The 144,179-nt window shown below is 37.3% G+C and overlaps 1 protein-coding gene across 2 annotated transcripts; it reads right to left on the bottom strand.

The window, feature by feature from the left end:
* Positions 1-32,815: 32,815 nt before the first annotated feature.
* Positions 32,816-96,115, bottom strand: LOC131050168 (uncharacterized). Of its 2 annotated transcripts, none has more exons than XM_057984355.2 (5): positions 95,810-96,115; positions 68,934-69,215; positions 68,587-68,752; positions 68,321-68,435; positions 32,816-33,235 (listed from the first exon to the last, which is right to left on the bottom strand). In XM_057984355.2, exons 2-4 carry the CDS (start codon positions 69,170-69,172, stop codon positions 68,331-68,333), a joined length of 510 nt encoding a protein of 169 aa, XP_057840338.1. In that variant the 5' UTR covers positions 69,173-69,215; positions 95,810-96,115; the 3' UTR covers positions 32,816-33,235; positions 68,321-68,330. The 2 variants fall into 2 exon arrangements, with proteins under 2 accessions (XP_057840338.1, XP_057840347.1); XM_057984364.2 differs by having other exon boundaries at positions 68,316-68,435.
* Positions 96,116-144,179: the final 48,064 nt, after the last annotated feature.

The raw sequence follows: 144,179 nt of genomic DNA on the forward strand, positions 1-144,179 counted from the left end.
TACCTCAAATGTGTGAGGCTTGACTTTGTGATTGTAGTTGTGACTCATTTGTTGTTGGTAAGCCTTGAGATGATTAAAAGCAGTTTGTCTTCGTTCATCCAGTAGTTCCAATTCTTGTAAGCGAGAGACCCTATAGTCTTCATCACTGATGATGTTTTGCAAAGAGACCCGTAAAGAGGGTAGCTCGACCTCAATGGGCAAGATGGCTTCAGCGCCATAGACAAGTGAATAGGGTGTAGCTCTTGTAGGTGTGCAGACACTTGTGCGGTAAGCCCAAAGTGCAGGAGTAAGTTGGATATGTCAATTACGACCAGCGTCGTCAACTGTCTTCTTTAGAATTTTAAGGATTGTCTTATTAAACGCCTCAGCTTGACCATTACCTTGGGGGTAATACGGCGTGGAGAAACGATGAGAAATATGGAAGCGGTCACAGAGTTCACGAACATCCTGATTTTTGAAGGGACACCCGTTATCAGTGATAATGGAAACAGGAATACCGTATCGGCAAATGATATAGTTAAGGATGAATGTAGCAATCTATTTTCCAGTGACTTGTGTGAGAGGTACAGTCTGTGGCAGTGATAATGAATTTATGACCATTGGAAGAAGGAGGGTGAATCTTGCCTATGAGATTGAGTCCCCACTAACAAAAGGGCCAGGGAGATGCAATTGGTTGAAGTTCTTGTGCTGGCGCATGTATGAGGTCTCCGTGAATTTGACATTGCTTACATTTCTTGACAAACTGATATGAGTCTTTTTCCATATTGGGCCAGTAATATCCAGTCTTGATGAGTTTCTTGGCCAAGGTAGGACCACTAGCATGTGGACCACATATCCCTTCGTGCACTTCATGTAACGCAATCTGAGCTTCGTCGCTTTCTAAACATCAAAGAAGAGTGCCATCTAGACCTCGTCGGTATAGGATATCAGCTAAAATGACATATCAAGAGGATTAGCGAATGAAAGTGCGACGTTGGTTATTTGATAGATCAGGAGGTAGGGTATTGTCACGAAGGTATGTGAAAATGGAACCATATAACTGGGAGTTAGGACCGACAACATATATCATCTTAGTAGGAATGATCTCATATGAAGGAACCAAAAGATTATCCACCAAGAACTCATAGCGGGTCTCATTTGGAGGTAGATCAATCAGTGAGGCAATTGTAGCCATGGCATCTGCGGCTCGATTCTTCTCTCTTGGTATCTGCTCAAAGTCTATCTTTGTGAAATGTTGTTTCAGGTCATCCACCATTTGTTTATAAGGCATTAATTTTTCATCTTTTGTTTGGTAATCATCAGTTGCTTGACGGATTACAAGTTGAGAGTCCCCAAAAACATGAAGTTCTTGGATCTTCCACTGAACTGCGATCCGTAATCCAGTTGTTAATGCTTCATATTCCGCTATATTGTTAGTGCAAGGAAATGATAATTGGTATGATTTTGGTATAGAATCCCCTTGAGGAGTTATAAAGAGGATGCCAGCTCCTGCCCCATGCTGTGTGTATGAGCCGTCAAAGTACAGTTGCCATGGCTTTGCATGTGACATTGCTAAAATAGATTCATCTGGAAATTCTGAACTTAGAGGAACATCATCAATCATGGGAGCATCTGCTAATTGATCTGCGATGGCTTGTCCTTTTATTGCTTTTCTGTCCACATACTCAATGTCGAATTCACTCAGGATCATTACCCATTTGGCCAGTCGCCCAGTAAGTGTCGCTTTATTGAGAAGGTATTTCAACGGATCGATTCTTGCAACTAGCTTAGTTTTATGAGTGAGCATGTAATGTCGTAATTTTTGCGAAGCAAAGACCACGGTGAAACATGCACGCTCAATTGGTGTGTAGTTTAGCTCATATCCCACCAATGTGCGACTGATATAGTATACTATTTTTTCTTTGCCCTCAGCAATTTGTTGTGCTAAAAGTGCCCCCAGTGTTGTTGGAGTAGCTGATATGTATAGTAACAGAGGCTGATCTGGAACTGGTGGCATCAAAACTGGTGGATTCAGAAGATAATCTTTGAGAGTTTGGAAAGCTTGTTGACAGTTATCATCCCATTTGAATTTGATGTTTTTATGTAACAAGTGCTGAAAAGGATTACACTTATCTGCAAGTTGTGCTATGAATCTTCGTATGGACTGGAGTCTGCCCTGTAAAGATCAAAGTTGACTGATATTTCTTGGTGGTTGCATCTCCAAGATGGCCTTAACTTTTGCTGGATCAACTTCAATTCCTCTTTTGGATACAATGAATCCTAGGAGCTTCCCGGAGGTTACTCCAAAGACACATTTCTTGGGCTTTAATCTTACTTTGTATTTTTCCAACCGATCAAAGACGACTGAAAGTATGTACAAATGTGTATTTTTGTCTATTGATTTTCCCAAGAGGTCGTTGACATAATCTTCCACAATTACATGCATGAGATCATGAAAGATAGTAGTCATGGCTCTTTGATATGTAGCACCTGCATTCTTTAGCCCGAAGGGCATGACATTCCAGCAGAAAGTTCCCCACGGACAAGTGAATGATGTTTTGTGTTGATCCTCAGGCGCGATCCTTATTTGATTATAACCAGAGAATCCATCCATCAATGATAACATTTCATGACCTATTGTGAGATCAACAATCAAGTCAATATTTGGTAATGGGAAGTCATCCTTCGGACAAACTTTGTTGATGTCTCTGAAATTTGTACATATTCTGATGCTGCGATCTGGTTTACTAACAGGCACAAAGTTAGAGATCCATTCAGGATAATCAATTGGGCGTATGAATCTGACATCCAATAATTTCTCAAGTTCTGCTTTGACTAGTAATGCCACCTGTGGATGCATCTTTCTTAATTTCTGTTTCACTGGTTTTGCCCCCGGTTTAACTGTCAAATGATGCATTACCAAATCCGGGTCTTATTCAGGCATATCAGCGTATGACCATGCAAAGTTGATTTGTCGTTCTTTGAAGAAACTTATGAATTTTGACCTTTCTGACTCTGTCAACGATTGAGCTAGGAATATGTTGTGTGGAACCTCTTCTGTACCAATGTTTGTTTTGATAGTCTCCTCTACCAACATGGATGACTTTTCCTCATATGATGATGGGAGAATGTCGAGCCTTCCATCTTCGGGTGCCTCAGAGAGATTTTCGCCCTCAGATACGTCCTTTCTTTTTACTTTTTTGGGGTCAGACAGCGCCACGGTGTGGTTTTCACCATGAGACCCTTGATTTGTTCTTATTTTCACATTTTTGCGACTGGAAGGTCCGACACCCTCACCAAAATATGCCACGCTATTGAGTTCTATAGTGTATCCCGCTTTATGGTCCCCGGGGGGAAGATCATCTCATATGCCAAGATAGTCAACAAAAGCTTCATCATTTTGGAATGTGTTGAATTGTGTAGGTCCTTCATGATCCCAGTCAATGAGTTGGTGGTGAACAAGGGGAAGGTCGTTAATGTCTTCGAGGTTAGCGGGGCTAAGAGTGAAGATGCAGTTATATTCGGGTATGTCAAGGTAATTATCAAGGTCATCGATGGCACTCTCCTCATCAGTCTCGATCGCAAGCGAATCCAAATTATCATTACTAGTAGCGCATTCTGGGACAGGTGTTCTCATCCTATGTGATTTCAACCTAGGACCTTGAGACAAGGACTTTGTGGAATCCTCATGGGTTGTTTCTTGACCAACTTTGAACTTTTTATAAAATTCCTCTTCTTCTGTGGGTTCGTCTGGTTCTCTGAATATCTCGGTGAGCTCGTAGTCACTGGAGGACTTGTCTGAACCCCATTCCCATTCATTGGAGTCTATGGAATAGCGATCCTCTTGTTGAATTTTGGCAGCTTTGATTTGTAACGCTTCTTCTGTCCTTTGAGTGTGGACCTTGGAAGTCAAGAAACCAAGTCCCTTCGAGCATTCCTTTTTGAATGTCAATTCAGGTTGTAAAGGTTCAATGATGCCTTCCTTTCGTAACCCAAGAGGGCTTTTTCCATCATACCTGAATTTTTGTAGAATCTTGAAGCCTTTGCCATATTTCTCACATGGTAGACTGATGTGATCTTGTGTGTCATCTCCAATGTCTTTGTAAAGCATTTTGTATAGATGTTCCTCTTCCAGTTCGCCCCATCTTTGAAAGGTAGTAGGGTCCCATTTAAGTACCATGATGGATACTTGCTTGTTAGGATGTGGTCTTCCATATTCTTTTGCGGAACTCATGACTTGTCGTAAGTACATGGTCTGATTTAAAGTGTATTCCCCCATGCCTTTGTCTTGAAACTTGCCTTTAAGCTCACCTTGTTTTGATTTTGAAGGTTTTAATGACTCGGGATCAATGTATGTCGAAGAAGGAACAGCTTCACGATTACTAGGAATGATGGTCTCAGTTTTTGATCTCAGGTTATTGCAGTATATGAACGGATTAGGATCACCATTAACTGTTACTTCTATTCCATTGTGAGGAAACTTAATGCATTGGTGATATGTAGATGGGACTACCCTCATTTCATGAATCCAAGGATGTCCTAGCAATATGTTATAAGTGAGATCTAGATCTAGGACTTGACAAACCACATCCTTTGTAACTGGCCCAACTCTGAGAGGTAAGGTGATTGTGCCTTTGGACGAACGCTCTTCATCATCATATGCCTTGATGGTGATTTCTTTGTAGAATTCGCAGCTTTGTCGGAATATCCCAATTGTTTAATTGTGCTCAATGTACAAATGTTTAGACCTGCTCCTGCATCTATCAGGACTCGTTTTATTCGATGTTTGTGTATGAAGGCCTCAAAGTGTAAAGGTGCATTATGTGGCTGACTTACGGAGGCGTCATCGGCTTCTGTGAATGTAAGAGAGTGTGGAATGGAAAGGTATCCCACCATGGCTTGAAATTGGTCCATGTTCAGATCAGTAGGAACGACAGTGTCTCTCAAGATTTTGTCAAGAATAGCTTTATGTGCGGGGGATATGCGTAAGAGCTCAAGAATGGAGATGAGCACAGGTGTCTTCCCTAATTGTTCTACAAGGTCATACTCAGGCTTAGTTGATGAAGAAGCAGTGTTCTTGGCTGGAGCACCTTGAAAAGTGAATTTACCTCGACGGGTTGTAACATGACATTCAGAGGTAGGTTCGGAAGAAGATCCAACACCTTTTAGGACAATCTTGGGTCTCTGGGTAGAATTATCAGGGGTTTTGTCCTTGATGATAATGGTAGAGACATAATTGTCCATCGAGATGTGGTTGATAGTTGAATCATAGTTGTAGGATGCTTTGGTATAGTTGGTTTGGTCCTCTATGGCTTTAGCTTTTCCCTTGTCATGTTTTGGGAATGGTTCCTTAAACATCTCATGTTCTTGATTAGACGAATGTCCCTCAGTCTCAATGTCACCTCTATCAATGAGATCTTGTATGATGTTCTTCAGTCGATGACAATTTCCTATTTTATGACCCTTTCTCTTATGAAATTCACAATACTCGTCATCATTCCACCAATTTGGTTTAACCTTTGGCTCATATGGAGGAAAATCTGGAACTCTGATTACCTTGTTTGCCACTAGCTTTTTGAAAACTGATTCAAGTGGTTCTCCAAATGGAGTGTACTTCCTTCATGATCTGGAAGTTGTTTGAGTATTCACTTGATTGTTTGTAGAACTTGATCCCGAAAAAATGAATTTGGGTCGCACTATGTTAGCATCCACAACACCATCATTGATTGTGTTCTTGTTTTTGTTCCAAAATCTCGACTTGTCTTTTCCCTTAAAGTCATCTTTGTTTTCCTTGAATATCTTAATGACTCCTTGTTCAATTAGGACCTTTTCTGTTGCTAAGCCTTTTTCAATGACGTCCTTGAAGGTGGACAAACAAGCTTTTCTTAGATCATAGCCAATGTCTTTGTTAACATTCTGGGTGAACATTTCTACCATTTGTTTTTGTGGAATTTCACAAGAGCATCTGCTGGCTAGATTTCTCCATCTTTGTAAGAATGATGCAAAAAATTCTCCATCCCTTTGCTTGGTGTTGCACAAAGTAGTGACGGATATGTCTGTCTCTATGTTGTAGGAGAAATGTTGGATAAATTCCTCTACTAGATCACCCCATGACTTAATACCAGGTGGGAGTTGGGAGAACCATTCCATAGCTTGATCACCTAGGCTTTGTGGGAATAATCTCATCAAATATGTCTCTTCTGCTACTACCTCGATGCAAGCTGTGAAAAACTATCTTATGTGTACCTTAGGATCCCCTTTTCCTCTATACTTATCAAACTTAGGCGTCACAAAGTGTGTAGGAAATGGACGCATTGGAATGCTTTTGTCAAATGGATAGGGACATATGTCTCTCATTGTGTATGTTGGCTTTGGTGTATTTATGTCCTCCATTTTCTTTTGTAAGTCCCTGATTTGTTGCTCCAAATTGCTCTTAGGTGGAGATCGACTTCTTGGACCATACCCCATGCTTGAGGCACCAATTGGAGGAGAAGCATGTTGCATATATGGATGATACTGATCATACACATGTTCATATGGAGGAGGTCTATAGTGATGTTGCATATATGGACCACTTGGTATAGATTCATGTTGAGGAACAAAATATCTATTTTGTCCATGTATACCATACTCTATAGGCATGTCATGTTCTAATGTGTTGCCCCCAAATTTGACACGGGGTTTCCTTGTGTCCAAATTTTGAGCATGCCTTTGAATATCCAATTGCTTTGGTGGTTGATCCTTAGCATTGGTATGTGATTGAGCATATCTTTCTGCATAAGACTTCCATAATGGTCTGCGAAGGTGAGTATCATATGCTTGACCATGTGTATGTGGGACCTCTGGTTTTTGAAACAAAGATGATGTTGATTCAGGTACCATATGTGGTCCTCTATTTCCTCCACTATTACGCCTCGTTTGATCCATGTTGGAGTGAGTTTGTTGCAAACGTCGATTTTCCATTATTTGAGACATGTCAAAATCATGAGGTATCTTGGCTCCACTTTGTGCCATCATTTGTAAGAAGTATTGTCTATCCCTCCTCATTATTTCCTCAACCAATCGATTGAAATGGGGATCCATAATGAATTCTTCCACATCTGTTGAATGTATGGAAAAGTTGTCCATATCATCATTGTGTGTATCATTGTTGTTTGTAGTGTCCACGTTCTCAAAATTTGGAATGTTTCTATAAGCATCCATGTCAGGTAATGTGTTATGATCAGTATTGAAAAAGACTTCATTGTCATACTCATAGACACTCATGTTTGTGGACTCTTGAGCCTCTTTAGTTTCTCTCCTAGATTTTTGAAGACGGGTTTCAACCATGAACTAGGTATTGACCGAGATGTGTTAGACTAGATGAAAATGAAAAAAATTATGGAAGACCAAGGGTTGGATGGAATGTAAATGAATCTGAAGTGTACTTGCAATGTCCAAAGTGTAAGACCAAGTATGTATGTAGTAGAGTAGGTGTGACTTCCAAAGAGAGGATAGTTTCTCTTGATGAGGTAAGTTGACCTTGACTCTAAGTAAGACCAAATGAGACCCAAAGGTGATAGACCTTGATGAGGGACCACTTAGCAAAGTGTTGTTGTATGTAGTGTGTTGACAAAGTATGATGAGGACAAGCAAATGACCTTTTGACTCAAGTTTAGACAAATGTGAATGTAATGCAAGATGTAAAGCAATGATGGATTTTGTGAGACCCAAAGACAAGTTGAATGCTAGATGAAAACCTAGAGAAATAACCTAGGAAGCTCAAGAATTCCGAAACTGATCGCTCTTGTTTGCTGGACTGTAAAAATTTTCCAATTTGTGAAGTTGTTGGTTGTGACCAAATCTGAATGTTTGACTATTTTTCGTGACAAGAGGACACAATGTTGATGAGGACTCAATGTTTGCAAGTTTTTAGACTCAAAATGACTCCAAGAAAAGTGTGTTGTTTGATGTAAAAATGTTTTGCATACACTTGAAGACACAATGTTTTGTTGTTTGGTCTTGAATGTTTTGAATGTTTAAAATAAGTCAAGCACAATTCTTATGGCTGGCCAAGACAATAGTTGTTGATCCCACATGAGGTTTTACCCCCGAAGCTATGCTATTCAGAGCGGATACTTAGATGTTTGACCTCACTGGCTCCACCCTCGGCACTCACTTCTCGGGTCAGCCAAGCATCAATCCCCACGAAAACTCCGCGTGGTGAACTTTGTATCTCTACTAAGAACCGTATGTGTGTGGGCCGCTACCAGAGGTTTGACCTCCTACCTCAACAACTAGAAGGATTTTGGCTTCTAAAACAAAAAGGTGCTAGTAAGGGCATCCGCTCGTGTGGCCATACATGCGGCACTTTTAGCTCTGTAAATACAGAAGGCTCCCAGCCGGTAGGGGTTACACCCTACAACTGATCAAATAAATTTGATCAAACGAGTTTATGGGGAGACATAGTGTCGGTATGAACTGTAAAGCAGAAAAATCGAACCCTAGTTGTTCTCCCCTCCCCAACTCCAAGGAGAGAGAAGGGAGGTCACTAGGGTTGATGGTTTTCACTTAGGAGAGACTTTACATTCAAAAGAGGGGTTGAAACCCACAAGATCCAATCCCGCACAATGCAGGATTGGATTCTAAATGAGTTTCAAGGGTTAAGACATCAAGGATACCCTCTTTTGTAAAGAAATGTAGATAAAATGATTGAACTAGGAATGCATGTAGAAGCAAGAAAGATTCGCTTGTAAACAGAGATAGGGATATGGGATGAAGCTACGAACCTGGAATTAGCAGTAAAATGTCGAGACGGTGTTGTTCTGCAAATTTGAGCGAAAGTTGACGGGACGATGGCGCCCGGAGTGCACACAGTCCTCTGAAAAATCCGCGAAACGAAGGGGGATCTGTTCGTCTCTGCACAAGGATTCCAGATCTTCAATTACAGCCGTGTCCCTGCAACCTACACACAAAAAAGAGAGGACAATTGGGGGGTTAGGGATTAGGGGTTTGCCTTTAGGTCAAACCCCAGTTTTGGAATTAACCAAGAAATGAGAATGCTGTAAATGTAAATGTTTGTAATGTAAACAAGTACTGATACCTTGTTGTAAGAATGTTTGTATTCTTACATGCGAAGGTGTAATGTATGTTGTATGTTGTATGTTGTAGGTGATCTCCTCTTCAATGGTTGAATCCTTGTCTTGAATGCAACACTTAGCCTTGAATGGAGACTTAGAATGCTCAATTGCTTGAAAGAATGCTTGAATGCTTGAATGTTTGAATGTTTGAATATCGCTTCCGCCTTTTTCACACATATGTCCTCCTCCTTTTTGAGAGGGGAAATGTAGTTTATATACTTGTCAATTAGGGCTGATAGACTGATTTTTCCGACCTTAGGCCGACATAGAAACAATATTTTCCAACTTGCAAACTTCAAGACCCGATGCCCAACAAGAGACCGGGCCCAAAATAGGGCCAGGGACCAGAGCGCTAGGCGCCATGGTCCTGAAGGACCAGGGCGTTGGGCACCATGGTCCCACCTCTCGGGATAGCAGGGTGCAAGGAGGGATCAAGCCAGGGTGCTGAAAAATACAGTTTTTGGTGTCACAAGCAGGTTTCGGGGTCTCCATTCAGGTTTAACGTTGCATCACCATCGTGAAGACCCAAATGTAGTCGAAATTGCAAGTGTCACAATTTTAGAACGCTACATTTAGCCCCCACTTTAGCGGGAGTATAAGCGTACGCTCATACTTCCGGTAAAGTACAAGGAAACAACATTGAAAAACTTTCACCACGTCAAGGAGGCAAGATACACCAAGCCCCCAGTGGACTAAGGATCTTACGACTTCGATTGACAAAGTAAAAGGGAAGATCACGAGGGAGAACCATGACTGTCAGTAGTAAGGTTCCCTCACTATGAGTCATGCAAGAAAGATATCAAAAATTTTCAAGGCAAAGCTAAATTTGTCAAGAAATTTTCAAGTATCTTGAAAAGATATGAATGGGATGTATGCCCTCCTATGTTAAAGTGATCGCACACACCTCACCGGGGATGATTGATTTAAGGTAGTGATACATATAAGAAATGAGAAGGGAAAGGAGAACGTTATCACAAGGATTTAGCCCCCAAGTGTGAAATAAGCCCAAGGATAATAGACACAAAACACAAGGCACAAGGTGACTTCGCTTTCCTCGGGGTCAGTATGCTGTATGATAATTCATGTATATCATATGTATGTATGCATAATTGTTCTTCATTCCCCAATCAAGGAAGGTCACCTAGAAGAAGGGAACACATGTGTCTTTTGAGTCAACATGAGAGAGACCAAAAGAGATCTCAATGCTTTGCATCGCCCTCAAGTAGACAACACTAAGGACAACAAATAGAAGAATGAGAATAACACATAGAAGAAGTAACAAAAGAGATCAAGAGAGGAGGAGAGAGTCTGCTATGCTAATGAAACTAGTCCAGTACGTCATCTACCCCCCGATCTTGCTGATCAATATTTCGGGAAGGTAGGAAACACGCTAGAGGAGGAACATCCAACACAGCAGATGGAGCTATCACAAGATCCAAACAAGGGCTATGTTCATGTTCCAAGACACGTTGTTCTTGTCTAGGAGCTAGGATAAGTGCTTTAGAAAATGTGTTAGATAAATGGTTATCAACATCAACATATTCATATTCACTATCAGAATGAACAGGAGTAACATTTGCATCATGAATAACATTTTCATCTATATCATCATCAAGATTTATAAAAATAGGATCTTTAACTCGCACAGGATCAAGACCATCATGCATCTTATGTTTAGGAGATTTTGGCTCAATTTTCGGCTGAGGAGAAAATGGAATAATACTAGCTGAAGGTGTTTTTGGGGATTGCAAAGTTTGAGAAGCAGCTGCTTGAGCTCTAAGATGACGCTTTCGTCAGCGTTCACATGCAGAACGATTTCGTCTAGTCTTAGTAGGAAGTTGAGAAGATTGAGGAGGAGAAATGTTCTCATCATTATCACTTGGGTGTTTAGGTTGTGGTCTCTTAGGTTGAATAATAGGAGAAGAGGAAGGTCTCTTCTCTCTATAAGAAGAAGGAGGAGGAACTGCTCCATATAAGGGAGGAATATTTGGTTTAGGAAGGAGACCAAGTCCATCATGACGAGGAGGTATAGGTCTACTTTTAGGAAGTTTATTAGATATAGGCATAGTCACATTCATAGGGATGGGTTGGGAATCTTCTTGAGGAAAGACATTAGTTTTATCTTTCAAAGGAAGAACTTCCTTCTCAAGAACGATAGGAATGTCAAGTTTGGGTGTTCTAGGTTCACTTAGAGATAGGATCATATCTTTTTTCCACTTTTGATAAGATTTGAAAAGATGATCACTCCGTGGTGGAAGAGATTGGAATTGTTTAGGCCAAAAATAATCAATAGGAACGCTAGAAGTTCTTTCAGCTAGTTTAAAGAGACTATGATTGACAGTAACAACTTCACCACTATGGGGAAATTTCAAACACTTGTGAATAGGAGAAGCAATAGCTTTCATGGAAGATAGCCAAGGATAGCCTAGCTTCACACGAAATTGTTTGGATGATGGAATAATAGCAAAGTTCACATTAAGGGATTTGTTATGGACCTCAATAGGTAATGTAATAGAACCAATTGCAAGAGAAGAAAATGCATCAAATAGTTTCACAACCACACTTTTTTCGTCATAGATCACTTGATTCAATTGCAAAGTAAAAAGAAATTCTTCAGTAATGACATCAACCATACAAGAAGGATCAATAAGCACTCCACAACAAGGTGTATTCTTGACTTTTGCAACTATATATAAAGGACCATCAGGTGCCCTGATAGTTTCACTTGAATCAAATGTGATGGAAGGTTCTTTAGGGATTTTCTGCTGAGCCACAAAGTTAATCACATTCGGAGTCATAGACACAAGATCATCAGGTGAGACGGAGGAATCATTAGTATCAATCACATTAGAGGTATGAGAAGGTAATGGATCAATAAAAATCTTAAGATTTTGGTTAGGAGGAGCTACAAATGTGTTGCCTTTATCATTCACACCAGAAACAGAGATAGTATTATTATCAATCAGATCTTGAATTTTACCCTTTAAAGCAAAACATTTTTCAGTATCATGCCCAAGATGACGATGAAATTGACAAAAAGATTTGTTATCAAAATAGGGTGAGTTAATCTTTGCAGGATCTATTTGCTTTATAGGAGGAAGAGTAAGCACATTTTGTTCCAATAACTTATTCATAATACTATGCAATGATTCATTCAAAGGAGTAAACTTTCTTTCTTTCTTGAAAAACTTAGAAATAGGAGGCACACCTGATGTTGCATTCACATTGTTGTTGATGATGTTTTCATTGAATTTAATTGACTCTCTGTTCGGTTTAAACTTCCCAAATGGTTGTTGACTACTATCACCTTTATCACTTGGACCCATAGGATTTGCTTGTTCCATTTGACTCACAGTCAGTTGATAATTGTGAAGAGTTGCGCACAACTGTTGGAAAGAAGTAAACTCAGAAAACAGGAGTTTTTCTCTAATATCTTTTTGTAAATTAGAAATAAAGATTCTTTGAATATCATTGACAGGTACTGGAAAAGAAATCTGAGCATACAAATGCTTATATCTACAAGTGAAATCAGTCACTTTTTCTTTAACACCTTGTTTACAATGCATTAAATCAATCAAAGTAACTTTAGGACTTATATTGTTTTGAAATTGTTGAATAAAAGCATTTGCAAGTTGTTCGAAAGAAGAAATAGAATAAGAAGGCAACGAGCAATACCATTGTAGGGCTTTATCTCTTAATGTTCTAGTAAACAGTTTTGCAAGCAACCTTTGGTCATAAGCAAAATCGGTACATATTGTTTGAAATGTCTTAACATGTGTTAGAGGATCACCCTTACCATTATAAAGCTCCAAATGCGGAATTTCAACATGTTTAGGGGGGATAGCTCGAACAATGTCAAGAGAAAGTGGGCTCACAACATCAAATGTGGGCACACTAAACTTAGATTGATTCATAGAGGCAATTTGTTGTTGTAAAGAAGAGACAGTTTGTGCAAGATTGTTAATGGTCGCTTCAGTCGAAGAGTTCATATTAGACGTGTTAGATTGTGATGGAGGTATTATGTTGTTGAAAGAAGGTATTGATTGAGAGTAAGGTGGTGGGACACTATGATAGTTAGTCATAGGAGATGATTGGAAAGGAGGAACACTACAAGGAGGAATGGAATGGTTAAATGAATTGCCCCCTTGTGTCATGTTCATTTGTGGTGATATAATAGGAACACTCATTGAAGGAATGAATGAAGAAGTTGGATTGAATGAAGGCAGAGGGTTGATTGAAGAAGAAGGATTGCCCCCATGACTATTGATCATAGGAGGAATGTCTTGTATTGAAGTAGTCATTATGTTTGATGTAAAAGTAGGTATACTAGCAATAGGAGTTGTCAAAGGAATAGAATGATTAACTTGAGTAGGAGGTTGTGTATAACCTAAAGTTTCGGCACAACTCTTCATAGGCATCACATTTGAATCCACAATGTGTGCAATACCACGCAAAATATCAATTCCATTCTTATCACCTTGAACCATACGTTTTAGACCCTCAATTAATGAAAGAGCTTCACTATCAGGGTATTCTTGAGACATCCATTGTCGAAAATCATCAAATTGGTTATCCAATTTCAAAAGTTGTTCTACAGAAACTTCATGGAGAGCTTCTTCATCATTAAGAGGATTAGAGGAATTACCCATGTCCTCGTTAAAAGGGCCATTCAAATTAGGTTCCATCTCCTCAGTAATTAAACCTTGGAAAGACTTAATTCTAAGGCTTCGTCTAATGGGAATAGTGTAAGTAGGGCTTATTGTTGTAAAACTCATGCACTAAAGAGAGAGAGAAGATTTTGAATTTTAGAGGGAGCAAATTTCAATAAAATCAGCCAATCTCTTAGAGTTAAGTTGTTAAATGCAATCAGGACAATCTCCCAAAATTTCAAAAAAAATGTCAAGGACCGTGGCGAACGGAGTGCACACGGTCCTTGCAACTTTTTTCGAAATTTTCAGGGATGAAAGTTATGATGATTTTAAAGCTAATCTGAAAAAATTGAGTGATTTTACGATCTGTAGATAGGCCAAATTAAAGTTGCAATCTCAAAATTGAACCCTACCAAGATTGTTGAAAAATGCAAAATTTGAATTTTGAAAAAGAGAGGGAATCTGAAATTTTGGATTTTATGATTTTAGAGGGAATACTGAAAGCAATGCAGGCTTTGAAATTTAAAAGTTGACTCGATTTCATGCAAAATTCAAATTTGAAAGTGGAAATCAAAGTTGTTGTAATTAAACACTTAATTTCAAAAGTCACAAATTGTAAAAATTTGAATAAAGCACTGAAATTTTGAATGAATGCCAACACACTTTTCAGATTTAGGACTGTAAGGAACACAATTTTGATACAAATTTCAATTTCAACAATTTTTGAATGATTATAAGCCTTAATCCAAGCAATCACTAGACCAACTTTGACTTTAATTTTGAAAGTATTAGAATTGATAAAATCAGCCAAAATTCTGGATTTTAGCAGAAAAATACAGTAAGATCTAGCTCCCGAACTTTCGAAAAAAATGTCGGGGACGATGGCACTCGGGGTGCACACGGTCCTCGCAACTTTTTTCCAAATTTTCAGGGATGAGAGATATTGTGATTTTGTTGCGGAATCCAAAGTTACAGCCAATTCGGAGGTGTTTTGATTAGTGAGATTATCAGTCAAAGGCTGAATCAAGAGGGTTTTAAAAATTAGGGTTTTGACACTTAACCACTTAATTTTCAAAATTAAAGCACAAATATGAATTGACAATTTGCAATAGAAGGGTAGATCTGAAACAAGCATTAACAATTAAACATTTCACAAGCTCAATTACTAAAAAGAAAATTTTAGGGTTTTTATGCAATTAACCTCTAAAATTTGCAAAAGATCAAACATGGAGATGTAATCAAGGAAGCAAATTTTTCAGATCTAACCATGAATAATCAAAATGAGGATGTTCACGTCGGGTTCACCAAAATGTAAAGCGGAAAAATCGAACCCTAGTTGTTCTCCCCTCCCCAACTCCAAGGAGAGAGAAGGGAGGTCACTAGGGTTGATGGTTTTCGCTTAGGAGAGACTTTACATTCAAAAGAGGGATTGAAACCCACAAGATCCAATCCCACACAAAGCAGGATTCGATTCTAAATGAGTTTCAAGGGTTAAGACATCAAGGATACCCTCTTTTGTAAAAAAATGTAGATAGAATGATTGAACAAGGAATGCATGTAGAAGCAAGAAAGATTCGCTTGTAAATAGAGATAGGGATATGGGATGAAGCTGCGGACTTGGAATTAGCAGTAAAATGTCGAGACGGTGTTGTTCTGCAAATTTGAGCAAAAGTTGACGGGACGATGGCGTCCGGAGTGCACACGGTCCTCTGAAAAATCCGCGAAACGAAGGGGGATCTGTTCGTCTCTGCACAAGGATTCCAGATCTTGAATTACAGCCGCATACCTGCAACCTACACACAGAAAAGAGAGGACGATTGGGGGGTTAGGGATTAGGGGTTTGCCTTTAGGTCAAACCCCGATTTTGGAATTAACCAAGAAATGAGAATGTTGTAAATGTAAATGTTTGTAATGTAAACAAGTACTGATACCTTGTTGTAAGAATGTTTGTATTCTTACATGCGAAGGTGTAATGTATGTTGTATGTTGTATGTTGTAGGTGATCTCCTCTTCAATGGTTGAATCCTTGTCTTGAATGCAACACTTAGCCTTGAATGGAGACTTAGAATGCTCAATTGTTTGAAGGAATGCTTGAATGCTTGAATGTTTGAATGTTTGAATATCGCTTCCGCTTTTTTCACACATATGTCCTCCTCCTTTTTGAGAGGGGAAATGTAGTTTATATACTTGTCAATTAGGGCTGATAGACTGATTTTTCCAACCTTAGGCCGACATAGAAACAATATTTTCCAACTTGCAAACTTCAAGACCCGATGCCCAACAAGAGACCGGGCCCAAAATAGGGCCAGGGACCAGGGCGCTGGGCGCCATGGTCCCACCTCCTAGGACAGCAGGGTGCAAGGAGGGATCAAGCCAGGGTGCTGAAAAATGTAGTTTTTGGTGTCACAAGCAGGTTTCGGGGTCTCCATTCAGGTTTAACGTTGCATCGCCATCGTGAAGACCCAAATGCAGTCGAAATTGCAAGTGTCGCAATTTTAGGACGCTACATGAACTAATCAGCACACGTTAACCATAGTTTTCACCATGAATACAGTTGTTTATAGTGGTTCGGAAGAGGTGGGTTTTCCTCGCTACCACTTGGGTCGTTCTCTTCTCACTAGTAGTCCTAATGACCACACGGGAAGACAGGCCCTCTAAAGATTAAACAAAAAGAGCCTATTGCTCAAGACACAAAAGACAATGATTCAATTTTAGTGCACCAATTGAAGTGTTTGCTAGTCTATGAAAACAAGGCACAATAAAAATCCAAAAACCCTTGCCAAGGACCTGCAACAAAAAGTTGTTAGTAGTTTGGATTGTTTCAAATAATCACCCCTTCCTGCAAGCACACAAGTTAGGTAAATTTTAGATCCAAAAGACTTTGTGAAAATAGGGGCCTTCAACCAAACGATTTTGCTTTCAAGACAAGCTGCACCAATTTCATTAGCTAGATCTGAAAAAGTTAGCTCAAAATAAACCAGATTTGAAACCTTAAATGCAAAACCCAAAACTGAATCAATAACTCAAAATTTGAAATCGGTGAACACAGACGCGATTACCCTCAACACAGACGCGACTTCCTGTCGCAGACGCGGTTCTGTGAGACATAGACGCGGCTCTAGAACGCAGACGCAACCTTTGGACACAGACGCGGCTAAAAACACCACAAAAACGACTTAATAACACAAACGCAATTCCTGGAACCTGCAAAATAAAATACTACCAATAACATAGACGCGATTCCAGATGTCGCAGACGGGCCAGAAAATCGAAAACGCGATCCGAAAGTTCGCAAACGCGGGAATATCAAAATGTTGTCAAAAATGTTAGATCTGCAACTTCAAAACACAAAATCTGCAACAAGGATGTTAAATGCAAAAGGGACAAGAGTCCCACCGGGCGTGCCAAAATGTTTATGGTGAAAATGGATAACAATAATAACGATATTGAAAGGCTAAATGAATTCAACCACAAAACCCTAGCCTAACAACAACAAAGATCCACCATAACATATGAAGATTACCTAAGACAATGCAAATCAAACGAAATCACAAAGATTATACCATCACATGTCCAATAGGGTTTGGATCTCCATTCTTCCTATCTCCATTGATCTTGTTTGATGTATTTGCTCTCAGATTTTATGTGCACAAGAGCTCAACAAAGAATGGAATGTGGTTGCAAGTAGGATCGCATATGCCAAGTAGTCAATTGATCAAGTAGTTAGGATGATTGATTAGGGTTTGATAATGAAGGAAGTATCTCCTTATATAGAAGACACTATATGAAATGGAGGGATAAGATTGAGAGGTGTAAAAAGAGGTCGGCTATGATTAGAGGGTAGGTAAAAGAAATAATAAAATAATGAAAGGGGTAGATAGTGTATGAATTAAGAGATGAATGACATGTGTCATGGGTAGAAAAGGTTAATGAATTAATTAAATAAATAAAGATTTATTTAATTAATAGAAGAAGTGGGGTCAATTAAATAAATAAGATATTTATTTAATTTAGGAAAAGGATAATTTAAATAAATAAATGTATTTATTTAAATGAGAAATAAGGCTAGAAGAGGATAAATGAATTAATTAAATAAATAAAGATTTATTTAATTAATAGAAGAATTAAGCTTAGATAATTAAATAAATAAAATATTTATTTAATTAGACATGACAATTTTGGGTGTCTACAACATTAAATGCAATAAATGATGGAAAACCAAGATACACATGTTGCCTCTTCTAAGCACCCACTTGGAGAAGCCCAAAGATCACTCATTTGTCCTCTTCTCATGTTATTAATTATCTCATTCTGAGCATCCATGGGTGGGGAAAATAGTATCAAATAGTTGTGTTTACAACCCAACTATACCATTTCTAGTGGAACCCATCATCCCTTTTGAATGTATTAAAAACAATCGTGATAATAGATATTACAATTTATTTTTCCAATATACCCTAAGTGCCTTAGGACACTTTCCAAAGATGTTGGAACCATGCAATATGACATAGGATCTACATGGTAGATGAAACCTTAATCCTAACAATTGGAAGAAAATTTGGGAGAACATTCCTCAAAATTTATACAAGTTCTCTTAATTAATATTTTAGTTGTATCTAGATCTATGAGCTAATATTCATTAACACTACCATACAATATGACATAGGATCTACATGGTAGATGAAACCTTAATCCTAACAATTGGAAGATAATTTGGGAGAACATTCCTCGGAATTTGTACAAGTTCTCTTAATTAATATTTTAGTTGTATCTAAATCTATGAGCTAATATTCATTAACAATATCAAGATACCCAACAAATATGCAAGACTAACTTTGTCGCCACCATGAGTAGACCTATAAGACTTCACATTTATTAGATGGAAACAAAACACATTACAATTGAAAATACAAACAAGTTTCAAACACCAAAGATAAATCCTCGCATTACATACACATGCATCTTAAAATCTCATGCATATAGCGATTTAAATGTTTGTCAAGGATTGGATCTCTAAATATATAGTACTACTAAAGAAATGGGTTATAAAACTAACTACATATCTCATATAAACAAATCCTCTAAATATCAAATTCAAATTTGAGCCCCCTTAAGATATGAAAAAAATGGCCAAGGTCGATTATGCACATATATTAGGTAAAAATAACACCAATACACAAGTGGGAAAATAATTTAATTATTTGATTGATGAAAGATAAACAAACTACAATAGATCAATACCTTGATCTTATTAGCAACTAAGTCAAATTACTCAAAATAGTCATCTAGTATCTTCTTTTTTAAATCATTTTCTTGTGTCATGCAATTATCTGTCTTCTTCTAATTGGTTAGCTATTTGGGGGTGTATCTAAGCTAGCAATCCCACCTATTATCTAATGTTTTTCATCATGTGACTTTCTTGCACCCTTTTTCATCAATAATCACTAGTTTGATTCATGTTTCTTGCAAAATTCTCCAATCTCTCCTATTTCCATAAATTCTCATTGGTTCTATAGACTATTTTACTATAATACATTATCCTCAATTTTTATTTGATACTTTATTTCATGCAATTATGATTCTATTGTTGGCACCGTTAATGGAGACCTACTTTTATTGTGTATCTCATTTGACATTTGGCCTCTCAAATTTCTCACTGATAAAATTTCCTATGAATTATCACCTAACACCAAAAAAATCCAATATAACAAAGCATCCCCTTTGACATGGTTTGAATCATCAATGTCATCAAAAACTTGCTAAATTAGACAATCTATCAACTATCAAAGTCTTATAAAATTCATATGCTAATAAATTAATTTGAGAAATCATGATTTAAATATTAGTCTAAATCATTACTCAAATTAGTATTTTAATTTTCATAGTAATCTTCAATTATAAATCTAATATTTACTCTAGATCCATGCATCCTTGATGGGATACATCCTATTTAAAATCAAGACAAAGATCTATCCATAAATATTAATTCTAAGTAATCATTTAGAAGTCAAATAAGCTTACTAGGTCTTTATCAACACCAACATCATTCTATTTATGTTTTTAAGGTACTATTGTGCTAGAATAATAGCGAATATAAAAACATTTTAGTTTGGATTCTTTAAGATCATTTAAGGACATGTTATTCAAGTTCATTACAAAATCAATTCGAAATCAAGTCTATAATTTAAACTTGTCTAGTACAACCATTCTTAATTAATGATTATTTACAATTTTACACGACAATTTACCATAACAAGATCTATAATGAAGGCTCAAATGATAGGGGTGAGGATGTAAAACTTTGGTTTAGCCATTTCACTACAAGCTGGTTATTATTAGACATGTGGCCTATATTATGAACCACTATTGGTAAATAGAAATACATATACATAAGATATGTGTATATATATACATACACATATAACCATACATATATATGTATACACACACGCATGTGAGTATGTATATATGTATACACACACACACGTGAGTATGTGTATATGTGTATATGTGTACACACACACACACACACATGTGTGTGTGTGTATGTATATACATATACATATACATGTATATATGTAAATGTATATGTATATGCATATGTGTGCATATATATATGTGTGTGTGTGTACAAACACGCATATATATACCCACATGTATATATATGTCTGTGTGTGTGTATACATATACATATACATGTATATACATATGTATATGTATATGTATATGTATATGTATATGTATGTATATGTACATATACGTATACATACATATACATATATGCATATGCATGCATATATATGTGTGTGTGTGTGTACAAACACGCATATATATACCCACATGTATATATATTATATATATGTATATACATATAAACATACATATTTATGTGTATGTGTAAAGCGAATACTGATAAACATTATGTTCAAAAGGAAAACAATGAGGATTGTGTATGTTGGCATATGCACACTCCAATGAGACATTGTAGGTGATTGAAGGTTTTGTCATTGATGGCAACCTTACAATCATATGACACCGGCAAGGCATTCCATCGGCACTAGCAAGATCAGACTCTACACCGGCACCGGCAGTGAAAGGAAGCATACCAGCACAGAGGCCGACAAGATTTTTGTCGTAATATATTTTGTTTATTATTTGTAAAATCATTGTAAGCCGACTTGGCAAGTTGTAAGATGACTCTTATATAAGAGAGATCATTGTAGAACATTTTGTGTAAGTAAGAGGAATGTAATTAGGCAAAATAAGGCAGACCTATTATGTGAATTATAGGTTAAGAGTTTATGTAAGAAGCAGAGCAGAAACCGGTACTGGATCTGGCATTATAGATGCTACTTTGAAGCAGTACAAGACACTGGATTTATATAATCCATTTTGTAAGTCAATGAGACTTCCTATTTTGTATTTGAGCAGTGAGCTCTAGGCAATTGGTCTTCCTGCATGTGCAGGCCCCTCTTGTAGCAGTAATATTCTCTTATTGGCTAGTAAGTGAATATTGTGGGTCACAAATCCCACCGAGGTTTTTCCCACACCGGGTTTCCTCGTTAAATCCTTGTTTTATGGTGTGTTTTTCATGTGGTTGTTATTATCTCTGTTTATTGCATTACTTTTTGTTTACCGGTACACAGTATTAATATGTTCTACATATTTTAATTTAAGAAATTGCTCATACAGGTTAGATATTGATTCATCCCCCCCCCCCCCCCTCTCAGTATCTGTGGGAATCCTAACAATTGGTATCAGAGCTTGGTCCTCTATTTTCAGAAGCCTAACATCTTGAGGAAGATCTTGACACCGGTAGAGATGGAAAACTTGATGAAGCAACTTGAAGGAGCTCTCTCAGACTATGATGCAGAAAAATTGAAAAATATCAAACTTGAAGATGATCTAAAGGCTGCTCAGGATATTATTCAAGCACTTCAAGAAAATCTTACTATTTCAAGAAACAAGAGAAGAGAACTTTGTGAACAGATGCAAAATGAGAATGATGAAAAGGAAACTATTAATGATATGATAAACGAGCTGAAACAAGAGAACATGACAACAAAGAATGAGATGCAGGATATGACAATGAGATTTTGTAAAGAAATTGAAGATAGAAAGAAGAATGAAGAAGATTTGACTAGAAGACTAAGTGATGTTGCAAATGAAAACACAAGACTCGGTTATGAAAATGATTTGTTGAAAACAGATCTGATGCACACTCAAAATGACTCCAATGAACTAATGAGACAGAAAGAAGTCTTAGAAAGAGAACTAGATACTGCAAATCAACATAAAGAGAAATTCAAGAAAAGCTCAGAAGAACTTGGTAACTTGCTGAAGAATCAAAAACCTAAAGGTGAGACTTGTGGAATTGGCTTTGAAGTTGGTGAAAGCTCCAGTACTGCAAACACACAGGATCATAGCAAACAGGTAAGACAACCTACTGCTTATAAATTCAGTGGCAAATGTTTTAACTGTAACAAGTATGGTCATAGAGCAAATCAATGTAGATCTAGAAATTATCAGAATATCAACACCCCCACCGGTCAATGTTCAAAATGCAACAAAGTTTGTCATAACTCTGAGAATTGCGGAATGAATGTGAGATGTTATGTTTGTGGAAGATTTGGACACTTATCTAATCAATGCAGAACACAAACCAGCATAGGTTATGGAAAGACTATTCAGAAAAATAATGTGACTTGTTATGCTTGTAACAAGATTGGACATATTGCAAAATTCTGCAGAAGTAAGGCACCACCGGTAGACAACAAAGGTTCTAGTTTGAAAGGTAAAGAAAAAGTTGAAGAGATTAAGCAGGAATTCTCAAAACAATGGATCAGGAAATCAGAACTGAATGTGGATAGGAATACTCCTCCACCGGTAGAACCAAGCAACACTCCACCAGCAGAACAGAGTAGCACTCCACCAGCAGGAGTCTCTTCATCAAATTGAAGAAATTTCCTTGAGGGTTTGGCAATCAATGAGACATATGCTATTATTCCCTCGGTTGATGGTAAGAAGTTGAATTTACTTCTATACCGGCAGATATGTTAAGTGATTACTTAACCGGCAAGCATTAAATGTGGTAGTTGGCAAATTGACATTATAAATTAATGTTTTTGGCTCCATTTTACTTCACCGAGCATTTAAACATTTGAAGAGCGGAAAATCTCCAGAGCTAAGGCATTTCGAGCAAAGAGGCAGAGCACTTCAGCAATCAATCCTTCGTGGGGCAGAAAAAGGTATTTATAATCATGGCATCCTCCTCTGCACCTAAATTCATAGCAAACCCTACTGTAGTCGAGGTAATCAAATGCCCTAGGCCCATATTTCAGCTAGTTCCCGAGATAGCTAAAAAGGATGACAATGTAGGTGCTTTTTCCCAAATTCCCAAAGGAGTTGTTTATGCAGAAGACCCTAGAATTTATATCCATTTCCATATAGAAGAATTAGGAGATGAAGAAATCAAGAACATGTACAAATCCGTTATCTGTGATGATTCTGGTAAAGTAAAACCTGAACACCAAATCATTGAAACCCTAGGATTCACAGAAATTCTCAGCATTCCAGATTTCCCCAAGGAAGTTATTAGGATAGTGTTAAGTAGAGTACATGGTGCATTCTTTTGGCTTGAATCCGTCCATAAAATTACCAAGGAAGCTGTGAAAGTTGTAACAGAGTTACCCTCCACCGGTAGTAGACCAGACAAAACAAAGAAGGTCTCAAATGACCTGGTAATGAACCTAACTGGTGCAACATCTGACATAAGGTCTCTAAGGGTTAATGATGTGACCGACATAAATGTGATATTTGTTAGCATGATTTTAGGATACAAAGCAACACATGCAAACAGACTTAACTCAGTTTCCAGTTTATGCATAAAAAGTGCACATGATATGGTAAAAGAGAATATGAAAATTGATGTATGTGAATGGTTAAAGGATAAATTGGTTGACAATTTAGGAAAAATCAAGAAGGATAAGAAAAGGACTTTTAGATTTGGTAATTTACTTGTATGCTTAATGCTACATATAACCAAACAGGTGCCCGGTATAGGCAACAAGAACCTTGGATTTGACATACCGATAGGTAAACAGTTATTAGACTTATTCAACAACATGGGTGAAAACAAGGAAAGAATATCAATGAGTATTTTCAAGCACTAAAGGCCAGAATGAACAAAAGAATCAGACTGTCACAAGAAATTGTTAACAAATACAAAGATGATATATGTTTTGTGAATAAAAAGGATGAGATCTGGATGGAAGCAGTTATCCCAAGAACAATTTGGGTTACTGAAATGGGCTATGAGACTGATGACCACATCATTGAAACATATGCAAAAGCTCTTCTGGAAGCACCAAATGAACCTAAGGAAGAAGTATTTGGTAGTGCTGAGACCATTGAAAGCCAAATTCAATCTAAAAAGAGAGTAAGGAAAGTAGAAGCAACAGTAAGGCGAGGTTCAAGGCAAGCTAAGGCTATAAAAGAAGATGTACTGAAACAAACCGGTATCATTGAAGATGAGTTACAGGCACAACAACCAGAAACTCACCTATCACCGATAGCAACTTCTTCAGAGAGTGACAAGCCAACCGAATTTAAAAGAGTTGCAAGGAAAAGACAACCTTCACCGGTATCCACACCCTTGCCTAGAAGAACTAGATAAAAACAATAGGCTGTGAGGTCTCCGGTAAAGAAGACAACCCCAAAGAAAAAGCTAACTCCTAAGAAGAAAAGGACTCAATAGAATATTTCTCTGATTGACAGACTGTTAGATGAAATCGCTGAAGAAGGAAAACTCAAGAACATAGAAAAATTATATGATACACTATCAGCATATGGGAAAGAGCAAGTTGAAAACAATGTCATTTTACACCTAGATATCTATAAGAAGTTTTTGATGCAAGTTGTAGATGAACTACCAGATGAATTATTCAAGAGACTGGAAGCAATAAGACAATCTGTTGTAGAACTTGACAAGAAAATCAAAATTGAAAAATTACTTGTTGTCTACCCAGTCAACTCTCCAAAAGAAATAGATGATCTGATTGCAAAGGCCAATCGGTCAGTATTTTCTATTGCACACCGGCATATTGCACTAATAGAAGGAAGAGTAAATGAGGTAACAGAAGAAACAGAAAATGGATGGGATATATTCCTTGTGGAAAAGGAAAAGCAGGAAGAGTACAGGAACCCCAAGCCTATCAAAGTCTATCAAAAGGACAAAGATAAGGGTAAAGGAAAGGTTGGTGGACCTCCTAGTATCAAAATAAAAGATAACTTATCCCCACCGCCTCTGATTACTCCACCGGTAACAACAACAGAAGACCAACCGGCAGATGACAGTATGGATGTATCACAAGAGGATACTAATCCTAATCCTGAGGTACTATACACAGTGGATGTTGATACTCAAAAGGTCAACATTGTGATAGACAAGGACACAACCGGTAAAACTGACATGGCTAGTGAGCCACCGGCAACCGACAACATTGATAACACTGAAGGAAAAGTGGAAGATGATAGCACAGGGAAACAGAGACTCCGACAGAGACTGAAACAGATCAACAGACAAAGAAACAAGCAGAGCAACAGGCTCCAAAATAGGAACAGGTTTATGTGGAAACAATGCCACCGGCAACAGAGAAACAAAAACCCTAGCTTAAGGAAATGGAAACACAAACTGACCTACCAGAGGTCACTACAAGCATGGTTACTTCCTCCACCGGCAAAATTCAGAATGTTGGTTCCTCCTCGGCAGGCAACAAATCAACCAATGTAACTGAAGTTCTTTTAGATTCTTTGAAGAAAATAACTGATTGTAGTTCACAAGCTTATAAAGCTATAGACGACACAATCCCAATTTTGAAGATGATAGCTCCAAAATGCAACATAGATAATAAGGATTCTTTGAGTCAACTTGACACTTTGTCGAAGTATATTACTAACAACACAGTGACAGTTGAGTAAATAAAGGAAGAGGCATTCAAAGACAGGTTGGAAATTGAAAAACAAAAACTCTTTGAGGATCAAATAAAGAAGTGTGTTAGGGAATTTGACACACTTCTACCAGAACTATGCAACTCATTGAAGAAATTTAAAACTTTGTACAAAGATACTTGCAAGACAAACTTTTTAACAGTTGACATAGATAAGAAAATGAGCAAGGTACACGAAGAAGTAAATAAACTTGCTGACAATTTTGTTAATTCACCTGATACATTATCAGTTTTTTAGCAAAAGATAACTAGTTTTGAGGAAGAATTACTGAAGCTAGAAAGAGAAAAGGAGAGAATAATAAACAAGGCTAAAAATCTGAGACTAAGACTAAGTCCAAGACTGGACTATCTAGCATCCTTGAGAAAGAAAATATCTGAGGCATTAGTACAAGGAAAGAAAACACCGGCAGAGCATATGCAGCACCTCACCGGTACAGTTCAAAGAATAGAGGCAGCAATAAAAGACAATAAGAAGTTTATGGAAAGCATAAATTTGGTTTTGGCGGATCTTTTTCAAATTGTAACCACCCAATTACAAGGTTGAGACAGAAAAACTACAACTCTATTGACACCTTGACAATCTTTGTCATCGATGCCAAAGGATGAGTAGTAGTATGAGAAAATAATCAGCAAAAGACTTATCTGCTCAGGGGGAGCTCATATATTTTGGTACACATTTTTGGAAACAATTTTTGGATTACAAGTTTTGGATACACTTTTGAAATTTTATCATAAGTGTTGCCATCAATGCCAAAGGGGGAGATTGTTGGCATATGCGCACTCCAATGAGACATTGTAGGTGATTGAAGGTTTTGTCATTGATGGCAATCTTACAATCCTATGACACCGGCAAGGCACTCCACCGACACTAGCAAGATCAGACTCTACACCAGCACTCAGCCCACTGGCACCGGCAATGAAAGGAAGCATACCGGCACAGAGGCCGACAAGATTTTTGTTGTAATATATTTTGTTTATTATTTGTAAAATCATTGTAAGCCGACTTGGCAAGTTGTAAAATGACTCTTATATAAGAGAGATCATTGTAGAACATTTTGTGTAAGTAAGAGGAATGTAATTAGGCAAAATAAGGCAGACCTATTATGCGAATTATAGGTTAAGGGTTTATGTAAGAAGCAGAGCAGAAACCGGTACTGGCTCTGGCATTATAGATGCTACTTTGAAGCAGTACAAGACACTGGATTTATATAATCCATTTTGTAAGTCAGTGAGACTTCCTATTTTGTATTTGAGCAGTGAGCTCTAGGCAATTGGCCTTCTTGCATGTGCAGGCCCCTCTTGTAGCAGTAATATTCTCTTATTGGCCAGTAAGTGAATATTGTGGGTCACAAATACCACCAAGATTTTTCCAACACCAAGTTTCCTTGTTAAATCCTTGTTTTATGGTGTGTTTTTCATGTGGTTGTTATTATCTCTGTTTATTGCATTACTTTCTGTTTACCGGTACACAGTATTAATATGTTTTGCATGTTTTAATTTAAGAAATTGCTCATACCGGTTAGATACTGACTCACCCCCACCCCCCTCTCAGTATATGTGGGAATCCTAACAGTGTATAACAAGTCACCATGAAATTATTATAAAGTACATGAACTTGAGGCAAGGATAGGTATTTAGGCACAAACAAAAATCTAGGACCTCATATGTATGCTTTAATGAACAAGGCCACCATGGATACTAAACAACATAGATCTATAGGCAAAACAATACAAAAACATGCATAGACATTGGGTAATTCATAAGCCCAAAATGAAGTTTTAAAGTCGATTATTAGCAAGGATATGAACTATTTGCATGGGGCTACATGGGCACATATTTAGAGATAAAAATCAAAGGAATGGAGATTAGAGTGAACTCTAAAAGGACTCATTTTTTAAGGGAAACAAAGGCATCCAGCAAAAATAATTATATAAATATGTCCAAGGGGTTGTGCTTAACTGGTTAAAACACTGGGTTCTCACTGTGGAGACCCAAGTTCAATTCCCAATAGGGACATCTGAAGTGGAATTCTAAGTTGTGACTCCTTGCCTTCCATAGGATGGGGAAGGTTTTGGGTCAATCTAATCAAACATAATAATAATAATAATAATAATAATAATTCAAAGATATGTAATGGGGATGGAGCCCCCTACTGTGTCCCCACTGGTTCATAGCTCCAGTCAAAAGCTATTCAGGCTTTGGCCAATTACCGATCAAAAAAAACAAAAAAAAATTATATAAATATATGTTTACATACTTAAACTATCTTACTTTTAATATTTTTTCTTTCTAACAATTCTTTATATTTTATAGGTACAATCAATTGTTGAGGCACATCCTATCATTTGTGTTCATATGTTTAAATATGTTAATAGACATGTGCTTGTGAAGATATACCTATTGAAAAAGACATACACAACACATGATTATAATCTTGTAAGCCAAATTATTTTATATGGACCCTGTAATAATATCTTTTGAAATATGTTAGATTAAATGAATGCAATCATTTAAGCACACATGGGATAGTGTGAGCACGTGATAATGTACCATGGAGATGCTTTTGAAATTTTGAATGGGTGGTAAGGATGAAAAGGTTATCTATTTTGGATTTTATTGGGGTGGAAATTATTCAATTATTTGGAAGAAATTTTGAACAAGGGATTGGCTTAATAAATTAAATAAAGATGATTCATTTAATTAATTGATTGGAGGAAAGATTAGAGTAAGTTAATTGGACAAATAAAATTTATTTAATTAATTGAAGGGGGTTACTTTGATTAAGTAAATAATCTTAAATTGAGTAAAATAGATTTATTTAAGAAAAAAAACTATTAATTGTAAACATACCATTCAAATGTGTTTTTGAAATGAGCTCTCCCACTCCAACTCATTTGTTTTTCACCTATCGTAGGTATTCACGGTTCCTTTCATCTTTGGTTGTTGCATTGTTTGGCCATATTTCTTCTGCTACTAAGGTTTCATCTAGTGTGTATGTGCTCCTATTAATGTGTTGTCTATTATGGTTGTTTTTACTACGTCATATTTGTGTGTTCCTCTTGTCTCTCATGCATGTTGGAGTAATAGGTGACTTCACAACACCCCGAAGATCCCTGCAAGAAAAAATAGCTTCCACAAGAGAAAATGGCAAGATAACTTGCATAACAATGCATAGATTGATAGTGGTTGAATATGAATACAAATGTACATAAACCTTGCTTATATAGGCAAGAGATGATGAGCCAGGTACAATTACCTTTGATACAAAATTAAATGCATGATACAATATAATAAATTCCTAAAGCAAATATTAAATAATGAGACATGGTCTCATATCTTCTAGAATGCCACCTAGGGTAACTAACATCATCCTATGAACATTATTAAATGACAAGTTGCATTAAGTAACTTTATGACAAAGAACTTATGCCAACTAAACCTAAATAAGCTTACATGTAAATGATATTTACTTTAACGTGTAAATGATATTTATTCTAACCACCCCCCTTAAGTGCAACTTAGGGAGAAGAATTATCGTGCAAATGGTGCAAGATGATGAAGCATTATGCAACATGATATGATGATGGGTCTCGACAACTAGTCCATGTGAAGTACCCATGTAAAAAGCAAATGATCATGCATAAATGAAGAAAAGAGAAAACCCCTATGGAACAAAACTCCTCTCCAAAAAAGAGAGAATGCAAATTATGCAAGTGAAAGATGAAGTAATGTATGTAGGTCTCAACATCAATACCCCTCAAAAACTTGTACCCCCTTAGAAAAAAAAAAATGCTTACAAACCACTTGTATCACCTTAGAAAGAAACAAAACCATGTATAAATGCAAGGATGCTTTCCATTTTGGATTTGAATTAGTAGGAAATAAAATCCAAATGTATGATGATGTCTCTAAAATCTGCTCATATGTTGCCAAAGTCCTTAGATGATGAAAATGTCACAAACCAATCAAGTACATACCCAATCACAATAGTTCAAGTGACAACAATGAACCAATGGAAACTAATTGTGAACAAGCTCCAAAGACAAAAAAAGAAGTAACAATTGTAATACCATGACTACCATCAAATAAGAGAGATAAGCCCTCAAATGTGTCTCCCAAATTTGAAATGTGAGACTCCATAAATAATGAACCAATGTCTAGCAAATAGGAATCCCAATCAGGGAGACTAATAGATTAGTAACACTCAATTAATCATCAAAAAAAGATGAATGTGTGATCTCAACTAGAGAAGTAGGAGCAACAAGAGGAGTCTCCGGATCATCACAATGCTCAAGTGCTGCCTCGTATTCAAACTCCTCTAAGGTGTGATCATCAAAGGGAATATTGTCAACATCGTCAAGTGGAAGAAGGCAATCTAGAGCAAATCATCTAAGAATGGAAAAATATGTTGATCTCCAAAAAGATCCCAAATAATAGTCTAAATTGTGTGTGGGCGCTAAATACCTTTAAACTTGGGGTAGTTATCATAAAAGCAGTTCTTACTAATACTACAAATCAATCCAATGCAATGATTGTTCTAATTACCCAGAATTGATTGCTTTCATTTGATCTTTGGCTCAAGAATGAATCCATAAAGATGAGGCAAGAAATAAGACTAATATGTGATGCCCTTACCCAAAAGATAAGAGTTTTAGAATGTATAGTTGGTTTTGTTTGGATGTTTCTTACAAAAGTAGGTAGGCTAAATATGAAACATATTATAAAATTGACGGGATAAATTTAAAAAACTCATAAGAACTTAAATTAAAAAATAAAATATAAACGAATGAATACTTGTGCATATGAGGCCTTAGAAAATAGGAAATAAAATAAAACAATTTAGCAAGTGTATCACTTAATTGAGCACAATAACATATTGTGAGTACATGAATTGCAACAACAATAGATGAGTATAGTAATATAGCGAAGACAGGGTGATATTGCAAATTCATCACTTTAAAAAAAACCACTCCTAAATTCAGCTTGTGTTCTTTCACCCGATTATCCATGTTTCAAGCCATGTAATAACTCTATTAAATGACATAAGATATGTATATACTTGGTCCTACAGCCTACATCATTTTCCATTAGAAAAACGAGCATGCAGATATGTTAGTCAGATACTTCTATGTGCATGCACACGAGGAAGATGCAATACATGTCTGTTAGTTTCCTTGCTTTCCCAGCTGAATATTTCATTGTTTAGCATTTTATAAGCCAGCAGTTCTTTTCTAATAGATTTTCCATCCTGCAATTGGTTGCTTACGGCACGTGATTGGTTTAAAGAGGATTTGTCGTTTCGCAATGATACTTTCATTAAGCTTCAAGGTTTAACATGATTGTGGTGAGAAAAGTAAGCACAGCGGTAGCCTGCACTACAAGACACTGAAACATGTCTTGACATTACTCTTAAATGGGAAGCTGAAGACAATGTTAATTAGTGTGATAATATCTCATCTATCTGATTTGTTGAAAGTTTGGGCCTAGTGAGAACAGCAACGAGAAGAGGATACGAGTATTAACCTCTTTGAAAATGGATATTTAATTGTGCTAACAATTGGTAAGTTCAAAGCCTTTCACAAAAGCTCATATTTCCTATACCAATCTACTTTGTTCATGAAGCTCCAACATCTAGGAGTTCAAGCTCTCCTAGTCTAGATTGGCATGATAAGAAAACTGCGGGATTACTACATTGAGAATAATCTCCATATAATCCGTGTCCAATTAAGAACTGTTGGTGTAAATAATTATTCATCTTGGATATTATTACACTATACTTAAATTTACTTAGGTACATGCATTTAATAGTAGTTTGGGTATGAGACACTTGGGTGTTTGTGCCACATTGGGATAGTGTGTAGGAGAATTTCCACCTTTTATGGTGTTGATCTTCTTATTACATTCCACCTTCGGTGGGTGATCCACCTCATAGGGAATATTATATTGTTTCTCCTACCTACCCTTGTTTCTTATTGAGCCACATGTCATGTTTGTGTGCTCACATATCACTAGCCTTGCCTATATAAGAAGGCTCATCTACATTGTTTGTACGGGCAATCATTGAACATCTTGTAATGATCCAGTTGATCATATTTTACATCTTGATAGAATACAATGTAATCCTATCATATATTTTGTCTCTCTTATTTGTGTTTTTCATTGCCTCTAGATCTTGGCAAAATCTCACAAGAACCTTTCTGGGAGTCGTGAGCTATGAGGGGAAAAAATTAGTTGTGTATATGTCTATTTGTGGAGATGAATTTCAGTAATCTTTTATCATACTCAGTAGATATTCAAATGGATGACCATAACATAAATCAAATTTTTAAGTATAAATCCCACCTTAATAAGTAAAAATTGTTGCACCAATAAAAGGCTAACCTGGTATAGCTCGTCCAAAATTAGTATAATTTCCTGATTAAAGGAGCAAAATAAAAACAATTCCCAATAATCAAGACAAAGACCATGGGACGGGGTGATAACCAAGGGAATAGTAGTAGATATAATTGAAACATTTTACCGAGGATGAAAATTATGTGGAAAAAATCTTCAAAGTGGAATCCCCCAAGTTTTCTCCTCGATCATACTCCACTCATAAATGATGAATTACAATGCATATAATATATATACACACGCACATTGCAAATACATATATGTATATGTACACATGCACATACACGTACATGTGTATGTGTGTGTATATTTAACTGCACTTACTGATAAGAGAAAATTGATTGCAACCAGATTATTATTCTGAACTTTATGAGAGGACGCAAACAATGTACTATGAGTTACAAGTTGCAACCCACTAAATCTGCACAACTCGTTCAAAGATGTGCATGCATTCACGATAGGACTGGGTGTTCGTGATTTAATGTTTTTTGGCATGGGAAAAAAATGATAGCTCTTCATTATGCCAAACATAATGCATTTTCTAGCTTGGACTTGGAAAATATCATAATTTATTATGAGTACTCTGCTGACATCATATACGTTCTAGTTTATGTGTGTATCTGCTTTCCCTCTGTACATGAATAATTTAGAATTATGGGTCTATATGGAAACATAAAAAACACTGGTTTCTTCATTATTCCTAAATCAGAATTCCGTTATTACTCGTGGTAACACTTGCACAGTAAATAATGTCAGTATAATCATATAACAAAACGTCCAAAACTTCCAAAAATGGATGTATGACTGCATTCACAGAGAATTGCAGTCATACAAGTGGGGGAAATCAGAAATTATAAATCTGATGAATGCAGATTAATATTTGGACCACAATACTTAATTGCATATTGTAAACAATGAATGTATGATATGTATCCTCGTATTTATTATTTTCTGACTCTATGAGGCACTAAATGTGCCGAGTTCCTTCTCACAAACCATTGAACGATCCTGTAGATTGAAACCGTTTCTACTCTTGTTGGAAGCCAGATAATATGAGTAACTCTTCCCTTCATTAGCCTCGTGAAATCTGCAAAAACAGCACATATCCAAATAAATTTTAGGAATAGCTAAATATGATCACCATTTCCATTTTGGGAGTAAAGAATGAAAAGGAGCAGTGTATATCAAGTTTTAAGCATTGAGAACTATTATCATACAACTTGATGGACCATACGTTCTGGAGTCAAAACTGGGAAATTTATTGTCACCTTCAACCCATCATTGACCCTCATTTCACTTGATCTATGAAAATCCCTCCCCAAGATGATGTTATGGATTCTAAGCTTTCTTGGTGATGGTGCTCAGAATAAACAAGGATTGGAGTGAAATCTTGACTGGCAAGTCCCGAGAAGTTTGCTTAGAGGGTTGTATCCCTAAAATTAAAACAATAGTCAATGGGAAAAGACCTTCAAATATCACCCTACTAAAATGCCATGCCAAGCAATTTTACAGCAGGGAAATGTTCTTTCCCTACAATGTTCCATGGCATCAATGGTAACATATATAAAGATAATATCTGCAATTCTATTACATATTTCTTCATCCTAATAATCTCCTAGGCATTCTAAACATTATCTGATTTTTAATAATCTCCTAGGTACATTTTCATGGCATGTTACTTTGTTAAAATCTTAAACAAAGTTTTTCCGAAATGGCAAGAACCTTACTCTGAAAATTTCAGAAGATTGCGAAAACCTTATTATCTCAATGTCTTCATTCTAGAGAAAGGTCATGAAAACAATTTTATAATGCACTTTGATTTTTAATCTCAACCATTCAAAACCAAAACCCAAGATTATGTTCGCTTTCAGTATTTTCCAAGCATATATTAGTGTATAACCATTGAAGAACTATGCTACTATCATATCAATTTTACTATGATGGGGTTGCGGAAACTTAGTCATGGTACTTTACTCTTTTTTGCCCACTAAAAACACCAATTCTCCGATGTATTCTATGCTATAGATCAATGCAGCCCTGCTCAAATTCCTTGCATTATCTTTCCCTCTCCTCTCCCCATATATGTCTGTATGCATGCACATACATACATATATATCTGCATGTGCATGTGTTATTTTGACCACACTTACTGATCTCACAACATGAGTTGTAGCCGGATTGTTATTATGAACTTTGTGGGAAAGCGAAAAAAGAATATGGATTACAAGTTGCAACCTACGAAATCCACTAAATTGCACACAACTATACAAACTACTGCTTTTCATAGAAGCAAATTCAAATATCTTTCAGGAGTTTTTTGGCAAACTAAGGTTTATCAGGAAAATATTGAGAACCCAAAAACAAAATTAAAAATAGATAAAAAACCAATGGTTTCTATATTTAAGGCCATCTAAATTGCATAGAGAATATACAGCATGAAATTTGAAATGTGGATTTTTCTCAGTAATTTCGAGATTGCTGATTACAGTGCACACTGCATAACTATATAGTTTGGATTCAAAGTTTGAACTTCAAAATAAATTACAAAATACAACTGTCATCCTACAAATTAAAAATACTTATTGTGCCCTCAAATGCAAAAGAAAACCTTGAATAGTTGATCTCTCACTCAATGCACCCTTTCCATAAGGCCATCAGGAATTCCTTTTTCCAAGGCAGCATGATTTCTCTTGCTTTTAGAAATAATCTTCAGGTCATCAAAGTTCCTAACTCCATTTGTAATGCCAATTAAACCTCCAAACCCCATCACATTGTAGCCATGTGTACAATGTTGATACCTATTTTGATTTACAGGATGCTACTCAGAAAACAAATCTTCAGGTCATCAAACTTCCTACCTCCATTTGTAGGGCCAATTGAACGTACCCATTTATACATTGTTGACACATATTTTGATTTACAGGATGCTACTCAGAAAACTATGTTAAGTGATGATTTGATTTTACATATGATACTTATAGATGTTTTATCATGCTCATGGATTCTGCTTATGTTAGCTGGTTTATGAGTTAATATGCAGTTAATTAATTAATTTTAGGTGGCTTTAATTAGATGTTGGTTCTAACTGAGATTTAAATGTCAATTATTGGCATTTAAATTTAAGGATGTTTAAGATGTTGATTTTAAGCTAAATTCCGAATTGGGTTTGGATTCAGAGTTTTGGTTCACTGATATGGTGGAATTTTCCCGAGTTCAGTATGGCTGGGTATGGCCATACACATACACACGTATAATATTAAAAATATATAACAATACTTAAAATTTATATATATTATGTTAAATCTAAAAATAGTAAGATTCAAAAAGATTTAAAACTTTAAAGTCTAATTTTATTCTATTAATTTTTAAATGTCAGTTATATTTGATAAATAATTAAAACTTTAAAAGTCTGCAACCATGGGGGCTGCTTCCATATATATTAACCAAAAAAATAATACATTCCAAATATATGATATGGGCTCAAAGGACATACAGAGCCTTATTGAGCCAGACATACCACAAAATTCTGGGCCACACTTTCTTCTTGTATCTATCTTTTACATTCTAAATCCTAACATTGACTAAGACTTTATATAATCATATACATAGAAACCAAGAATATCAAAAAACCTAGTAGCACCGAGCCAATACTTGAAAACCTGAAAGAGGAAAGCAGAGTCACATTGTTATTCTTCCTTTTAAGAGGCCTTTGAGACGCCAATGGCAGCGCAGAGCCTTTCCACACCATCCATTCAGACCAGTCCCAAAAACATCTTCAGGAAATCAACACCTTAGGATGCCTTTCCTCTATGCTACATGCCAGTAGCAGGGTCTCCCTATAGCGGAGTTCCTAGTCCCAGATCCTATAGTTGCAGATCCATATGGAGATCATCCAGTTCAATAGCTAATTGAAGCAGCATATCCAGTAGCAACCGCCCAACTGAACACCCCTGCTTGGAGGGAGAAGCCTACTTACTGCCTGAGCCCAACCCGATATTGAACCGAGCCCAACTCCTACTACCCATCCTTCACCCACGGTGTGGGAGAAACTAGGCCGGAAGGAGATGACAAATGGGTGCCATTCCATCAAATCCCCCCGTACTAGGAGTCCATCAAAGTTGGCAGGGAGAGAAACTCCATTAGAATAACAAGCAATTTTAAGCACCTTCTTCAACCCACCAAAAAAATGTTTCTTAATGACCATTGAAACAATGGTTTTCACCAAATCCTTAAGCTCACCCAAATCCAACAATACAACTATCTCCAGATGAGAAGAAGGAGAATGACGACAGGGAGCAAATAAAATGGAAGCGGGAAATGGAGGAGAAGGTTAAATCGCTGGAAGAAGGGAGAGAGGCCATGAAAAATTTGATGGGTATTATCCCGAATATCCTATCAGTTGTCACTAAAAATTTGGAGGATATTGCTAAGGTCTTCTATCATACCAGCTCTCCTAAGCCGGTGGTGGAACTTGACATGGATGATGAGACTATCCAGATTGGTAGTGGTGAAGCTACTCCGGTTGGTGGTGCTGCCAAGAGGACTAGGGCGAGTGTCAAGAAAGCTGTGGCTATTTCTGCTAAGGATCTCCCAAATCTCAGGGATAACATCAAAGAACTGCATGGGATTAGCAACACCCTGGATAATGCCCTGAAAAAAATCAATTAGTTTTTCTTCTTGGGTCTGGCCGCTTTTGCTGGCATTGTGGGGCTTTTGCTGGTTTTCTTTGGTTTTCTGTTGGCTTTTCGGTGCCCTGTTCCTTTTTGTTTCTTGTTGCTTTTTCTGTTAAAGCTTGAATTGTAAAGGGTTTCAGGGCCCCTTCAAAACCTGTTTTTACCTTAATCAAAAACAATACAACTATCTCCAAACTGACCCTATATTTGTGCTCAAAAGATAAGAATTCATCACCCAACATCCATTGAATTGCCATCAAAATCAAGCCACTTCAATTTTTGAAACATTATGCAGGCATTTCTCAGACGCTAGCTGAGGAAAGCCATCTGCCTCCTGCCTCTGAGAGCTAAGCAGATTGGATGGGGATCTCCATTTCCAACACTAACATGTGGTTAACCAGAACATTTGCATTGCAGAATAAATTTGGTACCATGAAATAAGCACAGCCATGCATTAATTCACACATATAGAACTGGCAAAAGGAGAGGCGGCATGCATTGAAATAATAAAGCTTCACTTGAGTTGGCATACTTTCCAGAACCAAGCCTCCAATAATATCACAGTATGCACTGACTTACCCAAAACAATCCAATCATTATGCAATGACGGCAGAGATAGACACAAATTGCATACTGACAACATGCTCCACATCACAGTCCACAACTACGTTGGCCAAACAGTTAACGACTACATTGGCCCCTCAGTACACATGATTGACTGTATAACCATCCAATATCTCCAAAAAGGTGAGTGCATAGCTCAGTAGGGAACTAAGCTTCTAGTTGGGAGATTTTTTTCATTCTAATTGCATTGATGACTACATTCAAGTCACCTTCAATAGCTATCTTATTGAGATTCGGTTTAGAGCACATTTGTAATTCTAAAATAAGGACTTGGAACTTGGCTTGTTGTTTGTCTCAGGCTTGAATCTTCTTGAAGCAATGCACAAGGCATTTCCCTTCCAATTTCTGACTATGCAACCCACTCCCGACTTATTGGGGTTACCTTCCAATGCCCCATTCAAATTTAATTTGATCCAACCCCTAGGAGGTGACATCCATTCTGCCTCCAATTGCTTTTTTCAGGACTCAACTCTCCCAACCCCATTAACATGGGGAACCTTAAGCAATAACTAAATTCTTGTCAGTCAATTGTCCCAAGTGGTGAAGTACCACTTATTAGAAGGCATGGAGGAGATTCTACTATTACCACGTCAACAATTGCAACTTCAAATTTGATCTAAAGAGATGTTGTACAAAGCTCCTTGTCTTGAAAAATCCTTCGATTTCTCTCTTTCCAAAGTTCCTATAATAAAATGGATGAACAAATGATCCAAAGACAAGAAAAGATTGCATGCTTTGATAGAATATGCCATGTTTTGAAAAAGCTCACTATGTCATTTGGAAGTGCATCAACCCAACCCAATTTGGCACATAACCACTACTAGCATTCACATGCATATTGACAGCCCAGCAAGAGATGGTTCAAGTTTTCTTCATTTGATTTACACAAAAGAAACCGAGAAGGGCCGACGTATCCCAACTTTACAAATCTGTCCACAGTAAGGATCCTCTTTTGAAGAGTTTCCCAGGCAAAAACACCAGCTTTAGGGAAGTAGAGTTGATTCCAACAAAAGTGAATGGGAATATCAGACTTCACCACCCCATCCTCAGCCACTAAGAGTCCAATTTTTTGAACTGTAGTTACCGGATTTTGAATAGTTCCACCTTATGACATCCTTACCATCTGAGAAATGGATTCTCCACTCATTGAGAATCTATCTCCCTTAAACATTCAACCTCCCTGACAGGAATACCTGTCAATCCAATATCCTTCCACACTCAGCAAATAAGGCCAGAAACTATTTTCTGCTCTACATAATCAGCTACATGACTACCTCAACATGCTTTGAGAGTCTGTTTGGCTATCAAAAACTAGTCACCATTGAGAGTTGTAGATACATAAAATTTGCCCTCGTAATTAAACTTAATTTTTCCCATTATCAGGTGGATCCTCATCATATAATATTCTTATTATTTATTCCTCCTTATTCCATTTTTCATTATAATATCCATATCATAATATATTATCTCATTATTCTCCATTATCTCATTAATATTCATTATAATATTATTCTTCATTTAATCCATTAATATATACTATTATTAAATCCATTTTCCAAATCTCCTACATAGCAAATGCATCCTCTATTTATCATTTTCCCTCTATCCTATTTTCATCCACCTCGCGCATGTGGGATCAAATTCTCAAACCCTATTGCAGGTGGATCCTCATTATATAATATTCTTATTATTTATTCCATTTTTCATTATAATATTCATATCATAATATATTATCTCATTATTCTCCATTATCTCATTAATATTCGTTATAATATTATTCTTCATTTAATCCATTAATATATACTATTATCAAATCCATTTTCCAAATCTTCTACATAGCAAATGCATCCTCTATTTATCATTTTCCCTCTATCCTATTTTCATCCACCTCGCGCATGTGGGATCAAATTCTCAAACCCTATTCTTTATCCCACATTTGCACCACGTCTTGGATTCAACCCTGAGGATATCTATAAAAAGTAAAACCCAACACCTCTCTCTCATTTGAACCATCTAACAATCTATCAATCTAGCGTTTAGTCCATCTTTTGCATCTGCATTCTTGTTATCTCGCATTTTGCTCTTTCTTTCAATTATCTCAAATCTCCATCTTTCATAGCTTCTTGTGCACGTGCTTTCTGAGAGCACTTATTATTTGAAAACAAGATCTTGATAGTAGGAGGGCAATGGAGTAGGATTTTGTAGCATGCAGGCATGTTTCAATTTTGATTTTTGGTTTGCATGTGTGTTTTGGCAGGAAAACTTCATTGTTTGATGTTAAATCTATCTGGATCTTGGCTCATAAGATCTCAGGTTTGATTTTTGCATCTACAAGAGTAGATGTGCCCAAATCTCAGGTGACGTGTTCAGAGATAATTGATCAGCAAGATAACAAGTTCTAGAGACCCAACCCCTTTCGAGGGTTGAAAGTCATTAGAATCATAGAACAATCAAGTGTATCAAGGTGTTCCTTTTGGACTGTGTTACATAGAGATGCATCTCCACCCATCAAACACATCCCTATTCCTTGTGCTGTTTCAGAGATGGCAAGACATTACAGGACAGTAGGACATTAGAAGAAGTCCCCTTGTACCTGTTGACGTGTATTTTGTACACCATCATACACAGAATAAAATACCTAAAGGCATCTTATCCTCTCTTGAGAAAATAGTCTCTAACTGCTGAAGATTCGCGTAAAGGATCAGTTAGGTAGACTCCAAGGTTCTTTTGGTAGGGTCTCTACGTGTGGACAAGCTCCAGTGGTATGATGTGATTTGCTGGGATCACAAGGGGACTTACATCTGATGATTGAACTTCCGATCTGCTTTGCTGGACACAGGCTCTTACTAACTTAGATTTGAAAAAAAATGAAAAAAGGATAAGGGCGAAGAGAGGATCTAATCCTAATACTAAGAATGTAGGAGCAATGACTTGATTTTTTTTTTTGATGAAACTCTAACTAGATCTTGTTTTGACATCAATGGAACATCTACACAAGACTAGTGCGATCTTCTAAGGGAATCTTTATGATGTTCAAATCATTACCGCAAGCATAGATACCATCCAAGTTGATGCATATCAATGAAGAGGCAACAAATTGAAATTGAGCTTAGGCTGAATGATCCAGTTGACTACGCAAGGCAAATCTGCAATCAACAAACTGCTAGTAGTATGGATGTACGAATTCCACCATTAATCAATCGCATTTCCTCCATTCATCTAATCATTTACCATCTAGGATTGAAGACTCAACAAGAAACCATGCAAATTGCAAGAAAACGACATATTTCACCATTACTTCAATGAAAATGGAGTTTGTTTACAATCAATGGCAACAATTTCTTGCCTTGTCCTCCTATTCTACTCTAATTACTATTCTATCAACTATATTCTAACTCTTCCAACTATTTACATGCTATCTCTAACCTATTGCCAATTAGCCTTTACAAATGAAATGCCTGGGCTTATATAGTGCGCACAATACAATTTGATGGCTTAGATCAATTCAAGATCAATGGCCAAGATTCAACAATGAAAACCCTAATTAGGGTTTGTTACAACCATTACATAACATTTAATGCTTGACCAATGACAAAATTGTATTGCTTGGACACATGTCCCTTCTAGAAAAATCGACCAATGGAAAGCCGGGGTAGGTACATCGGAGTTTGTGCCACCTTCCATGAGTTAAGTACATTGAATCTGGACATGCTGAGGTGGACCTCACTGATTGGAGAAATGATGACTAGGATGCCACCTCATTTGACACTTGAAGCTTGCTAGATATTCAATTTGATGTCGTTGAGAAGCTTGCTTTAATTAATTCATCTGGAACTATTTACTTCTTCAACGAGCCCTTGTTCTAACTCCTTTTGTCCTTGATGTGCAAGACGATGATGTACCTCGCCTTGGAATGCTGGATTTGGAAGAGGTCGCCCCTGTCTTGGCTTGATCGTCCCGGCAAAGACCGTCCTTGATCCGGTTTGATTTTTTCTTTGATGAGATCTCCATTTGATGCCTACACAACATTTCAAAATTAGTACCATGATTTTGCAATGAATAGCATAGATCAAATTAATTTTAGGAAACTTCATGATTAGTCCTTTATTAATCATTTCCTAAAAACAACTATTGAGCTATGAATTCAAAATTTCAAAATTCAAAATTTAAGCTATGACGATCAACGTTCAAGAACAATAAATCCGTATCGCCATACCTCTCCTGAGAGCTAACTCTAGAATGCAAAAACAAGGAAATCGCCTAGGCAAAATCAAAATTAGATGGCTTCAACGTGATCTCCTTTAAATGAACGATCCCTTTATCAATTCATCACCCTTGAGGATATCTTTGACGTGGTCTTTGGCAAGTTCGCCCAACTTGAGACTAAGCTCGCACTCCTTTGATGATGTCTGCGCCCTCCTCTTGAATGACAATTTCGCACCTCCTTTGTATTCTCCAAATCGCATGCTAATGAAGGATGTTAAATGATGATTTGAAATGAATAAACCACCTTCCCTTTATAGGCGCTTACCTTCATATTGATCTTAGGCCGACTTTGGTAAATAAGACAAATTTAAAATAAACTTAAAAGGCCGACCCTTGTAAAATGAAACAAATTTTAAATCAAGCGCCCCATTTGATTTTTTATTAATTAATAATTAATTATTAAATGCCTTTATTATTTAAATTAATAAATTTCGATTTTTATAAAGGCAAAAATAATTAATAAATATCAAGCGCAAATTTTAAATGCCATTTTTAATTAAATTTGCAATCCATCGATTTTAGCATTTAAAATAAATTTAAAGAAATGTGTTTGAGCGCCAAACTTTTGAAAATAAAATAATACGTACCTCATCGCCCTGGTCCCTGACTGAGGGACAGGAGCGATCCATCAACCTTGTCTCGATACTTGCACTTTTAACGTTCAAAGTCTTGATCTCCACGTTGATTTTGTCATTTTCGCTAGGTCCTTCAAGCTTGATTGACTTGTTCTTGCAAATGAATGTCCTTTAGATATGATATCGCCCTGGTCCCTTGGAGAGGGACAGGAGCGATCTTCATGTTTTCACTTGAAATTCTCCATTTTGATATCAACTTTTCCTTGCATGGTGAATAATAACCTTGCTTGTTCATTCCATGCTTGTATCACTTGACTTTTATGAGGCATTTGGACGTTAGAAGGATCATCGCCCTTGTCCCTTGGAGAGGGACAGGAGCGATCCTTGTCTTTTCTACATTTTAAGCTCAAATTGGTAATATTTAACGTCTATCTCCCTTTGTATCGCCTTCCAAACGATGTTTAAAACCTTGTGCAACCTTGTTTTAACGTGATCTTTAAAGGATATCATGTGTTTTAGTAAATATCGCCCTGGTCCCTTGGAGAGGGACAGGAGCGATATGAGTTCCTTGCACAAATTGGTAACACTTTGACATTCAAAACTCTTGCATATCATCTTCAAATGACACCTTATACCTTGTGTGACCCCGAAAAACCCTGACTTGGCATGAACTTGAAGGAAAATGAAGGATCCCATACAAATCACCCTGGTCCCTTGGAGAGGGACAGGAGCGATATAGCTTCTGTGTTCAATTTAAGGATCTTTTAACGTTTGAAGTCTTTGTATATCACCTTCTAATCATGCCTTGGACCTCATACGACCTTGCAAAACCTTGACCTTACGTGATTTTTGAGGGATTTAGCCAATATGATTAATATCGCTCTGGTCCCTTGGAGAGGGACAGGAGCGAACTTCAAGGTTTTGAGCTTGTTCTTGCGTTCTTCAACTTGCCATTGCTTTCAATGCGTAAAATGAAGTCCCTTGATTCTCCTTAATCACTTAACACTTGATAAACTTTCAAAATCTTGGCCTTTATAGGAATTTCGCTCTGGTCCCTGCCTAAGGGACAGGAGCGAATTAGATGTCTTGGTGCAAATCCTTCATCTTTGGCAATTTTTGATGCTTTGTGCTTGATTGAGATGCCTTAAAACGTCCACACCACCCTTCACCTTGACTTGGAGTGATTGAACTTGGAGGGAAAGGCAATATAATCATTATATCGCCCTGGTCCCTTGGAGAGGGACAGGAGCGAATTTGTACTTGTAGTCTCCATCACACTTCGTCAGCTTCCAAATTTATCTTCAACGGTCTCGTAATGTCCCCTTTCATTCATTCATGCCTTGAGATCGGTTGTAACTTGGCAAGAAAATCATCTATAACAAAAATCGCTCTGGTCCCTTCCTGAGGGACAGGAGCGAACTTAAGCATTTTGGTCCTTTGATGGCACTTGGTAATCTTCAATTTATCTTCAATGAGTTCATTTCACCTCCTTCCTTGCCTTCAAACATAAACTTGACTTGATCTTCGCCCAGATCGTACCTTATGAAGAATTTCGCTCTAGTCCTTCAGTGAGGGATAGGAGCGAATTTGACCCTCTAGGCAAAAACTTCATCATTTCATTGTTTTTGATCAAGTCTGGATGCTCTATCATGCTCATTTCGTCCTTCACCATGCCTTTGATGTCTCGATTCGTCCAAACAAGGTCAGGAATGGCTCAACTAAGCATTTTCGCTCTGGTCCCTTGGTGAGGGACACGAGCGATTCGCCTTGGACCCTTGGAGAAGGACACGAACGAAATTTGACTTTTCGAACTCTCTATCAGGATAAATTTGATGGAATATAACATTTAAGTATAAGTCTTATACTTTAAGTTATATTCCATACATACTTTCAGGATGTTTGAGAGTGGTTTCAGACCTCCAGGAGTTATATTGCAAAATCTAGTTTTTGGAGGTTTTTTCAGTTTCCAGACTTAGTCAAATTTCAGGATCAGGACATTCCAGACTTAGCCAAATTTCAGGATCAGGACCTCACTCAAGACGGACTTGCTTATCCATGTGATCCCCTGGGCGACGTTCAAAATGCAAAGGCTAGCTAACAAAACCCTAAAAAACCTAAAGAACAAACCCTAAAAAGCAAAAAAAACATGGGTCCCCATTTGCAATGGGGCGATGTGTGAAAACGTCACAACAGTACCCCATCATTTGCAAATCCCAAGAAATGTCCCAAAACACGTCCTTGAAATCGGGAATGGCTAGAGATTCTAAGGCAATGCCAAGCATCCCCCACGGCAACAAAAGACAGGCAACTCATTTTTAGAAAAGAAAACAATTTTTATTTTTTTGGTTGTTGATTGAGCTGTAAAGGGACATGGGGGTCCCACAAACCCTTCCATGCCCCTTATACACCCTAAAATAACAAAACAGAAAAACATAAAGCTTATAACCTTCTATCGGTGACCATTGTGCCATTGTTTTGTTGCTACCAGTTTGCTGTTGCAGGGACCGAGAAGGCTGGGATGGGGGTATGAGGGGTGAGGATGCCTCCCCATGACACAAAGTAAAGCCATAACTGAGTTAAACTTTAGTCCTAAATAACAGCTTCAAATTTGAAGCTTGATTTGAAGCTTAACGATGAGAAATGTTTGAAGAATATATAACAGAGTCAGGGTATGTCATTTTCCCTCTTTCTTTTAGTTTTTTTAGCTTGTTAGAGAGGGGTTGTAAGTTTATAACTAGTTTTAACTTTAAACTTAAAAAAAATGTTTTGGTTTCAGTTTGTTATCATGAAGAAACACCACAAAACAAGCACTAGCAACAATAATTACAATGTGAATGAGGGCAATGAAGAAAATGAAGTAAGCATAATGGTCCTTTCTTCTCATTCTGAGACTTCAAACACAAGTTCTATTGGAACTCCACAAGACCATTTTACATGCCCTTCACCCCCTCTTCAAACATTTACAAAAGGCCCTTTCGAACCCAAAAAACCCTTGCTTCAATTTTCCACCCAATTTTAACTGTCATTAAGGGTAAAAATAAAAGGGGCAGCAGGCATTGGTTATGTCATATTTGTAAAACTGATTATTGTGGGAGCTATAGTAGGGTTAGAAACCATCTATTGGGTGAGAATGGACATGGGGTTAGAGTTTGTGCAAATATAACATTGAAACAATAGATTGAAATGGCAAGATTGGTCATTGAAACAATAGGTTGAAAGGCAAGATTGGCGAGAGTGAGGAAAAAATTACTAGTACTACTCACAATTGGAAATAGTCATCCAAAACATAGCAATCTATTGATCAATATGACTATTTCAATATATCGATTGGAAAGAATAGTGGTAGAGGAAAGAGGAAGGCCGCTTCTACTACAGGTGAACAAAATACAGTGGTAGAGCTAACGAATTTGCAAAAACATGAGCAAGCTGATGATTCAGTGGCCAAATTTAATTTATGCCCATGCCATTCCATTTCATTTGGCAAGGTCTCCTTATTTCAAAGGTATATTAAGAGATGCAATGGCAGTTAGACCCTCCTATGCTCCTCCTAGGGAACATAGATTGCATACTTCACTCTTTAACAAACAATATTCAAGGGTGAACATCTTGATGGAGGAGATGAGACAAGCATAAATTAGGACTGGTGATTCCATTGTCATGGATGGATGGACTGATATTCGAGATTGGCCACTCATTAATATTACTATTACATGCCCTAATGGTTCATACTTAGAGCTATTGATTGTTCTAGGAAACAAAAGGATGTTGATTACTAGTTTGCCATTTTGAAGGAGGCCATAAAGAGGTTGGATCTTCTAATATTGTGCAAGTTGTGACGAATTCAGCTCATGTTTGTACGTTAGCTGGTTTGATGGTTGAGAACGCTTACAAACATATATTTTGGACCCCTATACATGCTTTGAATAATGCTTTGAAAGACATTGGCAAAATAGATAGGGTGAAGATAGCAGTGGTACCTATTCAAAGAAAGAATTCATCAAACCAGATATGCTACCTATTTCATTTTGCTGGAGAGGATGTTGGAGGTACAAGATGCTCTACAATCTATGGTGGTTTGTATCAAAATTTAATAGTGTTAGTATCATAATTTTTGAAGTTGCTTGCAGATATATTTGCTCTATCATATCACCTATCGTGGGGGTAATCAAGTATGCGGATGCAAACTCTCCTAGCCTTGGAGAAATCTATGAAACTTTTGATAGCATGCTTCATCAATGAAGCAAACAATTTGTGACAAGGATCTTGGATTGCAATTCTTTGAGGAGCAAATCAAGCTAATATCACAAAGAGGTGGGATGCAATGAACACCCCTCTTAATGTGGCTGCATATGCTCTCTTAATCCCAAGTGGTATACACCTAGAGTTGGCCGAATTCTTCCTTTTGAAGATGACGACATAATGAAAGGGTTTGTAAATGCCCTTCATAAGATGTATTGCAATGAGGAGGCAAACATACTTCAAGAGCAACTACTACAATTTTCCGATCTTTAGGGTCCTACATTTAGCAAGCTAGAGGCTAGGATAGATAGAGCCATCATTGCACAAAAAAACCCCACTGGGTGGTGGAATTGTCATTGGAAGGGCACACCAAGGATGGAACAACTTGATATTCGTCTACTCTCACAAATTGCTACTTCCTTTGCTGCAGAGAGGAATTGGAGCACCTTTGGTTTCATCCACTCAATCAAGATGAACAAGCTTACATGTAAAGAAGCAGAAAAGCTAGTTGCAATTCATAGTGCCTTGAGACTTCAGGATCCAACAAACAACTGAGTATTGACAAACTCCAACAGCCCATGGGATGTTGATCCTAAAGATGTTAGGCAAAATGATGAGGAGGAAGTGTAGTCGAGATTGGTTGGGATTCCATTGGACGAACAACAACTTTAGCTAGAGAATGACCCAGAGTTTGTCTTTTAATATTGATAACCTAGATGTGGCATAGTTGTATTTTGAAGTTTGACTATTTGAGACTTGAATTTAAACTTTTAATTTTTTAACTTAAAAATTTCAATTGTTATGCTATCGTCATCATTGAAGTGCTATTATATTGTTTTCATGGTTGAATTTTAAAATTTATTGGTTTTATACTGCTGTCATGTTATTGTCATCATTGAACTACCGGTATATTGCTGTCATGATTAAATTTGAGTATCTCCCCTCTATCTCTACTGTTATACTGCTGTTACTGGCTGGATATTAAAACATTTTTAAAAAATTCATATATATATTCCCTCACCATCTCCAAAAAATTGCCCTCAAACTATCATCCCCTGTCGCCATCCCCAAAATGCCATGGAAAATAGGCTTTGGAGAATCCATGCCCATTTGAGATATGGATGAGAATACATTTTCCACACTAGTTTTGCATCTAAAGCTTTATTCTAAACAACCCAGTTCCTAAGCCCCACACCCCCAATTTCCTTGCGTTTACAAATCTCTTCCCGGGCAACCAACGAAAAAAATTTCCCTTCCAAGTTTCCTTGCCAAAAAAAGTTATCTTTTGATTTATTAAGGCCAAGAGCTTTATTTAGGCTAGATGGAAGAAAGATTGGGATAGCCAAAAGGATGGCTTTCAATGTTATTATCCTCATATCCCCATACAACCACCTTCCTTTCCAAGAAGAGATCTTTTTAGAGAATGCTCTAGAAGGGGATCCCACAATTTGGTGGGAGAATAGCTTTTCGATAGTGGAAAACCCAAATATTTGCTTGAGAAGGAAGCCCTCTTGAATTCCAATATCTTGAGAATTTCTACCTATTTACTCACATGATATAAAAGAAGACTTCAGATTTTGCAAGAATCACAGTTTGATGAGAGGCACCAAAGTATCCATCTAGGTCAATGCCTCACATCTTTTGGAAAGCCCATACAACATTGTCTCATTACCAAATTGTTGATGAGTAATTGGAGGGATGTTTTTAGTCACAACTCCTTTCCATGCCCCAATTCTTGAAGCATTATGAAACACTGTCCCTAAAGCATCTGCCATAAGAATGAAAATAAAAGGGAAGATATGATCCCAATATCTTAGACCACGAGAAGCACAAAAAAAGCTTTTGGGGATGCAATTGACAATAACTAAATATCTTGGGCTAGCTATCATATTGAAAATTCAATCTAACCATCGGCATTTAAATTTGAAAGCCTCTAAGACTTTAAGAATAAATATCCAATCCACCTTATCATAGGCCATATTTATGTCTAGCTTCACCATCACATGGCTCCTTTTAGAATACTAGATAGAATGAATGGCTTCTTGAGCAATTATAGTCCTGTTGTGACTTATTCACACATCACCCCATTGCAAACAGGGACCCCCTCTCTTGCTTTCCGCATCTTGTTAGTTTAGGGTTTTGGCAGCATGTCTAGCAATTTTGAGTTTTCAGTGTCCGAGTCTCGAGTTAGAAATGTGATCATGCCTAATTGCTATTAGGGTTTTGAAATTTTGTATAGGATCAAGTGTGTAAATGTCGTAGTGATCCTAACTTTGTCTAAGTCTGGACCTTTTGAGTCTAGACGTGTTTTAAACATTTAAGTCGGTGATATTTTTTGTGTCTAAGCATTAAAGGGTCCTTTAGGGGGTTCTTTTCTTGCTCCTAGGAGGATATTCAAGTTAGGTTTGCACTTTATCCTAATGGAATTCCTATAGTCTCGCTCAAATTTTGGTAAATTTGCCCAAATCCCGATGTGTTTTATTGAAAATTGGAAGTGTTCAGATGTTTTGAGTGGTTAAATTATTAAATTCTTGATGAAAATCCATGTTTTAAGGGTCTAAACGTCAAAATTCCTGATGGGAGGTGCTTTTCCCCCCACATTTTTTATGAACCATGATTATCCCCCACTCAAAATCTTGATGGGATATGAATTTCCACCAAAATTCCGATGGACCTTATCTTTCCCCCATTCAGATTCCTGATGGAGGGCGATTCTCCACCAAGGTAAAATTTGACTAAGTGTTGGGAAATCCTCATAATGACCCACGTTTTTCCCCTGGGAGTCCAGATGACTTTTATGCGGATGAAATTCATGTTCCTGATGATGATTGATTTTCCACCAGAGCTATTCATGATCAAATTTTGAGGATTTTTGTGCAGATAATGATTCGTGATGAAGGGCGAATTTCCACTAGTGCAAGTATTGATGAAATTTTGTTTGGACGATTATCCAGATAGGGGTCGATTTTCCCCAAGGTGATTTCTAAGACTTAAGTGATAAAAATAAGTTGGAATTTTGATTCCAGATGCATGGCGATAGTCCCTTGGAGACATTTTTGTGCAAGTATGATGAATTTTGATTGGGATTTTTATCCCAATAAGGGGCGATTTCCCCCAAGAACATATTTCGACATATTTTAATTAATTTTATTTGGAATTTTTAATCCAAATGTGGGGCAATTTTCCCCCAAGGAGTTTAAAATGAATTAAACTTTGAAAATTTTAATAAATCAGCCCCAAATTTAATTGTTTTTGCACTTGTTGATGATTATTTAAAAAATCAAAACAATTAATTAATGATTTGCAACGATCATATAATAATTAGATACTTCTAGAAGCAAGTTGATTTTCCCCAGGCACGTATAAAAAGCAAAGTTTTATCCCACATTGCTTGTATGGTGAAAACTCAAAGTGAAAACAAGAATAAAAAGCCCCAGCCAGCATTAAAATAATACTATACTTGCTGATGTGACTGAGTTTTGGTGGCTAAGTGGCTGATTTGGGCGAATTTTCCAGCTAGGCGATTTTTGTGAAGTGTCATTGTGACACCATTAGAGCTGAGGTGTGTTTTTGAAGATCATTTTCTACCCAATCAGACCTGGGCAACATTTTTGGGAGGCCATTGGAGCAGCTTGAAGGGTGTTTTTTCTTACTTGGGTGATTTTCCAAGGGTGGCGACATTTTCCTAGCTGGGCGATTTTGTTTTGGTGGATTTTTTCTCCATTTTTTGGAGTGATTCACTTGTGTTTGGGAGACACCATTGCTAAGTGTTGGCTGTGCTGTGTTCAGACCTGCAAATTCCTCCATGGCTAAAGGTGGTTTGACCTCCATTGTTGGCTGAAGCATCATTTTTCAGACTTTATTTTCACCACCCAGCTCGTTCTTACCTGAGGCGATTTTGTTGAAGACCATTTTGGAGGACATTTTGAAGCATTTTCAGAGGTTACTATCGCTGTTGCAGGTCTGAGAAACCATTGTTGTAGGCTGTCCTCAGACTTAACTCCATTTCTAGCCACCTTCCAAGTTGGGCGATTTCATTGGGAAGACATTTTTATGACATTTTGTAGTTATTTTCTGGGTTTATCATCATCATTTGAGGTGCTGGTAAGTCTGAAACTTTAATTTTCAGACTTGTCTTTAGACTAATTTTCTTTTACCAGCCCTCCATTCATGCCCAAAATTGATTGTTTTGACCTTGGGAAGATTGTTTTCATCAAATATTTGCATTCTAGGTGGCTGCAACATGGTTTAAATGACTGATTTTAAGAGTTGCAGGTTGTCTTTAGACTTATTGGCAGCCATTGGTGAGCTTGGAAAGGTGTCTTCAGACATTTTTTGAGTGAAAATCAGACTTTTCACACCTTTCCTAAGACATTTCCAGATTTGGTATACTCCTATGACCTAGATTTTCAACGAATTTTCTGAGTTTGCTAGTGTCTTCAGACTTAGTTAAGTCTAAAATTGATGATTTTTAGAGGTTTTATGAGGGTTTTGACCCTATTATTATCAATTTATGTTCTATTTTCAGAATTCGTTAGAAATGTAGATGAAATTCCTGATTTCCATCCCTACAAAGTATCTAAATAATCAGAAATCAGAACTTGTCTAAATTCTGAAAATAACTATCTAGATGAATTTTCCAAAGTTGTTGACTTCCAGCTTCATACGGGTACAATGTCGAAATTCGGAATTGGAGTTCGGAAGGAGCAATTGAAGATAGTTCAGGAGGGATTCTATCCGGAATCTAAATTGTCATCTAGATGGAAGGAGATCACAAATACGAACATGCACTTCCTAAATATGGGACAGATGCAGCAAAGAATGTTCGGAAAAAAGAACCAAATTCCCTCTCCTACCTATGCAAGCATCATGAAGAGTGGTATCTATCATGCCGCTTGATTTCCACAATCCATACAGTGCAACGAGTTGATCCTGGGGTGTGCAAGACATTACAATCCTCTCTCCAGAATGATCAAGACTCCCAAGGACATGACCATTGCCTGCCTTGCTGAGGACGCCATTGTCGAAGTGTTTGGAATTCCCCGCAGTGCAAACATGAAAGATAGGACGAAGCATAAAGCGAAGGCGGATGCATGCAAAACTATAGTTAACAAAGAGTGGATGATTGAGCCTAGACCTCATCATTCCAAGGCAGCCAAGACACTCATGTGCACAGATTTGAAGGAGGAATATAGTGACTTGGTACTCCTATTGAACCAAGTGATGGGGATGCCACAAGGTGCATTATATGATGGATGGATGTTTATTTTATCCAGGATTGTCTGAGCGGAACAATGATCAATTGGTCGAAAATCATCAGCGACAATTTGGATTTCTAGTTGGGAAATGTGGAGAGATCCAAGTCATTCGCCATGACTTCTTACCTTGTCTATATACTTGCAGGATTTGTCACATACAAAGTGAAAGGACTGATATGCAAAGGTGAAGTTGGGAATGGACAAGGGCAATACAGAAGTTATGAATGCTATCCACAATTGAGCATGTATAAAATTGAAGATTACAGGAAGGTGAATGATGCATTCACCATGTATATTACGAGGATGTTGCAAGGCGGAATCCACAGGAGGTTGTCCAAAGAGGCAACAGAATTAATTGAACAATATGGATCATGGTGCTTACAGTTTCCCACTTTCAAATACCTATGGATTCAGGGATTTCAGTCCGAACCATACAAGCTTCCTAGGTATCCTACAGACAAAATGATCATATTGGAAGTGGTGAGACAACTTCTGGAATTTGATTTCATCCAGAAGGAGAAGCATGGAACTGGGATGACTTTTCCTATTTCCATAGAAAACATTGGAAGTGTGCCAATCCGCTACTGCAGCTAGTACAGTGATTGAAGAGATTGCATTCTATTGCCTTGGGACATTCAAGAAAAGAGAGAGATTTGATCCGCACAAGAAGGTTGGAAGGATCAGAGGAGATAGATTCATACACAAGCAAGACATTGAAGATTATTGGGCCAACCTGATGGACAAGCAAGCAATGAAGAGAAGAATGTGGTCCAAAATGTCTGTGGATTTCATGAGAAAGTGTGAACTCTTTCTCATTCCGGATCGGGCATTGGATGATAAGGATCATACTCATCCACAATTTGAAACTGAAATGAAGAGGTCTATCCTATTGCCTAGTTGGTCTGAGCCAGAAGTGACAAATTTGAATGAATTGATGAGAGAAGTCATGAGTTTCTCCAGAGGATGGGTAGATGAGCAAATGAACAGATTAGTAGATATGGGTGTTATCTTCACATATGAGAAGACAAAACAGGAGGAATCTTCTTCCAAAGATGATCAGAGAACAATTAGTGATATAAGAATTCTTGCAAATGAAAAGAGTCAAACTCCAAAGCGAAGGAAGAATACACTAGGAGAAACTAGGGCTAAGTGGAAGAAGATTGAAGATGTAAAGAAGAAGAAGCAAAAGCCTAACATTCCTTTGTCTCCCCTCAATTTCTCATCAATCAAGGAAATTGGTATGCCCGAACAGGATGGAGAATTTCAACAATGTTCCAACACGGTGATTATACCAGATAATACTCGAGAGTTGCATGCCACAACCACATTTGCACCGACTAATGAAGATGATGAACAGCCAGGATCTCCCACTGTCCTTTTGGAGGTTAGCTTGGGAAAGAACGTGTATGATTTGACTAAGGATAATGATGATGATGACGATGTTATCACAGCATTGAAGGAACTTGATCGAGAGATGTGTCTTGATGACGGAATGGAGATGACTGCTATTCTCGATTGGCTAATGAAGAGCATGGAAAAAAGTAAGATGATAGAGGCACGGCCCATTGATGATATTGATGATTACCTAGCTAGGAGCAATCAGGAGAAAGAGCCTAGGAGGGTTGAGATACTTTCACACATAGCTAGAGATGAGACCGGAATGCGGATTGCACATGTGGTCGTCCCTATTGGTGATGTGACTGTGGATGCAGCTACTCCCATGGATTTCCAAATCACTTCAATTACCCTTGGACGAACTACAAAAGAGCAAGAGTTCCAAGAACTCAATGATACAGTTCAGGTGATCACTGTGAGGGTGGATAGGGATATTAAAGAAAAAGAGAAATATAGAGAAGAGAATATCAGACTTAGAGAGTATATTGCAGTGATGAGGCGCAAGAATCCCGCCTTTGTTTCCCCTATTGCAATTGATCATGGACTTCATACTGATTACGAGGCAGTGAGGGCTACACTCTCGAAATTGGGAAAATGGATTGAAGATGTGAAGAGACAAGCAGATGATTTCCTTACTCATCCAAGCATTTGATAGGACAACGGCGCTCATATTCAGGATACGGTATTTGGAGGGAGTATGGGGTGAGTTCCAACCTATTCAAGAGAAGACTAGTCCCTGCCTCAAAGTTTTGAAGAGGATTCCTATGTACACATTGATCAGGGAAGGTGTTATACATGATGGAGACAGATATGATTTCCATGGCTGGTATTGTTCATTGGCCATGAAGAAATCCACTTAGGAGCACGCGCGCAAGGATTGTGCAAAGATGGAAGAATCAATTCATGAGATACAGTCAAAGATCCTTACATCTATTGAAGAGTTATTGGGAGTATATGTCAGTGATGCTAGCGGTCTACACTTAGCAGAGTTGAGAGAAAAAATGAAGTTCATGTACTTCAATCAGTTGGATTCTTTGAAGAAGAATCAGATGGATGATTTGGTTTCCTTGTTGATCCATGTTTATAATTCGCAGAAGCTTATGCCAAATTGGGAGAACACTTTAGATGCTTGTTCCGATGCGTTGGATGTGATTGATGTGTAGCAGGATGTTTTGCCTAGCATTTCCATGGAGTTAGATTTTGTATTGGCTAGATTCTTGAAATATGTTGTGAGAGAAAGAGATGCAAGCTGGAATCTTCTAGAAGATTCCCTATTTGATGATTAGGCATTATCTCATTGGGCCATATGTTGGTGGCTCCATTTTTTATGTAAACCCTAATTAGAGCAACTTTAGGGTTGTGTTGGCATGATCTTGGCCCTTGATTCTAAATGAATCTTGGCCATCCATTTCATTTGACACTGTGTATATACCTGTTGATGTGTTTTTCATGCACATGCGAACACAGAATAAAATACCAAGGTATCTTATCCTCTCTTGACCAAAGTTTCCCGACTGTTGAAGATCTCGTCGAAGGATCAATCGGAGTAACTCCAAGGCTCTTGTATGTAGGGTCTCTACGTGTGGATAAGCTCTTCGTGGTATGATGTGATTTGCTGGAATCACAAGAGGACTTACATTTGACTGCCTAAGCGTTTGATTTGCTTTGGATATTGCTAGAACGTGAGATTTTACTAGTCCTATATTTTGAAAAAAAGGAAAAAGGAGGGGGGTTGAAACGGGATCTATTTCTAATACTAAGAATATAAGAGCAATGAATGACCTTTGATGAAATTCTAACTAAGTCTTGCTTTGACATCCCAGGACCATCTCCACAAGGTTAGTGCGATCTTCTAAGGAAAGCTTTATGATGTTCAGACCACCGCTACAGGCATGGACACCATCAAACTGATGCATATCAATGAAGAAGCGATAATTGAAGTTAAGCTTAAGCTGAATGATTCCAGTTGACTACACAAGGCAAGTCTGCAATCAACAAACTGCTAGTAGTATGGATATACAAATTTCACCATTGATCATACAGATTTCTTCCACTCATCTAATAACATGAAATCAAATTTGAGAAGTATAGAGACCATGCAAATTGTTGAATCAGCCCATAGAATTCACCATTTCTTCAATAATGAAGTTTACAAGTCCTTTACAACAACATCTTGGCAACAATCTTTGCCTTCTCTTTCTATTCTACTCTAACTATTTCCTACTCTCTGACTATTCACAACTATCTATTCTCTATTAACCAACCATTAACTATTAGCTAGCTATTAACCTTTACAAATGAGGAGCCAGGGCTTATATAGAGAAACCCTTTACAAATAGACGGCTCTGATTGATTTAGAATCAATGGCTAGGATTACAAGATAGAAATCCTGATTAGGGTTTGTTACAACAAACTTCCTCTAGCCAATGAGAAAATTACATTCCAAGAGTGAGGACCAATAGGAAGCAGGGGTAGGTGCCTCGAAGTTTGTGCCGCCTCCAGTAAATTAGGTATATTGAATCTGGTCATGCTGAGGTGGACCAATCCGACTGGAGGAGTGATGACTGGGATGCCACCTTGTCTGACACTTGTAACTTGGTTGATGTTGAATTTGATGACGCTGAGAAGCTAACTTTGATTAACTCTTCTGAAACTATCTGCTTCTTCAACGGACCCTTGCACTAACCTTATTTGATTCTCCTGTCTTTGACGTGATGGATGTATGGTGTACCTTTCCTTGAAATGCTGGCAACGCCTTTCATTGTCATCTTGTGGTTCCTTAGTGTGGCTAAGTGAAGGTTCTGGAGGCAGCTAGCAATTCCTTGAACACCTTGAGTCTTCCCTTTTGCTTGTGGAACGTCCTTGACGACGATGGACTGGAAGTGGTCGTCCTTGATGATGTTGGACTAGTTTTCTCCATCTGCAAAATAAACCAAAAGGTGATTAAGTACATATGACATATTCATTTCAACAAAGCATTTTCACCTTAAATCATCAACAAGAAGACTTTAAATAAAGTTCATTCAAAATCCTTCCCAGGGACAGGTCCTATAAGAATTTCGCCCTGGACCCTTTGCAAGGGTCAGGAGCGAATTTTGCAAAATACATGTCCAAGGATGCTCTCATTCTCAACCAACACCAAGCTTGATGTAAATTTGGGGCAAAATAGAGCTTTTAAGAATTTCGCTCTGGACCCTTTGGAAGGGTCGGGAGCGAAATTTGCATTTTAGGACAAAATCTATCATGTCTCTACTCCAAAATGCCTTCCAAGGCAAGCATACACTAGTCTTCTCTCCTCTAAAGCCTAGGAATTCACAACATGACCTTGATCATGAGCAAATTAGGTGAAATTGAGGATTTCGCCCTGGACCCTTTGGAAGGGTCGGGAGCGAAAATCTTGTTTTGAGCTTATTTCCTCATTCTTTGAACCTCAATCAGCTTCAAAAGGCAAGGACACACCTTCTCACTTCCATCCATGCCATAAAAACCAAAAACTTGACTTGATTTGCAAGGAAAATAGGTGTTTTTAGGAATTTCACTCTGGACCCTCTGGAAGGGTCAGGAGCGAAATTCATGATTTGGCTCAATTCCTTCAAATTTGAAAATCACTAGCAACTTGAAGTCACACCTAAGGACTTCTCTCATCACAATTCACCTTAGTTTGCACTAGGCTTGGCCTAAAATTGAGAAAAAGGGTGGTTCTAGTGAAATTTCGCCCTGGACCCTTTGGAAGGGTCAGGAGCGAATTTCCATTTCTAGGACAAAATCTCCACCTTTCATCTCTTTCAAACATTCCCAAAGGAAAAAACAAGTCCATTCTTCCTTTCAACATGCCTTGGATATTAAAATTTGATCAATCAAGGAAGAAAATGAGGGCTAGGTAGATTTTCGCTTTGGACCCTTTGGAAGGATCAGGAGCGAAAATCATGTTCTAGGCTTGATTGTTCATCTTTTCAATCCCAATCTTGATTGCAAGGCAAAAATCCATCACTCTTCACCTAAGGAACAAGGTTTGAAGCCCAAGCATGGAAGCAAATGAGGTTAATAAAGAATTTCGCTCTGGACCCTTTGGAAGGGTTAGGAGCGAAATTCATGATTTAGGCAAAATCTTCATCTTTCAAAGCGTCCAACTACCTCTCAAGGCGAGAACATACCAATTCACCCTCCAACATGCCAACGGAAGGGTCTAGAGCGAAATTCATGATTTAGGCATAATCTTCATCTTTCAAAGCGTCCAACTACCTCTCAAGGCAAGAACATACCAATTCACCCTCCAACATGCCAACGCCTAGCCAAAACAAGGAAGAAAATAAGAGCTATAAGGATTTTCGCTCTGGACCCTTTGGAAGGGTCAGGAGCGAAAATCATGTTTTGAACTTGATTCTTGATTCTTCCAACTCCAATCCTCTTTGGGAGGCAAACATAGACCATTCTTCTTGCATCTCCACCAAGGTCCTAATCTTGTCTAAGGGGAAAATGAGTGTTTTCAAGAATTTCGCTCTGGACCCTTTGGAAGGGTCAGGAGCGAAATTCACCTTTTAGGCTAAAATCCTTCATCTCTCCCAACTCTAATCACCCCCTAAGGCAAGAACATTTCAAAACACCTCCAAACATGCCTTAAAAACTAGGAAATTGGTTTGGACAAAGAAGAAATTGAGGTGTATAAGGATTTTCGCTCTGGACCCTTTGGAAGGGTCAGGAACGAAAATCTTGATTTATCCAATTCTCTCAAACTTGATCAATTTCAAGGTCCTTTCAAACTCTATTCATCATTTTAGGCAAGATAAAGGTCAAATGGAAGATTTCGCTCTGGACCCTTTGGAAGGGTCAGGAGCGAAATTTCCATTCTAGGTTGATTTTCACCATTTTGTGGTCTTAAACCTTCTCTCCAAGGCAAACATGTGTCCAAGGCCTCCAAACCATGTCTCAAAATCCAAAACTTGGCCATATGAAAGAGCAAAATAGAGGAAAAGGTGAGTTTCGCTCTGGACCCTTTGGAAGGGTCAGGAGCGAAATTCATGCTTTAGACAAAATCCACACTTTCAAACACTTCAAATCACTTCCTAAGACAAGAATATGTCAATTTGCCCTTACCATGCCCAAGGAATCAAGGTTTCCAATGCAAACAAGGAGAAAAAAAGGTGTCTAGGGAGAATTTTGCTCTGGACCCTTTGGAAGGGTCAAGAGCGAAATTAACATTTAGGCTCAAATCTTGATTTCATTTCTCACATTTCTTCATCCAAACAAGTGATTTGCCCTCAATAATGCCTGGGAATGAGTTAGTTCTAAGTTTGGGTCAAACTAGAATGTCTTATGGAGAATTTCGCTCTAGACCCTCTGGAAGGGTCAGGAGCGAAATTCGCTTTGGATCCTTTGGAAGGGTCGGGAGGGAAATTCGCTTTGGATCCTTTGGAAGGGTCAAGAGCGAAATTTGACATTTTGGTCTCTCCATCAGGATTCATGTATGGAATATAACATTAGATATAAGGAAATGTCACTTATACTTTAAGTTATATTCCATATATACTGTCAGGATGTTTGAGAGTGGTTTCTGACCTCCAGGAGTTATAATGCAAAATCTAATTTTTGGAGGATTCTTCAGTTTTCCAGACTTAGTCAAATTTCAGGATCAGGATGACATTCCAGACTTAGCCAAATTTCAGGACATTTGAAGATCAGGATGACATTCCAGACTTCATCACTCACCAACTCGACTTAACTCAGACCTTCAAAGATGATATTCACTCACCAAGCAAGACACAATTAGCAACAAGAGCAAAACTAGGCCCTAAGGAAGACTCTCAAAGAAACCTTAATTCTGGGGCCATGTGGACTCGCCCTGGCTCAAGCAAAGCCTGCCATCCTAGTGATCCCCCTGGCAACACTCAAAATGCAAAGGTTAACAGACAAAACCCTAAAAACCTAGAAAGCAAAACCCAGAAAGCAAAAAAGTAGGGGTCCCCATTTGCAATGGGGCGATGTGTGAATATGTCACAACAATACCCCACTGCCTCTCATTTGTAAGAGAGATATTTTTGAGAATTGTCAGTATATGCTGCAGATTTGAATACAAATCATTGTTCGATTTGATGGTGATTTTTGTTTTAAGTGTTGTGTGCATTTGTGGTTCTCATTGCCTCCAAGTTAGATTAGAAATTTAGATTAGAATTTGCTTTCAAGTATTGTTAGATTGAATGAAGGAATTTGTTGAATGCATTTGTGTGGAATCCACCTAATCCATACCACTAGCCTCTTGCTGATAGTAAGTGTGCTTTGCATGGTTAACTGGAATTTTATGCGCACTTAACTTCAATTGTTATACGTCCATTGTTATGCATTAACTTGAATGGTATCAATGTTTGATGGTAATGATTTGAACATCTTTGGGATATACCTTAGATGATTGCACTAAGCTTGTGTCAAGTTGTTCAATTTGATGATGAGACCTCGCCTAGTAGGATTCTAGTGAATTGTTCACCCTTTTCTTGCATTCTAGGTTTTAGAATAGAATTCCTAAACCCTATTCCTTTTGCCTTTTTTAAAAAAAATCTTTGTCACATTAGATCAAGAGTTGAATTGCAAAATCCTAAGTCACCAGCATTCCTATTCCAAATCCAATTCATGAAAAACCTCCATATTGAACAATTACATAAGTCCCCAAGTGAAAACGGCAATTCACATCAACCATTGAGTTACCCACATGACAATACCTGACTGTAGAAACCTTGGAATCATCGTATGAACTTCTAGTGATCTTAGCATATAAGGTGATTTTGTTCAAGAGAGGGTAAAATACTTTGGTATTGTATTTTGTGTTCGTATGTGCGTAAAATACACATCAACAAGTCCCACACAGGATGGAGCGCCCAAGAAAAAACCCACTCTGCTCTTCAACTATTATCTTAGGCAATATAAGTTTCAGCCTCTTGGCAATAGCCCAAAAAAGTTTTAAAAATTTTGTTTTCCATAAGGAAATTGGCTTTGTAATCTTCAAATGATAATATCTGGTCTTTCTTGGGAATGAGAACTATGAAGGTGTTATTCAAATCCTTCAACAGTGTGCCTTTCTTCCTGGATTCCTCAACAACTTCAAAAACCAACTTCCCAAGAAAATTTTCGATATTAATGAAAAAACTTGATGGATAGCCATTCGGACCAAGAGCTTTGTTTGGATGTAATTGCATCACAGCCTCCTTTATTTCTTGTTCTGTGAATGCCTCCATCAACAGATCATTGTATGGTTAACCAATTTTCAAATGTGCTAAACAATGAGTTGTTGATTAGGTAAATTAGAGCCCTCCCAGTTATTAAGAGGCATTTGGAAATATTCAATAGCCTCCACTTTAAATTTAATCTTCTTCTTCCAAAAATGAGCCATCCTAACCTTATCCTAAAATGTGACTCTAAATCCTTCTAACCTTTGTAGAGTTATGGAAAAACTTGGAGTTCTTGTCCCCCTCCCACAATCAAACCTCCGTCCAAAACATCTCCTCCCTAAAAAAAATTTTGAGCACTATTTCATCCACTCTTTCTTAGCCAAAACCCTATTTTGATCCATTCCAAGGGCAAAAACAGCTTTGTTCAAATTGTCTATCTTTTTTTCTACCAACGCCTTCTCAAAGATGTTCTTAAATTGTTATATACTCCATACTTTTTGGTTTTCTTTTACCAGATTCAATTTTGAAATCAATGTAAACATTTTAGAGCCTTTTTGAATGTACAACCCCCACCATTTCTCTATGTTAGGGAGGAAATTAGGAGGTCTCTCATCCACATATTCTCAAATTTGAAAGGGCTTCTTTCAAATTTTTGCTCATCCACAATACTAAACTAGATGGGAAAGTCATCTAACCTAGAGAAAGAAACAATCTTGCATTCACATCTTTTAGGAAGGACCCCCCAATCCCCACAGCAAAGGAAACAGTTTAACCTCTCTGATATGTTGTTAAAACCATGCCTTTGATTGGTCCAGGTGTACCTCACATTCTATGAAGGGATATTAAAAAGACTTTCTAAAAACAAAATCAAAGAAGTTGATTTGTGATTGACTTCTTTTCTTTATTCTCCTGAGCTTATCACCGTCGAAAAGGATTGCATTGAAATCACTCCCCACTGCCCCCACCCCCAAGAATGGAGGAGTTGGGGAAGGAGGATATAATTTATCCAATTCTTGCCATACTTGTTTCTTCATAGTGCACACAAAAGGGCCATATATTATTAATTAAAAAGAACTAAAATTAAGAGGCCAGACAAGATGCCTTAAATACCTGTCAATGTTTCAAGCAACTAACCAAATCCATTGAGACGATAGAGGGATGCCAAATTGTAGTTAGAAATCCTGAGACACCCTTCAATTGACAAAAAACTTCATCCCAATTTTTGAGCTTCATCTTCATTATCTCTTCTTCCTTACTATTCAATTTTGTTTGCTCGATCAAAAATATATTGACATTGGATATCTCCATAAGGCACTTGACTAAGTGATTTTTGTTAGGGGTGTTGAGGCCCCTTTGGATCCTCAACTTACTGTTGATGATGATAAGGAAGAGGCATGGAAGTTTTGGGACGGCCATGGAGACACAATTGAAAGGCATGGGACTGATTCTGATTTCTACATGCAACAAACAGCTGTTCATCATCTTTGCTTGCTCATGATTGGAAAAGTCAATTCTTGGTAACCGCTGAAAACAAAGTGCAAGATTTATCTAGATTGGATGGCACAAATAGGCATGTGGAGAATTTAATTCAAAACGCATCAAGAGGCCATAGTGAGCAAATTATTTCCCTTGTTGATCTACATAAGGCTAAAAGCACTATGGAGGAAGTGAAGTCAGCCTATTTACACATGATTCATGACAGAGATATGGCTACCAAGATTGCAAATGAAGCTTTGAATTTGTACAAGGAAACAAAGGCTAAGGTAGATGAGCTAACTTTTGGGCTTGGTGCAACTAAGGACTCCTTGAAGAGTGTTCAAATGTCTCTTCTAGAGGCAGAAATCCAAGTTTGGTTGATAAACAATACAAGGAACAAAAAAATATGGAACAATAGAACTCAAGCAGGCGATTGAAGAGCTTGGTTGCATTCAAGAAAAGTATGATCTTACCCATTTGCCCCAAGAAATCAGAAAAAGAGAGTCTGGATCAACAGGAGGATTCGTTTGAGTTTAGAGTTAAAGATAATCTTTTGTCTGAGGTGGATGCTAATGTGACTTATGACAATCCACTCCTCGAGTGGAAGATGGAGCTCTTTCATATTCCAGTGATGAGATTGGAATTGGTCACAAGATTTGGAACTCAGTGCAGTTTCAGCAGTGAGGTGCTATTTTAGGATGGGAATTGTGGGCAAATTTTCAAAGATGTTATCGCTGTCCACTTTCCAATCAGCTTACACAGGATTTTTGTTCCTGCCACGCACATGGATTGGTTGGCCTTTTCAGACCAGCGGTTGAGTACTCTATGCTTGAGGATGATTGGTAGAGATGATCTAGTCATAAGAGATGCCTGTTGAGCAATTCCCATGTTTACATTCCCTATGTTTATTGAGGGATTACATGATTACCACTGCCCTTGCTTTCCACATTAATTCTGGTGACTTCAATCTTTGGGCAGATGGATCTTGAGCTCTTGCAGGCTTTAGTGCAGTCAGTTGTGGGAGATCTTCCGGTTATAGTTCAGTTATTTTTCACCCCTACTTGGGTGAGTGATGATTGATTACTGCAGTCGTTTCATGCATATCTTGTTTCATGCATATCTCCAAATGATGTTATGATGATTGTAGTGTGTTGGATGTGTTGGCATGTTCGGGGTTCCCCCTTTGACACTAGGAGATTAAGTGTCGAGGATATGTTCTCAATTGACGACCATAGAGACACCACTTACTTAGCTTATTTCAGAGTTGGTTATGCTCACATCTATATCAATCCCTAGACAATGATTGATCAGTTTCATTTTAGGGACAACTTGAGGGCATATGTTGAGTATCATTTTTTATGGTCAAGCAGATTTTTTTCCCAACGCCCAGGATCAAGTCTAGCAGTGGGATTGCAGCTATGGACTTCACTGAGATGCCTTGACAGGATATGTTTCTTCATATGGATTTCAACCCTTTTGGGTATTTCAAATTGGGATTTGGTAATGATTACTCTTCGGGGTTCCATGACAAGAGAGTGTAGTCCAGGCATGATGGTTTTACAGCAGAGTTACCCGGGGACGCGTCCCCGACCTGAAAACCCCCGTCCCCGTCTCGGGGACGTTTCGGGGACTTGGGGACGGCCAGGGGACGTTTCCCCCCGTCCCCAAATTGCCCTATATTTTTAGGGGACGTCCCCGAAATGGGGGGACGCCTGCCCTAGCCTTGGGGGACGTCCGTACGTCCCGGGGACGGCTGGGGACGGCTGGGACGTCCCCAATCCGTCCCGGGGACGGCTAGACGTCCCCCTTATCTAAGGCCATTAATAAATATTAAAAAACTAAAAAAAGTTGTATTTTCAAATTTTTTAAAATTTTTTCTAATATAGGCCCCTTATTAATTCAAATTGTTAGTAAAAATAAAAAAATTAAAAGATAACATTAATTTAATTCATAATTTTGACAATGAAACTATATGGCAGCAGTGTAGCCTTTGGGTATTTTGACACAGAGATTAGAAAATCGCCCAAAAATCGCCAAACTCGGCGAGTTAATAGAAAAATAACACCCAACACCTTTATGAAAGAATAAGTTTTTTTGGCCTTGCCGGGCGCTGCCCCTCGACCCCGCCCTGTATCGCGACAGGGAGCGCGCAAGGGGCGCTGCCCCTTGACCCCGCAAGGGGCGATGCCCCTTGACCCCACCTTGGGGGCACTGCCCCCAAACCCCCGTTGAAAAATATGGGGGGAAACCGCGTCGATAGAAGTAGGGAAAATTTAACCTCTTTGTTTTGACATTTTGTATGTTATTTCTTTAATATCTATTATGATATGCATATTGACAATGTGAATGAATTGAAATTCTGATTTATGAATGCATAATTGCATATTGTCTATTGAGTATTAACAATGTTGTATGTTCAGAATTTACATTCTAAAATGTCTTCAACTTTTCATAGTATCATACACATGCCATTTCCATGTTTTATTGTTTTCATATGAATATAATGTATGTATGCATGCTTTATCCATGTTTTCATATGAACATTTAGAATTTTGAAATTTTCCTATATATTTTAAATATTTCCTATATTTTAATAGCCGTCCCCTTTGCCGTCCCCCGCCGTCCCCAAATTTGGCAAAAAAATTTGCCGTCCCCTGCCGTCCCTGTCCCGGAAACTCGGGGTAACTTTGTTTTACAGTTATGATGAGAGTGGTGCAACATCAGTATGGTGGCTCTTTTCTGAGACTGACTTGGAATCCTAGGAGCACATTGGTTTGCAGTTCAGCAACTGTAGGAATGAGATTCAATGTTGACTTTCTATAGTTTACTCCTATCATGCATCAATTTGGTTCTTTCGAAAAGCAATTCTCAGAGAGGTTGACCGAGGTTATGCACTATTTGAACAATGCTCTAAGAGGATGGTGCTACAAAACTCCTAGGTTGACTTGGGACCTTGGGATCATTTTTGGTTTCCGTCTAGTTTAGTATGTTGATTTTGGGGTTATGTTGGCATTGCTTGAGGACAAGCAATTTTTGGGAAGGGAGGACTCTAATGTCCCCTTTTTCATGTTCTCTTTCTTTGCAATTGGTGATGACTCTCTAGGTTTGTGCCATCCTGATTAGAGGAGTAATTTGATGTTACCTGTGAAATTAGATGATCTAGTGGAATTGTATGACACTTTCAGATATTATTTCCGGCTTCTGGTTTGGTCTACAAGATTCTTGGAGGGAGCGTCTATTTTTAGTACATCACCTAGTCAAGTCCATTTCTCATCTTTCATCATCAGGATCACTCCTACACAATCAATTTTCGATTCCAATGCATTTCAACCATTATCACTACTTGGATGTAATTTAGAGCTATATTTAATTAATTTCATTAAGGTTGCCATTTTTATTAAAATAATTTATTGAGCACCTCAATATTATAGCTCATTGGAAAGAGAACAAAAAAATTTAAATGATGAGACGTTTTATAGTGACTTTCAGAATCATTTTTTGGAGTTAAAAGGCTTAATTAATTAATAAAGTGACTTTTAAAAGGAGTTTATAGAAAGTTTAATAAAATAAAAAATCTTATAAAAAGGAGGGATTGAGAGCTCACTTGTTATGTTGAAAATTATTATTTCTCTATTTAAAAACCTTTGCGGTTCTGGAGATAGAACTTGGTTCTTCTCAACCTATAGAGGATGAAAACCCTATTGGAAAGATCAATTTTGGTGGTCAATGGTTCCCCCCTAGCTGGTAGTAGGAGAAATCATTCAGGTTTCTCACATTTGCATTTCAACGATTGGTTTTGAAATTTGTGAAGCCTTCATTGAAGACAAATTTCAGCATTTGAAGATTTAGAATAGGGTTTTGCCAGAAAAAGTTGAGGATGCCAGGTATTGAGGATTGAATGTTTTATTGGGCCTTGGCTTTCTAGAGTATTAATGCATTTGGAACCTCCGTTTGGGTCAATGACCATCACAATGCTGGATGTGGGAGTTTAGCTCCAGGTTATTGGGAGTTTCAGCATTAAAAGATGGTGATACGAAGGCGTTGGGGATTTCTTTCTTGCTGAGCTATATAATATATTCCTGGGCATGGGTTTTATCCAGTTTGAGAGGCATTGTGAAGTTGCTGAGAGCTGCATTGGTTTATTAAGGCGGGATGTGGACTTCCTTAAGTTCCATACCTTCCATCTTTGGGTGTTTGAAGCTTAGCATGGGTGTTTTCCTTTTGGATCAGCAACTTCACTACTGGGAGGAAGAAATTTATATTTCACTCTGATATTCAGTGGCGAATACCTGCAGCAGGGATGTGAGGCGTGATAAAGCCAGTGCAAGACCTTGGAGTTTGATGGATACTCAATGTTGTTTGTGTAAGTCCAAGTAAAAGTGGGACGCATGAATTTATCGACTGGGACGTGGTCATTTCACTGTCAAAGTGCATAGTATTTCTGCTGCATTTCCAGGTCAGGAGTTTGCAGGGATTTATATTAATCATCTGCATACAGTGTTGCAGATTGGTCAATATTTATATTAAACTCAGATTTGTGAAATTCTCTGTCAAAATTATTTCTGCGAATCTGTCCTGTAATAGCTGTTCATTTATTAAAATTTAGTGCTATTCAGTGTGCAAATTTCCCTGTTTAGTTGATTAAGATTAAATGCAAATATGTTGGCAGACAAACATTGATACATAAATCCTCTAAATTGATATCTCAGAAGCTACAACAGAAGTTATTCTGAACTGAAAAGAATTTTTGGTTAAACATTCCAAATATCAATAAACAATGCAAGCAGCAAACATACCTCAGAAGATATATGTGAATTGTTTGTCAAAATACCTGTCCTCTTAATTATGGAGAAAGATCAGAAACTACAGCAGTAAACCTTGGTCTTTTTTCAAATGCATGCAAAGTGTTGGACATAATGATCAGTGGAAAGAGTTAGAAAAAGTTGTGTAAAAGTCCACAGGGGAGCTTAAATGCTTTTGCTCCAAACAGTGTGTTCAAATTCTTCCAAATTTCCTTAAAGAGGTTTTGTCAGATCTATATGATGTAACTTAGAATCAGAGAGGGCAAGACCAATAATGGCTTTGGATTTATCATCTTTGCTTTGCCATTCTAATACTTTACTCACATTTATAGGCAATTTTTCATTTCCATTTACCCTCAGTCACATCTAGATTTTTACTTTCCAGGTGTGAAAAATGAAGCCAAAATATTTATCTAATAGAATTTTTATTTCCGAAGAACATAGAAGCCCAATAATGGTTCTAAAAATTTTCAAACCCTAATATCTTCCATAAACTGTCCTAGTTACTGAGCAAATCTTCCACAAACTCTAGCAGATACTTCCAACAAATGCCTTGAAATTCGTGCCCTATTTGAAACCCTAGTCATGAATTCACCAATAGAAAAACCTACTGCAAGCCCTAGCCATGGGCTCCACCCTAGTTGCTCAAAAATACCTATGTTTTTATGAAAAAAAATTCAACTTAAAAAACTTTATTTTGTCATCAATTTTCAAAAAGAACCCTTTAGTTTCTTTTTCCCCCCAAACAACCACCGCCAAAATAACCAAGGCGCAGCATGATGTTAAAAATAACTTGAGTTACAATTTCTATTTAAAATCCCTTCGCTCATTTGCCAGCAAATCCAACCTACGATTTTTATTAGAAAAATGTTGGCACAATTTCTTGCTCCAAACATGGTCACCAATTCTCATAGAGAAAATGGCACAATTTTTAAAGAACCTACCATGATTTTGTGCCGAAACATGACAAGACAGTTCAAAAGAATCCATGATTATTTCAAAGGTGAGGCCCCAAAAGAAACCCCAGCTAATTTATCTGAAAAAACATAATGTATTTTTTAGCTTGTGTTGGCACAATTTCTTGCTCCAAAATTGGTCACCAATTCTCATAGAGAAAATGGCACAATTTTTAAAGAACCTACCATGATTTTGGGCCAAAACATGACAAGACAGTTCAAAAACCCTCACAGCCTATCGTAATTTTTTCTAAGAATCTATGATTATTTCAAAGATGAGGGCCCCAAAAGAAACCCAACTAATTTATCTGGAAAAAGCATGATGTATTTTTTAGCTTGGTCTTTGAAAATATTATAATTTTTTATGGACGCACTGCTTACTTCATATTTGTGCTAATTTATGTACATATCTGTTTTCATTCCTCTGTAGATGTAAGTCTATGACCTGTACAAACACAAGCAAAAAAAACACTGTTTTCTTTGTTATTCCTACATCACAGTTTTGTTGTCATTCATGAAAACACATGCAAACTAAATTAATCATGTATAATCATATAGCTAGACATCCAAAAAATGGATATAAGGCTGCATCCAGAGAGCATGCTAATAAAACAATAATCAATTGATGCAGATAACAATCTTCTAGTCTGATAAATGAAGATTAATATTTGGAACACAATACTTCACAAATTAAAAACTATCCTAAATGTTCAAATAAAAAACTAAAAAACTATCCTTTTTCTTACCATACCATTGAATCATTAGAAAGATACGCGTTCCTTTGGGAATCGTCTCTCAATTGCCCCTATTCTTTTTGGAGGCCAGATAACATGAGTAACCCTACCCATCATTAGCCCTAGGGGAATCTGCAAAAATAGCACATATAGAATTACATTTACGAAAAGTAATACAATTTAGGAAAAGTTAAATATGATCACGATTCTCATTTTAAAAGGAAACAATGAAAGGATGCAGTGTTTATCATCAAGACTAAATAATTGAGAAATATTAACATACAGGACCAAATAATCTTGAGTCAAGACTTGGAGCTTGATTGTCACCTTCAACCCAGCAATGACCCTCGGGAATTTTCACTACATCATGTGTTCCAGGCACACTTACCCAATCACCTTGCAGGGCTACCAGTCTCTTTACAAATCGCTCATTACGCTCATATGGAGATCTAACATTTGGTAATATTTTGTTAGTTTCAATGCAATTTATTCTTGATTGTACATCATACATAGAACCATGTCCAGAACCGTATCAAAAATCAAAAAAATCAATTGCATGATATTTGTCCTACTAAATAATTATCATTTGTGAAAAACATGCTAATTTTCAACTTATGTAAGAAATACCACCTGAATATAACCACATCACCACGAGAAAACTTGTATTTTTCTAAACAAAATTTCTCCAGCAAAACAAAGTCTCCTTCCAATGATCCAAATAGATTACTAGAACCAGGATTCAATGTAGGTTGCATGGAAGCACCCTTAATTGCAACAAAACTTGCATATCTGTCTGATATTGCTAGACCAATTACTAGACCAGTCAATGACTGCTTTGACAGCATCCATAACAAATCCAATGCTCCCATATTACCTAGTTGTATTGAAGCTGCATTCTCTCAGACCTCAAATCTGCACACCATAAATCAATTTCAGGAAAAAACAGCATAATCCTTTTCAACAAGCTAAACTAATTTATTAACTACTTAGCCTAGGTAATTCATAAGTCACCCTGCAATGCAAATTAATCATGTAATATACTTCTCTGACTCTGAGGAGCTTGAATGTTCCTTCAAAAGAGTAGATAAAACACAAGTATGTCAATGATTTGTACATTTTGAATTCAATGTGAATATTTCTTCTACCTAAACACAAGTCAAGTAATAAATTATTTTCAAATTCAAAGTTATTAGAAACATAGATGCAATATGTTTAAGGGGTCATCAATTTTAAAAAGTTTAGGATGTCGGAATGCATTCATAATAGCATAGATATCTTAAATACTTCTATATAAAAGACCTTGAAAGATAGCAAATAATCTTAGTTAACACTTTGAATCCAGATTCAAGTACATTGGTACTGTAACACACACACACATTCATATTTGCAGCCTAAACATAGAGATTAAGTTCAAAATACCACATACCATGCATATAATAAACAAAAGCACCATAAAAATTAAAAATACTACTTCAATGTCAATTGGTCAAACTCAAATGTCATGATAGATATTAATTGTTCAATATTAAAATGATAAAATCAGCAATCAATGTCATATAGTCTTCATAAAGATCATATTCAACATTATTGACATTAGATGATGTAGGTGAATTAGAAGAACCACAAAAAGTGTCACAAACACTCAACACTTAAAGTATGTTGGCTATTTGACGACTCAAAAAAAGAAGATTGTTGGGAAGGAGAAGCATCCAAGTCAATATGCTCTAGCTCTACATCTCGCAACTTCATTGCCCTTCCTTCTTGTTATTTTATTTGTGCAAAAGAAGGCACAAGTTTGGATGCACATACAATAACTCCTTTTCCTTCCTAAGTGGATCTAGTTCTGCTCAATGGAATATGTACTCTAGTTCCACAAAGTTACAAAGTTATAGTTATAAATTTGTAAAAGAAACTTCAAAGTTGAAAAATAAGATTCATAATAAAAAGATATTCAAATTTCAAGATTTTTTTATAGCAAAAAAAACTTATAATAAATCTTTAATCACAAGATGCTATAGGTGTTTCGCTTTGAATGTTTGTCTACAGACACAACACCAATTGCATGAGAAGCACACAAGAAATACTGAGAAGGGCGGAAGGGGGTGAATCAATATTTCTGAATTTTTCAAATTTTAAATGCATGAAACCATATGAAACATAAAGAAAACAACTATCAAAAAACAAACACCAAGATTTCTTGTGGAAAACCCTTTCGGGTAAAAAACCATAGCATCAAATAGCTTTCATTAACATAAATGAGCACCAACCCAATGATACAAAAAAGAGCTTCAACTCACAGAGGGCATCAACCCTTCCAAAACTCAAACTTTTCAAATCTGAAGCACCAACTTCACACACCAGAAGCATCAACTTTGTATATTAGAAGCACCAACTCTGTTCTTTCAGAAAAACACTCTCAATTCTACCTGATTAATACTGCTGAGAAATATAATTTTAATCACTCTGCTGTTATCAGGAATTTGCAAACTGAACAGATTTTTTCAAAGACCACTCACAAACAAACCGAAACAAACTTCTTAATGCATCCCCCAAGCAGCTATCGGAAGTTCAGAAATCACAATTAACCAAAGCTGACACTCTATCTATAATATATGTCATGGTGGCCCAAGACAAATGGCCTCAGCATAAATCATGCTAATACATTGTCATTGATTTCAAAGAACAATCGATTCCTTCCTTATTTCTCCCTTACGGCACCTCTACGTTATGAACAAACTTTATTCCAATATCGCACGTCCTTTTCAATCTTTGGGATAACCAAATATTTGTCTTTGTTCATTGCGTTTTCAGACTGGTGAAGATTCACAACCCCACATGTACGATATAGGCATACTAGTAATTTTTTGAAAAACCACACCTGTGCGTTACACATTTAGTCTCCAAAAATCACACTATATATAAATATCACTTTCAATGTGATTTTTGTTTCTAAAACAACTCCACTACCTCTCCACTCTTGCAGCTTTATTCCCTTTTTTGCAACATAACCATGACAAATCTCTGACCTCACAGAAAATGGATTCTAAAAATGAATTCATTCTGAATCATTATTTAATAACTTCATACCTCTGCATTATAAATATGCTCTCACTAAATCACATCCCTCATCCACAAGACAATAGACATAACACATTTGAAAATAGAGTTGAGACAAGTTAATGCTGAATACGTTATGAAGAACATTGTCGCCACTTCAACCCATACTTTGCAAATAAGTCTAAACATTTATACCATGGCATAGAAGGATATTCGATGCATTACACTTGGCCACCATATTAAAAAAAATATAAAAGTTGATCCTTTTGAAAATCCAAATGATTACATGGCAAAAAATCTGATATAGTAGTTGACATATTGACAAGCAAGCTCACAACTAGCTTAAGCAGACATATAACCAGCTGAAGCAGGCATACACACAGCTCAAGCAAGCAACCAAGCACCTCAAACAAAACTTGTCCAACATTCAACCTTGACATCAATGGCAAAATCTGCAACAAACTCCCCCTTTGTCATAATGGCAACTCCTTCTGCAACAACTTGAAACCAAGAAAACAATGTTGTTCCCCCTAAAAGACTACTCCCCCTTTGACATCAATGACTGATTCAATCTACAAAAACTGAAATGGGGCATCAAATGAAGCAATAAACACTCCCCCTAAATAAGACAACTTTTCAATGATGGAGTGAAACCACTCCTAACTTCTGTCTCAACCTTTCAAATGTATCTCTTGGCAAAGGCTTAGTGAACAAATCTGCAATCTGATCTTTAGTAGAAACTAGAAACAAATTCCAACTTAACCTCCTAATTACTGACCTGTTCTCTTAAGAAATGGTACTTTATAGGAATATGCTTAGTTCTAGAGTGCAAAATAGGATTTTTAGATATATTAATGGCACTCATATTATCAGAAACGATAGATATAGGATGGCTGAAATCTACCTTAATATCTCTTAATGTCTGCTTCATCCAAAGGACCTGTGTGCAACAAGACACTGCTTCAATAGTAGATAGAGAGATAGATGCTTGCTTTTTACTAAGCCAAGAAACTAAACAACTCCCAAGGAAGAAAGCACCTCCACTTGTGCTCTTCCTATCATCAACTGAGCCACCCCAATCTGCATTTGTATAAGCTGTAAGTGTGAAATCATTGCCTTTAGGATACCAAAGCCTGTAGTCCATAGTACCCTTGAGATACTTGAAAATTCTTTTAACAACATGAACATGAGTCTCTTTGGGAGTAGCCTGGAATCTAGCAACATATCCAACAGCTTGCATTATATTAGGTCTAGTGGCTGTAAAATAAAATAAATTGCCTATCATAGATCTGTAAAGTGTTTGATTAGCATCTAAAGACTCATCATCCTTACTAAGTTTGCAACCAATTACCATAGGAGTACTTACAGGGGTACAATTTGTTGTGACGTCTTCACACATCGCCCCATTGAAAACGGAGACCCCCACTTTTTGCTTAGGCTTAGGTGTTTAGTTAGGTTGTCATAGCTTGGTAAGTTTAGTAGCTATTAACCCTTGCCTATGAGGAGTGAATGTCTTGTCAAGTCCGGATTGAGGTTGTGTTGTCAATCTTGTCAAGGTGGTTAATGTTACTGAAAGTTGTCAATTTGCAAATTAAAGGGCATCAGGGGTTTGAGAGGGGCATGAGATAGGGTTTTGACAATGAAAGATGAAGTTTTGAATCATGATATGCCTTAGAGATAAAAATTTGGTAAAATTTAGTTTCAACATCTTGACAAAACTTTGGAAAGCAAATGGATTGCAAAGGTCCCCTAATCTGGCCGATCATGTTTGCAAAGCTAAGTTAGTCGATCAAGTGGAGAGGTTCAAAAGGAGTTGATTTGGCTGATCAAATTCAGAAGTTGCAAAGACATTCAAATTGGCCGATCATGGTGTAGAGTTGCAAAGGTGGCTTAGAAATCCACTTTAAGTGTTGAGTGGCAAAGCTCCCTTCAAAATCCGCCTTCTAGCAAATATGGCAAAGGTCATTCAAAATGCCACCCTCAACCTATGTTGCAAAGATCATTCAAAAAGCTGCCCAGGTCTGCATATGACAAAGCTCCCTCCAAAATCCGACCAAGTGATGAGATGGCAAAGCTTCCTCCAAAATCCAACCAAGTGCATATGGCAAAGCTCCCTCCAAAATCCGATTAAGTGTTGTGATGCAAAGGTGTCACAAAAAGCCACCCATGAGGATGACTTGCAAAGGTGGTACAAAAATCCGTCTTGACCATAAATTGCAGAGGTGCTCTAAAAAGACACCTTGACCATAACACGCAAAGGCATTGTCAAAAGCCGCCATGGTGAAAACTTGCAAAGCTACCTCAAAATGCCACCCCAATCATGAAGTTGCAAAGCTCCCTCAAAATGCCACCACTAGCAAATGTTGCAAAGGCCCTTCAAATTGCCGCCAAGAGAAGGAGTTGCAAAGGTGCCTTTAAATGCCGCCTCTAGGCAAAACTTGCAAAGGGGTCTCAAAAAGCCGCCATGATGTCAAGATGCAAAGGTGCTCTCAAAATCCGCCATGATCAAGTATTGCAAAGGTCTCCTTAAAAGCCACCTTGGTAGTAAGTTGCAAAGATGGTTGATTTACCCAACCCAAGTTGAGACTTGCAAAGGTTCCCCTAAAATCCGCCTTGAATTTGAATTGCAAAGGTATTAAGAAAAGCCACCTTGATAGCAAATCTTGCAAAGCTACCTTAAAAATCCGCCAAAGTTGTAAAGATCAAAAAAATCAAAAAATCATGAACAAAATATATGCAAGTCAGCTAATAACCTAAGTGATGAGTGCTCACCAATCAAAAGGCAAATTCAAATGTTTTTTTTCTAAGGTGCAAGTCAGCCCATGGGGAGAAGAGATGAACATATACATCTCTAGCTTTAACGCCTATATAAGAAGGTGTTCTTGTTCATTTCAAAAGGCATCGTTCAAGACAATCAGCTCTGCAAATTCAGGAAGCCAGCGAACTTCATCGAGCAATTTTCAGATTTGCATCTCCAAACAACATTTTTTGAAGGGCGAATTCTCTCTACATTAGTGATTTTAACAAGAGATTTTGATCATTTCATTTATCAAAATGCATTCTCAAGGAAGACGAGATTGATTTGAAGATCTTTTATCCTAACTTAGGAGCATTTTCAAGTTCGATTGGAAGACAACCTAGACAAAATTTGGTGAAATTTTGCATATCATCAAACCTGAATTTGGTGAATTTCTTTAGCTAGGGCATTCTGTTTCGAGCATAATTTGATCAGATTACAAGTCAAGCAACATCAGTTCCAGCTTTGGGAGACTAATGACCATATTTGAAAAGATTTTATGAAGCATAAGTTTTGTGTAATATTGTTTTCATTTCCGGTGTTTTGATTAAGATTATGTTCTTTTTCAGGTCTAGTGCAAGGAGTGAATGCGAGGAATGATGGAAGAAGATTCAAACATTGCAAAGATGAAGGGCTTGGATTCAACAAGAAGACAATATCAAAACAAGGTTAGCGCTACAAAGAGGTGCTTAAGTAAGGAATCAAAGACAGTTTAACATCAAGATCAAGTTCGAGACTTGCAATGCAAAGATCAAAGTCAAGACCTTGGAGCATGAAAGAAAGATAACTTACAGTTTTACAATCTTGAACTTCCTTCAGGAATTTAAGAACCAAACATTGAAAAGTTAACCCCGGCAAGGTGCACCATTCATCAAGTGTATCATGTACAAAGGACGATCAATCAAGGTTATCACACAGTCTACATCAAACATGATCAAGGAAATGGGTAGTTTCAGAAGAGTTAATCAAAGTTTGTCAAATAATACCGATGCTTCTCATCATCATCACATTGAGCAAACTGGATAATGTTGAGTATCAAGAGATATTACTCAATACTCATTCATGATGATGAATCAAGTCTACAAGCAAATTGAGATGGCATCCTAGTCATCATTCCACCAATCAGAGGAATTCCACATCAGCAAGTCCAAGTTCAATGAATTTGCTTCATTTCATGGTGGAGCAAGTGACACATGACGCCTCATCAAATACTATTTTATGTACCTAACCTCAATTCTCATTGGTTAGAAATCAAGATGGACATATGTTCAATTCATTGTAATAATCTTATTAGCCAAAAGGAAGTTTGTTATAACAAACCCTAATTAGGGTTTTCATCTTGTAATCTCAACCATTGATCTCAAATCGATCAGAGCCTTTGAATTGTAATGAGCTCTCTATATAAGGCTCAAACTTCTCATTTGTAAAAGTTAATAGATAGTGGATAGTTAATAGTGAATAGAGGTTAATAGCGAATAGTAGATAGCAGTTAGAGTAGAATAGGGGGAGAAGGCAGAAATTGTTGCCTAAGTTGTAAATAAACTTCCTTTTCATTGAAGCTATGGTGGAATGTGTTGTTTCTTTACAAGTGCATGGTTTCTTGTTGGATCTTCAAGTTAGATGATGAATAATTAGATGAATGAAAGGAATTGTGTATTGTTCATGGTGAAACTCCTAATCCATACCACTAGCAGTTTGTTGATTGCAAATTTGCCTTGTGTGGTCAACTGGAAGACTTGAATGGGCTCAAGTTCAATTGTTATTCAATCATTGATATGCATTTAATTAATAGTGTCTATGCTTGGTAACGATTTGAAAATCATCTAATTTCCTTAGAAGATTGCACTAAGCTTTGTGGAGTTGTTGCTTCGCATGTCAAAGCAAGGCCTAGTCGAGTTTCACCAAAGATTGCCCATTGTTCCTACATTACTAGACTTCCTCAACCCTTTCCCTTTTGCCCTTTTTTCAAACTCAAGCTAGTTTAGAATAAAAAGCATCACAATATTGCAACATCAGATGATCAAGTTCCAACAATTCAAGCATTCATGTACAATGTAAGTCCCCTTAAATTACCAGCAATCACATCAACCATTGAGCTTATCCACACGTCATGACCCGACATAGAGAACCTTTGAGTTATCTCAAATGATCCTTGTGCGAACCTTCAGCATTTGAGAGACTTTGTTCAAGAGAGGATAAGATACCTTGGTATTTTATTCTATGTTCGTATATGCATGAAAAACACATCAACACAGTCCTCCATTTTAAACCTTTTTAACATCTCTCTAATGTATTTAGTTTGGGAAATAAATATACCTTCCTTAGATTGATGAATTTGCAGCCCAAGGAAGAAGGATAATTCTCTCAACATAGACATTTCAAATTCCATCTTCATGTTGGTAGCATAAACCTTACAAATTTGTTCACAATTACTCCCAAATATCAAATCATCAACATAAACAACTACAATCAGCATGTGATTACCTTCTTCTTTCACATACAAGTTGTTGTCCACTATTCCTCTTTTGAAACCTTGTTGTTGTAGATAACAGTCCAGCCTATCATATCAAGCACGTGGTGCTTGTTTAAGGCCATAAAGAGCCTTTTTCAGCTTGCACATATAATTCTCATTTTTTGATAGCACAAATCCATCAAGTTGTTCTACATAAACTTCTTCATTTAGATTACCATTCAAAAAGGCAAATTTGACATCCATTTGGAAAACTTTAAAATCTTTCAAAGAACCAAAGGCTAAAAGCATTCTGATTGCTTCTAGACAAGCAACAAGAGCAAAAGTTTCATCGAAATCAATACCTTCTACCTGGACATATCCTTTACACACAAGCCTTGTCTTGTTTCTCACAACTTGGCCATCTTCGTTCAACTTGTTCCTGAATACCCATTTTGTACCAATCACATTCTTGTCCTTAGGCCTTGGGACAAGTTCCCAAGTTCCACTCTTTTGGATCTGATCTAAGTCTTCCTTCATAGCAACTACCTAAGACTTGTCTTTTGCTGCCTCTTCAAAGCTTTTTGGTTCAATCATGAACAACAAGGAGATGTCTTCATCCTCATTATAATTCACATTCCTTCTTGTTGCTCTAGGTTTGTCCACTTGCAAAATCTGATTGATTGGATGACTCTTTTGAACAAATTTTGAAGAAGTCTTTAGAGCTGTTCTGATTGTGGTCCTATTTTGATCATGGGAAGGTGTATGTCCAGCTGATATATCTGTTGTTCCTAACTGATTTGTCTGCTGCTTCACTATCTAGATGTGCATCAACTCCTTCAATTTGACTATTTTAAGAAGTATTTCCAGCATTATTACTTGTTCTCCCCACTTGCATACTAGAAGAAGGTTGCTGAGAAGGTTGCTGATCAGCACTTTCAGCTTCACCATTTTGCAAATTATCATCACAACCTTGCAACTTTTTAGAGGAATTAGAAATCTCATGAACTCTAACATTAGTACTTCCAACAATTTTATGCAATCTCTTGTTAAAACATTTATAAGCTCAGTTACCGGGTTCACCGGTTTTGGCCTCCAAACGCAAACCGGGTTTGCGTGAGTCCGGGTTCAGGTCCGTGTTGGGTTCTCCCTGGGATTGGCCAGGGTTCACCCTTTTGACTATGGGTTCTCTCTGGGTTCGCCTAACCCAAAGAGAACCCACAGTCAAAATGGTGAACCCTGGCCGGACCCGAGCGAACCCATGGGCTGGGCCAATCGAGTCACCAAAAAGTGACTTTTTCATATTAAAAAACTTTTTTTTTTTTGCCTTTTTGGGGCCAAAAACACTAATCCGCCCTTGCTAAATGCATTTGAGACCCAAAACAACTTCATTTGCTCATCTATTCTCTCTTGGTTTTATTTAGGCATTTTGAAGGGCAAGTATTATTTTCGAAGGAGATTGTTCGTGGAGTGCTTGACGAAGGTGGAGAGCTTACACAAAGGAGATTCAAGCACGTAAGGTAAGCATTTATCCCTATTCTTTGATCTTTTAACGAATTTTTTCAAGTTTTTGAAGAATTTTTTCAACTTATTTTTTCAAAATTTCTTTATAGAAAAAGATAAACAAGTTCTATTATTTTTTATAATGTTTTTTCATACTTAAATTAGCTTTTACATTGTGTAATATTGCATTTTTTTTTTTCTAATTTAAAAATGTTTAATTTCATATAATAGCAAAAAAACAAAATGGCAACAAGTTCGAGTTCAGTGGGTGGGGGTTACATCACAATAAACCAAAAATTTAAAGTTGATAGAGGATTTCCTTTATGGAATTATACTACAATGCGTCAACAACTTCTAGAGGTGGGGGATTTAAATGGGATTGTAATTTTTGTAAAACCAATTATAGGTGCTCGTATTATCAAGTGAGACGTCACTTTTGTGGCCCTATTGGGAAAGGGATTAAAATGTGCGAAGGGCAAGATGGGAATGGGTTGTCTGCAACACAAATAGCAGCATTCATTAAAGAGCAAGAAGATGTTCATCAAGCTATAGCAAGAGAAAAACTAAGAGCTAATCCATTTGCAAGCAAAACACCAATGACTTTACCTGATGATCCTAGAATACCAGAAAAGGTCCCCAATCACCCTTTCTTTAATTTACCCACTATGCAAGATGAAGTTGAAGTAGATAATTCCCATTCTCGCAAAAGAGGCTCATTGGAGAATGCATTCAAAATGGAATCAAGAGATGTTGTAGAGCTAAAAATTGCACATTGCCTCTATGCCAATGGTCTTCCTTTCAACTTGGTAAGATCACCATATTGGTGGGAGATGGTGACAGCAATCAGTGATGCACCTACTGGGTATGAAAAGGTGTGCACCACCATATTGGCAAAAAAGAAGAATTTTGTAGAGCAATCATTGAAACTGATTAAAGATTCTTGGGTTGAATTGGGTGTTTCTATTGTTTCTAATGGATGGAAGGATGCCAGAACCCGTCCATTGATAAATTTATTGCAATGTCCCCCAAAGGGGCAATGTTTTTTAAGGTAGTTGATTGTGAGGGGCAGCTCAAAGATGTAGAATAAATTTCCAGAATCCTCTTTGATTCCATAGATATGGTAGGACATGAAAATGTTGTCCAAGTCATCACAGACAATGCAAAGGTTTGTAGGGCTGCAGGTGCTTTGGTTGAACAAAGATATTCACACATTTTTTGGACACCATGCACCGTACACTCCCTCAACTTGGTGATGCAAGCAATTGGCACTCAAATAGAGTGGGTGAAGGATATCTACCAAGAGGGTGAGGAGATCCAAATGTTTGTGACAAACCACCATATGTCACAAGCCATTTTTAAGAGCTTCTCTAGGTTGGAATTGCTGAAGGTAAATTTAATTTATCTATTTAAATTTATTTATGCCATGTTTAATTTTATTTTATATTTTTTTTTAATGTGTTATTGACATATTTTTTACATGAACCTAGGTTGCTGAGACCCAATTTGCATCACATACAATAATGTTGAGACGTCTTTTGAAGGTGAAAGAGGCATTGAGTGCCATGGTTATTAGTAACCAATGTAGTATTTGGAAGCAATCAGATTCAGGGAGGGCCAATAAGGTTAGGGATTTAATCTTAAATCTCAATTGGTGGGATAATGTGCAATATGTATTGAATTTCATCGAGCCTATCATGAGTATGCTCAGGTATGCTAATACAGATGCAGCATGTTTGGCCGAAGTCTATGATGGCATGGACACCATAGTTGAAAAAATCAAAGTCATAATAGCACAAAGAGAGAAGGACCCCCAAGAAACATTTTTTTAAAGGGTGGAACAAATCATTCATCATCGATGGAACAAGGTGACCACGCCATTGCATCTCCTTGCACATGCTTTAAATCCCATTTACTATAGCAGTGAAGTACTTTCTTTGCTAGGGAGAACTAAACCTTATAGAGATGCTCAAGTTGCTAGTGGGTACAAGCGGGCATTTGCTAGACTCTACAGTGATCCTGAAGTGGTGGACAGTGTTAGGTAAGAGTTTGGTTTGTTTATCTCAGGAAGAAGTCATAGTCATTGTGCCATTAATGACCAATCCAAAATGGATGGAGTTACATGGTGGTACCTCCATGGTCAAGATTTTATGTTCCTCCAACCTCTTGCAATCAAGATACCATCACAAGTAAGTTTTTTTACTTTTAAATATTAACATTTGTATTGTAGAGTTTAGCTTTTAAGTTTTAAACAATCTTTAATTTATTTTGTATTTTTTTTTATTTTAAGTTTTGTTGGTTTTCTCTCCAATTTCAACAGGTTGCAAGTTCTTCCGCTGCTAAACGGAATTGGAGTGCATACTCCTTTTATCCACTCAGTGAACCGTAACCAGTTGGCTTCAAAAAGAGCAGAAAACTTGGTTTATATTCATTCCAATTTGCGTCTTCGAACACATAAGGGAAAACAATACAAGGAAGGGGCAATGAAGCTTTGGGATGTAACCCCTGAGTGTACCAACTTGGATGCAACTATTGATGATCTCGTTAGAATCACTTTAAATGATGATGATGAAATACCTATAGCTAATGGAGCTAGTGGGAGTGGCACTTGTTTGGGTTCAAATGATTTTTAGTTTGAACTTAGAGCAAATGATGATGATCTTGATCTAGATCCTTTTGATGATTGATGAACATTGAAGATAGAAGACAATTATTATTTTTGGTTGCCAATTTTGTAATTGTAATGATTTTCATTTGAATTTTGAACCTAGACATATATGAATCTATGATATGATACATTGATATATTTTATATGGTATATGAGTATATGACATAGTATGTAGTATGATATTATTGAAATTCTGAACTATCAATTGAAATGGCATTTGGCATTGATCAATGATGAAGTAGCATACTATTAAATGTATTTAGATTTGTAATTTTGTATATTTCTTTAAATTTTTGCATATATAATGTGTGTGTACGGACAAACCCAACCCACGAGCCCAAAAGGCAAAAAAAATATTTCCCGAACCCACGAACCGGGTTTTCCCCGAACCCGAACCGGTAACTTAGTTTATGAGCTTTACTCTTAGAAGAATATCCTAGAAAGATGCCCTCATCAGCTCTAAGATTAAATTTACCTAGATTGTCTTCATCTCTTTTAATGTAACAAGGGCTGCCAAAAACTTTGAAATGTCTAACAAATGTTGCCTTACCATTCCATAGTTCATATGGTGTTTTGTTGTGTTTTGCTCTAATCAGCCCTCTATTATGAATGTAGACAACTGTATGGACTGCTTCCTTCCAAAAACAATCACTCACTTTGAATTCATTCATCATACTTCGTGCCATCTCTTGGACTAATAAGTTCTTTCTCTCAACAACACCATTTTGTTGAGATGTTCTAGCAGCTAAATAATGTCTCTTAATTCCATACTTCTCACGAAAACTTATGAATTCATTGGATGTAAACTCTCCTCCATTGTTTGAACGTAGGCACTTGATTTTCAGACCTTTCTCATTTTCAACCAAAGCTTTAAAAGCTTTGAACTTTTCTAGAGCCTCTGATTTCTCCTTCAAGAAAGCAACCCAAGTCATATGTGAATAATCATCAATCAAAAGCATTAAATATCTTCACCTTGCATGCTTGTGGTTCTTGTGGGACCACACAAATCAGTGTGTATCAACTCTAGTGGTTTCGTGCTTGAATATTCCTTTGATTTGAAGCTCCTCCAAGTTTGTTTGCCTAGTTGTCATTCCTTGCATACAATATCAAAAGGTTTAGTGAGCTGAGGCATGTCTCTAACCATTTTTTCTGCTGATCTGAATGAGACTATCAAAGTTCTTGTGTCCCAATCCCCTGTGCCATAACCATGATGCATCAACTTGACTCAAACAACAACTCTCACTCTTAACATCATCAAGAATATACAAGTTATTTTCTGCCCTACTAGCATAGCAATGTGAACACCATCTTTACTAATTTTATAACAATTTGAACTGAAAATTAAACTGTCCCTAATCACATAACTAACTAACACTCAACAAGTTGTGATTCAGACCTTCTACAAACAGCACATTCTCAACTTTTGTTTTGCCATCATTCAACATAGGTGTACCTTTACCCGCTACCTTTGCAGATGAATTGCCTTTGAACCTTACCTTGCCTTCATTAGATTTCTTGAGAGTCAAGAACTTACTCTCATCTCCGGTCATATGTTTGGAGCAACCACTATCAACATACCAAATATCTTTCTCATTTTGTGCAAGAAGGGATGTTTGCACAACCAGGGATTCTATTTGAACTTGTTTCTCCTTCTTCCTCCAAACTTTGGTACTTTCCTTTGCTTTGTCCTTCGAGAAATCTGTCGTATCACTTTTGCAATCTCTTGCATTGTGACCAAAGTTATTGCATTTGTAACATACAACATTGTAATTTCTTAATGGCGCAAAACAGTTCCTACTCATAAATCTAAATCTGATATTATTTCTAGTAGACACTCTACAATTCATTGCTTTGTGTCCAAAATAATTACAAGCACAGCAATAACAATAAAAGAAAGAGTTATTAAACCTGGTCATTTGTGCTTGCCATGAGATTGGAGACTTCTTGAAAGCATTATGTTTGATTTTAGACTTTAAATCCTTTGAACTCCCACCAAAAACTATCTATTGTTCCTTATTTGCAGATTTAGAACATTGACCTTCTTCATGTCCAACTCCACCCTTATCAGAAGATTGCTTTTGTGAGCTCAAGATGTCATACAATGACATAGAACCTTTCTAATTTATACTCTCATGGTTCAGCAATGATGAAGATTTATCTAACCTTCTGAAAGAGACAATCTCAGCCTCCAGTTTCTCACAGCTTTCTTCCTTTAGCTTGATCTAATTTTTTAGTTCTTCACTCTTCTTAGCTTCCTCAATCTGGTTTTTCAAGTTATCTATGAGTTTCTTGGCATCATCAAGAGCTTGTGATTTCCTGATTATATCTTCACTTTCTTCTTTGAGCAATAGCTTCAAATTTAGATTTTTCTTATTGAGATTTTTAATCTCATTTAGAGCACCTAACAATTCTTGTTCAAGATCCACTTCTCCTTCTCCTTCATCAAAATCATCTTCATCTTCTTGATTTTCAGCATGAGCTTCTTCTAGGGCCATGAACAGAATCTCATCACTTAAGGATTCATATTCACTAGCATATGATGAACAACTTTCTTCCTTCGAATATAGACTCCTTTTAAATTTATGAGCCTTCTCCTCTTTTCCTCTATTTTTTGTTGTTGTATTTAGTTTTTTTCTCATAACTGTTGTCATCAAGAGATGGACATTTAGCAGCAAAATGTTAGCAGCAAAATGTCCTGCCTTTCCACAATTAAAACACTTGAGAGGCATCTTCTTCTTGCATTTGCCGGAATCCTTCTTCATCTTTCTCATGAACAATGCTTCTTCTGAATCAGAATCATCATCCGAATTGTCACTTGATACTGGCTCCTTTTGTTTGCCTTTCTTTGATGCCTTGAAGGCAGTCTCCCTCTTCGATGAAGATTCAGTGTTCATCCTCATCTCATAAGCTGTCAATATACCATGAAGTTTGTCAATAGACATTTTGTCAAGGTCAACCATTTCTATAGCTGAAATTTTTGCATCAAATCTTAAAGGTAAAGATCTTAAGATTTTCTAAATAACAATCTTGTCATCAATCTTTTCACCTAGACCCTTAAGAGAGTTCACAACTGCATCAACACTCAAAAAGTAAGCAGCCACATTTTCATTCTCTTTCATCTTCAAACTTTCAAACTGCATTCTATGAGTCTGAAGTTTGGCTTTCTTGACTTTTTCATCTCTTTCATATGCGTTTTGGAGTTGTCCCATGTGGCTTTAGTTGTATCACGGTGCATAACCTTCACAAACTTTGTCTCGGATACTCCACACAACATTGCATTCATAGCTTTGGCATTGCTTTCAAAACCTTTCTTTCCAGTATAACTGGCAACTACGTTGTTCCAAACATCAAAACCAAGAGACATATGATAAGTTTTCATCTGCACACACTAGAAAGCATAATTCAAGCCATCAAATAGGGGTGCTTTATTAGGTGCAAGAGCGGTCATCTTGTGTGCTGATAGGACCAACCACCAAGCTTTTAAGCTCTATTCTGAAGGTAACTGCACTGATACCAATTGAGAGGCGCACAAGAAATACTGAGAGGAAGAGGGGGGAAGCTGTGAATCAATATTTCAGAATTTTTCAAATTTTAAATGCATGAAACCATATGAAACATAAAGAAAACAACTATCAAAACACAAACACCAAGATTTCTCGTGGAAAACCCTTTCGGGTAAAAAACCACAGCATCAAATAGCTTTCATTAACATAAATGAGCACCAACCCAATGGTACAAAAAAGAGCTTCAACTCACAGAGGGCATCAACCCTTCCAAAACTCAAACTTTTCAAATCTGAAGCACCAACTTCACACACCAGAAGCATCAAGTTTGTATGTTAGAAGCACCAACTCCATTCTTTCTAGAAAAACACTCTCGATTCTAGCTGATTAATACTGCTTAGAAATATAATTTTAATCACTGTTGTTCATAGGAATTTGCAAACCAAACAGATTTTTTCAAAGACCACTCACAAACAAATTGAAACAAAATTCTTAATGCATCCCCCAAGCAGCCATAGAAAGTTCAAATATCACAATTAACCAAAGCCGACACTCTAATTGTAATATCTGTCATGGTGGCACCAAGACAAATGGCCTCAACAGAAATCGTGCAAATACATTGTAATTTATTTTAAAGAACAATCGATTCCTTCCTTATTTCTTCCTTATGCCTCTACGTTATGAACAAACTCTATTCCAATATTGCACATCTTTTTCAATCTTTGTGATATCCAAATATTTGTCTCTATTCATTGAGTTTTCAGACTGGTGAAGATTTGCAACCCCACATGCACGATATAGGCATGCTATTAATTTTTGAAAAACCACACCTGTGCATTACACATTTATTCTCCAAATATCACACTATATATAAATATCACTTTCAATGCGATTTTTGTTTAAAAAATGGCTCCACTATCTCTCCACTCCCACATCTTTATTCCCTTTTTCACAACATAACCATGACAAATCTCTGATCTAGCAGATAATGGATTCTAAAAACAAATTCATTTTGAATGAGTTATTTAATCTTCATACCTTGGCATTAAAAATATGTCCTCACTAAATTGCATCCCTCATCCACACGGCAATAGACATAACACATTTGAAAATAGAGTTGAGAAAGGTTAATGCTGAATACATTATGAAGAACATTGTTGCCACTTCAACCCATACTTTGCAAATAAGTCTAAACATTTAATCATGGCATTGAAGGATATTCGATGCATTACACTTGGTCACCATATTAAAAATAAATAAAACTTGATCCTTTTGAAAATCCAAATGATGACATGGCAAGAAATCTGATATAGTAGCTGACATATTAACAAGCAAGCTCACAACTACCTTAAGCAGACACATAAGCAGCTGAAGTAGGCATACACACAGCTCAAGCAGGCAACCAAGCACCTCAAACAAAACTTGTCCAACATTCAACCTTGACATCAATGACAAAATCTGCAACATATCAAGAATCCTTCCTATACTTGTCACAAAGAGTGAAGATACCTTGACCATTGGTGAATACAAAATGAGCATACTCTTCATAACTACATCTTCCAAATCAAGATCAAGGAAGAGTCTATCAAATACTAGCCTGTACCCTTCACTAAATTTCACATCTTTGAATGGTGCAATCCTCCTTGGCAAAAAAGGATCTCAATGCTAGAATATATCGAAGTCAAAGAAAAGGCACGAAATCGTAGTGAAGTGATCATTTTGTTCCATCACTCAATAAGAATCCTTTGCACCTATTGAAGTTGTTTTTTCATGATCTTGCTCTTTCTCACTTGTGACGGTCTTTATCTTCTCAATCATTGACTTGATGCCATCATATACCTCTCCCACATATAGCTTATCTATGTCAGTATAACAAATTATACACAAGATTATGCTCACTGAATCTAAGAAAATATTCCATATCATCAGGGCTAAATATCATCGAAGATCATCTATTTAATATTTGTTATCCTTACTAATGGATTGCCTTCATACAAACCAATGTTGGCTAATGACCATGCTAGCAAGTGCCTCCCACACCTTTAAAAGCCATCTCAAGACATTTGTGTTGTACGTAAATGGATTCTCAACAAACTATTCAAAAATGAAAATAAAATAAAAACATAAACAAAGAAAAGATACTTATGTTTTAGAAAAAAGTATTAAAATGAAACAAATTTGTATTGTTTCACTTACCTTCAACAAATCCAATTTGAAGAATGATCTAAATGTCGGTGCAACCTATAGTGGTTGGTGAGAGCATTTTAATATCTTCAACCTCAACACACACATGTTTGACCCAATTTGTTGCCAATCTTTTGTAGCATGAGATTGACGAACAAACAGCATAAAGTGTCCAAAAGATGCGGGAATAGCTTCCCTCGAACAACAAACAAACCACTATAACTTTTGTGTCTTTTGCTTGGACAGCATTACAAAGCCCCACTTCCTTATTGAACTCTACAAGGATGTCAAGAATAAATCGTGCATCCTTTATCTGCCCCTCAAGATGCACGACTTTCAAAAACATTCCCCCTTTAGGCACATTGCATCGACCAAGGACTGATTTTTGGCACTTCAAACTTGAGAAAAACTTGGTAAAAACTGATCAATAACCCAAAATGCCATTCCATGCTTCAAACACACTAACAACTATCTATTTCCCTACATTGCCTTGGAATGATCATTGATAGATTTAAAATGCATACAACTATTTTTCTTGTTTTTTCATTTTCAATTTTTGCTTTTGTTTTCTTTCATTTTAGTTTTGTTCTAGGTTTCATTTTTTTATTTTTGTTTCTTTCTACTACATTTTGCTTTCTTTCAAAGACAAGGATTGAAATTTTTAAAATTCTTGCTTTTTATTTTTGCTAGGGTTTCCAACTTTGCAATGAAATCAAGATGCAATCCAATAACAGCCATAGCAGTACCAAATCTAGGCACCCTTTTTAGAAACATGGAAGAGCCTGAAATGGTGGTACGCATTTTTCTAATGAAAAGAGGCATCAAGTGCCTCAAATATCACCTTGCTCAAATTGTGGCCAAGATGTGAAGTTGTAAAGTGCTCAAGAACCTAAGGTTACATGAGAGATGACAGTTCTACTTTCTAACTACAAGGAGGAAAACTAGAAAAGAAGACAACAAAGATAGTGCAGCTAAATAGTAAATTAATGGGGTGTTGTCTTAGTCCACAAATGTGGAGCTTATCCACTACATAGGATTATAACCTGTTGCATTCATAGGGCTTCTTTGTTCCTCGTAATATTCCCAAAGTGCAAACTTTGCTCTAAGCTGTTGCTTGGATTGGCTGCCACAATTTTTTGATTTTATAATGACATACTATTTCATATTGCAGGGAGCACGTATTTAACTATGCCCTTGTTAGAGAAGGCTATGAAAAATACTAAGGTGATCATAAAAGATCAAAACAGAATTTGGCACAAAAATAGCTATAATTTGTGGAACATATATTTACCTTTGAAGGAAGAAGTTAAAAGAATAAATGATTTTGCTATTGAGAAATATGGACAGTGGTATAGCAAAAACTTTATACACAAAATAATATATAGCTTGTCATTCTTTCATTCAAAACATATTACATATATATAGGAGTTCCATATCCTATTTTATAGGAAACCTCCTGAACTACTTTCCTTATTATGTTGAGTTGTTTTAACAACTAAACATACGTATCACTAATCAAATAACTTATTGAACAAACCTTACGACTATTAACAATATTAAGTTGTTTATTAACAACTTAATATTATGGCACCAACTTATTTTATGCATTCTAATATTACTAGCACCTAAATGTGAACACTAATTCCCAACACCCTCCCTACCCTCCCTTAGTGTGAACATGAGGTGAAAGTACAACACAGTACTTGATGACCACACAGTAGCTCATCATAAGATATGAGTAGGGACATACACATCTACCCATGAGAAGCAATAGTGGAACTAGTCTCACTACGCTCACTATTCTTTCATCCAAGGGATAGGGACAAACACATCTATCCATGGATCCAAGGATAGGGACTAACACATCTATCCAAGGTCTTACATCAATTTTGGATAGGGACAAACACATCTACCCAAAAATAAGGTCATGAATAGGGACATACACTTCTACTCACAACTATTATGATTGGGGACAAACACATCCAATCATAATTACCAACTCTTGTGACTAGTGACAAACACATCCAATCAACTTGTGAATGGGGACAAACACATCTATTCACAAACAACCAACAATAGTGATTGGGGACAAACACATCCATCCACAACTTACAAAGCTTGAGAACAAAGTCTTTGTTGTTGCATATGCAGCCATCATTTGAGATCATTGCCACTCTAATCACAAATGATATGAGATGGTTGCCGCTACCACCTAGAAACCGATCTTGGCTTTAGTCATTTTGACACAAATTGTTTTGTCACTAATGCAGTTTCACGACCCCATCACTAGTGACTGACGAGAGGTCGCTAAATTTCCTCTAGCCTCCTGTGCCTCCAGCCTCCAGTGTGTTGGCTACTTAGCAAATTTGGCTTTTGAGGCTTATTTTGTCACTTGCAAGGAAAGAACATATTCTCCCCCCATAATGTGAATGTTTTACAAGGAGTGTTGGGTACCACTGATCATGCACTCCAAATACACTTATATGAACAACTAATTTTATCAAATAAAACTATTAAAACTTAAGTCTAAAAGGAGAATCAATCTACAAACACAAGACTAATCTTAATGAAACTACTAATTTGACGACTCAATTAAATTATTATGACCCTCTAATTCAATGCATACCTCCAACCTTCGCTGAAAGTAATGTGGTGATGCGCATTAACCACAAGTTCACCATCATTATCATCCAAATTAGCGAAAATCATGGCAAGCCCATGGATGGCATTAAAAACTACACCTTTCTTCACCATTGCATCAAATCAAAAACATGAACCCTATGCTAAAGACCAAAACCCACACTGATAGAGGCAAAATTTGACGTCAAGACTCAGCATGTTCAAGAGGAAAAGCACTGTTGACCACGTGACAAAGAGCACAGCGCCTTCCACACTGCTATATGAGCTTTAATGTCACCTTTTGCAATAGAAATACCTAATGTCAATAGTTTGATTGCAGATCTGAGTGCAAAGTTCCGATGCCGAAGTGCCAAACAAAGATTATCAATGCTGAAGTCAAAGGCCTTATGCATAGGTCGTTGAAGGTTCGATGAGCTGCTGTAATTGAATCGACTTGTAAAAAAACAAGGATTCACCTACTACAAACAAATCTTGTCTTTATCACACCTGGATCCAAATGGGTCGAATGTTCATTTGTCTCTCACAATTATTAAGCTTTACAATACTCATTGCTTTGGAAGAATTCACTATGCCAAACTCTATCAATCCTCCTCCTTCATTCAAACCCAACGGATCAGAGAAAATTGCGATCACTTAGAGTGGAATCAAAGAATACATAATAGGAAACACCAAATATTCAATTCTAAGATCTAGCTACTTAGAAAGACCAGCATAATCAACTATGCCATGGTCATTCAGCAGGAGCCTCTACATCATTGAAGAAGTCTCATGATGAGATAACCGCTAATCTCAAACTCCTTATGTAGAAAAGAATGTCACCTATCTTTCCCAAAACTGGCAATGTTCTTCATAATATTTTGGTGTTACAACTCGACTCCCTCTTTTGCCACATTGTGCAATACTCACAACCAGGGGCATATGCTTTGTCCTGCAAGATGAGTTTCAAAACCTTCAATTTTCTTGAGGTCAATATCTTTTAGCCAAAGATCCTCGTGAAACAAGACTTGGGAACTCTAATAAAAAAAATCAAAACACAGTACGATAGATGAGTTCTACATGATCGGATTGCAGACAATCTCATCAACTCTGATACCATATTGAGAAATACGGACAATGGTATACCAAAAACTTTATACACAAAATAATATATTGCTTGTCATTCTTTCGTTCAAAACATATTACACATATATAGGAGTTCCATATCCTATTTTATAGGAAACCTCTTGAACTACTTTCCTTATTATGTTGAGTTGTTTTAACAACTCAACATATGTACCACTAATAAAATAACTTATTGAACAAACCTTGTGACTATTAATAATATTAAGTTGTTTATTAACAACTTAATATTATGACACCAACTTATTTTATGCATTCTAATATTACTAACACCTAAATGTGAAAACTAATTCCCAACATTTGCAAGAGTATTGTTGTTAAATGGTAAGGATTTTTTTCTAGTTATTAAGAAATATAAAGTTTGTTTTTTTAGTTCTTCTTATGTGTATGCAAGTAGAAAGCACTAAAAAGGCAAATGAGTTATCGCATCTAAAGATTTCCAAGTTCTTGGCATAATATGGTGACATTATTTTTGACAACCTGCCAGAAAGGCTATGACTGATAAGAAATATAAGTCATCAGATGTGTACTGTCCCCGATATAATTATATAGTAGATTTAAATAATTTATTGTACGGCCCAGTATTTAATAATATATTTCGGGCCCTTTTTATTAATTAGTTAGTTATAAACTTTTTGGTGCTGGCCCATTGTAACCCTTCAGGAAATTTCCTAGAGCCCATATATATGGTCGAGTTAGTCATTGTTGTAGGTATGTGTGAATTTGGTATTTTCTTTGTATGTGCGAATTCCAGTTGGAGTTATGTTGTCAGCCATTTTGGAGGTGGAAGATCCTCCCTACTTGGCATCCGCAGTTTCGGTGGGAGTAACTCCTCACCCTACTCTGCTCTGCCCTCAGTCCAAGATTATTGTAATCTAAAGTGCTATCATTACTGAATCTGAATTTCTACTTACATGTTTGGTGTTCATTCCGTGCCAAATTGTGTTAATCTGATTATATGGTATATCTGGCACTACGCATTATAGAATATTTGTGGATTTGAATGCGATCGAAGGAAAGTAGTTTCGGCGACCAAATCCATTGCACGGATGGAGGGGTTGTACATACTGTATGGCTTGGCACCAACCTCACCGTACGGTGTTGTACATATCGTGCGGCTTGGTACCAACCTCATCGTACAGCTTGACACAAACACCACCGTATGCCCTTTATGTGGTCTTCGCATTTTGCCAAGGGGGGGGTTTGTGAGCTGAACAGTTCAGGTACATTACAGTGGTATCAAAGTTGGTGATCTTGCCAACCTGTCGGGTAGTGGATGTAGGTGTACACCAAAAGGAGGTACCATTCTACCAATAGAATGGGGGAACCACAGGATCCTGCTAAGGAAGTTATGGCACTATTAAGGGAGCTAACCAAAAGCCAAGCTCAGCTCAATGAAACAATGATCAGAGGGGAACAACGACAATTGGAAGATACATTGCGTCAATAGGCATCGGGAAAAACAAATGGAGAGAGCAATAATTCAATCACTGGAAGGTCAAACCCACAGCGTTCAAATTCCTGACCGCTGATGCCAACTTTCCCCAGGGAATTGAAGCACTGCGTAGGGAGCAAGAACCCACCTTCCAGGAGTTGCAAGCACAGTTGAATCAAGATTGGAGGGATGCAAACCTGGAGGGAGACATATCCTTCAAGGATTATGTCGAGCTTCGGATGAAATACTCAAGCAACAGAAGTCATGGTACTATGGCTACTATAACAATGATATCAAACGGAAGGTTGGTAAGATTAATTTGTCACCTTTTGATGGGACCGGAGAAACCCCAGCACGAGCTTGGGTACAAAAAGAAGATACCTATTTCCAACTTAACCCAATGCCTCAAGGTGAGGCTATCAAATTTGTTGCACTTCACCTGGAAGGAGTCGCTCACGAATGGTGGCATCATGGAATGGTCACCCTCAGCCACGATCAGATAACTTCATATGCAAAATTCACAAAGAGGCTTATAGACCATTTTGACGGAAGAGATCCTGAACTCAACTTCAAAGAGTTGGCTCAACTGTAGCAATTTGGACCGGTGGACAGTTACATTACAGAATTCCAGAGACTATCTGTGTTGGTAACAGATATCTCAGAGAGGAGATTGGTGGTCTTATTCATGGACGGGTTGATGGAACCACTGAAGGGTTGGGTGAAAGGGTTCAACCCCAAGACACTCTTTGAAGTGATTAAGAAGGCGCATGACATGACGACCTCATCTTCTTCCTTCGAGAGTTACTCGCATGACAAACCACCCCTAGCCCCGAACAAGCCATCATTAGATGAAGCCACAAGGCAGGAACTCAGGAGAAGGAAACTCTGCTTTACCTGCAAGGAGCCGTGGGAACCAGGGCACAGATCCTTAAGCATTGAAGTGGTGTCCGACAACGAAGAAGAGAATGAGGAAGATGGTCAACAAAGTAGGGGGGAGGCTAAGGAAAACATGGATCATGTAGAGAGAATTTCCGCACTGGTCCGTAGGGGAGGTGCCATTGCCGCTCTGACCAGCACTCCAAAATGCAGTGTGTTTCGGTTTCGCGGTGCACTCCTAGGGCAACGGGCATAGTCATGTTGGACAATGGGGCCACTCTCAACTCTATCAACTCATCACTCGTCACCAGGAGGGGTTTACATACAGAGGAGCATGAAGGGTTTGAAGTCAAGGTGGTAGGAGGAAATCTATTGTCATGTACTCATTTGGTTCCACAACTCAGCATCACCATGGGGAACTACACAGTGACAGATGATTTCTTCATGATTGATTTGGATGATACAAATGTCATCTTGGGCATTCAATGGATGGAGACCCTCAACCAGTACACACAAAGCTTCAAGAAGATGTAATTCTCATTCGAAGTGGATGGCAAGAAGGTGGTACTAAGAGGAATGTCCAATGGCGGCGTGAGGGAAAGTTCGGCCAGACGGATGGAGGCAATCTTCAGACATGAGGACATCGTCTGGGAGAGCGAACAGATCAGGGAGCATCGGAGTCTGCAACAGATCGAGGAGCATCGAAATCTGCCATTGCTTGAGGGCAAGCAATTTTTGGGCCGAGAAGACTGTAATGTCCCCGATATAATTAAATAGTCAATTTAAATAATTTATTGTACAGCCCCGTATTTAATAATATATTTCAGGCCCTTTTTATTAATTGGTTAGTTATAAACTTTTTGGTGTCATCTCGTTTGTAACCCTTCGGGAAATTTCCTAGAGCCCATATATATGGTCAAGTTAGTCATTGTTGTAGGTATGTGTGAATTTGGTATTTTCTTTGTATGTGCAAATTCCAGTTGGAGTTTTGTTGTCAGCCATTTCGGAGGTGGAAGATCCTCCCTACTTGGCATCCGCAATTTCGGCAGGAGTAACTCCTCACCCTAGCTCTGCCCTCAATCCAAGATTATTGTAATCTAAAGTGCTATCATTACTGAGCCTGAATTTCTACTTGCATGTCTGGTGTTCATTTCGTGCCAAATTGTGTAAATCTAATTATATGGTATATCTGGCACTACGCATTATAAAATATTTATGGATTTGAAGGCGGCCGAAGGAAAGTAGTTTCGGCGATCAAATCCATTGTGCGAAAGGAGGGGTTGTACATACCGTACGGCTTGGCACCAACCTCACCATACAGTGTTGCACATGCCGTACAACTTGGTACCAACCTCACCGTACAGCTTGGCACCAACCTCACCATACGACTTGACACCAACCTCACCGTACGGTTGGCACCAACACCACCATATGCCCTTTTTGTGGTCTTCCCATTTTGCCGAGGGGGGGGGGGGGGGGGGGTTGTGAGATGAACAGTTTAGGTACATTACAAGATGGATCTGATTCTAATAGAAAAATTACTTAAGACAACTCATACAGTGACACCAACTAAAAGAGAAAAGTTGAACAAGCAAATCAAAGGGTTATTGATAAAGGGATTGATTAGAGAGAATTTGAGTACATGTATAATACCACCTATATTAGCGTCAAAGAAGGAAGAATAATGGAGAGTGTCTCCAAACTTCAAAGGAATTAACAATATTATTATCAACTACAATTTTCCGCTGCCCATAATGGATAACCTTATAAATTGTTTGAGTGACACAAAACACTTCAACAAAAAAAATCTGAAGAGTAGGTATCATCAAATCAAAACCAAAAGAGATAAGTGAAAATATACATTCAAGAATTAAGAAAGTTTGAACAAGTGGTTGATTATGCCATTTGAATTTCACTAATGCACCTCGTACTTTTATGAGGCTAATTAATGAAGTTTTGAAATCATTTCTTAATATAGCATTTTCATTTTCATTTTCATTCATAGTAAAGAGGAACACTTTATGCATATCAAGTTAATATTGCAAAGACTTAAGTGAAAAAATATTGTTGATAAATGTTAAGAAATGTCATTTCATGAAAGAGTAGTTAGCATACTTGGGTTTAGTTGTTTTTACTATTAAATTGAAAATGGATAGTAGAAAAGTTGTTGCAGTTGTTGAATTGCCTACACTAGAGAGTGTTTTTGAATTTAGAACTTTTCATGGTTTAACATTTTTTATAGAAACATAAAGTTTATCATTAAATTTAGTAGAAAATGTGCACTAGTTACTAGAACTATGAACTATTGCAATTAATCAAAGTTTTGAATTATTGAAGAAGAAAGTGACTAGACAACATGTGTTAGCTTTACCAAACTTTGACAAGTTATTTCAAGTTGATTGTAATGCAAGTGGGACTACAATTAGAAATAGTTTTTGTTCTTTCAAAACTAACCAAGATGAACAAATAACCTTCCCAGGCTATTCTAATTCTCTCAAAAGCCATGCCATTCCAAAACGCTCTGGTTACAAAATGAGGTACATTTTGAGTTGGATATTGAATTGAAGTGGAAAATCATTCTATTCATCACACGAACTCGGGGGTAACTCTCTCCACGATGAAACTGAAGCAAGATTAACAAGTAGTCTAGGATGTAGTCCGTAGGTTAATGTGCTAGCATCTACCTATGCTCTAGCACTTTGTTAGCATGCATTGCGGGTCCCCTTGATAAGTGATTAAAACATTTCTTATGCAATCTTTTTTCCAAGGCTTGTTTACCTATTTTCATAGACTCGGAAAAGTTTTCAATTAAATGTAAATCTTATTCTCAAAAATAACTCATTCTAACTTTCATATTCTTTACTGAGAATTCCTTTCCACTCTAATCTCTCTCTATTCCGAAATCTATCGATAAAATTATTAGACTGAACTAATTAAAATATTTGTATTCTTCATATCCAGAGAGTGCAGTGGTATAGTAACATAGAAGACCGTACACCTGCGTTATTGCGGATCAAGCGATACTTTACAAAATTGGTAGCCCTAAACAGAGGTTTAGGGTTAAACCTAGGACTTGCATTGGGGAAACAAAAACACAACATTTAAGGCAAAATCTGGTTGAGACAATAATTTTTGCATCATAAGTTGGCTTGTGATTTGGATTACATTTAATTTTAGTAAGTGTGCTACGCCAGTTAACCCGGCGCATTGGCAAATATCACTAGGTAACTTTGAAATTAGGAAAAGAGGAGAGATGCATTGACGTGCTAAAGACTTACCAAATCAATGTGGAATAAGGTCTGAAAACTCTAAAATCAAACAGATTCAACTGCTCGTGCCCAACTGAAGCAGCCACTTCCCTCTTTTAATTGAGATTCGCTGGATTAGAGTGTCACATAAAACTTGCAACAGATTAAACTACAGATTTCTAAGCTCCTGACCAGATTTAAGGGAACCGGTAATTAACTACTCGAATCATCTATGAAAACACAACTTTTGAAATGAACGCTTGGGGAATTACAAATGAAACCATGGCAAAGAGAAGAAAACGTCTAAACAGTGCAGAATGTTCTCGTCAAGAAATTCCGCCTATAAATTATTCATAGCTTTTAAAATTCAATTAATTATTTTTAACTAATAAGATGGATTAATTAAACTTTATTAAAGGGATAATAGTTTCTAAGAGTGATTTCATGAAAAAGAATTTGTTGGGTTTTAAGAAGTAAAAAGATTATGGGCATTATCTTGAAATTCAGTTAAATTATTTTTTAAATGAATTTGATATGGTTGTTAGAGGTGTCGGTATTCATAAATTTAAAGGTTGTCTTTCTTTTTTAATAAAGGGTTGTCAAACTCAGGGTCATGTCTTCAATCTATTAATTAGGCAAGGCAATTTGAAATCAATTTGTTAAGGTGGGTAAGATCTTATTTGATTTAAAATTCAAGTAGACTCAAGAGGGCTTCTCTAAAGGCATCCTAAAAAGGACTAAACACAATTGAAAATGGACATGTGGTTAAATTACTATAGTAGTACATGTGTACACCTAACCCCAAAAGTTATCACAAGGCCAAGAACTAACCTACTACTATAACCCTTATTAAGTTGATACGTACCTCACTATATGATAGCAAGAAGGGGTTATGCACAACACAACTCGCTAGGATGATAACTGTTATGGGTTGTTGAAGATGTTTTCCTTGGTTATAATGATGAATCATGAAGTATGTATGATTTGCTTCCTATTACTAAATTATTGATGTATTTTATTTTGAGTTTGAGTGATGGAGGATAATTTCTTCTTGGGTTAGTGTATATTCATTAGGTTACAAAGTCGTAGCACACCATGAGAGACAACATAGAGAATCAAAAGAATTGTAAGTTATGCAAATATATTCACCATAGAGTATGATGTCAAGAAACTAAACATTTTTAGTCATCCATCCTAAACAATAGAAATTCATAAGCAATTGTAGTGTAGTAAATTGTAACATTGTATAATTCACACCTGATATTGGTGCTCCTACTTTAGCGTGTCATATCTTCATTCCCCCTAGGCCCCTTTTGGCCCCTTTTTACTCCAAATCTTATGTCACTTGATTGCATAGGTAAGTGGACCCCATCCTTGGGCTATGCCTCCTTATTTGCTAGTTTCTTTGTCCTATTTTTGGAGGACAAGGGCATTGTGGTGCCCCTATCTAGACCAAGGTACCCCCACTGCCTTGGTCCTCCTTAAACAAGACCCATTTCAAATATGGGTTGGCATTTCCCTTCCCCGATGGATTTTGGTCCCCGTGGATCCATTTCACCACTGGAGTGTTGATAGCAGGGCAACAATAATGCAGGAAAACTGAGAGGGGGGGTTGAATCAATTTTTACCAAACTCAATCAAATTAAGCTTAACTTTAGATCTAATTATGAACATCAATAACAAAAATAATTACCACATCAACAACACACATAACACAAGGATTTTTGACGTGGAAAACTCGGTTAAGGGAAAAACCATGGTGGGAACCTACCCACAATAAGATGATACTCTGCAGTAGTATGTGTAAATATTACAATGGGGAATGCACATACATTCAAGCACACTGCCTAGAACTCACTGCTCAAAAACAAGGAGGGCTACAACCCAGAGGAAGGCTCACTACCTTACAAAGATCAGACAACAATTTGAACTACATGAACTGAAAGAATAGCATCTCCAAATGCCTAATTACAGTTAAGATTAAGCACACTATCCGCATAACAACTCTTCTCTGCTCTTCCACACTTCCAAATGATAGATTCGCTTGTTTGCTCATACAATACACTCATACAACTCGCACACTCTCGTAGACATACAACTATCATGACTACAATGCTTATTTATACAATTCATCAACCTTAACCTTAAGGTCGGCTCAACACATAAGACCTAATTACAAAATTACATCACATGATACATAAACCCATAACCGAACCAATACAATGTCAGCAAGGACATAGCATGGACCCAAATCAAATCCTCGAACACGCAACACCACCAATTAATTCGCCAAGATCATCTGCAACACCCTACAACACCGAATATGCTGCATAACACAGAGAATAACACCGAACCAATAAGATCCTCAATAACGCAAACCACCAAAATGCGTAGCACATGGTCAGAGAATGTCAACAAGCAACGTGAATTCCACTGCAATCACCACAACAATTCGGATAACAAGATTCATCATTACTACATCACCATAGCTCAAGAAGACCAACTGGCAAACTGAAAGATATGCTTGCGAAGTTCCAAATCATGAACCATCCAATCAGAGGACACACATGAACATCCCAAACACTCTTAAAAATCTGCAACTCAAGATATAATCATTCCAAAGCAATATGGATCAAATACTACAACTCTGCAACACGGAATACTAAAAAACCAGTCCACATACCAGACTCCATAACTTGACCAAGTCAACACATGGCATCATGAAACTCATACTGAATCAACTAGAGATAAGTTTCTCAAAACCCATTAAACCACATCAGCACATCTGCAACAGATCACCAAAACAACTCTTTGCAATACACCAGTTCACAACAACATAGGAATATGTTGACATCAATGACAACAACATATCCCAACAACTCTAATATCCAACATGGAGGTCGGCCTAATCGGTAATTTACCTAGGGAACCCTATATAAGGACATTCCATCAATTCGTTTTGTAATCCACACTTTATCCACAATATACCATAGCATTCACACAATTGACATCAAGCATTCTCAGTCACTCAATGCAACATTTCATCCCACCATATCCTTCAAGCATCATGAAGAAAAGTCACATCAATCTTAATGCAAGCATGTGTGTTTGATTAAGTCATTCATGTTCATGTTTTTGTTATGTTATTGCATTCAACATTTGTGATCACATCTAAAGAGCATTGCATCATCAATATTCTATCAACCATTGCAAATATGAGGTATATCTTCCAACATCTACTTCAATATATATATTTCCTATTTCAATTTAATTTAACGTCAATTCCTAAATCAAGGTTTGACCCAAGGCAAACCCATGTTGACAACCCTTTTCTCTCTTTCTAATAGGAAATTGAGGAGATTGATTCAAGTGTTGTGATCGAAGATCTAACAAAACAGACAACAACAAATAGGTTCAACTTCTACAGGCACATAAAGTAGAGGACCAAGTAGCTCCCACCACTCTAGTCCCAAGAATTCATCCCAATCTTTTGATAGTGAATCCTATGCATCTTCTTGATTTAGAAAATATCCCATTTGTCTGCTTGGAAGTTGCAGGACCAAGTCTCTTTACCCTCTTGGTCCCAACAATTCGGCCTGACTACAGGTTCTAATTCATTTTCACTTCTCAGAACTCTATATGTGGCTCTATGTGAAGTCTAGAACATCCTATTATCACTTTTTTCTCCAATTCTTCATTGTTTGCCCTAGCTCTAACTTTATAATTCAAATCCAATTTCAACTCTATAAAAGGGAAACAAACAAACAAACAGGCAAGTCCAATTAGCATCCCATCCCTCTTATGTAATTGAATTGTGGCTAAATCTCTTGCGTTTACCCCCTTTTAAATGTAAGGTTGATCTTGTTTAAATGGTATTTTTAAAATCTTAATCGGTGATACCCTAATTTCAGCACCTCTACAATAATAAGGAAATGACCATTAGAAAGATTGTGAAAAAATTGAATGTCATTGCATTCATCAAATAACCTTTGCATTCATACCCAACCACATGGTAAGTGGAAACATTAAGCTAGAACTTCCCCAAAAATCCATAAATAGAATCATGGACATATTCAACTATAAGAATCATGTATTAAATTAATCTCTTCAAGATTTATAAAATATGTTGCTCTAATAGTGATTTGGCTTACAGGAGTTGAAACCCTAGAAGCTACTTCACACTCATAGTTGCATCTGAGAGAAAATGACATAGTTGCATATGAGAGAAAATGATTGATCCTCTTTCTTAAAAATGTATTGGCATATATAATGCTTTGTTGGTTGCCCTATCACCTTGGAAAACAAGGAGGAACTAGTAGTGAATGGATGTGGTATGCAAGGCAACTTAGATACCACAAAATTTGTTGAATGAGTGATCTAGAATGAGCAAGAGGGTCACTAAGACCTATAAATTAACCATCACATTAATGTTTGCAAGGTCACCCACATCCTCCATCATTGAAAGTAAACTTAAATCTAGGCCCTTAACATGGAAAAATATTCTAAGCGAGAAAATTCTTTTGGAATAATTGCAACATCAAATGTTATTATTAATGGTGATTTGGATAATGCAAGGGCGTGGGTGGGAGTGAACAATGTAAAAAATGAGGATTTCAATTTTTTGAGGATTAAGAGTTGGGAATACCTCATAACCTATGCTAGAGATAAGAAAATCATAATACACCTACATCACCAACTCTTAAAAAGTATATATTATAGGAAATATCAAGATCTCGGTATTGGGGATACCACATAATCTATAAAACTTGTCAAGGTTCAAGGATTCATATTACATCACACCTCATGCTCGAAGCAAGCAAAGAAAGGTATAATTGTATCACTCTTTGATAAAATACATAAAAGGAAACATCAGATGTTGAAGACCAAGGATATCACATAATTCAACCCACAAGACATGCAAATAAAGATTGGTCTGAACTTATGAACCTAAGATAATAACATAGTGCAAAATGTTTAGGATCGAGAGTTCAAAATACTTAAAAAATATTAGAGGTATTCCTATATCTTTGACTCTAAAATATCCATATGGAAGGAAATATCATAGATCGAGGATACCAATGAATAAATGTCATAAGGCATGTAGGTAAAGGAATTATTGAACTCGCAACTCTAAAAAATAGCATAGTGAAAAAGATCAAATATTGGGGATCACATGGATATGTCATACCTCATACCACAAGGGATGCAAACAAGAAGATGATTGAACTTATCATGCTTAATTTAACTAGATTATATAATAATTATGTTACAATCTTAGAAATATTAATGCATGTATACTTGTTCCTCGTTTTGTGATTAATTATGATCTCAATGCTAATAGTCATGTAAAAAAGATGTAGTTTTGCAAAAAAAAATATGTGTACAAAGAAGAGAATATTTATAGACTATCACCTCCTCAAAGCTCTAGAATCCTTGGAGCATCTCCAAGACTATCATAGGTTGGATCTCTACGAAAGGAATTCTAGAGATTAATATCTCCCAAGTTGCTTAAACTATGAAGGCCAACAAACATCAAATTCTCCAAAATTTAGAACTCTTGTTTTATAAGGTTATCATCAACAGTTAAACTACTTTTTATTTAATGTAACTTAGACTTCTAATTATGAATTTTATGTAACATGACCTTAATAGAATCAAAGCATGTTATAATGATCTCAAAATTTAGAAAATAAGTCACAACTTATATATATATATATGAATTTTGCCAAAAAGATATTCTATTGCTTATGTTTTTTAAGTATCAGCTATCAATATACGTAGAGCTAACTTTGCTGATTATATATATATATATATATATATATATATATATATATATATAAGTATCAGCTATCAATATACGTAGAGCTAACTTTGCTGATTATATATATATATATAATCAGCAAAGTTAGCTCTACGTAGATTGATAGCTGATACTTAAAAAACATAAGCAATAGAATATCTTTTTGACAAAATTCTAGTTATGAGAAGCACTATTACATTCTATTGTGAGTAAAGAAAATCAGCAAAGTTAGCTCTACATATATTGATTATATATATATATATATATATAATCAGCAAAGTTAGCTCTACGTATATTGATAGCTGATACTTAAAAAACATAAGCAATAGAATATCTTTTTGGCAAAATTCTAGTTATGAGAAGCACTATTACATTCTATTGTGAGTAAAGAAAATCAAATCTCTATCATCCTAGCCACTCAATCTAAGATTTGAAAGTTCGCGATAGAGAAAAGTATTATAAGTTTTCATTAAATTTACGCCTGCATAATTTATGTCCATCTCTTTCGTAATCTGAGAGTATAATATTTTCAATGTGTTCCATTTGTTCAATGTTGTTTCCATCATTTCCATCGTCTGTATTGTTCATGATATCCAATGTGCTCATTTGTGAATCAATGTTAATGTGAAGAAATGTGTATTATATAGCTTCATAATAGACTATTATTTTTATGCTATATTGCACTGTTCTTTAAAAATATAAAATCTAATAAAATAAAGAATTCCGTTTCTGCAAAAGCATATAATATATAGTTTCAGTTAATTTCCTTATTTACGTTATGCTTTCATAGATTAGAATTTTTAAATGCTTTATACTTAACAATTCTTTCTAGTTTAAGCATTCTTCATCATGATGGATTTTAGTATAGATTGGGTATCTAAAATCCTTTTGTAGACAACCATGGATGTCACTTTAGTCAAAACAATAATCAATTAATTAAAGTACAAGACCTGGTGATAGCTCATCACTTTTTGGTGTCATTTCTAGAGAACATTATGTGTTTTCACATTTGGTGTTATTAGGAATTTAGGCAATTAGATAGCTTTAAAAAAAGTATTATTTTTCTACATGGTTAGAAAAAGAGAACCCAATAAAATATTTGTTGCCAACTACCCCTCAAACTCAAACATCTAAAAATGAAAACATCAACCAAGGAGGAGTCTTAGTGGTCAAAACATAGTGAACAACTAGTTTTCCAAGACCTTTGAGAAGATCTCTAAAGACAATGTAATCAAAATCATGAATAAAGGACGAATAAATAACCACAATGGAGGGGAAGCAAGGAGATTTGAAAGAAGCTTCACCTATCCAATTAATTTAAGTGTACATTAAGATGACCCTATGAAAAAAAATTCCCCCAATCTTCCTACCTTTTGAGTTTTATTATTCAAGGACCCAAACTCGTTTCTTTTTTAATTTTAACATGCGCTTTGGTACACATATGATTACAAAACAAACAAACAAAAGTTTAATTAGTTCCCTTCTACATTGAAGGATGAAGTAATGCAGTGGTTTATGAGATTGATTATAAGATCAATTAGCTCATGGTGAGAGATAGAAACAATAGTTTTAGATAAATATCAAGACTATTCTAATGTCAGCAATGGAAATGAAGAATTATTTTGTCTTAAAATAAAAAAATAAAGAGGAAGAGAGCTTAGAAGACTATTTAAATAGATTCATTTTTAGGTTGAAGCATCGTGGCTATGAAAATGTTATTGCCTATAGAAGTCTTAAAAAATACTTTTGAAAAGGTCTAGAATAAGACTCAAAACAAACCCTTAACCTAATGGAGAAAAGATATGTTGCCAAGATAAGCCTAGATGAAATTTATGCACTTTGCAAAACTTATTCTAGAACAAGAGGAGCAATCAAAAAGTCTAGCTTGATAAGAGGGATGAATGAGACAAATTAGTTGAGAGAGGAAATTGCAAACCTAAAAATTGATATCCTTGTGCAGATGAACACTACTCTCAATGGAACCCATGATAAAAATAGTAGCATAGATACACTCTCCATCTATTGCCTCAGATGTAGGTACAAGCATTTATTGGGAGAATGTCTCATAAATAAAATAAATGTATGTCCTCTATGACAAGGATTGTAAAACAAATCAATGTGACTTGTTGCAAATAATTAGAAATTCAAAGAAAAAGTCCACAATGACTGATGAAGGGGTCAATTGCATGGAACAACAACCTACAAATGAAATTTCATCTGGACAAAACTCTAATCCCTCTTGGCATCCTCAAGCTACATGGAACAATAATTAATGGAACACACATTGGCCATAATATCTAGAATAATAGAATTCTAGACCATACTCCTAGGGAAGCCAAGGTAACTAAATAAATAATGGTCAACTCTACAATAGGTTAACCCACTACAATAGCCATGGTTATCTCAAATCCTATGCCACTATGGAACCTCTTGAAATTTTCATATTATCAGGGACCTCACCAACTACCAAATCAACTACCACCCCTATTACCACCTTCATATAACCAACAACAAACGAATCAACACAACCTCCCCTTCCAACCCAACCAATTGCCAATTGTTAAAGTACAAAAAATGCATTGATTTACTCTACCAAACAAGAAAATATGGTCAAAATTAATGTATTACAATGTGTGGCTATATAACTTAGATTAGGAAAAACCTTAGATCATCCAACTATAATTGATGTAATAGATAGAGAACACGAAACATCTTTTAGAGACCACATTAACTTGGTAAATAGAATGATAAGTAATCAATTATAAAAACACATAATATACTTGGGAGAGGAAAAACTTTAGAGCCACTCCAAACTTGTCTTCTGGAATATCTCCTCAAACTCCTATCTATAAAACTCTAGACTCGTCTTCTAGAACTTTAAATCCACATAAAACATCTAGCTTTATTTTGAAGGACCCTCTCGATAATGCTCCAAAACATCCCATCGAATTGTTGAAAAACCTCCTTATAGATACCTACAAGGATATTTAGAAACAAGGAATGGGTACTCTTTTAAAAGGTTCCTTTTTTGAAGAGACTAAAAAATCCCAAACTCACCCATCCTTTGGAACCAATTATCTTTAATGAAACTCACCTATTACAAGAGATTGAATGATTAAATATAGAAATTTCATTACTATAGGCAATTAAAGAGATACCTGAACTTAGTCAACCATTGAAATGATTGTGCATCAAGATACTTCGAAGGAAAAATCAATAGATCAACACCATCCAAATAGATGGGTATCTTGTGGATCTCCTTTCAAGAAATATTGTACCACCTAAATATGGTGGTCCTAGAAGTCCCATAGTCACAATATCTATTAGAGAGATCCAAATTTCTAATGCACTTGTCAACTTAGGAGCTACTATGAATGTCATGATAATGGATGTGATGTAGATGCTATCATTAACAAATCTCCAACCAACAAAAATCGTCTTGCAATTTGTAAATCAATCTATTACTATTCTAATAGGAATATTAGAAAACATTCTCGTTATGGTAAAAAATTGGCAATACCTAACAGATTTTAATGTTATCTAATCAAGAACTCTAAAAGACAACTATCCATTGATATTGGGAAGACCTTGGTTAGAAATAGTAGTTTCCTTAATAGATAGTAGATCAAGAGGAATGACCATTTCCAATGGATCTGAATGGCAAATATTTATCTTTATACCCTCCTACTCAATTGATTCTGAATAAGCAGGTTAGGTAGATGATACCATGGATGTTAGAAATTTTAAACATATGCATAACCAAGATCTTTCTAAAAGAGATGTCAATTCTAAAATTATAATTGAAACAAAGCAACTTTAGACTTATAATTCCAAGAGATGTGCAAATGTCAAGACAATAAGATTGCATTAAGATCTAAAAGAGATGTTGCAGAAGAATGAATACATTAATCAAAGTACATGTACCAACCTATGCAAGAACATCACAATGTATGCAAAAGAATACCAAATACAAGATAGCTAGTGACTTTATATAAAATGACGGAGAGGATGGAGGTATCAAATCCAACCAATAGAGTGTGACCACTAAGTAGTCTAAACTTAGTACATTCTCCACCCTTTACGGATGGGGAAACCACCTTTTAAGGAAGGAGACACCTCAACATCATATCCTAGTAAAACTCATTTTATGAGCCCAAGAAATCTCAATAAAAGTGTAGGAAAAACCTAGGACTAAGGGAAAAATAAATAATCGACTAAGAAAATCAATATCTACACTAACACCCCCTTAGTTGTGGCTTAGATGAGTAAAAATATGATAGGTCCCAACAAATGAAGCCATGTTAGGTAACTGTAGTGTTCTAAATTATGCCCAGTGCATTTATGACACTTACGCATTGCGCCCGGTGCATTTATGACAAGGCTCGTGATCAAGATCTCATCACTTTGACATCATGGGTTCAAAAGATAAAGTGCCTCTAATTGCCCTTAGACCTCATTTGGGGCCATATTGGTGTGGATGGCAACACGTTGCGTAGACATCTGTGCACTGCGCTAATGTCCCATCAGATTCCCGAATCTGGAATCGTATATCCCGCATCAGACGTTTTCGGACACGTGCCCCTTCACTTGAACTCATCCGTAATGACTATTATTTCATGTTCATTGCATTAAAAGCTCACCACTTTGTCCATTGAAATCTCTAAACACTCTTGGAAATAATTATCTCAAGGATCACTCTCTCATTCTCTTGGCTCACATATTTTTGGCTCTCATTATGAATACTTAGCAACTATCTTGCAACAAAAACGCTATCTCAAGCTTCATCATGCTCCTATCTCAAGAGAGGGGTTTGGCTAGCACACTTTGTCTTCTCTCTTATCTCTTGTCTAATATCTTTATGAAGAGGGGAAAACAGATTTGAAAGGTAAACTGATCAAAACATAACGAATTAAACATGCAAAATGCTAAAATATCATTAAAAGACCATTTCACCTTGCTATTTTACCTTCTCCTTCGAATTGAGCTTGATGAAGTGAAGGCGCCCCTTGATAATGCTCCACTTGATGTGCTCCTTTGATTGCTGGATGTGGATGGCTCTCCAATATTGTGCACAAATGATAAGGATGAGATGATCAAGTTGCCAAGATGATTTCCTGGGCTCAAAAGGGCAGCATAAGCTTACTGGATTTCAAGATGTTCTGAATGAAGGGATGGAACCCTATTTTATAGGAAGAGGAGAGGAAAACTAATGGCTAGGATGAATTCAAGATGAAGGGCTAAGATTTACTTGTGAGCTCACACAAGCTCCAAGAGAGGGTGTGGAGACCAAGAAATATGCCTTAAAGGCATTTCGTATCTCCACACTCTACAAGATGCATTGGAGGAATTAAAAATTCTCCAAAAATGGATATTATGGGGATTAGAAGAATAAAAAGGAATTAAAAATTCCTTGGGAGAGGGAAATGCCTAGAGGAATGTGAGATTTCGAAAATCTTACATTCATCTAGAAAAAGAGCATTTAAAGCTAGTGGCTGGATGAAAGGACAAAGAGTTGACTTTGTGGCTAATCATGATGATTAGCCATTAACGACTCATTAGGAGATGGATTAGAGGAAATGTTAGGTGGGATTTATATTTGTAGGAGAATTTGACTAGGAGAGAGAATGAGTGGAGGGAATAAAAAATAAAAAGAATAATGTTCAGTGAGTTTAGGGAGTTTCTAGAAGAATTTATCAGGTTAATGATGAATTAAGAAGATGATTTGTAGGAATCATGTAGGTTAACTAATTAATTGAAATTAATTAGCTAAGAGGAAGATTTGTGAGGATTTGATTTTTTAGAAGAATAAAGAAAGGGATTGATTTATTAAATAAATCATATGCTATAGTGACAATATCAATTATATTTAATTAATATTGAGAAGAATTTTAATTAACATAATTAATTAATTAATTATGTGAGGAATTAAAAATAATTAAAATAATTATTTCTAAGTGTCTACATTTTGCCTCTCTTTGAAGCGAGGTGTGATGACACATTGATTCAAAGAATAATCTTGTTTTGATGCTGATATTGGTTTGATAGGATGCCCTAGCTCTTGATTTATAGATTACGGTATGGTGATGCCCCCTCAGGAGATCAATTGAGGTATTTGATCTTTGGAGTTTTGCGAAATTGATATCCCAATAGATTTGATTTGATTCGATTGATAAGATCTAGATTCAGTCTGGTTTCAAGAAGAATTCATCCTGTATAAGACAAAGATGATCAAAGTGTCTGGTTTCAGGAAGGATTCATCCTATATAAGACATGATTGATCACAATGTCTGGTTTCAGGAAGGATTCATCCTGTATAAGACATGATAAGAGCGTCTGGTTTCAGGAAGGATTCATCCTGTATAAGACATGATCGATCACAACATCTAGTTTCGAGAAGGATTCATCCTGTATAAGACATGATCGATCACAACGAACGTCTGGTTTCAGGAAGGATTCATCCTGTATAAGACATTATCAGAGCATCTGGTTTCAGGAAGGATTCATCCTGTATAAGACATGATCAGATCGTCTGGTTTCAGGAAGGATTCATCCTGTATAAGACATGATCAGAGCGTCTGGTTTCAGGAAGGATTCATCCTGTATAAGACATGATCAGATCGTCTGGTTTCAGGAAGGATTCATCCTGTATAAGACATGATCAGATCACAACGTCTAGTTTCAGGAAAGATTCATCCTATATAAGACATGAATCAGAATCAGAATTGATTATGTGAGGAAAAAAAAGAAAAATAGAGGAAGAAAAATTAGGGTGGAAGGGATAAATGAGGAAGATATATGAAGTAGTCGTGAGGTATTTGGAAAGAAGAATAAGAGATGCGAGACCGCAGAGGAAAATGGGGGCAATTGAGAACTCCATGGGATTATTGAGTTTAGGATTTGATGGAATGATGGTGAGATTTTGTGCACAATAAATGTGGAGAGCCAACCTAGTTTGATGTTGCCCTGAGTGACTTGCACCACTGATTATAGAAATCAGGATGCCATGAGAAACCCAGGGCGTGGACTGACTCTGCAGACAAACGGGAATTTCTTGCACACAACAATGCAAGTGTTAAGAAACACTAATACAAAGTTGTGGGTTCGTGCAAGGAAACCTTCAAACACACCGATACCTTTTGTACACGAGAAGGTAAGTGTTGATAAACACTAGTACCAAGTCGCCAGTTTATACAAGAAGGATCCAAAACATGTCATACTATGAAATATGCCCCAGTATGCACCTATCATAACATACCTGGATATGGAAGAACCCAAGCAGTCGTAAATAGTGGCAGTCGTAGGGCAAAAGATGCAAGCCTATATGAAAAGATCTAACAAAATCTAACAAGTCTCTTCCTTGCGACCAAATGATACCTCTTGCCAAGAGTAGAACTAGGATGGACTTGGGATTGTTTCTCAAGACTTCTTGAAGCTTATACAGAGGCATAAAAGCTCAGTTTCACTAGGACATTTCTTGTTCATGACCTAGGCGAAGACTCATCATCATACGCATGTTTTATTGGGAGGCAGAAAAGAAGGAATGTTGTGCATGGGTGGGCTGGATGGCAGATGATTTGTAGTATTGACATGATAGACAGTGGATCCGGTTATTTACCTTGGCGCCTGCACAGAGGTTTTCACCAAGATACTTGCCCATAGCGCCACGAATTGTTTTTCTTTCTTTTTCTGATTTTTTCTTCTTTTTTTTAATTTTTTTGTATCGTAAGGTGCCTGTTTGCCAGGTTTGCACCAAAGTGACAATTTTTTCAGGATCTTTTTTTTTTTTTGACAATTTAAGACTTTCTGAGGACTAAGCATAAAACCTTTTGAGGTGCATGATATTCATCGAATCATCTAAAGGATCGCCTTCAGGAGTAGCCAACTGATAAGCTCCTGATCCATATTTCGCTGTGATTACATATGGTCCAAGCCAATTAGGCTCGTACTTGCCTTTCTTTTCTCTTTCTTGTAGATTTTTCTGATTCTCCATGAGGACAAGATCACCAACTTGGAATTCTCGAGTTCTGACTTTTTTATGATAACTCATGCACAGACGGTTTTGATATACCCGGAGATGATTCAAGGCCTTGAGGCGCCTTTCATCTAACAATTCTAGCTCTTGTAACCAGGCAATTCTGTATTCTTCCTCTAGTAGGATGTTTTGCAGTGATACCCTTAGAGAGGGGATCTCGATCTCAAGGGGAAGGATAGCTTCGAAACCAAATACTAGGGAATAAGGAGTGGCACCTGTGGGGGTGCGGATGGAGGTGCGGTAGGCCCACAATGCAGGATGGATTTGGAGGTGCCAATCACGACCTGCTTCATTGACTATCTTTTTGAGGATTTTTATTAGGGTTTTATTAGAAGCCTCAGCTTGGCCATTACCTTGGGGATAATATGGAGTGGAGAAGCGGTGTTGGATGTTGAATTTTTGGCAGAGTTCTTTGACATCCTGGTTTTTAAATTGTTTACCATTATCTGTGATGATAACTTTTGGGATGCCATATCGGCAGATTAGGTAGTTCAAGATGAATTTGGAGATTTGTTTTCCAGTGGTGAAAGTAAGAGGGATAGCCTCTACCAACTTGGTGAAGTATTCGGTGGCGGTGATAATGAATTTATGTCCATTGGAAGATGAAGGGTGGATTTTCCCAATGAGATCGAGCCCCCACTGCGAGAAGGGCCATGGTGTAATGAATGGCTGCAATTCTTGTGACGGTGCATGAATCTTGTCGCCATGCTGCTGGCAAGGGATGCATTTCTTCACATAGTTGTATGCATCTTCTTCCATTTTAGGCCAATAGTATCCCGTTCTCAAAAGTTTTTTAGCCAATGTGAGTCCACTTGAGTGTGCCCCACAGATACCCTCATGTACTTCGCGTAATGCCCATTCGGCTTCTTGTTTATCTAAACACCTTAGGAGGGAACCATCAAAATGCCTTCTGAACAAGGTGTTTGCAAGGATGGTGTAACGGGCACATTGGCGGATGAAAGTTTGTTGTTGGGTTTTGGTGAGATGTGGGGGAATGGTGTTGTCTTTGAGGAAAGCGAAGGTTTCTTGATACCAAGGGGACTCGGGACCAACGAGAACACACACCATTTCAGACTCTGGTAGGTCGTATGCCGGTATAAACAATTGCTCGACCAAGAACTCGCACTTCTGACTGTGTGCTGGCATTTGAAGGAGGGAGCCAATGGTGGCCATTGCATCTGCAGCCCTGTTGTTTGTTCGTGGGATTTGATCAAACTTGATTGCCATGAAATGTTGCTTAAGATCTTCAACCATGGTACGGTAGGGAAGGAGTTTATCATCTTTTGTCTGGTATTCATCATTGACTTGTTTTATGACGAGCTGGGAATCGCCATAGACTTGTAATTCCTTTATTTTCTAATGGATAGCCAAGCGTAAACCTGTGATGAGGGCCTCGTATTCTGCTATGTTATTAGTACATGCAAAGGCTATCTTGTATGATTTGGGGATGCCATCTCCTTGAGGTGTGACCAATAATATTCCTGCCCCCGATCCATTTTGAGTGTAGGAGCCATCAAAATACAATTTCCATGTGGAGGATGTGGTAACAGTCATAATGAACTCATCTGGTAATTCTATGAGAAGAGGATGGTCGTCTGGAAGTGGAGCTTCAGCCAACTGATCTGCAATGACTTGTCCCTTGATTGCCTTTCTGTCCACATATTCAATGTCAAGCTCGCTTAAGAGCATGACCCATTTGGTGGTTCTGCCAGTGAGAGCAGCTTTGGACAAGAGATATTTAAGTGGATCAATTTGAGCAATTAATTTTGTCTTATTATTTAGCATATAGTGTCATAGTTTTTGTGTGTTGAACACTAATGCCAAACATGCTCTTTCAATGGGGGTGTAATTGAGTTCATATCCTACCAACGTCCGACTGATGTAGTAAATGGCGTGTTCCTTCCCTTGATCATCTATTTGTGCCAGTAATACCCCCAATGCCACTGTAGTAGCACATATGTACAAAATGAGGGGTTTTCCAGGGGTAGGTGACATCAAAACTGGAGGTGATGCTAGATATTCTTTTAATTTTTCAAAGGCCTTTTGACAGAGGCAATCCCATTTGAATTTTGTGTCTTTACGTAACAGGTGTGCAAATGGATGGCACTTGTCGGCTAGCTGTGAAATGAAACGCCTGACAGACTGGAGTTTTCCCTGGAGACTGCGTAGTTGTCTAAGAGTTTTTGGCGGACGCATTTCCACAATAGCTTTTACCTTTGCGGGATCAACCTCGATGCCTCTACGGGAAATAATGAATCCTAGTAGTTTTCCTGATGTGACGCCAAACACACACTTTTTGGGATTTAGGCGCAGCTTGTATTTTTCCAATCTTTCGAAGATCTGTTTTAGAATAGGGATGTGCTCTTGTCTTGTCTTGGATTTGCCTAGCAGATCATCCACGTAGTCCTCCATAATTTTGTGCAAGAGGTCATGAAAAATTGTTGTCATTGCTCGTTGATATGTAGCTCTAGCATTTTTAAGGCCAAAAGGCATGACCCGGTAATAGAAAGTACCCCATGGTGTTGTGAATGCGGTTTTATGTTGATCCTGATCTGCTATCCTGATTTGGTTGTATCCAGAAAACCCATCCATTAGCGATAGCATTTCATGTCCTGTTGTAAGATCCACAATCATATCTATGTTTGGGAGCGGGAAATCGTCTTTAGGACAAGCTATATTTAGATCTCGGAAATCTGTGCAAATGTGGATGCCCCCAGCAGGTTTGCCGACAAGTACAATGTTGGAGACCCATTCAGCGTAGTCTATGGGTTTGATAAATTATGCGTCTAACAACTTTTGAAGTTCTGCCTTGACCAAGAGAGCAATATGTGGGTGCATATTGTGGAGTTTTTGTTTTACAAGTTTTGCATCTAGGCGGACGACGAGATTGTGAACCACCAAGGCAGGATCCAACCCTGGCATATCGGAATAGGACCATGCAAAATTGATTTTAACCTCTGTAAGGAAGTTGATGAAGTCTTGTTTCTTGATTTCGGTGAGGGATTTGGCAATGAGCACATTTTTCGGAATGACTTCGGTGCCCATGTTGATGTTGTCTGTTTCTTCTATCAACAAATTTGATTTGTCCTGTGGAAGGTAACCAATGGTAGGGAGGTCAAATCCCTCATCGTCAAGTGCCTTTTCCAGGTTTTCACTTTCAGATACACCCTTTGTTTTTATTTCTTGTTCATCCAAAGGCGCCTTAGGGAGGTTTTCACCTAGGAAATCATATCTTTTTCTTTTATTATCTTTTTTGTGGATAAGGGCATTGACTTGACTACCAAAGTATCCCTTTTCGTGTAGTTGAATACCCTCAATTCTATTACAATCTTCCATATTTGTGTTGTTAGGAGAGCAATGAGAGCATTATCGTCGGCGCAGATATCTAAAGTGGGTTTGTCTCGTTGGCCCCAGTCAATGAGTTCAGGATGGACAAGATGTAGCTCATGTGAAGTGGGAGGGGTTACGGGGGTGATGGTATTGATGTAAGCGTCGAAGAAGGTATCTTTCTCATATTCATAAGACATTTCGTGGAATTCCTCTTCATCGGCGCTTTCAATATCCGAAGAAGGACTAGAAGGGGCACCGACGATAGTAATCTTAGGCACCGCAGTGTACCCCAAGCCTCTGTTGTATCTGTAGGAGATAGGATTTATAGGTGCTTTTCTTCCTTTCTCCTCTGGTCCCAGACCGTGTCCTTTGTAACCCATTTTTTCAACTATGGCGAATGCTTTTGGGTACATTTCTTTGGATATTCTTGTTGGATCATCATCCTCTTCTCGGTACAGCCATGAAGAGATATCTGCTTCGAGGTTCTCATTATCAAGTGGGCCCCATTGCTTGAAGGTGGTGTTTTGGCATTGCATGACTGGTTTCGAGTCCTTTTTTATCTCTTTTGGTTTACCAAATGACTTAGGAGAGAGAGGGAGGTTGCCTATTAATAAGACGTCCTCCAATTTGTATTCTCCACAGCCATTGTCCAAGATCTTGATTTGATTATTTGGTTGGGATGATGTGGAGGCAACATTCGATGTGTCAGATGGAGGCGTTGGCGAAGGTCTATTTAGTGGGCAATGATACAGATGCTTCCCCTCTAATAGTTTGCAATATTGAAAAGGTTGGGGATCACCTTTGACAGTAATCACTTTTCCATTATAGGGGAATTTGATGCATTGGTGATAGGTGGAGGGTACGGCCTGCAAGGAATGAATCCATGGCCTCCCGAGGAGAATGTTGTAGGGGAGATCAAGATCGAGTACTTGGCAAGGGGTTTCAATTGTAATGGGGCCCACTTGAAGAGGTAAGGTGATCACACCTTTTGAAATTCTTTCTGCATCATCATATGCCTTTATTGTGATCCTTCCTGATGTGTCTATCAGATCCTCAGAAAGTCCCAATTGTTTTATCAATTTGTATGTACACAGATTAAGCCTAGTTCTACCGTCTATCAGGATACGTTTGACCTTGTGCTTGTGGATGAGAGCTTCAATGTGCAAAGGTTTGTTATGGTCCTCATATGCGGGAGCATCTTTGGAGTTAAATACAATGTGCTGTTGGGCAGCAAGGTTTCCAATGAGGGTTTGAAATTGGGTGGCATTGATGTTATCAGGCACGCGTGATTAGAGAAGGGCTTGTTCCAAAATTTCTTTATGGACCGGAGAAGTCTTGAGAAGTTCCAAAATGGAGATCTGGGCGGGTGTCTTCCCAAGTTGATCAAGGAGGTCATATCGGCGGGTGGAAGACATGGGTGGGTGGTTTGGTGGGGGAGGAACTCCTTGGATGGTGACTCTTCCTCGGCATGTAGTTGCATTACAGTCATTCTGGAAATGGGAGGTGGAAGGCGTGGCACCTTGAATGACTATTCTAGCCGGATTTGGTCTGCTTTGGGAAGAAGGAGGATTAACTCCTTGGATGGTTATAACATTGACATGATTGTCTCCAGGTTCAATGCGACTTACTAAAAAATCAAAACCGGTTACGTGAATAGCGTAGTCATAACCCATTGCATTAGATGATGAGCCTTTTCTTGTATCATGCTTTGGGAAGGGTTCCTGGTACATTTTGAGTTTTTCATTGTTATTACCAGGTTTTGCATTTGCCACCTCAATCTCACCTCTATCAATGAGATCTTGTATGTAGATCTTCAGTTTCATACACTTTCGTGTATCATGTCCCTTAATACGATGGTATTCACAATACTCATTTTCATTATACCATCTTGGTTTAGGTTGATTGGGATCAAACGGGTGAGTGATTGGAAAAACCACTATACCTGCTTGGACAAGTTTTTGAAACACCACTTCAATAGGCTCAACAAGAGGAGTGAAATCTCTTGGAGTCATGTTATTCGATCGGGGTGGTCGTCCCTGGATTGAGACATTGTTGTGAGGTTTTTGAGATTGATTTGAATTGTTTTGATTGTTGAATTGATGAATATTGGTGGTGGATTTTGGGGGAGCGGCCACGGTTTGGACCTGCTGTGCATCAATTACACCATCATTGACCACGTTTTTATTTTTAGCCCATAATTTTGGCTTGTCATTATGATAAGAGGAAGGACTTTGTGATGACTTCTGGTAATGTTTCAAGGTTCCTTCCTCCAACAAGACACGTTCGAGGGTGAGGCCCTTATCGGTCAATTTTTGGAAGGATTTGATACATTGAGATATTAAAGGTCTTGAAAGTTCAGGCACCAAGTTCTTTTGAAATAGTTCAATTTGATGTTGTTCTGGCACGTCCCACTGGAATTTTTTGATAAGATGTCGCCATCTTTGTAGGAAATTGGCGAAGGTTTCTCTAGGCCTTTGTTTTGTATTACATAGGTCCATCATAGAAACATCATTACCCATGTTGTATGCATTGTGGGCCACAAATTTTTCTGCCAAGTCTGGAAAAGAGACAATAAACCTCGTGGTAAGGATGAGAGCCATGCCAGGGTGTCTCTCGTGAGACTCTTGGGAAAGAGTCTGCAAAGATAAAGGTCACTATAGGAGACTTCTTGGCATAAGATGTGGAATTCTTGGACATGGTCGCGGGGGTCTCCTTTCCCTTCATACTTGGTGAATTTAGGGATCTCAAATCCCGGGGGATATGGTGCAACTGATATAGATGGGTCATAAGGACAAGGGCAAAACTCTTCGAATAAGTAAGCTTTCCTTTTATTAGTCTTTTCTTTCATGTTTTTGATGATATTCTTCATGTCTTGAATTTCCTTGATGAGGTCTTGTTGTGGACTTTGATATTGATGGATTGTATTTGCCCCAAGAATTGGATGAACCAAAGAAGGTGCACCACCACCAATATATTGATATGATGAGGAGGTGGGAACGTGGGATGTGATGACCGATGTCGTTGGGGTTTGTGTGGTAGTTGGTTGTGGTCTGCCAACTGTTGTGACGAGATTGAATGCGGTCTGGATAAAATTTGCGAAATTGTTGGGAGAAAGGGAAGTTTGTGGAATAGAAATATGTGGTTGGATAGAAGGAGGCGGTATAGAAGTTTGTTGGAGAATGGATGAGATTGGATTTGATAGTGGTATGGATGATAAGGAGGAAGAAGGCGGGATGGAGACCATGGTGGGAGGTGTCGCGGGTGGCATTGATTGGGCTTGGATGATTGATGGGGCTGCAATTGATTGAGTTTGAATAGTAGGTGCAACACTTTGTGTGGGAGCGAGGTCTCCTTATGGTTGTTGGACAAGAGCGGATCTATTAAATTCAGGTGGAAGTTGAGCTCCATGTTCAAGAAGAGTTCTCAGAAGTGCAGTAGGATTGTGTTTAATAAACTTTTCCATCATCTCTTTGTTATAAGAATCCACTAGGAAAGTTTGCACTTCCGGACAAAGTTCATCTTGGTTAACCATGTCAAGATTTTGGCTTTGATCTTGATCGCTTGGTTGCCCACTTTGTGTATGATCTTGCGTGGGATCTTCATATAGGACACCAATGTCTGGCATGCCATATTGTTGATCAGCCATCTTTTTCTTTTGGGATCAAGTTGCGACCATACACGATATTTGTGATGAAAAGACTTAGGAAAAGTGTGATGAAATGACTTAGAAAATTTGTGATGGAAGGATTTTAGAAACTTGTGATGAAAGGACTTAAGAAATTTGAGGATGAAAGGACTTAAGAAATTTGAGGATGAAAGGACTTAAGAAATTTGCGATGAAAGGACTTAAGAAATTTGAGGATGCAAGGACTTAAGAAATTTGAGGATGAAAGGACTTAAGAAATTTGAGGATGAAAGGACTTAAGAAATTTGAGGATGATTGATGAAGAAAGTATGGTAATGATGGTTTAGAAGAAAACTTGATGACTAGGTTGTCTTTGGCATGAACATGAAGGATCTATTTAAATGGCAAGTTGTATGAAGGGATATGACCACCCTGATTTGGATGATAGTAGGTGTTTCAAAGGACAAACTTGAATGTTGACGTAGAGGATAAACTCTTAGCTTCTCTCTTAGGCTTATGAAAAATGGGACGGACGGAGTTTTGACGCAATTTTGGACTTGGTGTGGGTAATGACTTGGACAATTTGTTTGTGTCTTGACAAATATTTTTGCAAAGTGTTTGGGGATAGTGATGTGTTTTTAGTCTACTCTTGGCAAGTATGTATCAAACAAAGCAAACACAATGATTAAATGCATATTATCTCAAAAAATACTCATGCTCATATACAACATTCTTAAGGCTGGCAAGGATAATAGTCATTGAATCCCAATTGGTTTCCCATCTACGCTTACCTAGAGCGGACACTTAGATGCTTGACCCCACTGGCTCCCCTCCATGGCACTCACTTCTCAGGGCAGCCAAGCATCAATTCCCATGAAAACTCCTCATGGCGAACTTTGTGTCTCTACTAAGGGCCATAAGAATATGGGCCGCTTCAGAGGTCTGACCTCCTGCACCAATGACTAGAGGGTTTTTGGCCACTATGAACAAGGTGTTTAGTAAGTCTTCCCATTAGGAGCTACCCTTCGAAGTTGCACAAGCGCAATTGAGGCCTATAGCCCAACGAAGCACCAAGAACTTAGTAGTCACGCAAGCATGATTGAGATCTCTAGGATCCTATTAAGCACCCAATGTGAGAGTGAACTCTCATATAGCCCCAACCATTAACCCTTTCGTAGTCAATGGCCTATTTATTATAGTGAGTTGGGAACCCCGGGTCTGGGTGTACTCACTTGGGTCATTCCCCTCTTACCTTCTCAAAGAGCAAGTTGGGAGGGCAGGCCCACTAGAGGTAAACACACAATCAAACAAGAAAAGGTTGGAGGGTCTGGATTTCTGATCATCTAGTAAGACGAGAGCATACTTTCCTACCTTTACGCTTTTCTTAAAGACATATAAGACAATGGTTCATTCCATTTTAATTAATATCTAGGTGCCTAATTTAAATAAATGCACAATATTTGGTTGAATCAGCTAGGCAACCTGCAAAACCACTTGATTAGTAGTTTGAAAATGGAGTCTTCAAAAAGCATCCTGCAAAACAACTTGATTAGTAGTTTGGAAAAATAGTCTTCAACAAGCATCCTTCTCCTTCGGATTGAGCTTGATGAAGTGAAGACGCCCCTTGATAATGCTCCACTTGATGTGCTCCTTTGATTGCTGGATGTGGATGGCTCTCCAATATTGTGCACAAATGATAAGGATGAGATGATCAAGTTGCCAAGATGATTTCCTGGGCTCAAAAGGGCAGCATAAGCTTACTGGATTTCAAGATGTTCTGAATGAAGGGATGGAACCCTATTTTATAGGAAGAGGAGAGGAAAATGGATGGCTAGGATGAATTCAAGATGAAGGGCTAAGATTTACTTGTGAGCTCACACAAGCTCCAAGAGAGGGTGTGGAGACCAAGAAATATGCCTTAAAGGTATTTCGTATCTCCACACTCTACAAGATGCATTGGAGGAATTAAAAATTCTCCAAAAATGGATATTATGGGGATTAGAAGAATAAAAAGGAATTAAAAATTCCTTGGGAGAGGGAAATGCCTAGAGGAATGTGAGATTTCGAAAATCTTACATTCATCTAGAAAAAGAGCATTTAAAGCTAGTGGTTGGATGAAAGGACAAAGAGTTGACTTTGTGGCTAATCATGATGATTAGCCATTAACGACTCATTAGGAGATGGATTAGAGGAAATGTTAGGTGGGATTTATATTTGTAGGAGAATTTGACTAGGAGAGAGAATGAGTGGAGGGAATAAAAAATTAGAAGAATAATGTTAAGTGAGTTTAGGGAGTTTCTAGAAGAATTTATCAGGTTAATGATGAATTAAGAAGATGATTTGTAGGAATCATGTAGGTTAACTAATTAATTGAAATTAATTAGCTAAGAGGAAGATTTGTGAGGATTTGATTTTTTAAAAGAATAAAGAAAGGGATTGATTTATTAAATAAATCATATGCTATAGTGACAATATTAATTATATTTAATTAATATTGAGAAGAATTTTAATTAACATAATTAATTAATTAATTATGTGAGGAATTAAAAATAATTAAAATAATTATTTTTAAGTGTCTACACTTTAATATGGCATGCATTTCTTTGTTACATTTTTTAATGTATCTATTGTCTAGGTGCATTTAATTTGTCATTTTTATCATATATCTTGCAATAGGGGTTTTCCTCCATTAAGTCGGGTTAGTTTCTATTATAGTTATATTTTCATCCAATCTATCTATATGGCTATCTATGTCGGTGGAAACACCAAAGTAGGGGTTTGACTAAGGCAAACCCATATACAACCACAACATTTTCCCCTATCTATGTGTATGCAGGTGGTGAACAGGTTTTGTGTGACTAAATATAAGTTCTAGAACATTTCTGGTGTGTCTACAAGTCTTTGTCCATATAGATGACACCATGGTGCACAAATGTCCCTGCGGTGTGTTGGCGTCCATGACTCGAGTCCTAATAGGTCCTCTAGTATAATTTAATTCTATTTTTGTATACTCATAATAGTTAGAATTTTATTGCTCTATTATATACACTCCAATATTCTACATAGCTTAGTTTAGTGTTTATTTTATTGTTATTTTTTTATCCTTTGGCTCACCTTTAGCACCAATTTAAGTGATGTATTGGCAAATAGTTTGTTCTCTAATATTTTTCATCTTAGAGGTAACAAATTCCCTCCTCTGCAGTAACCATGTACATAGAATATCCCCCCCACCCAAAGAAGAATAAGTCCCTTCCCACAAGAAGGAAGTACACTCCCAATAAATAGAGAGGTAAAATAAGCAGAAGGCCTAAGTAACCCCCCCCCCGCCCATGTGTAGAGAGAATGGTAGATGCTTAGAAATGGATGTAGGCAATAGTCCATGAGGGGCCAATAATGTTCCTCCACTTAGGAAGAAATAATACCAAAAGTATATAAATGAGATCATCTCATTCCTAAAATGAATATGTTGGAATAAAGCTCATAATGAATGATGTCTCTGAACACTACTCAAGGTTCTGCATGGCACTGTTGAAAGCTCTCATAATTTAATAAGATGTTCTAGGCCAAATTGTTGAAGATGACAATCTAGAATCTCTAGAAACTAATGTAGAACATAATCTAAAGATTTGAGTATCACCTCTATGTTAGCAATATGTGTTCAATGTTGTCATGGATGTCAACCTAATATGTGTGGATTGCTACCTAACATGTAATGGTACAAAATGAATGTCTAAGTGTTGTTATGGTGTCTAATGGTGATACTGAGTGAATATGTGGCATTTCTGAAAGGTGACAGTAGTGAAAGTTAAAATATGCAAGAAAGAGTATTTAAAGTCTTTATGGGAGAATGATTTTCATTTCTCCAATTTTGAAGATGATGGATTGAAATTCTATATTTAATGTCTATGTTCTATGGACGCTACATTATTATGTTTTCAGGTCCTCAGCAGTTCAGGTGTTGAAGTTAGTTGTTGCAGTTTGCTAATAGTGAGGATGTATGTCAGGATTGGTCTAGAGAATGCTCTGCATTTCCCTATTGTGCCGATTCAAGTGTTGAGGCTTGGAGGAAATGTTCATATTGCTTGTGTAGTGTTCCAATTTATAATTCAAGTGTTGGTTTACTCTGCAAGTGAAGCTATGTTGTTTTGTTGTTCGACATTATCGTCTGTGTTGGTCTCTTGCCAACTCAATTCGTTCATCTTATTAGATCATGCTCTTTTGGTCTGGATATTCTTTGGAGGTTGAGTTAAGGTTTTGATATTAGTCTTATCATGGCATGTGAAGATCCATATTAACTAATTTGCATGGGATATTGTTTTTGGGTTGACCGATTAACGTGCTTTACTGTTTATCTACACGTTTCATTTAATGTTGACTTTGGAGGGTATGTTGTTGTGTGTGGTTTGTTGGAACTAATTTAGGAGGACATGTTGTGATGTATTTGGGTCCTCTTTATCTCTCAGACCACATTTAGCATAGTTGCTCATGGTAGCTGAATTTGTGTAAATTATGTTTATTTTATTTATGGTTGACCAAGTTGAGAGTTTTGGTGACTAAGATGATATAAATAGAGGCATGGATGTGTGGATTGTGGGGTGATCTGATTGAAAGAGTTGTGGAAGCATATGTGGGAAGCAAAAGTATGAATATCAGTTTGTGATGAGTGTTTATGATCATATATTTTACTATGCTATAGTTTCGAGGCAACAAATGTGTGACTTGTGTTGCTATGATATTGGTTGCTTGAATCAAAGGTTCAAGGATAGTTTCATGATCGCATGGATATCTTTCTCATTTCAATTCATCATTCCTCTATACCTTCCAAAAGACAATGAGTCATTTTGGTTGTTTATTTAGATTTGTATCTTTCCCTAAGATCATGTGTCTCAGCTTGCAAGTCCATTGTATCTAGCCCTAAGGTTGTGCACCTTATCTTGCAAGTCCAAATCATAATCAATGAGCCTCCTCGGCCTTAAACCTAAAACATTGTATTTATTTATTCATATGGTGAGTTTAATTCTCACCATGGTTTTTCCCATATTAAGTTTTCAATATAGAAAATTGGTGTTCATGTGTTTGGTGTTTATTGTTTCATCTTCCATTGGTGCTAAGTTTATTGAAGATAATTAATATGTGTTTGTGATTGAAGAAATTTTAAGGATATTCTCAAGACTGTTCACCCCCCCCCCCCCCCTCTATCTTGTGGTGTGTTGATCACTCTAAACACAAGGAGACCTCCTCCAAATATTGTTCCAAAATATCCACACTCATGCAAAAATTATGAGGAATGATAATGTAGAGAATGAACAAGAGGGTCAAATTGTTCTCTTACAACAACCGAAGAAGAATCATCTCCATCAACCAGAAGATATATGTAGCCAATAATGTCTCCCAAATCTATAATATGAGACTCCAAAAATAATTCTAAAACACATATCAAGAAGTCATCCCACAAAGCCATATCTAAAAGACTCCTTGTGTCCTCCTATAAAGAATCACGAAAAGCTTTTGAAGAAGTGACATTGTACTATGAAGTAGCAATAGTAGATGGAGGAGCTAAAATTCGAGGTTCAATAATTTGATCACTTGTGAGTATACCTAAGTTCAAGCAACCAAAATTATCCTCAAAATCAAGATCCCCAATAGAAGTGTGATCATCATCCAAAAGATCAAATCCATCATGAGGGACAAAGTTTGAAAAGGTGTACAACTAAGATACATGATCAATGACCCCAATAGCTATAATCACTTTGCTTTCCAAATCTTTGATGAGAACTCAATTAGGATTGAACTCCAAAGTCTCATTTGCTCCACCATGAGTAATCTAATAGATGAAAATAAGATTTTTAGACAAATGAGGTATATAAAATACATCATTGAAAGTTTCATCCCAAATATCAATAGATCATTTCCCAATTGTATTCATATATGTATTGTTACCCATCAAAATGGATGCCATAAAACAAAGCTCAAAAGAAGAGAACGTGGATTAGGAAGAAGTCATATGATAAGAAGCTTTTGAATCTAGAAGCCATCTCCCTGATCCAACACTTCTAGAAGGGTAAAAGCACAATGATGTGTCACACTTTTATAAAGGAAGTGGCCAACACAACTAAAACTATTTAATTTCGACTGCATAAAAGTGACATTTCTAAATTGAATTTCAAAATGATGTAAACTGATCAAATATAGAAATATTAATGAAATTTGTTTGTTATTTTTTAAATTTTGACATTTCTTTTATATATTCAAAGATAGATTTTTTATTGCTGAAAAATGTTGAAAATCAGGGGTTCTAGTCGGCGTCACCAAACAAAATGAAAACAAATTTATTTTTTTCTGATTTTAATTTTCCAAATAGAGGACATAGATATGCAGTGTTAAAAAAAAATTGATGTATATTTTTCTCGTAATAATATTTTTAAGTCCAACATAGTTGAATTTGGTAGTTTTCATTCGGCATCACCTTTTGTCTACTAAATTTATGATTATAAAAAAAAAAATTATACCCTTTTGGAGAAGATTCTCTCATCTAGTGAAAAATATTTTTTCAAAATTTTTCTAATATCATTTAATATATTTTTTTAAATTTATAATCAACTTCTTTTTTAACTTAAAAAACCTACTCACAATGTTTAATTAATAAAAAATATTAAAATTAATCAAAATACTAAAAAAATATATATGTCTAGATTCGTGACTTCGAGCTCTACAAAAGGGTATTTTTTATTTTTGTAAAAAATTATTTTGCCTGAAGAAAAATTAAGCAGAAGTGAAGTTTTAAAAATACAAACAAAATAGGTGATTTGGCTGCCACATAGGTGAGTCTGGTCGGACTGAGTTCGATCGAACTATTTTGAATTGTTTTAAAAATTCTAAGCTCAAGTGCTCACAAAAATCGGGATCATGTAGCCAATAGTTCAGTCGAACTCAATTCAGCCGAACTCTTGGCGCCATTTAGACGCCACGCCAGCGACACGAGGCACCACGTGGCTGGGTGTTAGTCCAGCCAAACTACCCTCAGTTAGCCCCAAGTGCGACACAACTTCATGCTTTTGCCCAAAAGCACAAAGATCTTTTCCTTTATTTTTCGTAGAAACATAACCATGATGGACATTTTCCTTCTTCTTAATAGACTCTTGGTTTGATGAAGATGGAGATTCATCGACCCCCTTATTGATCTTCTCAAGAAGATGTGTGAGGTAGTCAATTTGTTTTCTCATGCATTTATGTTCACCATGATCAATTTCCTTACAATAAGCATATTTAAGCTTCTCCTTCTTAGGTTTTCCTTATGTAGATTCTATCCACAACTATATCATACTGGGCTTTGATTCAAAATATCAATGTACTCATGGTTTCTCATCTGCTTAGCTTTACAGATGCAACTCATATTTTCAAAGTGGTTTGTCTCTATTTTCCCATGTGATGAATTCTTGGTTTCCCTTGTGACGACGACCTTTCCACTTGCATAAGAGCCTACCTACTAGCCACATAAGGGTCTTGCACTCCTAAAGACTTCTCAGTTTGAATAAGGCTCATAGAAAAATGTGCCACATGGAGGCTTTGCAAAGAGCCAAAGCAAGACCAAAAGAGAATCCTCAAAAATCCCTACCATTGTTCGGGGTGTGGATGGATTGTCCTGCAAGTTCAAGACTCACACTAGAGCAGGTCATGTGTCACCAAACCGAAGCTCTATGAAATTTCCAGCCAGCTAAACAAGTAGAAGCATGTCATTGGTTAGGAAAAAGCATAATCGAACTCTAACACATGACATGGCCAAAGTTAGAAAAGAAGCACCAAAAGTAGAAAAGGCAAACTTGACATTCAAATCATCTTGATGAAAATCAGGGGTGAACCAGGTGGCATCCATGTTATGCACATGGAAAAAAGGATATGATTTGAGATCTTAATCACAAAGGTGGTTACAACGATCACCATGATGAGACAGACATGTGGCAAATATGCAGGCATGAGATTGATTGTAGAAATTGTTTCCAATCTGGAAAAGGGATTCTATTTAAGCCTGTGGTTGTCTTGTAATAGCCAAAAAACACTTTGAATTCTCCTAATAGAGAATTAAGTTTTAAGAGCTCTGTAATTTGTATCCCATGATCAAACCTTAGCATGTGTGTTCTTAGAAAAAGCATGGGATTGTGCCTTTGTTTTTTCTTTTTGCTTGTTTTATTTCGTACACATGCTCTATGTCATTTAGACACGCAAGTGCTTACTATGTACTCTATTCAGCTTTTCTATTTTCTAATTAATCTGTAAATCATGGACCATGTGAGATCTTTTCACTCTTCCATTTTCCGCAGATTAAGAAATTAAATTATGCTTTGGTAAATGAAGTCAGAGAATGGTTAATTATTGTGAAAAGCCCCAAGGATTTAAATGTTTCTATCGAGCCTTTCCCATTGGAGGATCTAAGTGTTATACCTTGTGTCTATGTAACTTTGTGTATTCCATTCTCCTTCCAACAAGGAAGGGTTTGTGTTGTGATGTTCTCATCTCATAAACTAATATTTCCTTATGATTTTCATGAAAGAAGGTTTGAAGTGTTGCAAAATGTTTGCATCAGCATTCCACCTTAATTTAGTTGTTTTGATGTTTTTTTTCCCTTTTTCTCTTGCCATTCCCCTCCAAAAATGAAGAGCCAACTTCTAAAATCTAGAAGGTTATTTTACCAATCGCAAAAGTCCTATGAATGTGAAAATTTTGAACCCTTATTAAGGTGTGAGCCTTTTAGGGATCAACAATTTTTCTATCACACTCGGTGGAACTCTTTGGGCTCTCATTGTTGAAGATCTAGTGTTTTTTTGGCACTATGGCCTTGAAGAAGTATTCGATTAACGTCAAGTGATTTTGTATGGTCAAAGTTTTTAAGATGAATCAACCGATATGTGTTTTATTCCTAACATCAAACGGACCTACTATTGTTGTATGAAATAGTTTTTAACATTTTTCAACTCATTTTATGCTTCATCATGGAAAGCTATTACAGACATCAAATTTTTGCCTCTTTCCATGAAATTCTAAATGTCTTATCTCCACATCCATAATCCTTTCATCAACTAAATTACCAAAATGTTCAACACCCTGATGAGAGAAACCCCACAAATGTTGATTTCAAAGGTATGATGGAAAATTTCCAAGCGTAGTTGAGGTCAATTGAAGTAGAAAAACAAGGTACCATATTCAACTTGTTCATCAAGATCAACTGCAGTGGTAGTAGATAGAAAACCAAAGAAAGAAGCAAGATCAAATGCCCACTCAGGAAAATCAATTTCCCCTATCATATCTAATAAAAATCCCCCCCCCCCCCCAAGATTTCTCATCCTAAAACCATATCACTATTTAAAGGTAGACCGATTATCTAGAAACCAAATTAGTCTCACAAACAAAAGAGAGGGGTATAAAAGAATGAGGATCGCATGGCCCCACACCCACATAGGAGAGAAAGGAAAGAATCAATTAACAACTTTCAAACATCAAGATGGCCACTCTATTTCTGAAAGGGGTGGTGACTCTGTTTCCAAAAGGGATAAAGAAAATAGGTCATGTTTTTTACATCATGATCTTTCTTTCTACTTTGAAGATGAAGAAAAGAATGAGTTCACACAAGCTTTGACAGACACTTGCAAACAACTAGGATGCAACATTAGCTTCAAGAATGAAGAGGAAGCCAAGGAAGAAATTGATGAAGTTCAATTTTGAGAGGAATTAGAGCTTTTATACTCATCAGTGGAGGTCTAGCTATTGCCCCATAAAATTGAGGGTCATGATCAGCATCTAAAGGATGAGGTCCCTATACAACCGAAAGAGTTCGTAAGCATAGGCCATACAAAAGGATATATCATGGAGAAAAAAAAATGCTGCTATGATTTTATAAAGTCTCATCTATTGCCTTCAAGAGGATTCCCTATTTAGCATCTAGCCTAGCAAGGTAGTTGCCAATTCCTTTTGGTCATGTTTGCCTCTCAACACAAAGATAAGCTTCTCAAGAAGAAATCCCTCCCCCACCTGCTACCAAAAGAAAATATCGACAAGTGGGAAAACCTTAGGGTCTCTATTTCTTGGGAGATGTTTGGGAAATTTGTCAGTTGTCTATTGTTCCACTTTCCTCAACCATTTGTTTAGAATCATTTAAAAGACCAAAAATTAGGCAGGAAGGGAAGTTGATTCAGAAAACTAGTTAATGGTTTCATTTAGCTCATTCTTTTTGGGTTTAGGTTAGGTTAGGGTAGGAGTAGATAATTGATCTTTTCTTATCAAGAAGTGCTACCACACACTTTCTTCCCTTCTTTCACTTGGGTTGTATTGTTTAGTGTCTAATTTTCCTCCAAGTGCAGTCATGCACATATTTTTGTCCCCCTCTGAAATGTCCCCGTGCCCAAGATTTGGGAATTATTGCCAAGAGTTGTTTTGCACCACAAGATAGCAATGTGTTTATCGAATGTCAACAACATAAAGATATCATTGCACTCTCGTGCTTTTGCAGTTAACATTACCTAAGAACATAACATGCTAAGGTTTTAATGTTGTTGCTTCAATTCATCCTTTTCACATCATCTGGTTAATGGGTATGATCTATTTCATCACTGATTGTTGTATGCAATGGGCAGAAAACTTGGCCTAAAGTAATGTGTAATAAAACGTGAATTTTAAATCTACATTTTAATTAGAGGTGGTTGTAAGGGAGGAAATTTGTCATCTCAAGGATAATGAATCCTCAAGGAAAAACTGACCCTCTGTTACCTCCTCAAATTGGTGCTAAAATGAGCCAGGGGATAACATAATTATGTAAGAAGTGCCAGACACCTGACAGGAGTCTCTAGATGGCTGTGTAGGTCCTCTGGACGAGCGCACGGAGCTAGGACACCGGTGCGGCATGCTTTCATCCTATACGGACAGAGCGCAAAACACAGACAAGGAGTCTAGGATGTACTAACAAAATTTGGAAAACAACTAAACAATGCTAAAATGACTGAAAAAGCACGAATCACAACACAAGATAAGAAAATATTAAAGGAATAATAAATTCTCACAATAGGTCCACGCTATGAAGCCTCTCGCAACTCGACGTCCTCCTCATGATGACATTCCTACACACATACAAGAGAGGAAAATGTTGGGGTTGTGTTTTGGAGTTTGCCTAAGTCAGAACTCCATTTTGGTGTTTCCACCTCCACGGACAACCCAAGAAGCCATGGGAATAGAGAAATGATAAAGATAATAGATAATGCAATATGAGATTGGAAAAAAAGATTTGAAAGTGCAAAAAGAGAGGTTTGAGTAGACTTCCCTTTCACGAACGATTGTTGGAGTGCTGGTGTTAAGTGTTTGGAATGCTTGAAGTGCTTGAAGTGTTGCAACAATGGTTGTGTTCTCCAAAATAATCTCCAAGAGCTCCACCTGCAAGAAGTAATGCCCAAGAAAGTTCCCAAAATAATCCCCTCAAATGCCTCTAACATGAAAGATAAAGGCCTGGGAAGGAATTCAGATGTCGGTGTGTGCATGCAAAGACATTAAAATTCCTTCTGGGCACAATCATAATGCTCAAACGTCCACCTGCGAACTATTAAATTCGTGGGATGATAGCACATCGCGCGGATGTCTCTGTGCTGCGCCTTAGTCCCCAAAGGTGACAGGTTGGTGGAGTTGGTAATACTTCGGTTAGAGATGACAAGGATATCTTGAGTGGACAAATTGACAAAGTGGTGGGGTCCGACCTCCAATGGCTTGGGGGAAGGTGCCAGTTGTCACGTTTATCACCAAGGGTTGATATTTTTGACACTACATTTTGCCCCCACTTTAGCGAGCATGTCTCTTTGAAGAGATGCAAAGCTAAAGTAGAGAAAAAGATAAAGGAAAAGAAAGTCGCGATAGGGAGGCAGATTTTTGCTGATCAGACGAGGTTGCCCCCAGCGAGACGATGCTAAGGTTTGGAACAGATATTGCTACTTGGTACATCAAAAACACGCTAGTTGCAGACTAGACTGATGGACAATAAGATAAAGAAGTAGATAACGTAACAAAAGCAAACCTCGCTTTGGAGGAAAGCCCCCAGTTACAAAAAGATATACGATAAGCGACCACCATTGGTATAAGATACGTCGGTATGGGTAGAAATATGTACCATGCTAGATAGCCATACGACAAGGCATGATAAGCTGGTATGGATGACCATACGATAGGGTGAGATAATTACTAGCATGGGTAGTGATGCGCAAGATTGCCATGCCATAGGGAAGATAAAGATATATTTGTCGGCATGGGTAGTGACACACTAGATTGCCATGCGACATGGAAAATGAATTTGGTAAGTAGTAGATTGGCCTCTACCAAGGCAAGCAAGAAAGATATAGATCAAGAATGGTTTGGCCCCCATGTAGGCAGTCTTTGGAAAAGATCAAAAGGCTTTTCCCCCACCTAGGTGATCTTTGGAAAGGAAAAAGATCAAGTGGTTTGGCCTCCACCTAGCCAAACATGAAAAAATAGTTAGCAAAGGAAACAAATACAAGAGGCAAAAGATAAAATGTAGATATGACGCCCCCCCCCTTAGAATTACATGCATGGAAGGCATGTTATTCTAAGGAGAAGAGCAGTTGTGGCACGTCAACATAGCGAGATGTTTCCATGGAATGCCACCAAGAGCAAGTGGTACATAGATATCCACAATATCAAAAGATGAAATGCAAGAGGACAAGCGGATCTGATAATTTTGCATAAGAACCCATAACAGTGTAAAAGATATATAATATCACTGCGAGATGGGTGCATCGTCGTAGTGCCAAAGGTCTCAAATCTAAAGAAGAGCACATGAAGATAAAGATAAAATAAAATTTGGGTCAACATGGAAGAAGGCAAAATGATGCCCCCAACGCTTGGCATCATTCTTGAATGTCAAAAAGAAAGATAGGACAGATAGGAGAAGTAGATAGACAAATAGAGGAATGTGTACAACAAAAAATCCCTTATATCTAAGCACCTACAGAGTAACTCGGGTCTTGTAGGAGAGAACAATGGATAAAGACAGTCCACCTCCCATATCCAAGTACCTATAGAGTAACTTGAGTCTCGCAGGAGGGAACAAACAGATAAAGCAAGCACGGGGGAACACGTTCACACATACATATGCAAGTAGATGGAGATAAAAAGATAAAAAGCTAAGAGCCATCCCATAGAAGAGCTTCGTCCTCCCAATCTAGGTCATAGGGAGAAGGCGGAAGAGCTCGAAGAGGGACAACAGTTAGAGTGGCACTAGGTGCCTCACCTGTAGCGAGAACGAGGGACGAAGCCTCTTTAATGTTAGGATTTGCAATCTCGGAGGAGGTGAGTGTCAATGATTGCATGAATATCGAAGACAAGGCCATAATCTCCTCCAACGAGTTGAACATGCAAGCCTTCGTGGAGGAAGCAAGTGACTCACTCGGAGAAGATGACACGAGAACAAAACTGCTAACCTCTTGAAGAGGGGCAGTTACAAACTTAGGAGAAAGCGAGGCCCGCTCGATCACACAAATAGAAACAAGCAAACCAGCAGGCACTAAAGCAAGCAAAGGAAGGGATGAAGAACATACCTGCGATGATTTGTGGCATCAAAACTCTGGGATAGGGCCATGTTCGAACTTACATTTATACGGGATAGGAGTGTCAGGTCTCCTATTGACCGTAGCAGGCTAAAGAACCCTGGGAAATCTCAGATGCTGAAGCGGAGGTAGAACAGGTGGAACAAACAAAACTGGACTAGACACCACCTACATGTGCAACATGTTGAGAGATCAGGACAAAGGTGGCATGTCCGAGAAAGACATGATAAGCCAAGGAAGGAGTGATGAATATGTGCACCCACTTAGGGGGAGGTTGATCAAAATCCCCTGAAGTGGCAGGGAGTGAGATCGAAACAGATATAGAGATGGGAGCAACCAAAGGGATAGGCTCCTGTAGACACCTAAAAATGGTCAAACGCTTGCGAAGTCATACTTTAACAATTGCGCATTGCCTCATTTTAGGTTTTTGCGTCGCATTAACATTTCTCCTATGTCACGCACTTGGTCTTTATCATTTGCGAACATCGAGTCATTCTTCTACATTCTTCAATCATCTCGTCCTCAAATTTGGTCTTGTCGACAACATTATCCAATCATGATTTTGATCGAACTTATCTTGTTGCATCAATGTGCGTGCTAATTTGTCATCATTTTGGACATCGTCAATCCTAATTAGGGTTTTGTCCTCCTGTCAATCTTGCGATCGATTTGTCATCAATCGTTGCTCTCTTATCAATCTTATCATTTTGGACATCGTCAATCCTAATTAGGGTTTTGTCCTCTTTTCAATCTTATCATCTGGCGATCGGTTTATCAATCTTGTCGTTTTACGATCGATTTGTCATCGGTCATTGTCATGTTCGATCTTGTCATTTTGCGATCAATTTGTCATCGATCGTGGTCATTTTCAATATTGTCATTTTGCAATCTATTTTGTAATCAATCCTTGTCTTTTTGTCAATCTTGTCATTTCGCGATCGATTTGTCATCGATCGTCGTCCTTCTGAATCGTGTCAATTTGGATCAATTTGTCATTGTTCCTCGTTAATTGGCGCATTTTATCAATTAAATCATTTATCACATTGGTCATTTATCAATTCAAAATCATGATCGAGTCAATTATCTTTCATCAAGACCTAATTCATCTTCTAGGGTTTCGTGATTTAATCATTTAACCTTGTGTGTCATTTCTTCCTTTAGGATTAATAAATTATTTATTTATCCTAAGTCTTCTCATTACAATTAAATGTTCATTTAATTGGCTAATTATTAATCTTTGTGAATTAATTAATAAATGATAATTTATTAATTAATTTACCTAATTTCTAATTTTCATCAATTTCTTAATTTTCTAAATTTCTTAATTCCTAAATTCCCCATTTCTAATTTTCTAATTTTCTAAATTCCTAATTTCATTTTCCTCCTATTTCTCTCCTAAATCCATGGGAATGGCATGTCAATTTGTCATAAATTGTCATAATTGACAATCAATCAATTTTGACATAGAATGTGTCATAATTTGTCATCAATTATCAATCAATCAAATTGTGCATGGAAAGTGCATAATTTGTCATAATTTGTCATATTGATTTGCAATTTCCTTTTGAATTGCATCATGCTAATCTTGTCATTTATCCAATTCTTCTATAAATTGGATGATTTTCAATCAAAGCTAATCCCGAATCCCTAATCAAACTATCGAACTTATGCTTCTAGTACTCTTGATCAACAAACCAATATCAATCTTGCTTTCAATTGTATGTTGTGCACTTGTAGGTGAGATCCACAAATCCATTTGAAGAGGAAAGAAGAACAATGGAGCCGCATGGAAGAAGCATCCAAATCATCATTTGGTTTGCATGAATATTTGCTTTTGAATGCTTTGTTTTTATGTCTCTATTGAGTGTGCTTAGGATTAGATCATTGCAATGTGTGTTTGGGATTGAGCTAATAATGAATAATATGTCCTTTTATATATTGCTTTGATGATTCCTAATTCCGATGCTACAACTCCAAAACAACAACGCTGGGTGTCGGGGCCACACTAGTAGACTATAAGGTAGTGTCACGCTCTTGAGCTTGGGCCCATCGAAAGTGTTTACACTCACGCACAGACTGGTTCCGACGGAGGTGAGAACCACCAACCGATGTTGGAGAGGACTCGGGAGCATCATTCTCCATAGGAGAGGTCTCTGGAATTATGTCAAGGACAGGAGAAGGCCCAACCGATGAAATGGGAGGTGCATCCTGGAGAGGCACCACATTCACAACAACATTCTTCCTACCTCATTTCGTTCAAGGAGCGATCGGAGGAACAGAGGGTGCCGACACCAGCTATGAGGAAGGTGCAAGTAGAGACGAAGGGACACGAGATGAGCGCTTCCCCTTGTCATAGCGAGATAGATGAGAAATGTTAGCCATGATCGGGAGCTCGAAGGGAGGGTAGGTCGCGGACTTTGATAGCATCGATGCCTTTCCTTTAGCAATGTTGGGTGCAGTCGTAGGAACATCAGAAACCGCTGGAGGCTGTACGGTCCTAGGTGGATGCATAGGTATACTCGAGGGAGTGGGCTTAGCCTTGGCCCCCAATGATGACGGGACATGAGGCACTACCCGCTTCAAGACCAGAATTGATGGAGCAGAAGTCGATGGAGGAGGTGGCAACAAAACACTAGGCTGTGCAAATTTAAGGGTAGACTCCCCTGTCTTATATTGATTATAGGTACGATATAAGAGGTCACCGTGGGGAATCATGGGCCCAACCAGAGTGGGCCAACAATGATCTAACGAAAAATACCCATGAGCAATCGAGGGTCGGTAGCCAGTGTCTTGGATGACATGCACTGTGCCCTCGTGGGGGAACTTGAGACATTTGTGGACCACAGAGGGGATTGCCTCCATGGCAATCAACCAAGGAATCCTGAGCTTAACCCGGAAGAGGTCAAACTTGGGGTTGATCGGGAAAATAGATGACACCTCTTTAGGACCTACGAGGACCATCAAGGTGATATTGCCTAAGGAGTGAATGGAAAACCCATCATGCATTCTCAAGGTGGTGTGGCACTCATCATAAGCTAACCTATGCCAACCGTTCACAAAGAGAGTCTCCTCAGTGATGACGTTGACTTTGCACATTGGGTCAACCATCACACCTGTGACAGTTTGACCATTCAACTTGGCAGGGACATAAAGGGGAGTAGGTTGTCCACAATACGAGGCATCTAGAGGGGTAAATGACAATGACAAATCAGATACCTTCCCCTTCTGGGTCAGGGGTGAGCTAATGGGAGTGATGGTGACCATATTCACATACAGACCATCATTCGAAGAAGGTTCAGATGTAGAGATGGAATTCTCTAAATACGGAGGGAAGGGATCGATGTAAATCTTCAAGTCGTTGTTGGTTTTGTTAATGGACTTGTTTGATTTGTGTTTCCACGCATCCACTTTGATTTCTCTACTGTCGATGTGGTCTTGGACCACATGTCTAAGACGATAACACCGCTCAGTGTCATGGCCAGACACACAGTGATAGTGACAAAACTTCAACCCATCGAACCAATGGGGGTAGGGTCGGCTATCAGATAGCGATATAATCTCTGAAAGTGTAATGAGGTTGTCTTCAACAACTGATGCATTGTGCTCAAGTAGGAGTCATTCAGCTTGGTGAAGACTTTATTTTGTTGTGGGGTTGGTGCAATAGTCAACAAAGGAATAGCCACAACATTAGCAATGACTTTATTCTTTCAAGATCCATCTGTGGACGTGCTTGCAAAGGACCCACCACGAGGGTTCAAAGAGGTATCTCTGAACTGCAACACAGTGTGATGGTAGTCAATGAGAGCAGAGCACATGTTTGCAAAAATTTTATAGCGGTTAAGGGACAACTTCTCCCTTAATGTCGATTGCAGATTGTCGATAAACATCCTCTGTAGATCACTATCTGGTAGGGAAAAGGGATCTTAGAGGAGATAGCTTGATACCTTGATACCTTGAAATGAAATCAGTGATCTTTTCATTGGGCTTATGTTTACAATGAACAAGGTCAGCGATAGTGACCCTGCTGCCAATGTTAGCCTGAAACCGCTTGAGGAAAAGGTCCATAAGATGATCAAAGGTGCGAATAGAATGGTCAGGTAAGGAGCTACATCATTTTAAAGTTTTCCCCTTGAGGGAATGCGAGAACAACTTTAGCAGAACGAAGTCTAGACTATGATAATCACTACACATAGTCAGGAAGGAATCTATATGCACATTCGGGTCCCCATCACCAATGAACCTATCAAACTTCAAGGACTTAGCAGTAGACGAAAGGATAGTATTTAGGATGGTGATGTCTAGGGGACTCTTCCTGTAATACGCAGGCAAGGATGATTGACCGGAAGAAGAAGCTAGGTTAGTGAGCTGCAACTACAACTGACCCATGTTCTGCAAAATGTTATTCAATAGGACTAGGAGGTGGAGGTGCACCGCCACCTCCATCGGATCCTCCAATGGAAGTCGAGATTCCGTAGATGTGGTGCCAACGCTGATCATTGAAATCTGAGCAGCGACAGAGGCAAAGCTCAAACCACTAGCCATGCTTGTGTAGGCCAAGGGAGTAAGTGAAGCACTGACGCTAAGAATGGTGGAGTCCACCATGTGTGTGCTCAACCCTGGGATGCCAACACTGACCTGGGAGATAAAGGTATCACACTAATTGTCTGCAGGGGGTGCATATGCAAGGGGCACGTGGCTCTTAACAATCATGGATAAGGCCCTCAACATCTTCAGGCCTCTCTTGTTGGAGATCAACATATCTCTCAAGGTACTCATGACATTCTCGGCTGGGGGAGGACGTTCTATCTATTCAGGAAACCCTCAAAGTCTCTCAAATTTTTCTCTAACATATTGATCTTCTCAAAGTCCACAGTGACTGTAGAACCATGATTGACAACATGAGGGGAAGATGGGGTAGAACTCTTAGGAGAGTTAGGTTGCGAACCAGAAGGAGAGGGACCCCCAATTAGAATAGATTTCAGACTATGAGAGGCCAAGAACTCATTGTGATCGGGCAACTACTCACCCTGCATGGTGCCGGGTAGAGGAGGACTATAGAAATCAGGGGGAGAACTCTGCCTGGTCGACCTCCTGACTATGACTTGTTGCAGTTTGAGTCGTAAATCTCATAGACAAGCTATACAACGTTCAGGACCACAACACAGGGACACACGAAAAAGGTTTGGAAAGATAAGAGTCTTGTTCTAAATAAAAAATGTAAGTGTTCAAAGGAGAAATGCAAATAAATGTAAATGCTTTGTTTGTTTTCGGTTTTTGGTTTTCTTGTTTTTCTTTTTCCTCTTTTTTTTAAAAAACTTTTTGGAAAATGAAAAGATTAATGCAACTAGACAAAACAAAAAGTAAACAAATGCACAAGCAATCTCGATTCATGTCGAGTTCACCAAAATGTAAGGGAGGAAATTTGTCATCTCAAGGATGATGAATCCTCAAGGACAAACTAACCCTCCATTACCTCCTCGAACTGGCGCTAAGATGAGCCAGGGGATAACAAAATTATGAAAGAAGTGTCAAACACTCGAGAGGCGTCTCTAGACAACTCTGCAGAGCTTCTATCCTCGTGACGAGTGCGCAGAGCTAGGACACCAGCGTGGCATACTGTCATCTTGTACAAACAAAGCACAAAACATAGACAGAGAATCTAGGATGTACTAACAAAATTTGCAAAATGACTAAACAATGCTAAAATGACTGAAAAGCATGAATCATGAAATAGGATAAGAAAATACTAAAGGAGTAAGAAAATCTCACAACATGTCCACACTATGAAGCCTCCCACAACTCGACATCCTCCTCACAATGACATTCCTACACACATACAAGAGAGGAAAATGTTGGGGTTGTGTTTTGGAGTCTGCCTAAGTCAAACCCCCGTTTTGGTGTTTCCACCTCCACAGACAACCCAAGAAGCCACGGGATAAGAGAAATGATAAAAATAATAGATAATGCAATACGAGATTGGAAATAAACATTGAAAAGTACCAAAAGAGAGGTTTGAGTAGACTCCCCTTTCACGAACGATCGTTGGAGTGTTGGTGTGAAGTGTTTGGAATGCTTGAAGTGCTACAACAATGGTTGTGTTCTCCAAACTAATCTCCAAGAGCTCCACCTGCAAGAAGTAATGCCCAAGAAAACGCCCAAAACAATCCCCTCAAATGCCTCTAACATGAAAGATAAAGGCCTGGGAAGGAATTCAAACATTGGTGGGCGCATGCAGAGACATTACGATTCCTTCCGAGCGCAGGCGTAACGCTCAAACGACCACCTACAGACTGTTAGATTCACGGGACGATAGCGCACCGTGTAGACATCTCCGCGTTGCGCCTTAGTCCCCAGAGGTGACAGGTTGGAAGAGTTGGTAATACTTCGCCTGGAGTTGATACGGATAGCCCGAGTGGACAAAATGACAAAGTGGCGGGGTCTGACCTCCAATGGCATGGGAGAAGGCACCATTTGTCGTGTTTATCACCAGGGGGTGAGATTTTCGACACTAAAGTGGTGTTCTTGATAATATTAGCACTTTTATTTCATGCATAAGTTTTTCATCATTGTAAATCTTGTTTAATTTTAAGGTCCTTTTTCAAAGCTTGCTGAAAGAAAATTCTTGGAAATGGGAAATAATAAACACCATTAATGTTCATACATAAATATAGTTAATTGCTGCAAAAATATTCAAGTTGCTATAATCTATATATGTTTTCATTTATATTCAAAAAATTTACAAGTATATATAGACACACACACACACACACACACACACACACACACACACACACACACACACACACACACACACATACGCTTTTGATCCTTAACATGATAATGGCAAAATTTTAAAAATGGGTCTTGCTATATTTTGCAAAAAATTAGTTGCTTGAAGCAGGAAAAGAAAAACTAAACAAAAGGGTAGTGCTCACCACTTTGGGGGAGTGGCATCTTCATATTCCTCATCTTCATCCTCAACGTCTTCATAAATATAAAAAATGACTCTCTCACTTAGCACACTATCATCATTGTCTAGTTCCCAATCGTACACCATGACCCAAAACTCCTTTATCCAGTCGAAGTCGAAGCCAGGTTCTTCTCATGTCACCTTTTTGAAAAATACAAAGAAGCAGAGTTGTCTCAATGCTCCCCTATGGAGGTGGTCCTAAATTTTGAAATGAAAGGCAACCATTAAACCATTACATCCCTCTGCACATATGCTTTCAAATCACTAGTAGTGGGGATGCCAACTTCATACTGAGCCACTGCTAGAACCTCATCCAAACCCACTAGTATATTCATTCCCAAATAGTCCCTAGTCATCCTCACAATTTTAGGCTTTGGTTCCCCTAAGTCCAGTAGAGAGCCTACAAAGTTAGACACTATATCAGTGTTCTCTATAATGATCCTTGCTGACCAAAAAATATTCCCTTAGAATCCACTTTATGACGGCAATCACCAAGTCATTATCAGTGTTCAATAGACACTCTAAACACAAGTTTGTAACTAGTCCTAGAAATGCTCGTTGAGCTTTATTAATGGCAAGCCTAATGGGAGTATTCATTTATGCCTAGGCTTGCACAATTATGCTAATGCTCTCTACAACACTAAGCTTAATCTCTAAGTTTGGAATGATGTAATAAACAGGGTAATCTCTTTTTATAGATATTTTGACCATTTGTGCAGGTATGAGTAGTTATGCGCCTACAATTTGATGTAAGAGATCATTCCATGGAGCAAGTCTTTAAGCGCTAGGGTAGCACGCCTAATGCATTGCATACTTAGTTGTATTTAAAATTTGATATCCCTTTGTATGACAGAGAGGATCGTATTAAGGTAAGTTGCCTTTTGAGTTAAGTAAAAAATTAATGCATTTATTTCTCTAATTTATGATATGAGATTTCACACGAGTTTACTAAATATTTTGGCTTACCTATCAAGAATTCTTGTACCACAACTTGTCATGTCATGGTTTTGGGACAGTGCCCATGAAATTCATTAATAATGTCACATTTAATATTTTTTTGAGATGAATTATTATAGAAACGTGCACCTTCTTTAAGTGAAAACCCTAAAATTAACCTCGCTACCACTTTGGTTTCCAACCTGATAGCCTAATTTCAATATCAACGGAATTAGAAAGTAAAAATATGAAATGGGTAAAGGATATAAGGACAAAAGTACAAAGTTTAATCATTCCATGAACACGTGATGTGAATAATTCTATCAGGGCTATGAACACTTGGCTAGTAGTAGAGCTATGTATGTCGGCAACCAAAGTGACATCCTTGTTGGTTCTATGGATGCATGTCTAGCAACAAGTATCTATCCAATTAGTTATGAGGGTTAAACCCTACAATGTAGCTAAAAGAAGGTGTGTCTTTTGTTCTATTTCACCTTGATTAAAGAATAAATCATGAAACACAATGCACACACCTGAATGATTGGATTCCCACATCCAGTGTCCTAACTCCCTACTGCACAAAAATTCTTAATATAGAAATGTTTGTCTTTGGTAAGCTGTTCTAGATATTTGATTATAAATTGAAGACCTTAACACATTAATTTGATATTTCACTTCTAAGGGTACTAATCCTTTGTGTTGGTTCGTAATGAGCCTCATGCCATTTTGTTGGAATTGGGACATCACTATGTTCCCTAGAGAGAATTGTCAGAATTTGTTGCCACATACATCCTTATCCACTTAGGTTGTTTCCCTATTTCACAACCTTTGGTTTTAGCTTCCTTATGTTTTGATGTGTCTTCCATGTACCATCCTATGTGTATTCTTAGGAATTTAAAAATATTCATTAGAGAATCTTCCTTGCTTTCCCCCCACCTCTGACGTATTTTCGCTTGTGTCAATAGGTTGTGATTTTGTATGTTGGTTGTATTTTAGAATACAAAACAAGAATTGAACTTGTTTGATTCCTACTTGATTTGAATGATAATCATCCTAATTTTTGAAACTTTTTGCCTACAGATATTTGAAAGGTCAAAAGGTAGTAGTGCATCAAACCAATGTTTGTATTTTTTCTTGAGTCACCATTGAAAGTCAATATGAGAAATCCGCAATGAGTCGGTGAAGATGATATAGGGATGCAACTATGAGCCAAAGATCATGGGTCCAACCTTTGCAATTGAAGGTCCCTAATGAGTTGCCAAAAGTTATAGATTCTATCCATAGCTATATTAGGTTGGGCTCCAATTCAAAGTAGTTTCTACAGTGAATGTTTTGTTAATTTCTTCTATTCAAAGAATATAGTAATTAATTTTATAGGACATTGAGGTATTGCGTATGCATCAAGGATTGTAAGAAGATTATCATTGCAAGTCATAAGTAGATTATACTATTATAAGGCAATAGTATTGGATCAACCACCGGACTAGTGTTTAGGTTGTCATTTGGTGGAGTTACATATTATTGACTTTGTGAATGGATAAGGCACCAATTAGATTGATTTTCAGTTTAACCCCAAGAAAGACCCACAAACTACCAAAAATATTATTTCCCCTTTTTTGTTATTAGATAAATTTTAATCCTTAAGTTGGCACTTTAATATTAAATTTATATTTGAGGTTTTTACAAAATTGATCTTTATTTGAAAACCCTCAACCTACAATGTTAAATTTTTATATGTTAGACATTGTATTGCATTACTAGTTGAATTTTGTCATCCAATGTCATTGGGGAAACCCACCATGGTTTTGTAGAGTCTAAAGTGTATGGAAAGTCTTGTTATTTGGATTAGCTATTTGTTTGTTTGTCATTGACCTTCCCTTCTTGAAAATAAGAAGTAGCTTACCATTAGAGAAGATTAGAAAATTAGCTAGAAGTTGAAAAACACACTAACGGGTCCCAAATCTTTTATCCTTTCATATGAACACCATAGGCAATAAAGATGTATTTTATGGCCTTGTTCTACAATCCCAATAATTCTCCCTATGCATCTGAGAATATACCTTGTAACCAAAGACATGAAGATATCTCAACGAGGGATTTTCGCCAAACCGCACGTCCATAGGTTTCTTACCAACAAGAGCTAATATAAGAGACCTATTAACTACGTAACAAACACTAGGAATTGCTTTTGCCCAAAAAATTTATTCTAGGTCAATCTCACTTAGCATACTCCTAGATTTTTCCATCAACACCATATTCATTATTTTCACAACTGCATTTTGTTAAGGGGTGTTCAAAATTGTATTCTATCTTTCTATCCATTTGTCTTTATAAAATATATAAAAAAATTACCAAACAAAACTCATTTCCATTATCAATCCTCAAGGTCTTAATCTTCCAACGAGTCTAATTTTTCATAAGGGTCTCAAACTCTTTAAAATTACTGAAGACTTTAGATTTAATTCTTAAGTAAATATATCCATGTCCTACTATAGTCATCAATTAAAGAAACATAATAAACAGATTTGAAAATTGAAGGAATATTAATAGGACCAAATACATTAGAATGGACTAAATCCAGCACCCCAAAAGATTCATGAGAACTAGAGTAAAATTGAACACAATTTCACTTTCCATATAAGCAATGTTTACATAAATAAAATTCAAATTATAATCATTCAACCCCTCAACAAAGTTTTTATTTTCTTTCTTACTTATATGATCCTTCATTTGGTGCCATAACATTATTTTCTTTGTTGGTATCCAAGTTTCAAAAGCATGAGCACCCTTAGGTACACCAAAAAATAATGACCATCAAAAGTAAGTGCAACATACCTCTTTGTTGAATGGTGAAGGTGAAGACTGTACAAATCCCTTTGTTGAGAAATCAAAGTACTATTACACTGAATTGTCATGCATCAAATTGAAATAGAGTGTCAATGTGAACACCCTTAGTAAGAACCATAGCTTCTCTAACCATCTTGCACCCTCTAGTTGAGAAAACAACTTGCATACTTGTATCATTTAGTTTACTTATAGAAACTAGGTTTCATACTAAACTAGGAATATGCAAGACACCATTGATCCCCTTCACTTGTCCATCAAGGAATCGAATCACAACTCTATCGTGACCAACAATCTTTAGATGAGAATCATCTCCTAGGTGCACCTTTCCAACTTCATATTCTTTATATTTTATAAACCAACTTTGATTTAAGGTCTTGTGGAAAGAGGCACTAGAGTTTATCAACCACACACCTTCCCATGCATGAGCAACCAAAGGAATGACAAAAAGAATTACCTTCATCTTGGAAGGATCTCTCAAACTCATCATTAGAATGTTTTTTTCGTCTGCTTCTCCTCCTTATAGTCTCCTCTTAGATGTCTAATTTTGCCATAGTTCCAACGTTTCACCTTAAATTACCAAGAGAAGTGGATCTCCCATTAGATTTGGATTTAGACTCATCTTGATGTTGTCCTTCTCTCCTTTTTCTTTGGATCTTCTACAACTAGGGCCTTCTTAGTCGACACATAACTCTTTCTTCTCATTTCTTCTGAAAGAAAAGATGCAACCAATTCATCCATCTTCAACTTGGTAATAGTTCTCCTAATTGTAATAAGGCAGTCTCATGTATCTATCAAAGAACACAACAAAGTCATAAATCGATCCTCCCCCATTTTTACTCCCATGGAGTGCAACTATGTAGCCATCATATTAAAGATAGACATTCGACAATAGACCCACCATCCTCGATCCTTAGGGTATGCAATTTCTCTCTCATGAAATTTTAATTCACCAAGGATTTAACCTAATAAATTTCTTCAAGCTTCCTCTGAATATTAGCTATGGTAAAATCTTCATGCATATTCAACAACATTGAATCATTCAACATAAGTCTAGAAAAATATTTTTTATTTACATACATCTTGTCCCAATCTTCTTGTGATGTATTTGTTAGTTTGGATCCAAATACTATATAGCCTGAGCACATCGTCCACCTTGAGTTTCCACAACTCAAAGTTTGTGCCTAAGAAATTCATCTCTATCCTTGGTGTGCTTGCCTAAGCAACTAATTATATGCATTCAATAATTATCTAAAATAATTAAAATTATGATAGGAAATTAATGAACATTTAATTATGATAATTGATTATTTGCATTCATTTCGATGATTATCTTGCATGTTATCATTTAAGCCATAATTTCTTTAGTGTGGGGGTTTTGTTTAATTAGTACTTGTAATACATCCTCATTCAAGGCAATTAATACAACCATATGGGCTCAATGGGAAACAAGAAACGATGGCATAAATGAAGACATAAGCAAGATAACCATCAAAACAAATGCAAATAATCATTTTCATTATTATATGTTCATTAATGTTTTATCATTATTTCAATTGTTTTAGATAATTATTGAATGCAAACAATTAATTTCTTATCATTATTTCAATTATTTCTTATCTCAATCTTAATTAGTTATTTTCAATACATTTCAAATATCTCATTAAGTATAAGAAATTGTGGCATAAATGAAAATGCTAGATAATCATCAAAATGAATGCAAATTCCAAGTTGTTTGTGTTTTGACTCCTATCGATCTTGTGAGGAATAATGATGGATCTATTATTGAAGACTGTAAGGTTATTTTCATAATTATCTCAATTTGAAGTAGTAGTACAATGAACTTTTATTGATAACAGAGATTTCATCTCCATGTTGTTTCTTATCACCTACATTCAAATTTACAACATAAATTATAATAAGAGCAATATGAGAGGACAATGTTTGAGAATTGAACCAAATTCTTGCACTAACCTAAAAAATAATGATCAAATTTGAATTATTTTGGAGCAAAGTTGTTTCTCTCCCTATTTCCAAGCTATGAAAGGTCATGATGAGGTTCTTACGACCCGATTTGTTGACTCACAAAATAATTGTTAGATTGCCATTGGTAGCATTTGGTTTGTTGTTACTAAGAGTATCATTGGCCAGGGTACATGTCTAAGTTGCAAAGGTAAAAGGGTGCAACATCTACAGAGGAGTAAGGAAAAAAAAATTATACACTCCTTTCTTGAGGAAGGTGAGTCCTTGGTTCATCATCAAAATGGGTACAAGAGGGTGGCCCTTCCTTCGTTATGGTCAATTGTAAGTTTGTATCTCATCAAATATTTAATTTGCAAGGTAGTTTGATTTTTCATGGATATCACTTCCATTTGTTGGATCATCTTAGACTTAATAACTTGGTTAGTTTTCCTTTTTCTGCTATCATTTTTTCCTTAAATTATTTAAAAAGATGGTACTTGCTTTCACTTCATTAAGGATTAATCTATTGTCTCTATCAATATGACCTTAGTTTAACCCCTAGAAACCTTTTTAACAATGACATTCTCCCTTTCCCGTTGCAAACCCCTACTAAGAGTCCTTATCCTAACTCTTATCTTAACCCTAGAGGTTAAAAAATGCCTCGCTTCCTAATCTTGGTGTTGAAGGTAAGAATAAACTTTCTTCGATTGGTATTGTTTCTAGCTCCTTCATTTCTCCCATTGTTGTTTATGAAACTGATATTAATAGTCCTATGCCTAGAATTCTTGTTGAAAAATCTAAGAGCAATATGGGTAAAATGAAAAATGTAGATACTCTCGAGCAGATTTTGCTCTCTCTAAAGAAGAATGGAATTGGTGCGAGATCTTGAAAAAGTTCTAAGAAAATTGTAAAGATTGAATCTGATACCTGCTAACCTCGACAGGTTGGTAACCTTGCAAAAGTTTAAGGTTGCTAGTTGAGAGAGACGGTCTACTCGGTTGGCTAAGGCTTTTAATGCTATCAAAGGTGGGAGGTGCCTTGTTGATAAGGATGACATTTGGGCAGGGGATGAGAAAGTGTAGGAAATTAACTTATGTTTTGATTCCTTATCGAAATTTTTTAAGTACTAAGGATAACTTGTCCGAGGATGAAGGTGGGGTTCGAATCGCCCTTTGACAACATTGTATCTCCTTTGATAATATTGCTGAGAAGATGAGAAGAATGAAGAATCTGAAAGGGATAACGAAGCTTTCGGTGATGACATGAGAGAGGATACCTTCAAAAACTTATATGGTAATGAAAATTTGGA

The sequence above is a fragment of the Cryptomeria japonica genome, chromosome 3 (genome assembly GCF_030272615.1).
Source record: "Cryptomeria japonica chromosome 3, Sugi_1.0, whole genome shotgun sequence".
NCBI classification, from domain to species: Eukaryota; Viridiplantae; Streptophyta; class Pinopsida; order Cupressales; family Cupressaceae; genus Cryptomeria; species Cryptomeria japonica.

Bases quoted from the DNA above. Each gene is read 5' to 3' on its own strand.
- LOC131050168 (XM_057984355.2), bottom strand. From the start codon at position 69,172: ATGGGAGCATTGGATTTGTTATGGATGCTGTCAAAGCAGTCATTGACT. The intron at 68,753-68,933 runs GTGGTATTTCTT...ACCAAATGTTAG, and splicing joins GGTGATGTGGTTATATTCAG to ATCTCCATATGAGCGTAATG. The intron at 68,436-68,586 runs GTATGTTAATAT...CTATTTTTGCAG, and splicing joins ACTCAAGATTATTTGGTCCT to ATTCCCCTAGGGCTAATGAT.